At 45.7% G+C, this 139856-nt stretch overlaps 9 protein-coding genes and 3 long non-coding RNA genes across 21 annotated transcripts in view; 6 read left to right on the top strand and 6 right to left on the bottom strand.

The window, feature by feature from the left end:
* Positions 1–517, bottom strand: part of LOC140592474 (uncharacterized) — a 3043-nt gene extending 2526 nt beyond the window's left edge. The window contains exons 1-2 of the mRNA XM_072715881.1: positions 489–517; positions 208–260 (exon numbers count right to left, since the gene is read on the bottom strand). Of these exons, the coding sequence (XP_072571982.1) occupies positions 208–260; positions 489–517 (82 nt within the window). The remainder of the gene's footprint in view (positions 1–207; positions 261–488) is intronic.
* nbn (nibrin) overlaps positions 1–10072 on the bottom strand; it is a 12919-nt gene extending 2847 nt beyond the window's left edge. Inside the window, exons 1-15 of one of the 3 annotated variants that reach the window (XM_023844551.2) lie at positions 9817–10072; positions 9175–9311; positions 8920–9059; positions 8278–8437; positions 7927–8030; positions 7717–7834; positions 6586–6776; positions 5123–5220; positions 4276–4414; positions 3846–4127; positions 3282–3696; positions 2855–2941; positions 2606–2770; positions 2204–2317; positions 2058–2107 (exon numbers count right to left, since the gene is read on the bottom strand). In XM_023844551.2, coding sequence (XP_023700319.2) covers positions 2058–2107; positions 2204–2317; positions 2606–2770; positions 2855–2941; positions 3282–3696; positions 3846–4127; positions 4276–4414; positions 5123–5220; positions 6586–6776; positions 7717–7834; positions 7927–8030; positions 8278–8437; positions 8920–9059; positions 9175–9311; positions 9817–9847 — 2231 coding nt within the window. In that variant the 5' untranslated portion in view covers positions 9848–10072. The remainder of the gene's footprint in view (positions 1–2057; positions 2108–2203; positions 2318–2605; positions 2771–2854; positions 2942–3281; positions 3697–3845; positions 4128–4275; positions 4415–5122; positions 5221–6585; positions 6777–7716; positions 7835–7926; positions 8031–8277; positions 8438–8919; positions 9060–9174; positions 9312–9816) is intronic. The other 2 variants (XM_023844553.2, XM_023844554.2) reach the window with 2 other exon arrangements.
* A 546-nt stretch (positions 10073–10618) lies between these two features.
* Positions 10619–17187, top strand: decr1 (2,4-dienoyl CoA reductase 1, mitochondrial). Its single transcript, XM_023844555.2, has 10 exons — positions 10619–10778; positions 11177–11376; positions 11884–11941; positions 12178–12264; positions 12406–12553; positions 14529–14628; positions 15698–15770; positions 15894–16040; positions 16346–16408; positions 16531–17187. The coding sequence occupies exons 1-10, from the start codon at positions 10704–10706 to the stop codon at positions 16588–16590; spliced, it is 1011 nt and encodes a 336-aa protein (XP_023700323.2). The 5' UTR covers positions 10619–10703; the 3' UTR covers positions 16591–17187.
* A 3426-nt stretch (positions 17188–20613) lies between these two features.
* calb1 (calbindin 1) lies at positions 20614–36037 on the bottom strand. Its single transcript, XM_023844518.2, has 11 exons — positions 35811–36037; positions 35188–35264; positions 27302–27376; positions 25846–25926; positions 25412–25468; positions 24421–24498; positions 23919–23974; positions 23793–23832; positions 23634–23687; positions 22211–22282; positions 20614–21580 (listed from the first exon to the last, which is right to left on the bottom strand). The coding sequence occupies exons 1-11, from the start codon at positions 35887–35889 to the stop codon at positions 21467–21469; spliced, it is 783 nt and encodes a 260-aa protein (XP_023700286.1). The 5' UTR covers positions 35890–36037; the 3' UTR covers positions 20614–21466.
* Positions 36038–36559: 522 nt separating this feature from the next.
* Positions 36560–40908, top strand: LOC140592723 (uncharacterized). Its single transcript, XR_011993171.1, has 3 exons — positions 36560–36753; positions 37814–37869; positions 40339–40908. It is a non-coding gene; the product is annotated as an uncharacterized lncRNA (long non-coding RNA).
* A 22691-nt stretch (positions 40909–63599) lies between these two features.
* LOC111860642 (uncharacterized) lies at positions 63600–65388 on the top strand. The gene is made up of 3 exons (XR_002842068.1): positions 63600–63998; positions 64429–64564; positions 65343–65388. It is a non-coding gene; the product is annotated as an uncharacterized lncRNA (long non-coding RNA).
* A 1514-nt stretch (positions 65389–66902) lies between these two features.
* Positions 66903–75330, top strand: LOC111860641 (uncharacterized). The gene is made up of 3 exons (XR_002842067.2): positions 66903–67151; positions 67492–67796; positions 75211–75330. It is a non-coding gene; the product is annotated as an uncharacterized lncRNA (long non-coding RNA).
* Positions 75331–83859: 8529 nt separating this feature from the next.
* tdp2a (tyrosyl-DNA phosphodiesterase 2a) lies at positions 83860–103471 on the bottom strand. Of its 2 annotated transcripts, none has more exons than XM_072716923.1 (24): positions 103277–103471; positions 101788–102228; positions 101251–101342; positions 100322–100440; positions 99668–99838; positions 98642–98946; positions 96826–96931; positions 96515–96723; positions 96101–96192; positions 95529–95647; positions 94964–95134; positions 94535–94839; positions 94167–94436; positions 93935–94026; positions 93560–93678; positions 93117–93287; positions 91458–91762; positions 89453–89845; positions 89203–89294; positions 88829–88947; positions 88419–88589; positions 85813–87688; positions 85323–85535; positions 83860–84857 (listed from the first exon to the last, which is right to left on the bottom strand). In XM_072716923.1, exons 1-22 carry the CDS (start codon positions 103303–103305, stop codon positions 87416–87418), a joined length of 4164 nt encoding a protein of 1387 aa, XP_072573024.1. In that variant the 5' UTR covers positions 103306–103471; the 3' UTR covers positions 83860–84857; positions 85323–85535; positions 85813–87415. The 2 variants fall into 2 exon arrangements, with proteins under 2 accessions (XP_072573024.1, XP_072573023.1); XM_072716922.1 differs by lacking the exon at positions 103277–103471 and adding an exon at positions 102467–103252.
* Positions 103472–103985: 514 nt separating this feature from the next.
* Positions 103986–118343, top strand: kiaa0319 (KIAA0319 ortholog). Its single transcript, XM_072716924.1, has 21 exons — positions 103986–104193; positions 105534–105661; positions 106413–107116; positions 107843–108011; positions 108092–108190; positions 108271–108368; positions 108459–108546; positions 108622–108714; positions 109168–109300; positions 109583–109811; positions 110475–110598; positions 110917–111049; positions 111819–111967; positions 112179–112330; positions 113475–113613; positions 114169–114328; positions 114434–114567; positions 115188–115310; positions 115711–115801; positions 115877–115968; positions 117547–118343. Exons 1-21 carry the CDS (start codon positions 104177–104179, stop codon positions 117717–117719), a joined length of 3228 nt encoding a protein of 1075 aa, XP_072573025.1. The 5' UTR covers positions 103986–104176; the 3' UTR covers positions 117720–118343.
* Positions 118344–118895: 552 nt separating this feature from the next.
* Positions 118896–126825, bottom strand: aldh5a1 (aldehyde dehydrogenase 5 family, member A1 (succinate-semialdehyde dehydrogenase)). 5 transcript variants are annotated; one of them, XM_023796498.2, is made up of 11 exons: positions 126743–126825; positions 126134–126396; positions 124489–124572; positions 122478–122648; positions 122027–122143; positions 121797–121940; positions 121448–121591; positions 121095–121253; positions 120458–120621; positions 119880–119938; positions 118896–119720 (listed from the first exon to the last, which is right to left on the bottom strand). In XM_023796498.2, the coding sequence occupies exons 2-11, from the start codon at positions 126371–126373 to the stop codon at positions 119509–119511; spliced, it is 1494 nt and encodes a 497-aa protein (XP_023652266.2). In that variant the 5' UTR covers positions 126374–126396; positions 126743–126825; the 3' UTR covers positions 118896–119508. The 5 variants fall into 5 exon arrangements, with proteins under 5 accessions (XP_023652266.2, XP_023652265.2, XP_023652267.2 ...); XM_023796497.2 differs by having other exon boundaries at positions 126686–126806; XM_023796499.2 differs by having other exon boundaries at positions 126134–126373; positions 126686–126780.
* Positions 126826–128096: 1271 nt separating this feature from the next.
* dek (DEK proto-oncogene) lies at positions 128097–134981 on the bottom strand. 2 transcript variants are annotated; one of them, XM_023796507.2, is made up of 12 exons: positions 134905–134981; positions 134040–134162; positions 133818–133916; positions 133296–133405; positions 132867–132961; positions 132470–132590; positions 132067–132297; positions 131242–131487; positions 131059–131173; positions 130688–130839; positions 130512–130580; positions 128097–129351 (listed from the first exon to the last, which is right to left on the bottom strand). In XM_023796507.2, the coding sequence occupies exons 2-12, from the start codon at positions 134146–134148 to the stop codon at positions 129340–129342; spliced, it is 1359 nt and encodes a 452-aa protein (XP_023652275.2). In that variant the 5' UTR covers positions 134149–134162; positions 134905–134981; the 3' UTR covers positions 128097–129339. The 2 variants fall into 2 exon arrangements, with proteins under 2 accessions (XP_023652275.2, XP_023652276.2); XM_023796508.2 differs by lacking the exon at positions 134905–134981 and adding an exon at positions 134578–134871.
* Positions 134982–138707: 3726 nt separating this feature from the next.
* The window catches only part of kcnv1 (potassium voltage-gated channel modifier subfamily V member 1), a 6722-nt gene continuing 5573 nt past the window's right edge, over positions 138708–139856 (top strand). For both annotated transcript variants that reach the window (XR_002836285.2, XM_023796487.2), the window contains exon 1: positions 138708–138887. The gene's annotated coding sequence lies outside the window, so the exon portion shown is untranslated. The remainder of the gene's footprint in view (positions 138888–139856) is intronic.

The raw sequence follows: 139856 nt of genomic DNA, 5'->3' as shown, positions 1-139856 counted from the left end.
TTTTAGGTACTGCATGTTAGAGCACCTTCTCCACTGGATCAGTCAGCAAACATTCAGTTGAAGAACTTCTTTAAGCCAAAACACCACCATCGTTCCTCAAAAAAAAGTAACAATGCTGCATATTGTAAACTGGAGAGAGTGGTTTAACTGGTGTAACACCTGCATACGGATGTTTCTTATATATACTGCTGTCCAAGATGGACATACCTGACTGAAAAGCATACCTGAACAGGTCATCACCCAGCGCCTCGCAGACATACCTGAACAGGTCATCACCCAGCGCCTCGCGCAGACATACCTGAACAGGTCATCACCCAGCGCCTCGCGCAGACATACCTGAACAGGTCATCACCCAGCGCCTCGCGCAGACATACCTGAACAGGTCATCACCCAGCGCCTCGCGCAGACATACCTGAACAGGTCATCACCCAGCGCCTCGCGCAGACATACCTGAACAGGTCATCACCCAGCGCCTCGCGCAGACATACCTGAACAGGTCATCACCCAGCGCAGACATACCTGAACAGGTCATCACCCAGCGCAGACATACCTGAACAGGTCATCACCCAGCGCCTCGCGCAGACATACCTGAACAGGTCATCACCCAGCGCCTCGCGCAGACATACCTGAACAGGTCATCACCCAGCGCCTCGCGCAGACATACCTGAACAGGTCATCACCCAGCGCCTCGCGCAGACATACCTGAACAGGTCATCACCCAGCGCCTCGCGCAGACATACCTGAACAGGTCATCACCCAGCGCCTCGCGCAGACATACCTGAACAGGTCATCACCCAGCGCCTCGCGCAGACATACCTGAACAGGTCATCACCCAGCGCCTCGCAGACATACCTGAACAGGTCATCACCCAGCGCCTCGCGCAGACATACCTGAACAGGTCATCACCCAGCGCCTCGCGCAGACATACCTGAACAGGTCATCACCCAGCGCCTCGCGCAGACATACCTGAACAGGTCATCACCCAGCGCCTCGCGCAGACATACCTGAACAGGTCATCACCCAGCGCCTCGTGCAGACATACCTGAACAGGTCATCACCCAGCGCCTCGCGCAGACATACCTGAACAGGTCATCACCCAGCGCCTCGCGCAGACATACCTGAACAGGTCATCACCCAGCGCCTCGTGCAGACATACCTGAACAGGTCATCACCCAGCGCCTCGCGCAGACATACCTGAACAGGTCATCACCCAGCGCCTCGTGCAGACATACCTGAACAGGTCATCACCCAGCGCCTCGCGCAGACATACCTGAACAGGTCATCACCCAGCGCCTCGCGCAGACATACCTGAACAGGTCATCACCCAGCGCCTCGCGCAGACATACCTGAACAGGTCATCACCCAGCGCCTCGCGCAGACATACCTGAACAGGTCATCACCCAGCGCCTCGCGCAGACATACCTGAACAGGTCATCACCCAGCGCCTCGCGCAGACATACCTGAACAGGTCATCACCCAGCGCAGACATACCTGAACAGGTCATCACCCAGCGCCTCGCGCAGACATACCTGAACAGGTCATCACCCAGCACCTCGCGCAGACATACCTGAACAGGTCATCACCCAGCGCAGACATACCTGAACAGGTCATCACCCAGCGCCTCGCGCAGACATACCTGAACAGGTCATCACCCAGCGCAGACATACCTGAACAGGTCATCACCCAGCGCAGACATACCTGAACAGGTCATCACCCAGCGCCTCGCGCAGACATACCTGAACAGGTCATCACCCAGCGCAGACATACCTGAACAGGTCATCACCCAGCGCCTCGCGCAGACATACCTGAACAGGTCATCACCCAGCACCTCGCGCAGACATACCTGAACAGGTCATCACCCAGCGCAGACATACCTGAACAGGTCATCACCCAGCGCCTCGCGCAGACATACCTGAACAGGTCATCACCCAGCGCAGACATACCTGAACAGGTCATCACCCAGCGCCTCGCGCAGACATACCTGAACAGGTCATCACCCAGCGCCTCGCGCAGACATACCTGAACAGGTCATCACCCAGCGCCTCGCGCAGACATACCTGAACAGGTCATCACCCAGCGCCTCCTCTCTCTCATTCCGACTTTCCTCCTGTAAAGCAGAGGATTCACACCTTAAAAATGCCAATTTCCCTTTTTTCATGTGACATTTCCGCATCATTCGAACATGCTGATGCCTTCACCGCACCTCTGCCGCCGCTCTCAGCCACTCCTCCAGTTCGGAGTTCTTCGCCCGGTTGTGGGCCACCAGGTCAGAGCCCCCGATGATTTTGGGGAGCCCAGAGGACCCCGGCACAGGAACCTGGGAAACAAGCGATTAATCAGGCCCTTACACAGGCAGCACAGTCAGACTCCGCAAACAAGCGATTAATCAGGCACTTACACAGGCAGCACAGTCAGTCAGACTGTATTCCTTAACATTAACTGTAGCGGCTGAACTGAACTGTGGGGGCAGGGTCACATGGAATGTTCAGTCTGCTCCCCAGTCAGTCATGGCCTCTCATGGCCCCAGTAAGTCATGTTTATGCACGTGAACTCGTTGGCAGTACTGTAGCACAGGAAGTTCCAAAGGCGTGTCTGCTGGACAGACCTTCCTGAACTTCTTGAAGTTCTTCCCCTCGATCTGCTGACGCTCCGTCCGCGGCCTGGGCAGCTTGTCCACCAGCAGGGACTTGAACTCGATCACCAGTAGATTTCTGGGGAGATCCTCTCCATTATCGGCCTTAACGCCGGCCTTAATGCCAGCCACCACCTCCTGAAGCGGAGCACGGGACGAGGCGATAAACCCAGAGATAACAGCGGAGCCGGGAGACATGAACGAGGGAGTTTCGGGACTCACTGCAAGTTCTGACTTCACTGGGGCGGCTCTGGGCTGAGCCTCGGCTTCCGGCTTCTCGGGGACGCCTGCGCTGTCCGCTCTGGCGGCCTTAGAGCAGGGGAAGCCAGGCTAAGTCTCATTACACTGTGTCTCAGAAGCATATGAGGCCCACTGAGGCGAAGCACACAAAGGGACTTATTCTGTTGTATTTTATCAACTGACACACACACACAGGAATGCAGCAACAGACCATTCAATGCTTCTGACTTATTTCTAATATTAATATCAAATGAATTATTTAGAAAGCAAGTAGCATGTGAATTAACACAGAGGGAACCATTTTGCACCCAGCTGGGATTCACACCAGTAACCTGCCACTGACCAGTCCGGGTTCCTGAGCACAAGGCTACTCACTCCCCTTAAGAGGCATACTGAACTCCCATCTCACCTCCACGAAGGACTGCTCCTCCTCTTTGATGTGACGCACAGGGTCCAGACGGGCCCTCTTGCTGGGAACATCCTGCAGGTCGTCTTCGTCCATCGGTGTCGACATGATTGATTCCAGCTCCTCTATGTCCAACTCTGAGCTACAGCCTCCCGTCGGGTCGGTCACGGGTATCTCCTTCCTCCTGCCCACTGCTGGCCTGTGGCTGGAGGGCCCAGGCGAATGGTCCAGGTCTGCGTCTGAGTCCTGATCCAGTTTGCCCCCCTCTCCGCGGGATGCAGGTGTGCAGACAGAGGGCTCGGGTGCTGGAGGCTGCCCGGCACTCCTCTCCACCTCCATCACCTCCTCCTGTCCCTCCTGCTCTTGCCTGGACTGCTTAGCTTCGGACTGGTGAGGAGAATCTCCCTCCTCCCGAATTCTAACATGGGGCACAGAGAGGCCAAGCCAGCTTGAGCCACACAAACGTCACTAATCCACTTTAAACGTGACACCGCTTACACTCAGTAGGGAGCAAATCTGAATAGATCAAGGAGACCCAAACGAGTCCAGGGTCATCGTGGTACTTACCTCTTCTTGCTGAGAGGTTTGAAGTAGTCGGTAAGAGAATTGGCCTGTTTCTGGGGGGATTTGTGCTGGATCCCGGAGGGGGGGGGCTTTAGCATCAGACGGCTGTCGGCAGTGGTTCCGAGGACAGGCCTCTCGCTTCTACTTTTGGCCCCTGTGGCATGTGATGACATCGGCACCTCTGTTCCTGTATGCGAGTTGGCTGCCTTGCTCACCACGACGGAGCTCTGCCGTCGATCCTTCTCTGGAGTTTCACGCACTGCACTGGGTCCGCTGGTGTCCATCCTGCAGGGAGGGAGAGCAGACAGTAGAGGACCCTGGTGACAGAAGAGGACCCTGGTGACAGCGGCCCACCTGGCCACACAATGAGCATGAAGGCTTAGGGGGCTCCTCGATAGGGCTCCACGCACCCACAGTGCGGTCGGCAGCGTACCTGCTGAATCCCTGCGTCGTTTCAGTGTCAGGGGCATACGCCGTGATGTTCTGAGAAGCCGCCGGAAGCACGGTTTCATCCACGGCGGCGCTCTGAGTTAGCGACCCACCTGGGATGGGGGGTCTCACTTCAGCCGTTTCTGTGCGACGGGACCAATGCAGCAACAGACATGAGTCACCACAGAACACAGGCTGCTTCCTGTTTCAGCATCACCTGATCTGAACTGCAAAACTGCCTTAGGGCTCCCCCTGTGGCTGGCTTTGGTATTACAAGTCTTAGGAAAACAAACCAGTCTCTTATTGAAGGTGACAGCATTAGGGTGACCAGATAATCCATGTCAGGGTGGACACTTTGAGCTACTTCAAGTTTTACAAACTAGTTTATAACTGAAAGGCTCCTGTGTTTGGCTAAAATAGTTCAGTTCGTGTGCTTTGACTGGCTTGTTTCCTTGACTGAAAGACTCATCCAGCTGTTTCACATTAACATTAGTGACACGTGCATGATTATAGGAGACTGACCAATCAGCACACAGCAAGAGCTCAGCGCTAAAGTGAAATTCGGGTCCTTTTAACTATAATGGTAGCTTACTAACCCTATTCTCCCTGATACAGATTATCAGGTCACCCCAGCCTTGATTACCCAAAGTGGGTGAGATTTCCATGAGCTGTCAATCACTGCCTGCTTCAAAGTCACCAACGAGAACTGGGTCTAAAATGTGTCAGCGACTAGCGGCGTAGGAAACATGCAACAAGTACGATTGTAAAGGTGTAAGGTTACCGCTACCATCCTTCAGCACATACTCCTTAATTTACTGCCCCTAAAACATCTGCGGCAGCCGCACACCCACCTGGTGTCAGGGGGGCCGACGGATTGCAGTACAGTTTGGTGGAGCCGTAGATGGCGGCCAGTCCGATCTCGGACTCCGCGATCAGCCGAAGGCCCTTCCTGGAGAACAGCGGTGCTCAAAATCATCTCTGACACGTCTGCACATGGCTAACTGACGCACCATAATGAATCTCTAATACATGTTTATATTCCTGTAAAAATACTTATCGTCGTGTGTCTGACGAAAATCATCTACTTAACTAGTATTTCTGTTTGTATTAGTTAACATTTATATTCATGACAGTCGTCATACACACACACTCACACACACGTCAGCATGGGCAATTTACAATGGATAACCTTAAGTCTGAGGTACGGCTCGGGTAATTTACAATGGATAACCTTAAGTCCGAGGTACGGCTCGGGTAATTTACAATGGATAACCTTAAGTCCGAGGTACGGCTCGGGTAATTTACAATGGATAACCTTAAGTCCGAGGTACGGCTCGGGTAATTTACAATGGATAACCTTAAGTCCGAGGTACGGCTCGGGTAATTTACAATGGATAACCTTAAGTCCGAGGTACGGCTCGGGTAATTTACAATGGATAACCTTAAGTCCGAGGTACGGCTCGGGTAATTTACAATGGATAACCTTAAGTCCGAGGTACGGCTCGGGTAATTTACAATGGATAACCTTAAGTCCGAGGTACGGCTCAGGTAATTTACAATGGATAACCTTAAGTCTGAGGTACGGCTCGGGTAATTTACAATGGATAACCTTAAGTCTGAGGTACGGCTCGGGTAATTTACAATGGATAACCTTAAGTCTGAGGTACGGCTCGGGTAATTTACAATGGATAACCTTAAGTCCGAGGTACGGCTCGGGTAATTTACAATGGATAACCTTAAGTCCGAGGTACGGCTCGGGTAATTTACAATGGATAACCTTAAGTCTGAGGTACGGCTCGGGTAATTTACAATGGATAACCTTAAGTCTGAGGTACGGCTCGGGTAATTTACAATGGATAACCTTAAGTCTGAGGTACGGCTCGGGTAATTTACAATGGATAACCTTAAGTCTGAGGTACGGCTCGGGTAATTTACAATGGATAACCTTAAGTCCGAGGTACGGCTCGGGTAATTTACAATGGATAACCTTAAGTCTGAGGTACGGCTCGGGTAATTTACAATGGATAACCTTAAGTCCGAGGTACGGCTCGGGTAATTTACAATGGATAACCTTAAGTCTGAGGTACGGCTCGGGTAATTTACAATGGATAACCTTAAGTCTGAGGTACAGCTCGGGTACAGATCAGTTTTTGCTGTTAGTAATTTAACTGATGTAGCCTGGAGCAGATCACAGCACAAGGCCACTGAACAAGAACACTAAGTGAACATTCACTGCGCACCATCGCAAAGTGACGATATCTGTAAGCACGAGAATCATCAGAGGAGCGACCGGAGCCCTGAGCGGCCTGCGTACCTCTGCAGGATGCGAGTCACCGAGTCGCTCCACTGCACCTCGGCCTCTGCCTGCGGGACCTGGGAGCTGCCTGTCGACACGTCGACCACGCAGCTCTGCGCAGACTCCAGCAGGCCGACGGGCAGAGCGCCCCCCTCCAGCAGCTGGGCCCGCCCCCCTCCAAACCCCACCACCGAGCCGAGGCGCTTCAGCTGGGGGAGAAGCATAAGCCATCGTGCGGTCAGGGCAGGGCGCCATCGTGCGGTCAGGGCAGGGCGCCATCGTGCGGTCAGGGCAGGGCGCCATCGTGCGGTCAGGGCAGGGCGCCATCGTGCGGTCAGGGCAGGACGTGGGGGAAGAAACCTACCAAAGGGAGGGTCCTACACCACACTTATAAACAAGTAATCCGTCATTATTAATACTTACAAAAAGAGTTACGGTAACATCAAAACATTTTAAAAATGGAAAACCCAGCCCAAAAGTTTACTTTTAATCTACACGACCAGTCAAAACTGCAATCATAAACTGCAGATTTCTTATTCTTAAGCACTGGAAAATTGAGTGAATATAAGTCAAATAAAACAAGTTTCCTTTATAACATGGAAAGATAATGTAACAGTGCGTGTCTGACATATTAACTGCTTGTGTGGTGATGGCAGAGTCACATTCTAGGCTGTCCTTTAACTTTAAATGCTCTAAACCGTTTCATCCCAGGAAATAGAGCAGTATTTAATGTCTCTTGCAGAAAGAATGCCTCAAATTTTCTCTGCTGTTATAACTGCTAGAGGAGGTGACTTTGATGAAACAAAGGAATGACATTTTCTTGCTAACAAAAGGTACTCAAATGGTTAACATACTGTAAATGTATTCATCAGCAAATGGAGTGTATTTTTAGTAAATGTTAAGTGAGTGACATGCAAATGTAGAACATCTCGGTTTGTGCAAAAACTATTGACTGTTCGTGTAAGTCAAACATCTAACTTGTAAAATAAAGGTACAATTTGAAGGAAGGAGAATGTAACTATGCAAAGTGCCAGACCACAAGTTACATCATGAGAAGGAAAAAATAAATGATGCTGTTAGACTCACGATGAAGGAGCTAAGAGACTCCACCAAGAAATATCAACAAGCAGAACGTGCACTGATTCTTACTTGTTTGGCATTAAGGAAAATAAACCTTTTTCCCTCAAAGAGGCATTTACGCTCTGCCACTGAATGAAGGTCCACATTCTTCTTTTCCAAGGTCGGCTCGTCTATCTCAGGAAGGAAACTGCAGCCACAAAAAGACAAGAAAGTGACCTTCTCCGCCTTTCAGAAATGAGGGAGAACGCTGCCGGCAGATAAGGCCGAGAGCCGGCTCACCTTTCCGCTTTGGGCAGAGCCTGCGTCTGCCGTGCCGCCTTCCTGAGTTCGGAGAAGAAGTCTGGCTTCACTATCGGCCGGCAGCACAGCAGGGCGCAGATTGTCTGCGAAGCACGAACAGAGATGGTCAGCGAACGTTAAGGCAACTCTTGACAGCAGATGGTGGCAAGTGGACATGTGACAATAAGGCAGCAGGTTAAAGTCCCAAGAAGAAATAAGACGCAGGGCCGCGACGCAGGAGTACACAAGTGCACTTTACAGGACAAGACAACACAGTGCAGTTGAGTAGTAACCACGTTGGTTTACATGTGAGTAAACAGCATTACTGCAGATGCCGTATTCGGTGTGTACCTTGACGGTGACTTTGACGGTCGGCATGACCAGGTGACTGCAGTCTTGGCTCCAGCTGCTGACTAGACGGCCGCCGAGCTGCTGGACGTCTGTCGCCAGGGAGGCTTTTCCCACGTTGTCCACGCATGACGAACAGACCACCAAGGCCTCGAAGACCACTCTGCATGTGCGCAACCACTCATGTTACCTCATCATAAAAGTTAGGGGGTCTTCCTGGGTGCCCGTGTTTGTCTGGGTTTCATCCAGATACTCCAGTTTCCTCCCACGAGAAACAGGCAGTCAGGCTACCTTGTGTCGCTAGATTGCCCAGTTTGCGATTGTGTGTCTGCCTCTGCCTGCGCGCGCGTGTCTGCGTCTGCCTGCGCGCGCGTGTCTGCGTCTGCCTGCGCGCGCGTGTCTGCGTCTGTGTGTCCAGCACTGTCCCTTATACTGCTGAGGAAAGGCCCCAGATTCAGGACACGCATTTTCGGAAGATGGAAGGATAAAAAAAGGAATTGGGGTGAAGCACTTCTGCTGATGTGATGGAGGGGATGGGATTGAGGCCACCAGCGTCCTCCTAGCCACCCAGACGTGAGTCCTGCGGCACGCCCATGCACGTGGCATTCAGAGGAGATAGGAATCCCACCACAGCACTGTACACACCTGAACTTATTCTCAAAGACCCCAAAGGTCAGCTGGTCACCATTCTGCAGGACCCTGGCATTGTTTTGGGCCAGCTGGTCACCATTCACAAATGTGCCATATTTGGAGGTGTCGGTCACTGTCAACGTCGTGGACACATTCTGCTGGCAACAACGAAAAACGGTTACAAATAAAAACCTCTTCTAGTTATCCTTCCATGACAGGCTTTAGCTGATATTTAACTAACACAGAAGACAAGTTTATAACTGCACTGACGGGACGGGCGCTCGCGGACAGGCTGACGGCGAGGCGCGCATGCGCGCGGCTGATGGACTGGTCGTTCTGCAGCAGCACTGCGCAGCTCTTCCGGCCCACCGTGTACTCTCCGCCGGCCACCAGGCAGTGCAGCTCCCCTGCAGATCGGCGACAGTAACCGGCCGCACGCTTATACGGCGCAATTGTTCACAGCAGACAGACACTATGGCTGCCAGCGGTAGTCAGCTGACTGGCGTGAGACGTTCAGTTCGAGACAAGTCTGCACACACGAGTGTCACGCCAGATGCGTGACCGCTGAGACACCAGGTTCTATGCTGAGCTGCAAACGTGCGTTGATACAATTATTATTCACCGACTCCCCAGTTTTTCCGAAACAATGGTTGCATGAAAAATATTTTTTTAAATGAACTGTCAATTTATGAAGATACACTTCAGATTGTTTACAATCAGAGATAAGCCACGTATGCAAAGTGGGTTAAGATTCCCGTTAAGCAATGATTATTCCCACTATTTTACGTTTCCTTTACTTGCTACTGAACACGGATAACAGACTGCGAAAAAGGTGCACGACAGCAAGGCATCAACAGGGAAAGCACGAGCAAAGCTGCGCACTCTTTTTCCCTACATGGGACATTAACTTACCTCCATCTCCAAGTGGTTTCAGTTTCCACATTTCGCTTAGTAAAATCTAATATTGCTAACATTGGTTGCTGAGTAATCAGTTTGCTTTGTCAGCTTTGCGGATATGCATGAATATCCTTCACTAAACAATCTCCCACTTCATAACCCTTGGCAATGCATTCCCAGTTTCCCACTGTACATAATCCAGGCGCGTCTCCCCCGACGTTTCCCGCGAAACAGTCGCAAATATCCGACACTTCCGGCTTCCCATGACCCGACCCCCCCCATCGTCGCGCCTGCCGTAAATCAGCGCTGCAAAAATACCCGCGGTTATTGCCATTAAATGTTAATTTCCGTGAGTGACGGAATGCGATATGATATGTCCCCTTATGGTTACCAATTCTCCCAAATGTAATTTCGAGTTTGGCCTTAAATAAACGTTGGCGGTGTAACTGAGAGCTGCAAGTTGTGTATGGCGCAGTTATTAGGAGCAGTTCAGGTTCAGTTTGACAGTCGAAGAGAAAAGTGCATAAAAAATATTTGGCAGTGATTCATGTATCCCATACGTACGTCTGGGAGAATTGAATTCCGCGGTCAGAGCGAAAATGGGGGGTGATTTCGAAGGGACTGTGTATCCCCCATGGGTCCGCCACTGGTTTAATATGTTAAATATTAGTTTTTAAACCTCAGCTGCATTTTTTTTGTGCTTTTGAACCAGATCTCGCCTTCCCTGACGGCGCTCGTGTAGATGAGCGATCAACATTCGCGAGACCTGCAGGGAAAAGTGGGCGGTGCGTAGCATTTTGGCGTGATTAACAGGACGGTCAGCCAATGAAGAGAGACCCCACTTTACACACACACACGCGTCCTCTCCAAAGGCAGTAGGGGAAAAGTCACGTATTGATGACATGGCGTGGACGCTAGTGTGTGGGGCGAGAACACTTAAATTGGCATTCCCATTAACGTCTGCTGTCTCTAGAAGGGTGAGATTAATGTGCAAAAATGTGCTGCATTGAAACTCTGCTTGAATGAAAATTTCAAAAACTTGAAAACTAGTTAGCAGTCACATTGTTGCCGTGTTACCAGGACTTTTTATTTTCGTGTTTGCTCACCTAAATTGGTGGCTCTCATCTGCCATTGTGCATTAAGAACAACATGACTATACTTGAAGTTTTGCCGGTCGGTCATTTTCTAAATGCAGAGCATGTACCGTGATATATTGCACGCTATTTTGGAATGTTGCAGTGCAGAACCAAAAAACAGTCTAGCAAATAAATCAATAATGCTAGTACTAATGATGATGATGATGATGATGACGATAGCTAATGGAATAGAGCACACACACCAGCACGGTGGATTTACCCGGTCCTCCTTAATGCAGCTGCTGCGCGATGGGAGCGGAGCTTTGCGGCAGGTCAGCGCCCCGCAGACTGCCTTCTTCCCCCCGAACGAAGGAGTGATGCTGCGGCCAGACGCCTTCCGAAATAAAGTCGCCTTCATCACGGGAGGCGGCACAGGGCTTGGCAAGGGGATGGCCGGCACGCTGTCTGCTCTCGGCGCCGAATGTGTCATCGCCAGCAGGTTCCGCCTTTGCCCGTTTTTAGATGCCAATAGCGGTAGTTCATCCTAAGCTGGCGCTCTTTAATACCCGCTATATACTCTATATCCCTATTATTCAAATCACGGTCCTCGAGGTCCGAGCACTGCTGGTTTTCCAGCCTTCCTTTACCTGTGAGCCAGGCGTGAAGCCTCTGACCAATCAGAATCAGTAATTATTAAACTAACTACCTGGGAGAACAGAAAACAAGGCCTGGATTTGTAATCGAGGTCCAGATTTGAAGAACCCTGCTCTATATTATCATATTATGCTCCCACTTATGCCAGCGACATTTAGACTCTTCAAATCTGTTGCCGTAGTGGCAAGGAAAGTTCTGAATAGTTGATAAGTCTCTTTAGGTGAATGTTAATTACTAGACATTCACCCTGTACCCGCTGGGTAAATGCGCACCTCCTTTGAAGGAATTTCACGTGATACTCTATTATCTATCTTTGTACTAGTAATTAACTGTTTCTTGTGTTTGTTATTAGAAAACTGGATGTTTTAAAGCAAACTGCAGAGGAAATAACAAAACAGACAGGAAATAAGGTACCAGTTCTGACAATTCACTTACTTGCTGTTTTTGGTCTCACCATTCGTTTGTATATTATTTGCAATATCTCAGAATGCCAAATAATCCATCTTTCATAGCTGTTGTCGGGTATAAGGTCACAGTGATGACCCAGCCCTCACTTACACGATGACAGGCAGCTGTTTGATTTGAAATGAAATTGAGAGAGTTCTGTGAGGTTGAGAGAGAGTTCTGTGATGTTCTGTGTCGGCAGGTTCACGCCGTCCAGTGTGACGTGAGGGACCCGGCGTCTGTGGAGGCCGCCGTCACAGAGTTGGTCGGTGTCGCAGGTTTGCCAGATGTACGTGGGGGTGAAATATTATCACAGACTCTTGATTTTCTGTCAAGCCTTAGTTCTGTTAGTTGTAGAGTTATCTAAAATAGTCCTCTGTACTCTGTTTGTCCTGCTGTTTATTTCGTTGTCTCCCCCCTCCAAAAAAAGGTTGTGATAAACAACGCTGCCGGAAACTTCATCTCCCCCTCGGAGAATCTCTCTCCCAACGCCTGGAGAACAATAACGGACATTGTCCTGAACGGCACTGCATATGTCACCCTGGAGGTTGGAAAGCGGTTGATAAAGGCAGAGAGAGGTAAAGGATGAATGGGAGTTGTTCCTGTCACTGTCTAGTAAACAAATGGCAGCTTAATACATTTTCCTATCTCCGTGGGATCAGTTTGAGGAATGTGCCAAGGAATCTAAAAGACATGCATTTGATTTACCACTAGGGGGAGTAAAGAGCTTGTTTTTGCTAGCATTTTGCAAGTCAAACATGTATGTCTTTTTTTATCAACATAATATATATTAACATGCACACATACATAAACACACATGTATACAATATACACACACATTTACGTACAGATGCTACTCCACTTACGATGGGGTTATGTTCTGATGAACCCATTGTAAGTTGAAAATATTGTAAGCCAAATATGATAAATAAAATAACCCTATGATGCATCGTTAAACACCGTATGAGCGTTTATCGCTACAGGGACTGGAAGCGTGGCTGCATAGACGCTGCCCTCCCCTGCATCAGTAGAAGGAATCGTACGGCACATTGCTAACCAAGGAACAGATGTAAATTCAAAGTCTGGTCTGATGACTCCTTAGTGTGCATCGCTGCCGCACCATCGGAAAGTCAAAATTCTTTTAAGTTGCACCATGGTAAAGCAAAGAGCATCTGTGTTTATATGTAAAATGGTAGCCAGGGGGCAGTAAAGAGCTGTGTCTTCGATGGCTGCATTTTGATGATGTCACGGATTGGGGGTCAATGCAGCCAACTGATGCCACGCTGAAAGCAAGAAAGGTGGCGTGTCATAAGCCGTGTTGATTTTGGCCTCACTCCCCCGCCCTTGTCAAGCTGCCCTGCCTGTGAGAGAATCCGAATGTAAGCGCATTGAGGGGCCGGGTCCGATCGCAGCCCCCCCCCTGGTCACCCGGACGCCAGACTCTGTTGCTTTGGCTGCCGCTGTACTGCGTTATCACTTATCTGTCTCACGGCACGTCTTGGGAAGGCGACGTGTCCACAGGGGGGTGCCGAATCTTTCCGCGTGTCCCCGCTGCGTCACCTTGCATGAATGCCAGCCAGCAGGGGGCGCAGCGACTGGAGGCTTCTTTGCCATCTGTGTGCTCTGTGCCAGTCTGTGTTTTCGTCTCTGTTCGGAACTTGGAAAACGCTGCCAGTGCCCGTAATGTACAGTTATATTCGCCAATCAGCTTCCTTTTCATTCACTTTGTTTTGGCTTCTCGGCAAAATGCAGAAACTTCCAGTGATAATTGTAATTAGCGGTTTGTCTGCGCTGTGTCTGACAAGGCCCCTCGCTTTATCGTGGCCTAGAAGGAGCCTTGATTTGTGGTGCTAAATGACTGTAGAATGTCAGGCGTTTCTGAACCTGGGTGATAGAAAAGCCCCACCTGCACAGCACTGGAAGTTTTAGCCATTTCAACTGGGGGCCAGTTGTTCTGTTAGGGGGGGGGGCAGATGAATTTGGCATTTGTGTCCGCCAAGTATTACTTACAGTAGATTGGCAGCATTAAGAAGCGAAAGACAATTTTGAACACTGATGTTTTTTATGCAATGCTTTGCAGTTACATTTTACAGTTTTTACAAATATGCAACTCAATGTAAATCAATGTAGCTTGATTATTTTTTTCTGTCATTAACTTCACTTTTTGCCAACTGGAGCGACTCGACCCCCGTTAAGAGTCCGCCACGAAAATGTGCTTACGACATATAAATTTCAGGTGGCCGTGGGGGGCATGCATGTTGTCACAGGGGCCCCGCCCCTCCCGGAACAGCCCCCGCTACACGCTGTTATGTGCTTCAGCCTGTAACTAAGACTGTGTTGTTCTATGTCCCGTACAACCGGTGTGTCGCTTCTAAATACCCCAGGACCTGTTGTAATGTACAGTGCGCTGTTTGTTTGGGTTCTGGTCCATCAGATTCCTCCGGTACCTGACTCTTGCTGTTCCCTGGTGTTGAGCATGAATGACGTCCATTAACCCTTAAAGCAGCCGCACGCCTCCCTCCTGCTGCCTGCTGACCTGAGCTTGTGTTCCAGGCGCTGCCTTCTTGGCCATCACCACGATCTATGCCGAGAGCGGCTCCGGATTTGTGGTGCCCAGCGCTGCTGCCAAGTCTGGCGTGGAGACCCTGTGCACGTAAGGCTCTACAGTCTTGGGTTTATGCAGCCTGATGCTCACCCACACGGCTCAGGATTATACACCTGGCTTAAAGTTAGAATCGGGGACATCTTGCAGATTTTCAGCCGTTCCACACAACCTGTCACTAATGCACACTTTGGTTTGTCTTTTTGGATCGCTGGCCAGTCTGTGCCAGGTTCTGCTCGACCGTACACATGCATAAGCTGATTGAGCTGGGTGTGTGTGCTGTGGGTTATCCACCAGCTTATCAGCATCTGGGCGTTTGGTGTGTCTTCTTGAAGATGGGCAGGACTGCCCTCAAGGGCATGATTGAATTAGTTACTAAACTGATGATGGGAAATAAAAAAAGTAAATTTTTAATCTTGCTGAAATTTTCCGAGATCATTTGAGTTAAACGTTAATCAGTTTGGCACAAATTCACATCTACAGTCTATGTTACGTCGAATTCCAGCTTGGCTTTTGTTGGTGTGCAGCTGCCCTTGTGGCGGATGGTGAAGGTCAGGCCAGGTCTCTCCCAGCTCGGGGTCGCTTTCTAATGGCCCCCTTGTCCCTCCCATATCCAGGGCCATTGTCCCGTAATGACGTTACTCTACAGGAGATCACTCGCCTGAGAAGAGAGAATAAATTCGTGGCCCCCTATGACGCTGTGGAAATTGATTGAGATGGTCATACAGTAAAGGCTCCTCATTTTTCTCCCGTCTACGTCGGCCGGTTTGATGATGTGCCGCTGACTACTGAGGTGCAGTAATTGAGCGATTTCACAAATCATAAATGGTTTTATTCCCTTTATTTAAGAATTACTGCCCCGTTAAGGGCTTCAGTGGATTTGTGGAGGGAGGTATTTTCAGCTCAGTGCCTCTAGCTCACCCCTGCCTCTAGCTCACCCCTGCCTCTAGCTCACCCATGCCTCACTGTGCAGGAAGAATGATGAATGTGCATTAAATGGGCCGACTGCTGTTTCTGCGGGATCTTTCAAGGCGTCGGTGCCGTTTAACAGCAAATGGACAAGGCTTTCTTCACTCGTGCCCCGTCGCTCCGACTCCATCCGGTTTTTGTGCCCCCGCAGGTCTCTCGCAGCAGAGTGGGGGAGGTACGGCATGCGGTTCAATGTGATTCAGCCTGGGCCCATAAAGACCAAGGTTGGTTCTGCAGTTTATTTGCGGTTATTGTCCACAGGAGAAATGAATGTGAATATGTCAGCTGTTACGTCTCTGGGAGACGTTGACTGAAGTGATGGTTTTATCGATCGGTTGTCGATGCAGGGAGCTTTCAGCCGACTGGATCCAGCAGGCATGTTTGAGAAGTCCATGATAGACCGGATCCCAGTGGGCAGACTGGGGACCCCTGGGGAGATCGCCAACCTGGCAGCGTACCTGTGTAGCGACTACGCCAACTGGGTGACTGGAGCGGTACGTGCCCCCCTCCCTCGCCACGGCCCCGGCCCTGCACTGTCCGGAACCTTGGCTACAGCAGCGTCCTCTGGCTCTCAGAGGGCCTCTTAAATTTCAGCTGCTGCGGAAAGGTCATGTGGAGTCGTGAACGTGAACATTCAACACGCACGTGGTTTACTGCATGTGTGGTTTATAAAAGACGGTGTGAGAATTATGCCATAAATGCCGGTGTCTGTGATTTCATCAGCTTGATGGTGGTTTATTACTCAGAATTGTGCCCTTTGTTGCAGTAATTTCTACTGAACATTTGTTTCCATGTCCAGATCATTCGAATGGACGGTGGAGAGTTCGTGTCAATGGCTGGCGAGTTCAATGACCTAAAGAAGGTTAGCTTGCTACATTTTTATTTTTTTTTATCTTGATTTTCCTGCACCCTCCCAACACGTACACATGGAGACACTTTGATTCCGCCTTCAGCTCACGTATGAAAGATTTCTCCTCTTCATAGGTCACCAAGGAACAGTGGGCTGTGATGGAAGCCATGATCAGGAAGACCAAGGGGTCTTGATGACTTATGAGGTCACCCCAGATACTCTGATGGGCCGACAGAAGCCTCACAGGACCTGTGAGAGTAGGATCACCAGTCTGAACCCAAGCAGTAATATTCAGTGAGTTTCCTGGGTCACATTTCAGTCCAGCTGTTAACTGCCTCACTTCAGATACTCTCTTAATTAAATTCTCTTTTGTCTGGAAAATCTATAGAAGATTTAATTTCATGCCTAAAGTCTGAAAACAGTGACACCCTCTGATTCTAGCTCACATGCTTTTCTTAGAAATGCATGTATGATACACATGAAAGTATTTGTCCCTTTGTGAGAGAGTGAAATGTACTCAGAGCTAATGGATTGTTCACTTTATTATTCCGGAGGCTCGTTGCTTGAGAGCACTGACTGATGAAATGCTAATTAGTGCTGCTTTGTTTCAAGGTTGAAAACAAATTCCATAAGATGGATTGAAAGATGGTGTTTGCGTCGGAAGCCTTTTAATGTTTCTCTCTGCAGCCTGTAATTAATTAGTACGACTCCCTGGTTAGCAGTGTTTAACGGTTCAATCCGGTCAAATATATTAGATGGTTACTTGCAATAAAAACCAGTACAGCCTGAAATCCAGGACTGGAATCCTTGACTGTACCACTGCAGCCTGCATATGCAGCACTTCCCCTGTGAAAGCCCAGGTGTAGACTGTCCTAAACACTCACATCCCCCCTGAAGAGGTCAGGCAGCCTCGTCTTGATGCATCGGGTGCTTTGAACAGCAGGTGATGATGTTGCTTGGTCACTGTCTTTGGTTCTCTGGTGCTTTACTCATCACCAGAGTGAAGTCACCTCAGAATGCAACACGCACAACCTGAAAAGTTAGTCAAAGACCCAATAAAGCTGAACATTTGTGTGTGTGGTGTTGGGTTGTCATCTTCATATAGACCACCATTTGAAATGAAACACTTGAGTTATAGAGATGTTAGGACTATATCAGCCTGAAGTATGGTCTGCATTTCTGTCACCTCTCCTCTTCAATCAGGACACATTTAGTGTGAATACACAAATCCTAGCCGGGTTTCGCCCAAAGTGGCGACATCCTGTGTTGCTGTGTCGAAAACGTGTAAGGAAAGGCGACTCTTTGCAATGCCTCCCCGACGGTAACCCCACCCCACGGCACCTTGATAAACGAGCGGCGTCCCGGGGCAGCATGTGTCTCAGTGGGCTAAGCCTGTGTGCCTGTAATCAGAAGGTCGCCGGTTCAAACCAGCCTTAGCAAGTCTGCGGGTCCTTGAGTGAGGCCCTCAACCCCCTGCTCCCTGTGCGCCGCTACGGGTGGCCGTCATGGTTATGGCACATGGCATTGCATGTGAACCCGCAATTCACATTAAAGTTCCACAAGTATAAAGTGTGATTGTATAACAAGCTTTTTACTCAGTTACTAATGCTGATGCTGGATGCGTGATGTTGCATTCTTGGTGTTACGCTTTTAGGCTATACAATACGGCCTTGGACTTTGAGATTCCATGACAGAATGCTGCCTTCAGCTTGAGGTGTCGAGGTTTACATTTTATCAAGGACTGTCTGGGCTGGGATGCCAGAACACTGTCCCAGGCTCATTCGTACCTTGCGTCATCAATAACGTCACAAAATTGACAATGAGGTCCATTTATTTCTGATTTTATGATAAATGAAAACTAATTTCCTTCCCATTAAAATTTCACATTTTGCCAGTACATTTCTTGGAAAGCCACGTGACTGCAGTGATCACGCCACGTGACGGCAGTGATCACACACACAGGCTTTCCTTAAACTGATACCAGATACTAGTGTATTTTACTGGACTTCTGAGGTTAATATGGCTGTATTTCTGTACGTAGGAGGAGGATTTGACTGTTGGGAGGCACATTTCAACCCACAACCAGGATGATTGTTAGAAAGTAGTTGAATCATCTTTTACTTTTACTGTGGATTTGCTGACAAACAGAACAGAATCAGATGAGCCCTTGGATGGATTCATTGCACGTCCAGCACAGAGGGAAGTTCTGGAAAGAAGCAGCTGATGAATCTGATGTGAATGGATTTGGTCATTCTGAGGTCCAGTCATATTCTAATGCTGATGCTTTTGGGAAACAGTCCAAGTGAGAGAGGCGCCCTGGGGCCACCGACCCAAACATCATCGTTTTAAAAAGCTATTAAGGCAAAGTTAAGTATATTAATATGATATTTCGCTATTTTGTGTTGCGGCTAAATGGCACTTATTTCTGCGAATGGATGTCCTTCCCTTCAGTTTTCCGCTCTGCACTCTCTCACCCGCGCCTTTCCGTGGCCAGCCTCCTCCTCGGGGCCGTGGCCAGCCTTGCCTCCTCCTCGGGGCCGTGGCCAGCCTTGCGTCCTCCTCGGGGCCGTGGCCAGCCTCCTCCTCGGGGCCGTGGCCAGCCTCCTCCTCGGGGCCGTGGCCAGCCTAGCTTCCTCCTCGGGGCCGTGGCCAGCTTCCTCCTCGGGGCCGTGGCCAGCTTCCTCCTCGGGGCCGTGGCCAGCCTCCTCCTCGGGGCCGTGGCCAGCTTCCTCCTCGGGGCCGTGGCCAGCCTAGCTTCCTCCTCGGGGCCGTGGCCAGCCTCCTCCTCGGGGCCGTGGCCAGCCTTGCCTCCTCCTCGGGGCCGTGGCCAGCCTAGCTTCCTCCTCGGGGCCGTGGCCAGCCTAGCTTCCTCCTCGGGGCCGTGGCCAGCTTCCTCCTCGGGGCCGTGGCCAGCCTAGCTTCCTCCTCGGGGCCGTGGCCAGCCTTGCGTCCTCCTCGGGGCCGTGGCCAGCTTCCTCCTCAGGGCCCTGAACAGCCCTCCTGCATGTGCCTGATAAGTTCCCGCTTAGCGACAGCACCTGAGCCAAAACAAACGGGCTCCGCTTCTCGAATGAATGAATGTGGCTCCGACACGCTGCCCAGTGTTAGCAGCGCTGAAATGGCACAGATAAGCAGTTATATATAACGGCTCAGTGGTCGGGTGTTGGGGGAGGGGGGCAATTATATGATAAGATCTTCCTGTGTTATAGCGTGGCTAGCCTTGGTTACAGCTTCATCATCCCCATAAGGGATCTTTATCATACCCCCCCACCCCCTTCTCAGTATTGCTGGCCCTATATTTACTCTAGATTACCCTGCCCATATCGTGGTAGGACACAGTACGTCTTATGTAGAAAGGTTGTCAAGATTAATTATCATTTACATTGCATCAATAAAATAAGCAAAAGTGTGTACATTTTTTTTTTGGCTGATAAAGCGAAATATTCTTTTAAAGACTTTTATTTTTATCTTGCTGCTGAATAGTAGGATGACAGTGGGAAGATAAATAGAGATCTGCAGTGGTCTTATAATATATAACTTGTCTTATGGTGTTTCACTGTCTGGTTATTAATGACGGCACAGTTTCCATTCCGCACCAGACCATGTGCTCCTCTGATACTCCCACCCCCCCCCCCGGGCTGATGGCTGTCTTTGCTGCATCGCCAGTGATCAGGCACCAACCAAAGGAAGGAGCTTGCGTGTCTGAGTGTGCTAGCATGGGGGGGGGGATACCCCAGGAAATGTTACACCCCCCCCACAGGCACCAAGCTGAAAAGTCCCCCCCCCGCACACATACATATCCCCCCCAGAGAAATAGAGGCACGGTCAGTGAATGAAACGGCACAGAAGCAGACTGCAAGGTCTGTGAACTCTGTGTGAATGAGAAGCACAGCCATCACTCTACTGACCGCTCCCAAAAATAATTACACTTTTACAGTGGTTGGTGTTTAATTATTTTCTGGAGCAGTAAAGCACCGTGCGCATTTTTCAATTCCTAATTCCACTGTTTGTCCTTCAGTCACCCATCACTTTGACGTGTGTGTGTGTGTGTGTGTGTGTGTGTGTGTGTGTGTGTGTATGTGTGTGTGCGCGCCTGCACGTCTGTTCTCACACCCCTCGGAAACGGAGGGGAAAACTTGCCGGGAAAAAAAAAAAAATGGATTGATGGAAATATAGTGTGAAACACCAGATACTAAAAACATCACATGCAAAAGGAGTGGTTTACACGGTACATTTAATCTCAGTCGTTTTCAGGAGAAACATTGCAACAAACGACCATAACTTCAGGTAGTATCTGAAGTGATTAACAGGTTACACAGTGAGTGTGGTGTTCAGCATAGTGAAGCACATCATTCCATACAGTGCAAAAGTCTGATTATGCCAGAAATTACCATAAAGGGGAAGTCATCTACGAGATATGGGGGGGGGGGGGGGGTGCTCATAGCTCAGTATTGTTCCGGAAGGCGAGTCCTCAACACTCGGCATGCATTGCAAACTAGAAGTTCAGCTACCGCAAACAGTTTGGTGTGTGTATCAGTCCCTGCCGCCTCCCCACGCATACGCTCCACTCATTGCCTTTCGCTGACACTTTATTGCTTTGGCTACAACGTCATCGAGTAGAATTATCATTTGGACGATGCTGATGGTCCTTAACAGTAGGATATCTGGTATTCAGGAATACACTTTTGTACTTTGCCGGAGAGATACAAAGTTATGATGCTGTGTCACAGAATATATATCTGTGTGTATGTGTGTGCGTGCGCGTGGGTGTGTGTGTGTGTGTGTGTGTGTGTGTGTATAATGTCAAAGTGCAGGTCCTTTTTATATTGTATCAATCTCTTCATTACAAAAGCTGTACATTACAAACAGTATAGAAACTACAGGTTGAAAGGTACAAGCGGTCAGACTTTGATAGACACCTTTCAAATTTACAGATATCAAAGAAAGAGAAAAGAAACACCCTACATCATTGGAGCTTCTAGCTATCCTTGCACACACCACGAGTTGAGGTGAGGGGGGGTTGGGGTGGGGGGGGCAGTTGGGGCTGGGCACCGGGGTGGTGGGCGGGTCTCAGTTCTCATCGGCGCACAGGACCAGCGCTAAGTCCGTCTCGTACAGCTTGCCCGCGTCAGAGAGTGCCATGATGGCAGTCTTATACGTGGGAATCTTTGCAGTATCCAGGACCTGTTGGGACGGAGAGAAGAGCTGTCAGGGCCAGAGGGCTGTCCCACCTCCCTGTCACTCAGGGCAGAGGGCTGTCCCACCTCCCTGTCACTCAGGGCAGAGGGCTGTCCCACCTCCCTGTCACTCAGGGCAGAGGGCTGTCCCACCTCCCTGTCACTCGGGGCCAGAGGGCTGTCCCACCTCCCTGTCACTCGGGGCCAGAGGGCTGTGACACCTCCCTGTCACTCAGGGCCAGAGGGCTGTCCCACCTCCCTGTCACTCGGGGCCAGAGGGCTGTCCCACCTCCCTGTCACTCGGGGCCAGAGGGCTGTCACTTGGGGCCAAAGGGCTGTCCCACCTCCCTGTCACTCGGGGCCAGAGGGCTGTCCCACCTCCCTGTCACTCGGGGCCAGAGGGCTGTCCCACCTCCTGTCACTCGGGGCCAGAGGGCTGTCACTCGGGGCCAGAGGGCTGTCCCACCTCCCTGTCACTCGGGGCCAGAGGGCTGTCCCACCTCCCTGTGACTCGGGGGTTTATTCAGGTACTGGGACCAGTACAAACTCAAGGGCCACAAGTCATTTAGCTATTACATATTCCTTCATTCATAATCACAAGTCTAACAAAATGATAAATAGACTAAGGAGACGGTACCTTCTTATTTTTCTCACAGAAGTCTCTGAGTAAAGCGTCCAGCTCATTTTCATCCATGTATCCATTTCCGTCCTGAAAACAGAGACACAAATCACTGGTTCAGCCGCAGCACAGACCTGGCTGTGGACAAACGGTCTTATCGGATGGTGCATCAGCGCTACGGACGGCTGTGTCGCCCATAAACTGCCCAGTACGAAGCGCGCGGGAATGATGTTACCTGCAGTCGGGGGTCATTCTCATCCTCTGGCTGCCTGTTTTCCTTGGGGCCTCAGACTCCGCACTAACACACCAACTACTCATCAGATGAGTCACAAATTTTTGCCCTGGCCAGTTTTAGGACTGGCTCCATTTTGCGCGGGGTGGCCTGGCAGTTAAGAGACTCCACAATTGACAAAGCGCTAGTTTGAGGCTCAGAGTGGTTCAAGCTGTTGTACAGCTTGTAGAAATACAACAAAATGACTGGTTTTCTACTTGGGCAATAAGCTGTGATTAAGCAATAAAATAATAAAGTAGAGGAGGTGAATTTAAGATGTCCAGCACAGTACAGCAGCAGCGGCTGCAGTAGCCGTGTATGTGTGTGTGTGTGTGTGTGTGTGTAAGTAACCCAATGGAAGCCGGGACACTGACTTTGCCCTTGAAGCGCTGTGTATCACGTTGCCGTGTGCTCCGAAGGCTGGCGTCTACAACAGACGACAGCCGCCGGTCTCCAGTGGAGCTCGACTGCTGTGTGATGCTTCATAAATTCAGCCAGTAACCTCACCGGGTGTTTGGTTAGCAGTGAGATCCCGAATGTCTAACTGCGAAAGAAACCCAAGCCCTACTGATCCTAACGGTCCCACCACCCCCCACTATTTGTAGCTGTCATCTGGACCCCAGACTGGGGCGATCTGCAGCAGTAGACTAAAGGGGGCATCTTTACTGCTCAAGTTCATCATCTGTGTCTGGGGTGTGAATATCCGCTTCTGGGAATCCTTATTCAAAAATGTTCTGAGGGCAGAAGGAAAAATGACTGAGAGGTAACCAATCAGATTGTACAGCAGGTGAGTCCAAGACATCTGATTGGTTAGTCCCACCTCCTCTACAATCTGATTTGGTTATGTCTCTGAACCAGTCATTTTTCCTTCTACCCTCAGAACATTTTTGCATAAGCTGAAAATCCAGCCCTCAATGTGCCGCATGAATCTCCTGCCTGAACTAAGCTCTTAAGCCTCCCTCTCCATACCTGATGGTTCAAAAAGGCTCAGATACTAAAAACCAAAGAAGTTCTTGCCCAGCAGACTCACCTACTTGAACCACCAAACTGCAATAAACAATCAAGAAAACCTGATATGACATCTACACATCCATGTGTGGAAGACCGTCCATCACAGCTGAGAAGGCAGGGGACACCACAGAGGAGATGCCAGTTGTGGATAAAAGGTACCTTGTCATATAACTCAAAAATCTTGTGGAACTCCTTTCTTGGCATTTTGACCCCCTTAAAAAATGAGAGACATTAACGGTTTGGTCAGTTTTCTAGATGAGAACCATTACATTCTGTTAAATTAAAGAGGATCATGCTTTTAAAACTTTAAATGCCTACCTGGAACTTTAGTATGAAGTTCTCATCATCTGGAAGCAGTCTGTTAAAATTAAGATGTAGATTAATATTCAAGTCAGATCTCTGCAGCAACAATGTAAGCAAGACACGGGGCCGTGGTTCACAAACCTCGCCATTTCCGCCAGGCACAACTTCCCGTCATTGTTGGAGTCAAATATTTTCAGCTGTGGGGGAAATCTTGAGCGATTTATACAAATCAAAACTACACATTCCAGTGTGTATTAAAGTGGTTTAAGGCAGGGGGTGTGGTTTAAAGGAGGGGGTGTGGTTTAAAGGAGGGGGCGTGGTTTAAGGCAGGGGGGCGTGTATGACAGGGTTACCCTATGTGTCGCTACGTACCAATGCTAATCCTTTGAGTTATTTAAATGAATAGGTAATAATATATTTTATGAATCCTCTGTCTGAAAAAAGCTATTTAAACTTTGGCCACTGTCACTTGCCGAGTCACTTTCCTAGTAGTAAACCCATAAAGACACTGACATGCAGATATCTAGCAGCTGACGTAATCCCCCCCCCCCATTGGGCTCTCACTCAGGTGGGCTAGTTTGGATTCCTCACCAAACAAAATGGCCCCTTTGTGACATGTACCCCAACACCAAAAGACCCCTACTGTAGTCTGCGTATATTCCTCCAGCTTCTTATCGTCATAAGGCTTCTTGGCCTTCTTCATTAGGTCCCTCAAGAAGTTCTGAAAAGCAGAAAGCAGAATCGTGGCCAGTTTTACCACTCGCCAATAATAAAAGACAGACACATACAAATTGTACCACCTAACCCATTTTGGAATAAGAGAAATTCCCAATGGGAGACCTTCAAATCATTTTTCTCCTGATGCGGGGGGTATAGTCATCCTAAAGTTAATCGCTTCTGCTGTCCACACTTTATTGGTGCGACGCAGAGCTTCTCAGATTTTGAAGCGTAAAATGAGTAGTTTAGATTAGATTAATAGAGGGAGCCGGTGTTGCGGCTTCATGCTCCACACTCCATAAACCACGCTTGACTGCCTCCTTGACACTGCTAAAAACAAAGCTGTCAAGATTGTCCAGAGGACGATATATACCACCGGCACTGACGGTAAAGGCCTGCCCACACATCCAAAGTCGTTTCAAGTCGCCTGCCCTTTGCAGTGAGTCCGTCTTCTGGGTCCCTGCTGTAAAAAGCTCCTGTGATTGATGGCCTTCGTTACCTGGGAGCCAGCCGAAAATCTGACAGCTGTGCTGTGGAGTGGCTAATAGAAACGGCCTTCGTTCCTCAACCGATTTTCAGACGCCGTTTCAGAACCGTTCAGCTCTGGCCATTCGACGGCACCTTTCAATCTGATTCTTTGCACGGGCTTGTTTTTTACGAAATAAAAGAGTTGTTTCCATTTCTCAGCTTCCATATGATTTATAATTCTGCTGTTTATAACTAACACTCGATTACATATTATGGTTTAAGCGGCAGCAGATGTTTCATGGACAGAGACAGACTCACACAAGTCATTATTTCAGTCACCACCTGGTATTGGAAGGGAATTAACGTCTGATGGGTTCAGCGGTGACAGCCTGACATTAGAGTGCATGGGACACTGCCAGCTCTGTCCTTATTAATTACCCCAGACTCACCTTCAGCTCTTCTGCCTCGATGTAGCCGCTGTGATCCGCGTCATATCGTCTCCAGGCCTGTGAAAACACGGTGCTGTGTGTGAACACGTACTGTCTGAAATTCACTAACAGCAGGGGGCGCTGCAGTTAAGGAACTGAATGTGGTTTGAATCTCACAACGGTTATTGCTGTCCCGCTTTTAAAAACACCATCCCCTCAGCAGTTTCCCACTAAAAATCTCTTATAGCAGTTAATAGCTAAAACATTCAATGCCTAAATACGAAGTTCAAAACTACAATTGTATTGACTGTATAGATAACTGTATAACTATAATAACTGCATAAGTAAAAAGCTAAAAAACGAATTCTCTGTAGGCAGTTCATAGCTCAATCTGTTATAATTACTTAATAACTAAAATATTTATTGGCTATATAAGTAATTTAGTCATGAAATACCTGTACGAACTCCGTACAGGACCTGAGTTGTTGTCGGAAGAATAACAAGAAGTTTTCCTCAAAGGGCAGAATCTGCACCAGCTGTGAGGAAGGAGAGATGACAGGAGACGAGTTTTACTCCATTTGAAGGCTTGTGACCAAGAGAGGATCAGAAGATTGGCGTCCAACCCGCCTGCCCAGCGCCCGACACTGCAAGCTAAACAGCAGTACTTTCAGAATCCTAAATAATTACAGCAACCGCTGACCGTACAGTGAGCTAATCAACCTATCAGAGTGAGATATGGTGTCCAATCACCAGAGAAGGAGTGTCTTCTACATTAATAATTATCATCATTAGGTGCCGTCAAGTCAATGATGATGTTACACCCATGTGGTCCCTCCTTAAGGACTTAATTAAAACCCAAAGTCCCAGATTCCATTTGCACTCATGAGCAAGATTTTCCCCAGGCTCAGACTGGCTGCTCCCACCAGGCCTCTCTGCTGCCGGTCTCTCCAGGTTTGGTTTGGTGATCTGCTTGTCTGGTTTGCATCACTTTGTACCGTGGTTCTTGTCTCCAACCCCCCCGCCCCCCCTCCCCAACACCTTCAGCGATCATCCACACTGGAGTCCTCTTCCTGCACATCTCGACTGCCCCTTCGGCCTTCCTGATAACTTTAATAAGTGCATAACATAAATTAAAAAAATGTAGAAAATATAGATGTGCCACATTAGTGTGTTTGGGAAAACTGAAAGCCGTTTGATCGACATCACTCAGAGCCAATGAAAACTGGCGTGGGCCAGCTGTGGGTCAATCACGCCTCCGAGATTTACAGCCTTTCGCAGATATGACTTAAATTACTTAAAACCCTTGCCAAGTGTAATACTGGTGAGTAACAAGAGCCAAGCTTTGGGGAATTTTCAAAGTCTGCAATGCTGTTCCACTAACATGTATGTTAAGAGGACCAGTGGCTGTAATGGGGACAATGACATTTCATATGTAGATAATCTTGTTGTGATATTTAGTTTCAGGTGTGAAAAGCAAACATCTCTTCCTAAATTATATTGTACTTATTATCCACTAAATGGCCAACTGGGGTATTTCCACAATGAATCCTAAAATTGTCACACAGAATTTCGGCCCCGGAGCTCGAGAGTGGTTGACGGCACTCTGATTACTGAGCCCAGTGAAACGGCACTGGATCAGGAGTCGGGATGCGAACAGTGTCACGCAAACAGCTAAAGGCTAATCGTGCATGTTAATTAAAGGCAGTTAATTAAGGCATTAAAGGCTGGAATTTGGAGGGAAATGTAAACCGCCACATACAGCAGATGTGGTCATTAGATATTTAACAGTCCCCACACACATTTCTGCAAATGAATCAGAAGTTGGAGATTGGATTGGATGTGGGTTTTAAAGGCCGTTTGCAGGGTGTGGATGGTGCTGTGAACAGGTGCCCAGGACCTTCACACTCTTACCTCCACGATGTCTATCTTTCCCTCCGTGTTTTTCTCGTACTCCTCCACAAAGGCCTTCATCTGGTCTGTGAGCTCCTGCAAAGAGAATCAATGAAGCCCTGAGCTGATGCCAGTGGACTGGGACCACAGGCTGTCGTACAAAAACCTTCTGGCACCCAGGTCAGACAGGGAGCTATCGGTAAGCTTGCTGGACCACGAAATCTCTACCTATGGGCCTAATCCAAGGCACAGTCAATCGACTGGCCTCTTTTTCACTTTTCCCCCAGCATCAGTCATACCATCCAGTAGCTGCCTAGGGACACAGCAGCAGGTGCATAAATATGGCCTCCAGGGGGCGCTCTTTCTCAATGAACACTAATAATGCACCACTAACATGTACTGTATGCTAAGAGGACCAGTGGCTGTAATGGGGACTGTGACATTTCATATGTAGATAATCTTGTGATATTTAATTTCAGGTGTGAGAAGCAGACATCTCTTCCTAAACTATATTGGACATCAGGAATGACAAACAAAGAAGTTAGTCTTCTGCAATAAACCGTCTTCCCTCTGCAATTAAAGCTGGAAGTAAGCAAACCAGTATTAAAATCGAAATAGCAGAAGATAAAACTCGGCTGCCAGTAAAATTAGTCTGTGACACGCTGGGTTGTTGCAGCTCTGTTTATGAATATAGATGCACTCGGAATAATGTGCATTGTTCCTATTATTAACTCAGGTATTACTTTCACTTTCACTTTCACTTTACCATTAAGTTCACCTGCTTTTTTAGCACTGATAGGAAATACAAGGAGCTGGTGCTGTTTGAGGGAGCGTCATCCTGCCATCCACCATTCAGCTGTTTGAGGGAGCGTCATCCTGCCATCCACCATTCAGCTGTTTGAGGGAGCGTCATCCTCCCATCCACCATTCAGCTGTTTGAGGGAGCGTCATCCTGCCATCCACCATTCAGCTGTTTGAGGGAGCGTCATCCTCCCATCCACCGTTCAGCTGTTTGAGGGAGCGTCATCCTGCCATCCACCATTCAGCTGTTTGAGGGAGCGTCATCCTGCCATCCACCATTCAGCTGTTTGAGGGAGCGTCATCCTGCCATCCACCATTCAGCTGTTTGAGGGAGCGTCATCCTCCCATCCACCGTTCAGCTGTTTGAGGGAGCGTCATCCTGCCATCCACCGTTCAGCTGTTTGAGGGAGCGTCATCCTCCCATCCACCGTTCAGCTGTTTGAGGGAGCGTCATCCTCCCATCCACCGTTCAGCTGTTTGAGGGAGCGTCATCCTGCCATCCACCGTTCAGCTGTTTGAGGGAGCGTCATCCTGCCATTCACCATTCAGCTGTTTGAGGGAGCGTCATCCTGCCATTCACCATTCAGCTGTTTGAGGGAGCGTCATCCTGCCATCCACCGTTCAGCTGTTTGAGGGAGCGTCATCCTGCCATTCACCGTTCAGCTGTTTGAGGGAGCGTCATCCTGCCATCCACCGTTCAGCTGTTTGAGGGAGCGTCATCCTCCCATCCACCGTTCAGCTGTTTGAGGGAGCGTCATCCTGCCATCCACCATTCAGCTGTTTGAGGGAGCGTCATCCTGCCATCCACCATTCAGCTGTTTGAGGGAGCGTCATCCTGCCATCCACCATTCAGCTGTTTGTGCAGCATAGGGCAGGATGGCAGTGTACTGCACACACACACACACACACACACACACACGCGCATACACACGCACACGCGCATACACACGCACACATATGCACACACACGCATATGCACACATATGGGAGGAAACCCACATGAAGTGGAGATTACAAGACAACCTTTAACACAAACTGGAGCTGGTATTCATGCGCGGACTGGCCACTGGGAAGTTTGGGAATATTTGTGAGGGCCAGTGTTTCTTCCCCAATGCTGCAAAATATATCAAGGGTGACCCCGTAATGCCCCCTCCCCAGGTTGAGACAAAAAATAGCATGCCCCCCCGCAACTGGCAGTTTGCCTTTTGGTGCCAGTCTACCCCTGGTGAGCACTGACTTTGGTGCCAGTCTACCCCTGGTGAGCACTGACTTTGGTGCCAGTCTACCCCTGGTGAGCACTGACACTGACACACCATACAAAACCACATTACTATTGCTGTTGTTGTTGCACATGCAGTCACACTTCAGGACACGGAGGAGATTCTGTTTCCTTGCCACTGGCACAGTGTGTGGTCAGGTGAGGGTCCAGTGAGATTCTCCTCAATCCACAACCACAACCAATATAGAACTTTCTCAAATGTATTGAGTTCTCCCGGACATTTCATTACATGCTATATGCTCTTGCTTAATTGAGTGCCGCACTTAACGCAGTGTTGCTGAATATCTATCTATCCATAAGCCTTGCAATCGTTACCCAGTACAGGATCTTCAGGCAGGGGAACACCCTGAACTGGACCCCAAATTCGGGGAATAACTGGAAAGAAGCCCTGGAATGTGGGGAGATGAGGCTGAGCGCACGGCCAGCACAGCCTCAGAAGAGCCCCCCCCCACCGCACTACTGCGCTCAGTCCTGTCCAAAAGCGAAGTGACCTGAGAAACACTTCCGTATTCACACAGATTCTTATGAGGTCGGTCATGGGATGAGTTTTGTAACAAATAAGCAGGATATTTCTAGGATATCATGGTGACTAATATACAATAAAAATTAAACAGATATTTGAGTTTTCTGGAAAGTCAAGAGTTACTCTTGAGAAACAGTGAATTGTAAGACGCTTCCTACAATCACTTTAGAAAGATAACAGAAGCGTGCAGCAGAGCAGCCATGCAGGAAGTGACACATGACGTTTTTTTTATTTTAATTTTTAAAAAAAAAAAATTTATTTAAATTTTCAGTAGAATAGAGTTAATACTTATTATTGTAATTTTTTTATTCTCAGTGGTATTTTAGAATTGTGCATGGTACTTCAGCATTACTTGAATTACTTGGCTATTACAGCCAGTTACTTGATTGCTGGATGCAAGAGATCTGGCAGTACATTGAGTAAATACTCCATTTCCTAACAGAGATACCAGCACATGTAGTGCACAGCTCTGTCAATGAAATGTAATTAATTCAAATCCAAATTATGCCTAATTGTTTAGACTGACACCCAAATGGCTGCCTCCTGATTGGCTTCTTGCATTTTAGTTACTAATAATATGAACTTGTACTGTTGCCAGTTTTTGCAGCTGAATGTTGTACTGGAGTTACATGTAGGTAAATGACCTGATTGTAGGGTCCAACAGCATGCCTCTCGAGATAAAAACAAGTAATCATCTGGGCACAGAGGACATTTCTGAGCCGTTGCAACTCTAATGAGGTAATACATAGTTAATAGGCAATCTAGAAAATCATCCAAGTCCAAAGCCCCATGAGAGATGCTGCTCTGTAGGAGTATATTATTATGGGATTAATTTAAAGGACAGAATAACTGATTATAGTTTAGTTTAGAAAAGGTGGAGAATGAGAGTAAACCTTGGTGGAGCCATTTGGGAACAGGAGAGATCAGGAGCAGAGCTGTAAATTTCAGATCCAGAAAGTACAAATCCAGACCAAGATTTTGTTTCAACCAACCAGTTGAGTACTCTGTGACTTTGACTCTTTATGCTGAACTGGTTGGTTGAAAGTAAATCATGGTCTGGATTTTTACTTTCTGGACCTGAAATTGCCACCTCTGATCAGGAGTTTCAAATTCCGCTCTGGCTGCCATGTTGAATATATGTAACATCCAGACCTTCCGTGTTTCTTCAGCCTGACGAGGCCCATAACACTGGACTATTATCATTTCTTTGCTGGTGCTTTAACCTCCACTATTCCCCACTTCAAGAGCCCTTGTCTAAAAGGTGCAACAGCAGACCTCTCGAGGGGATCTCCATCTGCAGATCTATATAACCACAGTGGCATCTTCTCTCCTTGAAGTTCCTACTGACAGGCCTGCTTTTATAGAGGGCCATCTCCCAAGCCAGCCACAGTTGACTCACAAATGCTAACTCGAGCGGGCAAAATGTAATCTGACTCGATGTGCAACTTCGGTGAGAATTCACATATTTCATGTCACATTTTGACACATGCGCAGCAGCCGTATGGATATCCATCTGCAAGCAATCAGCAGAGAGACTGACGCTCGCGGCCACAACAGCGCTCAGCGACCCAGCCGTCGTCTGGTTGGCTCACGGTATCATACATAATAACAGACATTCTCCTCAGAACTGCAGCTGCTGGATAACCCTCCATCTTCATTTTAGGCAGAAGAAGGATGGAGAGGAGCAGGTGGTGGGAGATAATGAATGAAAAGCTGGAGACTGTTACTGCAGGAGATGGTGCAGGGAAAGACACAAGACTAACGCAGTGGGTATGAGCTTCGGGTCTGGGGGGTATGTAAGGTTTAGACAAAGGAGAGAAAGGTGACTGGGGTTCATTCATAGCATGATATGCTGCCAATCACACGCTTAAGGCAGCTAGCCTGCCCATGTCATCAGCCATCCCAGATGCAGTCCAGACTAGGTAATCCACGTGAAGTTAAACAGGTTTGGGTCTGGCCAGTACTTGGATGGGAGACCAACTGGGAAAGCCGGGTTGCTGCTGGAAGAGGGTCAGCCCTTCCTGCAGTCTGTGTGGATCCCAATGCCCCAGTGCAGTAGCAGGGTAGCCCTTCCTGCAGTCTGTGTGGATCCCAATGCCCCAGTGCAGTGACGGGGTAGCCCTTCCTGCAGTCTGTGTGGATCCCAATGCCCCAGTGCAGTGACGGGGTAGCCCTTCCTGCAGTCTGTGTGGATCCCAATGCCCCAGTGCAGTGACGGGGTAGCCCTTCCTGCAGTCTGTGTGGATCCCAATGCCCCAGTGCAGTGATGGGGACACTGTGCTGTAAAAATGGTTCCACCCTTTCGATGAGACATAAAACCGAAGGCCTGACTGTCGGAGGTCATAAAAGATCCCTGGGCATCTTTCGAAAGAGTAGGATTCGAACCCCGATGTCCAGGCTAAAATTGCCCACTGTGGCCCTATCAGATCTGCCCTCCTAATCATCCCTTATATGTAACTTCTCTCTCTTGCCCCTTCACCACCTTAGCTACTGTGTGGTGAGCGTACTGGTGCAGAATGGCTGCCATTGCATCACCCAGGTGGGGGCTGCACAGTGGTGGTGAGTGAAGTGGCTCCCTGTTGGTTCTGGAAAGTGCTTTGGGTGTCTTGAAAAAGTGCTATATAAATGCAACTTTCATTCAGGGTGAACAGCACCTATACCTCTAAAATCGCATCCTCTCCCCTTTCAGAGATGATGATTTTGCTCAGGTGCTTAAAACTAGAGCATCAGGCAGAGAACATTAAGCGACGTGCTTGTAAGGCTTGCGCACTGTCACAGGGGTCACTGGCAGCAAGTCGGGACAGGTGATCAAGCAGATCAGACACTTGCCGACTCAAATTACCCCGACCTTGCAGCTTCTGCATTGATCTGAATAAATTTCAAAACCAAAAAAAAAAAACCTAATGGAGAACAGGAAGGTTTCCAAAAGATGGACGTTTGATTTTCCATGGCTCTCTTTTCTGAAGATGAAGGTCTGCATTGCGAAACACTTTTATCTTTTGCATGCATCAACCCTGCGCAGACATCTTCAGGCTTGAAAAGAAAGTTCTGCAGATAGTACATGCTATAGCCAAACAAATGTCACTATTTTTGAAGGCCCACTTACATGCAAGGTATTGGGGTAGAGCTGAACACCTCAATGGCAGACTGACAGCAGAGGTACCCTGCCGAAGGGACACTGGTAACGTCAATGCACACCATCCCCCAGGACACAGATGGGCACCAGGTGCAGATATCATTACAGGTTGAAGAACAGAAGAACAACTATTCTGGAGACATATTGGCTGACTTCTTGTCAAGGTGCATCACTTTCAAAAGGGAAAATCTGAAGGCTTAGATACAATAATATTGTCCATATTGAACTTCTTGACCTAGGGACATGGTCCATTCACACCTTCTCCCTTATCTAGATGCAAATTGTGCCTCAGCAGCCAAATGTGGAGACTCTCCAAGTGATTTAGAAATTCCGACTTAAAAGAGATTTTCTGTGACAGCGCTTCCATCACAAGGATGGCCTGTGGCCCGGGCCGCAGCCCTTGGTCAGCGACGGCCTGTCGCCCAGCAGCTGTGCTGCTCTGTTGATGTATTTCAGCCCCAAGTTTGAGGAACTTCCTCTGTCTCTTTGCATTTCCATTAATCTGAGCCTCAGTGGCGCTTTCTTGCGGTGAAAAATTGCATCGTCACTGCTATACAGGGCTTGCAGAGACTCATTAGGAAAGAAAAATCAGATCTTCGCTCGGCTAAGATGCTGAGGCTAAAACTAAATGCAGCTGAAGGACAGATGGCTGAATGTGTACTTACATCTCTAATGGAAGACCCCTGGACCACACTAAAATATGAAATGACTATTGTGCCATCATATGTCATGCTGCCCCAGCGTATCTCTTTAGATACCCAACATACTGAGCAATAATGTCCCAAATCTGTAAGAAGCTGTACATTGTTAATGTGAAAGACTTCTCATTTTCATCTTATGGTTAAACCATAACTGTTTTTTTTTATTGCATCAAAACCAAGACAACCTTGGGTTGAGCATTACTGGTGGGGGGGGGGTTGGGGTTGGGGATTGAGATCTCCACCCATTTACGGGAGTTCCAGGGTATTGTATCCCCCACCCCAATAATTTACGCCCATGATCAAACCTAATCTCTGGAAACCACAATGTCACTGAGTGCCGGAGTTCATCCACACTGATGATTAGCAGCCAACCTAAAGCAGTGTGTACGCCTGACAGTGACCGAGGACTGTCACCAGGGAACAGACTGCAAACCATACAAGCTAGTGACCATTTAATTCACTTTCAGTCGACAGCTATACTAAATACCAGTTAATTGTCCTTTTGAGTTCATTCAGACATGCCCGTGAACCTGTGAACAGCACCTCCGCAATGCAAGCCACTTTTCAAAAGGCTAAGTGACGACAAGACCGCCTCATTTAAGACGAGATGTATGTTCTTGCTGGAATCAACAGCTGAGCACACTACAAAAGCACATTAAAAATGATAAAGCAAATGGTACCAAACAAGCGAAACTGAATTACGCCTCACTGGTAATACTCACTAGTAATACTCACTGGTAATTAGTATTCTTTACGTTTCAACATGTTTTTAAAATAATGGGCCAGTTTCCTGCGACACGCTGGTTTGTTATTAATGTGACCTTCAAGAGCTTACATGTGGATGCGACAAGAGATATCTTCATGCAAATTTAGAAAATGAAACAAAACACCAGGTTCATAATTAATTGATTAGTGTTCACACATCAATACAAGCGATACTTTTAAAAAATAATAATATAAAAGCACCGTAATTGCATTAAATATATATTTTGACAAGTATACTTACATAAAGTATAATAACGCAAAGCACAACTTCTAAATCTATGAATACACATGCGCCCATATTCACGATGCATTCCTACAGCGTTTAAACTGTAATGTGCGTTTTGTTAAACAGTAGCTCTGATACGTGTGTTGAACACTATGCAGCAGACCCCGAAACGCCGTCCTTTTTCAGACCCTTTTTGCTCAAAGATTTCAGCCACTTTGTGTTTACCGCGACCGCACCGTCACTCAGAGCGTCTTTATTGCAATTTCCTTATTGCACATCCATGTTAACGGGCACCAATTAAATCTGTGCAATTCAGATTTGTCACTGTCGAGGGAAACAGGTCCAGGCGGATTTTAAAAAGCAAAAGACGAAATCCTGGCTTCAGCATATTTTGGCAATCCATTATTTTCTATGCAAAGTCTGAGTACATGACAATAATCAGACACCGAAATCAGAGGGACAGTGCAGCTACTCACCAGTCCCGCCTGTTTCCGAGCCTGCTGAAGTTCTTTTATGAAGTTCTGCAGTTCTTTTCCTTCGATATATCCATTACCTGCAAGAATTCATATAAGATCTAAAATCAAAGCACAAACTAAAGTCAAGTTAACATCACGTAACATTTACAGACAACATCTGTCTTACGAGGGTGGGTCGTCTGCAAGAATCTATTTATAGCGTGATATATTCAGGGGGGAAGAAGAAATTAATTCTTTATTAATCATTTCATCAATCTTCAATAACCAGACTTGAATTTCTTGCATTGTATCATAATCTTTCTTTCATTTTTCGAAATATATGTAAATAATTGTATTTTTTTTCATTGTACTTGTGTCCGCCACACTGCTGTCACAAATAAATTGATTTATGAATTTATAAACGAATAAGACAAAACCGATATCTTAAACACCACAGCCCCAGAACAAACAACTTTTTCTCTTCCAAGAAAAAACAAATCAATTAATTATTTAACTTTTGTAACGCCCCACAAGAAACAGTAATATGAAGAAAATGTATTCCAATACTGAGTAATTAGCCCATTATTTTTATGACCTTATAAGTCAATATTTCCGCAGTTCAACAAAATGTTGAGTGTAGTTACCGTCATTGTCGTAATGGTGAAAGATATCCAGAAACTGAGAGGCTGAGATTTCGACTCCCTGCAGGTAAGCTTTTGCCATCTTGTCGGCTTGTGGAGCACGTCGCCCTATGCCGCACTGCCCAGTACTGCGCTCCGATCGGCGACTCCCGGTATTTAAGGATCGCCCTTCACGGAGTCCCGCCTCTTGTGCCCGAGCCAAAAGCGCAGCTCACCACGGTAGGCGAACCGCTGCAGGTAGCACACCCGCGTAAAAGCGCGTCGGAGCTCTGAGGAGGTACGTGGAAGCGCATGCAAATGAACATCGCGGCTCCTCGGGTATGTTTGACTGCAGGGGACTCAATCATCGAAATGCGGTACTTACAGGGACAGTATGAATATAATACAGGTCATATTAAACTCTCATCCCGACTAAACCAATATTTCCTAGTTAATCTCTAATTACTTTCTTTCGCTTCCATATAATGGTGAAAGTGTCTAAACTAAATCTGATGGACCTCCAATTTTTGTTCCACGTCTCCAAACGTGAGGTCCGAGGGTTATGCCTCGCACATATGCCTGACAGCATCTATAATATTAATAATTACTGTAATGCAATTATACAGGTATCTTGGTATACTTTCTACAATTCTTTCACTCAGCGTAATACAAATGGATTGCAGAACATCTTTAAAGTTTTCCTTCTGTAGTTAAGGTAATTGCTTCTCTAGTCAGTCATATTCAAAATCATATTCTGATCTACAACCCGCAAGCAAAGAGACAAGAAAAGCAGTCTTCTGAAGCACCTTGAAAAGAATGATAAGCTTTCACTTATGAAAGATAATATTTGTAATTATGGAACCGTACAGTGTCCAGCAAACTGCATCAAGGCTATGGAGGACATGCTGGGATCTGCACCACCTGGACTGCAGGCATGGTACTACAGTCTACATCATTTAATGCTTAGGTGAGTACTAGTTTATCATCAGACGTCTTTCTAAGACCCTGTGGCCCGCTGGGTGTGCGCTCAACAGTAATAATTAGAATAAAAAACTGTCTGAAGATTATGTAAAAGCAAAGTCGGCAAAACAGAGGGAAAGAGGAGGTGAAACTTTAATTGCTGGGGTCCCCTCTGGCTGGTTTGATGACCTTGAGTGGTTCGGGTACTTTGGGTTCCCATTCCTAACAGACTCAAAACGTTCACACTCATTCCGAATGCCATCTTCACCTCTCCTTTTATACGGTAAAGCACATGAGGCAGGTTAGGACACTGAGGCAACGCAGGTGAGGCAGGTTAGGGCACTGAGGCAAAGCATATGAGGCAGGTTAGGGCACTGAGGCAAAGCACGTGAGGCAGGTTAGGGCACTGAGGCAAAGCACGTGAGGCAGGTTAGGGCACTGAGGCAAAGCACGTGAGCTGGGTTAGGGCACTGAGGCAAAGCACGTGAGGCAGGTTAGGGCACTGAGGCAAAGCACGTGAGGCAGGTTAGGGCACTGAGGCAAAGCACGTGAGCTGGGTTAGGGCACTGAGGCAAAGCACGTGAGCTGGGTTAGGGCACTGAGGCAAAGCATGTGAGGCGGGTTAGGGCATTTGAGGCAAAGCATGTGAGGCGGGTTAGGGCATTTGAGGCAAAGCCTGCATGTTTTCTAGTCACCACTGCAAAGACACAAATGAAATGCCCAGCAACCAATAAGAAACGTGTAGTGGCTTAGGGAAATGCTGTGCTCAAGGGGAACCCAGCACAGACAAGCCATTAAATTATGGTGATGTTTATGATAACTGTACTGCAGCATTTTACCTTGCTGTCATTGCTAATCCCCTAGCATCTGAAAAACGAGTATTTACACACCATTACTTCTGGCAAAACAGTGTCACATTATGTATGCTGGTGAGACAGAGAGAAAACAAAGATAATAAATTATGGACAATTAATTAGTAATAATTGGTGTTGCTTCACATCACCCCACAATGCATTACTCGGTCTTCCCTTCTTACACAGCATTTTTGTGGTGGTTCTTTTTTGCAGGTTCATGATGAGCTGTGGAGTCTTCACTGTTTCCCACACAGGCTGAGTGGACCAGGGTGTGTATCTCAAGTAACTGACAAGGTTAAAAAATTGCATCCTTTTCATTTTTAATTCTCCCTTTTAACTCATGGGTCATTATGTGCACTAAAATTATGAATTATGTGCACTAAAATAACCACAGAATATTTTTACAACCCTCGGTGTTCTCAGTTGCTGGTCCTGTGCCAATGCTTATTTTCAATTCCTGTCACTCTTAAGAAATTATACATATTGTGAAGGAAATGGCACAGCGTAGACTTGGAGAGCTTAGGTTAAACATGTTTATTGCCTTTCACAACCGGAGTCGGAAATAGAGTGCTATGTACTCGGCTGCCCACTCACAATGCCAGGTCTAAGAGCTTTGGTTAGTACTCCACAGGAAACAGGTAAACAATGGGATTTGGGGCTGCTGATTGGATGAGCAGCTCCAGGAATATATGCACAAACAGCAGACTGAAGTGCAGAAGAAAACCAGGAACAGGAACCAGGAACAGGAGCTTGGAAGCGCAGCTGAAATACAACAACAAAATAACCACAACAAAGCTAACAGCAAAATACCAGCTGCCCAGTACAAGTGTCTGTGGAACTCTGGGAAATCAAGACCAAGAATGCGATAGAAAACGGCGGTTCCAAAGGACTATGATACTCGAGACAAGACATCAGCCGACCCGTAGCCAGGGAGACTGCCAGCAGCCCTGCCTGCAATCCTAAAATAAAACACAAACAGAACAAGCCCAGCCCCACAAATGCAGAAACCGGACTCCAAACCAAACCGAGCTCTGAGCCGTACGCTTGCAGAACATCGATGACAGTTGAGCAGCCATTAAGGCCCAGAGCTCAGTCTAACCCGGATTCCAAGCCAGCTACCTCTGGCTCAGAGGTTCACAATGAAGCTTCACAATGAAAGTGTATTCGATAAAATTCAGAATATGTTGAAAAACGGGGCTCATTGCTAAGGTAACTTCATAAAGACTAATTTTATGGGTTTTAGAAATCTGGCCACAATGTCTTTCATTCTCTTTCCAGTCTTTTCCTTAATTGTACTAAAGTTCAAGCGACATGGAGACTCACAGCACCAAGCTTATAAGTTTGAAACCCACCTTCAGTCTATGCTTGTGAAGTTCAGACGTTCTTTCTGATCAGTGTCTGAAGATTGACCTCTGTTGGACTGGCATCATGTCCATGATGCACCTCAGTCTCATGCCCTTTGCCTGGGATGGGCTCCAGGCTGCCCGTGAACCGGACTTGGATAAGCTGTTGGAAGATAGATGCAAGTAGCACTGTTGTCTCACACTGCTGTTCAGGGTGTAAATCATGCCACTGCAGGTGTATTTGATTTGCATGTTCTCTCCTTGTGCAGTTTTCCTCCTGTATGTCAAAAGTAATGTACTTGGACAAATTGGAACAGGTACACTTGGTTTAGACAATCTGGGTGGGAGGTCAGCTAGGATTCCATTGCAGAAAATACCTGCTATCTACTCTGTTTCTAATCCTCAATGTTTCATCTGTCCGCAGATGATAATAAACACGGCACCCTCGCGGCTAATGACTGCTGGTTTTATTGGTCACGGAAGACTGGAGAACTGAGACAGACCAGCATGTAAAGTGGGTGGTCCCTGAGAAAGGCAGTCAGGTCCAGACAAACTCAATGCTAAGAGCAATAAGCTTAAATTAAAGCCACAATCATCACAGGCTTAGTTGGACCTCCAGCACGGTCCCACTGGGACTGTCACTGGCATTCACAAGATTCCTTCTGCGCTTCATAACTGCCAAGCGGGTTGTGTGATCAGAAGATTTCCACATTGCCACCCTGCATGGAGCTCTGCTGTTGTACCCTAAAACAGGGTGTTTAGCAAGAGGTTCGATTGTAAAATATACAGCCGATAAAATGGGGATTAAGGAATCAGTGAAGCGAAGAAAGAGTGCAGAGAGAAAATAATACATTAATGAAGGCTGGGTTACACAGCAGTGCAATGTCACTGGATTAATCGGGAATGAAGTCAAATGGCCAAACAGCGTAAAAGCAAGTCTACCTGCTAGCTGGAATGAAGTCATTATTTCAGATCAATCCCCCCTAAACGTCCCTTGTTTCACCGTTCACTGTAGCGATAGCGCTCTGGCTAACAAACTGCTACCAAACGATGAAGCTTTTCTACACCGGACGGAGTGGCACAGAGCCATCGTCTTTCTCCTTTTCGTCACCCCATTTCTCAGGTTTGCCCACTTTTCTTTGTCAGTTCAGAATAAGGGGGCCTGCGGCTGGAACATGTCTAGCATCGCACTCGGTGACTCCTGTTCTCCCCCCTTCTGCTTTTGTTCTGAAGTATGAGTCTGCGAGGCCACAGGTTCAGGACAGCAGCAGACTCTCATTATATCAATGCTTTGCCAAATGGGGCTTAAAATGGACCCTCTCGGACAGGACATTATTCCTGAACCTTGTGTGCAATAATGTGAAAAATCTCTTTCCTCTTGTTCTGTTTTCACAGAGAAGCGCGGGAGGCATTGCGATGAAATATGTCTGCAGCCTGTGGTCCCGCAGAGGACTCCAGAAACAACAAAGCGAGCGGCGGCCGAGGCTCGGAAGTATCGCTCACTTTTCAGAAGCCCCTCGGATTTCGTTTTCTTTTTATTCTCTGTGGAAAATGTCTTCCGCAGACAGATATCTTCAGCCAAGCATTTAGTGAACGGCTTGTTAGAATGATCTATATCAGAAAATTTTAGAGATGCGATTCATAACAAAACAAGACAGTAGAGGAATGCTTAACCGCTTGGAAACACAGGTCGTGTTTATTATGGTATGTATGTTACTATGTCTGTCGCATCCTGTTGTGTCTGAGGCAGGTTGGGCTTTGACAGACAGCCACAGGAAACCTACGGCATTCTCATCTGTTGATATTATTTTTTTTTTTACAGCACATTAGTTTACACAAATGTGCAGCCACTCAGGTGGTAATTGCAGTCCATCTGTTTTTAATGACGATCCCTGCCGGAGCGTAGAGGCCCTGGCTGGAGGCCCACCTCTCACCCCTCGGGCGGCCCGCCGACGGCTGGCGCTTCGCGTGGCGGCCGTGATGTCAGCGCCTGGCCGGGGGCGGCGCCTTCGCCGGACCCCAGCTGGCAGCCCAGAGCCCAACCTGCTTCCCGGTGGCTGCACGTCCCTGTTTGCTAAATTGGGACTTTTACACACACACACACACACACACACACACACACACATACACACACACACACACAGGCTGACGAAACGAATGCAAAACAATATTCTAAATGTGGAAAAGCACAGGCTGTTAGTGAGGCGTAAAATGAGCCTCTTCAGCACCATGGACAGATATCAGCGGCAGCTTCATCCTACAGCCCAGTGAACGACGTTACAGGAGTGAGGATGTGACACGGCTCACAGCGGCCAGCTGTATTCACCTGTATGTGTGTGTTGGCACGCATGAATGCAGTTGCTTGTTAGCATGTGTTTGTGTGCAGTTATGCTGTTTGTGCTGCCCATTAAACAGACAGACGTTCTGAGAAACAAGGGAAAAGAATGGAGTGGTACAATACACACACACACACACACGCACACACACACACACACATACAAGGATGTGTTTAATAGCCAGCTGGTGGTCATGGCATTAACCCCTAGTATTAATACCAGTAACTCAGCCGTGATCTCCTTTTTTGAAATCTTAAATTTACGTCCTTAGCTAATATTTTCATGCAAAGCAGACAACTGTTTTTACACACCCATTCCCCTAACCTGCTGTCCTATGGACCAGATGTCATCTTTGTCCTTTGGTCTGCGTCATGAAGCAGGATAACTTTGAGACTAAGCAGAGGTAAGTCAGGCTTTTGAAATCACGATGTTAGTTTACTTCTCAGCAGGGTACATCGCCACATTTACTCAAACATTCAAAAGGCAAGCCAGACAGCTTATTTTTGCATTTCAGGCCCTTTCCTTATGCGTGCTTAATCTTGCTAATATCTATAAAAAGGTGTGATCTCTGCCTTAATGAGATATTGGTTCAGCATTTTGAGCTGATAGCAAGTCTTGCATACTACTCGGTTTTCCAGATTACTTTACAGATAAATTTTAATTAATATTTTAATGTTCACTTGTGCACTTCATGTTCCATAGCTGTTGGTTACTTTCAGTTGCTGCTGGTGAATGGATATAGTATATAATTGCAATAGTGCAATCATTAATAAAGATGTATCAGAAATACATAATCTGAAAATCAAGTGGTGTGCTTTGTGCTCCATAGTCCATTGCTTATAGTTATTAATCAATTTTACTTTGAATGGTGTGATTTTACATGAACATGTATGTTGCTCTCCAAAATTAAATCAAGACCTTCATCTATCCCAGCCACATCTATACATGTTTGTATGATGGATAAATAAATATTGAATGGGTTTTGAAGGGTGAAAAGATCATTTCATACTGAACCGTAAAAAAGGGAATGAGTATTAATCAAATAACTAAGAACAATTCTGAAAATCTCCAAGCACATGTTTGGAAATTAAGACAATTATTATTTAACACTGTAGTAAGATTTCTAGCTTTGGCTGCAGGCATTGTTTGCTTTTTGCTGCTATTGTACTTTGTAATTCACATTTTACAATCATTTTCGGTTCTGCTGCATTAAAATGCATAACCCTGTTGTGATCCATACTTATGTGACTGACTTATCATTGCACTGAACACACTTTTATAGACACACACTCAGGAAATAATCTTGGTTTCCATAAGAAAACCTGGCTCGACATAGGTTGCTGATAATTAGGATATCATTTACCTTGAATTTAATTTGTTTGGTTTTGTTAAGATGAAACTTATGTTATAACCCTGACTTTGCTAAACCAGTTTCATGATGCAGGCTCTAGCTCAACTTTGTTGCACATTAACCGTGTAAACAAACGGCACCTTTTTCTGCCATCAGACATGGTAATTTATCTATTATCTGAGTCCTTAATAGTATCCTTACTTCCACAATGAACTATGCCCTCATCAATGAACCTGAAGAACCCAGAAAACTCTGACGGTAAATCACAGAAGAGTAACCCCTGATCTCCCAGTCACCTGACTGGCAAAGCCGACTTTAGTTTAGATTAGATTAGATAATCCTTTATTAGTCCCACAAGTGGGAAATTTGCATTGTCACGGCAGAAAGTGGACAGTACAAGATAAGACGAGCAAAATTAAAAAACAATAGAATAAAAACTGTACCAACAGTACAGTATAAAAAGTACCCTAAACAAACAACACAATACAGACACAACACAAACTATTAGGTCATGCACTCAGATGGTGATTGCTGTTGAACCCCTGAGCAAGATCCACAGGCAAACACTGGTGAGATTTGTGCATATAAGGAGCAAACAGTGGGTTTCGAGGCAGATGCGTGCTTGGCGTACACTTTCAGAAAAAGTAGCAATTTGTACCTTTGCTTGTCACTGGAGCTGTACCCTCACAGGTTTGCTAATTGTACCCTAGCTGTAGTTAAATGTATCTTTTAGTCTAATATAAGGGACAGAAATGGACTCTGAGGAACCTCTCAAAGGTACCAACCACATCACTGTACACCCAATGGTACAAAAATGTTCCTCTGAGTCCATGTCTTAAACGGTGCAGTTACCTAAAGCTAAGGGTACAATTGCTAGACCCTTGATGGTACACCCCAGTGAGAAGCAAAGGTAGAAATCGGAGCTCTTTTTTCTGACAGAGAATGTAAGTCGCCAGGAACGGCCAGGGGACATGTAAACGAAGCGTTGCATGCTGGGAGGGAAGCAGATGAACATGCTGTGCAGTTGGAGGAGTGCTGGGCCACCCGCGCAGCGCCCGCATGGGGTGCCGTGTTGCCACAATTATGAAACACCCTCGCTGAGGTCGGTCGAGAGCAGCGCCGGCATGGTGATGGGCTTTCATAATAAAAAATAATTAACTGAAACATGTCAAACTGAGGCGCGGTGAAAACAAACCATGTTGCATTTTTTTTTTTTTCTGAACACTACATGAAAATATTTTTATTGCAGTTTTAATATCAATCGATCGATCAAGAATCGCTCAAAAAACCTGGAGAGTAACCCACACTCTCAGAAAAAAAAGAGTTTAAATTTGCTTGTCACTGGGGTTGTGCATTTACACAGCATTCAGGCCTAAAAGCACAATGTATAGGAGGGAATATTTAAAAAGCTCTTAATCATGCATAACCCAGGTCCCGGCATGGAAGCGCTGATTTCTGTGTTGTTTAGATCGGCTACATAGCTTGAAATCCCAGTGCACCCAATGGTTAGGTGCCCACTGGGTTTTAAGGACACCCCTGTCACCTGCTGTCACCTCCTAACCGCCAGCTAGTGTGAGGGATGATTATTGCAGCCGCAAAACAGCATCCCGCTGGCAGAGAGGGCACCGCCAAGTCAGTTGGCAGGTGGTGAAGGAGGGGGTCGGGCAGCAGGCCTGCTGTGACCCAAAGTGTGGAGCAACAGCCCAGAGCTGCACGTTCAAAATCCTTGGGGGGAGTGGCTGTTGGACCATTGAGCGATGGCTCTGATGCCAGCCCCCTGCCACCCAGACCAGGATAAGCGGGTAGAACATGGATGGATGGATTTAGCGTCAAGCTGTTTTGTTTTTTATTCCAAACGAGGCTGTCTAACATTAATGGGCTTTTAGCGAATGTCCAGCAGGGCAAGTGACGCGAGATACTGAAAAGCCTCAGCGGCTCCTGCAAACGCAACGTTACTCTCATAATTTCTATTGGTGCAGCAGTGACTCTGCTGACATGACCTGCATATAAATGCAAAACATTCAATATACATTATCCTGGAAACGGGATTGCATAATGAAGCATACAGATCTCGCGTGATGTAACCATGTTTCTTAACTCAGAGAACTGATTAGTTTTTAAATACGTGTAAATATTACTTCATTGTAATTATGATTCATTTCCAAATGTGTTACAAGGGTAGGTCTATAGGTAATTAACAGTGCATAGTCGTCACCTTAAGCAACACACATTGTTTTGCAAAATAATCAGTAAATCAGTATTTTCCCTAATAGTGACTCGATCTAAAGACACTTCCCAGTTCCTGCGTGATATATGTCTCACGAATTATAAACAATAATAATAATAATACATCAAATCTTTCTCGTCAACTATCACAAACCACCACAAATTTCGTATGTCACACATACCCTTCATTCCCCCTTTTCTTTTCCGCCATTCGGAAAGTGCCCTGAGCAGAACATTGAATTTTTCTATCAAGTTATAAAAAAGAAATTCTCCGTCATCTCCGGCAGCCATCTCTTTCTCATTATTTCTGTCCCGGGCTTTATTCTGTCATGGTAAGAGGTTTCCGCTGTCTCAGAGGCTTTGTTTCTGTGCTGGTGGGGGGGGGGGGGGCAGGGGTCAACGAGATGCTCAGCAGAGATTTTAAACCTGCCCAGTCTTGTGCTGACGCCGTTGTATGACACATTTATGCAGGACGCTCATTTTCTCATCTTCTGTCTGTTGCTGTTACAATTTTTGGCAATTACATCTAAAAACAATTTTTTCCCTCTCAGAACAAACAAACAAACAAGCATGCAAGATGTTATTTAAAAACTCAAACAGGTGGAGAGTTGTATTTTAATTTTGAAATTGTAGGAAGCGAGCTCTGGGACATCAGTTTTCAAATAACCTCTTCACCCATAAAAGACACTTTTAAAATTGTCCTCGTTCACGGTTTATGTATTCTGTAATGGGGGTGGATTCTTTTCAGCTCTGACACAGAGGGTGTCCTGCTTGTACCACGGAGTCTGTTACTCTGTATTGCTTTGGTACCAATTTAATCACATCAAATTTTTGAGGATGATCGAAAATAAAGTGTTCTACAGCAAAAAGCATTAACTCACAAGATGAAACGTCAACATCCTGTAAACATGAAATGCAAAGTGACCCTGTGACCCTAAGCTCATATTGTGCCAATACATTTTTGGCTGTTTTTCAATTGTCATATACAATCAATCCATCCATTAGCCTAATATGTACAGATTCAGGTTGTGCGTTCCTGCCATGTACATATAATTATACCTAAGAGTGACCCAGTTGCATTAGTGACTCATATAGGCTACACAGTATCCCCCCCAAACACATACAGCTGGGTTTCCTAATTCCAGTCTTGAGGGGCAGAAATCAAGACAGCTTGCAGATCTCCCTGCCCAAACACACCTTAACCAGCTAATAACCAGGTTTAAATAGGACTGTTTGAGCAGGGAAATCTGCAGACTGTGCTGCAAATTTCCAGGACCGGAACCAGAAGACTCTAGCTTACAGGTTCCAGAGCCTCAATGAGTTTGGAGAAAGTAGCCTATTGACCAGGAATAGCTTCAGTATTAGCGGACAAAACTTAAATCTGAAAAAGATTCTGTATATTTAAAATCGGTCTGCCAATGAAACAAGACATTGCTTCCTGATTTGGGGAAAAGCTGCAATTTCATATTTCCATCAGAGGTTTCTACCTCGTGATCGGCAGAATGATAGCAAGTGTGATGACGACCATTTAAGCACTTTAAAATCTCTCACTGGAGATCTTTCAGGAGGTGACTGCAGCAGATCCAAATGCAGACACACCTCACACACACCTCGTTTCACTTCCCAATATTTTTGCTGCCAAAAATCCCAAGCGTGTGGATCATCTCAGATTTACTCAAGGCGGGTTCTGGGACAGACTGCTGTGGCAATGATGGTGTCATCATAGCTAATGTTTTTCCCTTTAAGAGGCGGACAGAAACATTTCAATACTTAATTTACCATATTCTCAGAGCGGGTTTATTCAGCACGCATCGTAATGAAATTGAAGCTGAGTTAAAAGTTATTTAATGATTGCATGTGAGTTCTTAGGGTGTGGTAGTTAGCATGATTGCCTCACACCTCCAGAATTGGGTTTGTGTTTACTTACATTTTTATGTAAGTAAAATTTCAATGAGTCAGAATTGGGGGTTTAAAGCCTGTTTCTCCATATTCCTGGCGTCTCCCTCCCGCAATCCAAAGGCAAGTCGTTAGCCTAATCGCATGTCGTTAGCCTAATCGGCTGCTCTGAATTGCCTGTTTCACGTGCCCTACGATGGACTGGCATTCTGTCGGAGGTGGACCCCTGCCCTGTGCCCTGTGCTGCTGCCGTCCGCCCCCCCCCAACTACCCTGACCAGGATAAGCGCTTAGAAGACGGATGGATGGATGTCAGTAATTGTGTTTTTGTTTGCCTGTTGATAAACCAGCATTGTTTGAATTAGAAAACAAAAAGAATCCCAGCTTATTAATTTGCACAAATCAGACAAAAAAATAATTATATTGCATAATGCATATTTATTAGAGAGTTTTAAAGATGTAGATAAACAAAGCAGTAAACAATCATGGCTGAATAGGCCGGTTAATTAAAAAACCCGGTGAGGAGAAAGCACGCCGTCAAGAACCAGGAAAAATCAACGAACGAAAGCACCTGTATTTTTAATGTAATGTGTCTAACATTAAATGGATGGGTTGGCTGCATGGAATTAGGCAGGTTTCTACAAATCTGTCTTACAAGACAACATAAGATTTTAACTATGGTAGATAAACATATATCAGCAAATATCATAATAACTGTTAATTTTCTCTGCACTCCCTGGAGCTCTCAGCTGCATTCGGCCTACTCATGTACACCCATGAAATCTAATCTTGTTTTCATTATAAAGGCAACAATTACCATTCAGCACCATGAAAAATACAAGGATGTCAGAGGACCTTGACAAATTAATCTGTAATATGCAGCCCATGTCATTGTCATCCTATTAAAATAAACCCTACTGCAACAGAGTATAAAATATAATGTTATAATAACATAAAATAACAAAAAAATTCTAGAACACTCCTTTAACCTTTACTTACATACAGTACAGTTCCATCCATCCACAAACCAGGATTTTTTTTTTTACCAGATTAAATATAGTTGCACCAAAGTGAGTCAGGTGTCTTTTAGGACAAGAGACATTTAAATGCAAGTCATGGCCTGTAATGAAAATAACCAAAAGCTGTATGTCTGTGTATGCAGGGGGGGGGGTCAGTCTCCATAGGCAGCGTCGAGTGACTCTAATCGATCTGTTCCACATCCCTCCGTATGGCTGCCACTCGCAATCAGCGTACTGTGTTTCTGTTTTGACGGGAATCCCGATCAGAGTCTTTGCGTTTCTGTGTTTTCCCGTCTCTCTGTTTGCCCCCAGCAATGAATCAGTGAAGCATCCATTGTTTTTCCATTTGCCCCCCCCCCCATTCCCCAAAAACGGGAAACGAAAATACAGCAACGATGTACATGCAACGACGGCTGAGTAGAACAGAACGAGACGTTGATGCTCGATCCAGTATTCTGTAAGCTTCCTAAGGAAGTAAATTTGCTGTTGAGCTTTTGCTATGATGCGCTCAATATCTGTCTTCCATTTCAGGGTATTGCCAATGCAAGTTCCGAGGAATTTAAAGGAGTCAGTGATGGTGATGTGGTCTCCATTTATTTGTCTGGGTGTTTTGGGGTTCGGCTCACGTCGGAGATCAATAATGAGTTCCGGGGTTTTAGCTGCATTCAGTAAGAGGTCGTCGTGTCACCTGCATATTTTACTGTTTTAACAGGAGTGACCCAGGGTGGCAATGGCATGAAAGGGGTGACCACAGCGTGTTGCTAATGTACGCAAAGCACAGTGCAAATTTTTATATGTATTAATATTCTGTAGTGGTGGGCAGCGTTCTGCTAATCCACTAACCGCTAATTGGCAAAGCTAACTTTTTGGTTAGTGGATTAGCATTCCTGCTAACTGTTAGGGGACCAATTAGCTTCCGCTAAATTTCAGTCTGCTAATTTTAACAGTCAAAAATGTTTGTAAACCCTAAAATGATATGTATGTGTTCCTTTCTGCTGTTAGCGCGTTTGCAACAGTCGGTCTGGCATGCAGTTGGCTGACTACATGTAAACACAAGACGTGATTGGTCGATAACTTGATAACTTATCTTCATTGACGCAGGAGCAGGTTAGCCCTGTAGCATGAGTTACCGTGGTGACGTGTCGCACTGAAAGAGAACCAGCGTCATTATATCGAAAAGCCAGAGTTACCACTACTTATCCACAAGTTATCTGGCTAAGCAAGGAATCTGGCTGTGTGATACAGGTAGAAAGAAAAAGTTGGCCAAGCACCTACTGCTTCCAAGGTGGAAGCCAAGGACGTGGCAGAAATGTTGGGGTGGTATCTGGGGTGGCACTCTGACTGTAGGGGTGGCATTGGCCAACCAGGCCGCATCTTTAAAACTGGAGACGGAGACGGGGGGAAGAACACAGCTCTCAGGGGCTCCTGTGCTGAGGGTTCGAGGGTGTCAGGGTAGGTTCATGACCCCAGTCTAACTGTCATAATGACTGGGATTTGTGGAAGAAACCAGGGTTCGAGTGACTACCCCCCAAAGATCAGCTATTTTACAGTCCCTCATGAAGAAGTTTGTCCGTGAACTTTGGGAACCAGGATTACAGTTCCAGAACCCAGGCTGTAAGGAAATAACACAAGAAATGTGAGTGATTAAGTCGGGCTTATCTCCGTACCATAATGGGTCTGAGGAGCTGGTCGGGATGCGGCCAGAGGATGGTGTCGCCCATTACTGGTGCATCACTGGATTTGTTATCTGCTCAGAGCTGCCAGAGTCAGTATTTGCTGACTATTGTGCGGACAGGAGGCTGGATTTATTTTTCTGCATCTTAGAGGGGAAAGAAGCTACCTAACAATTCTATCGCCCTCACACAAGCTGCCCTCTTCCAGAAGTTTCCAGATCCACACAGGCAACTGAGAAACCATTTGTAATACTGAGCCGGCGAGGTGCTTCTTGGCCGTCGACTACCCCCCCCACCCCCCAATCCTCCGCCGTGCAGGTTTATAAAGCTATTTTGTCGCAGGTGTGATTGCAAGGCTGAAGCTCATCCTTTACACAGAGTGAGTGTGATTCTGCTGCATTTGCCGTATGTGCCGCCCAACAGCCAGACTGATACTCTTTACAATCTCATTGTCTTAATGATACTCAGTGAGATAAACGGGCTCACAGAGGGAGGCAGGATAGGTGATCCAGTGTAGTGGACCTATCAGCAAACACTGTCTCTAGGATCTTCCACAGATTGGTTGGTAACGGTGTTGATATCGGCCAGTCACGATGCTCCACTCTCTTTGGCCCACAGCCAAACTGATTGTACCTATTGGGTCGTGGTTCTGTTTGACACCAGCCCAGCACGGGGTTATTAAACCCTGAAGGACTTTAGCACCTTTGTTACCACATTCACTGATATTGGGACGAACCACACAATGAAATATCTGGAGAAATTTGCAGAAAAATAGCAACCTCTGAGTCATGTACAAAGAGCTAATACACTTTGGATGTTTGTCCAGGGGTACGCCAAGTCGACATGTAGGCACTAAAAAGGGAAATTTATTTCATTAAATAATATAAAGCGGCAAGAACTGAATTAGCTGCCATTTATAAAATACCCTTAAGCCGAATCTCAGCTGAGCAAATAAATTACATTAGTATCAGGCTAGAATGTGTAAATAAAAATGTCACTGATCAGGGGTGCTTGGCGTTCTCAGTATGCCTGCGATCCTGTGTCTGTAATTTACTGTGGGTTATGGTTGGGTCACGTTGTTCTGCAGCTTGCTGTCGATCTTGTGTTAGTGATTTGGGGGGGGAGCCTGCAGCGTGTGTGCGGCTTTGCATTACTGATTCAGAGAGAGGTCAGCACGGTCCCAGAAGCTGCTGTGCTGGGCTGGACCACGCTGAGGTGTGATTGCTGCATATTTAAAGAAACTAATATACTGATCAGCTGTGTCAAACGCGCATTCCCAATGTAGGCTAATAGTTTCAGTGGGTTTGGAAATGCTTTTGTAAACTATGTGAAAACAGTGGATCACTGCTTCACTACATCAGATCTTTGGGTCCCTTTTTGTTCAAAGACCCACGAACATGTAGCCGCCCTGCCTAGGCCGGGGGTTAAAGGCCTTGTTCAAAGACCCACGCACACGTAGCCGTCCTGCCGAGGCCGGGGGTTAAAGGCCTTGTTCAAAGACCCACGCACACGTAGCCGTCCTGCCGAGGCCGGGGGTTAAAGGCCTTGTTCAAAGACCCACGCACACGTAGCCGTCCTGCCGAGGCCGGGGGTTAAAGGCCTTGTTCAAAGACCCACGCACACGTAGCCGTCCTGCCGAGGCCGGGGGTTAAAGGCCTTGTTCAAAGACCCACGCACACGTAGCCGTCCTGCCGAGGCCGGGGGTTAAAGGCTTTGTTCAAAGACCCACGCACACGTAGCCGTCCTGCCGAGGCCGGGGGTTAAAGGCCTTGTTCAAAGACCCACGTACACGTAGCCGCCCTGCCGAGGCCGGGGGTTAAAGGCCTTGTTCAAAGACCCACGCACACGTAGCCGTCCTGCCTAGGCCGGGGGTTAAAGGCTTTGTTCAAAGACGCACGCACACGTAGCCGTCCTGCCTAGGCCGGGGGTTAAAGGCTTTGTTCAAAGACCCACGCACACGTAGCCGTCCTGCCGAGGCCGGGGGTTAAAGGCTTTGTTCAAAGACCCACGTACACGTAGCCGCCCTGCCGAGGCCGGGGGTTAAAGGCTTTGTTCAAAGACCCACGTACACGTAGCCGTTCTGCCGAGGCCGGGGGTTAAAGGCTTTGTTCAAAGACCCACGTACACGTAGCCGTTCTGCCGAGGCCGGGGGTTAAAGGCCTTGTTCAAAGACCCACGCACACGTAGCCGTCCTGCCGAGGCCGGGGGTTAAAGGCCTTGTTCAAAGACCCACGTACACGTAGCCGTCCTGCCGAGGCCGGGCTCAAACCCGGCAAACTTCTTATCAGACACTTAGCCTGCTGAGCCACATGCTGCCCTCTAGCTGAGTGCTGCCCCCCCACCCCACACACACAGACACACACACTGTTTGGTCCCACAGTCAGGTTTTTCTTGTGAAGAGATTGCTAATCTGTGTTACAAGGTTCCCATAATTCGCAACATGACTAACACTGTGGTGTCAACTACAGACACTCTGCCAACTCTGGTAGCGATTAAGTCAATTATTTTAAGAGTAATTGTCCAAATACCTGTCAGGTTCATGTCCGGCACCATGCAGGTTCTCTGGGTTTTGTGTCCATGCCTCATCTTCTGCTCCTACTCTGCTCCTGGCTCTTTGTAATATTTCTGTTAGATTTGATTCAGCATGTTAATAAATATTGTATGAAGAAGTATTATATTACAGGAAGCATCCATCCCCATTTGCTATCCAATCAGGACTCCACAACGAGGGAACCTCCACACCAGTTTCCTGTAAAATTCATTTGCCTTTATGTAGTTTTTTGTTGAATTTGATAGCCCTTGACTCAGCTCTCTTTTCTTGAAATGACTTTTCTTTGTATCAGAGATCAGGGAAGTCCTCTTCATATCTAAATTTGCCTCCTGTTGCTCTGTATCTGGCTTCATGGGAATCTGTGGACAGCAGCGATGTGCCCATTCCCCTGCTCCAGTGATTAAAACACATTTAAGCCCAGAAAGCAGACAGGATTAATTACTAATGCAAGAACCTTCCAGAAGCCTGAGAGACAGAAGAAGGTGATGATTGTAATACAGCATAGAGATAGACTCACGCTGGTAGGATGCAGTTAAACTCCACTCTGCAGCTCACTGTGGATTGATTGCAAAGCACTGGTTTAGCTAGAACTTCTGCCGTTATTTCTTTCAAACTTGCAGTGTGGTCTAACAGCAAGGCCTTCGTAAAAGTGCAGTGTATGCTGTGTCAAAAGCACTGCAGGAGTTCAACACCAAAGCCGTTCCTTATCATCCTCAATGCAATTAAACCACACTGTTTTATTACATAGCCAGTGTCTGACATTCGCACCTTGTAGACCAACACAGCAAGTGTCACTTTCCTAAATGACACTGGACCGTTAAGTGTGGCGAGGTGATGTTTGTAGCTGCAGAAACATGCCCGAGACATCTTTCTCAGTAATGCTTAGAAGGGGCAAACTCATTAAAAACACATCATCCCTCCCACCCTTATCAAAAAAGATAAAACAGTGACCCATAGTGTGCGAGACAGAGTGAACGGTGAGATCACATGTTTGAAGAGCTGACGTTCAAATTTGAATTAAGAAACCATTTTGTCTGGTAATGAATATTTTTAAGTAAATATTACTATTGACAATACCAATAATTTGGGGTTATAAAATGCATCTGTTTTAATTAATGTGTACACAAAGAACAGCTTTGTATGTAAGCATGATAAGGATTTCTCAGCAGGACAGTGAAATTGCTTTAGTAAGCTTCCCTAAAATCTTAAGTCCAAAGGGTAGTTAGAACTCTACTGTTCATAAAAACCTGCGATTTTTAAGTGCAGGAAGCTGGAAAATTAAGTGAAGCTTGTGTGAAACTCCTGTGAAATAGTCCAAAAGAGAATGAATTATTGGAAATTGCAGGAAGGTGAAGATAGGCACTTGTGTGAAGGAGGGGTGGTTAGGGTTAGGTTTTAGGGTTAGGTTTAGGGTTAGGTTTAGGGTTAGCTGCCAGTCAGTCCTCACTGAGGGAGCCACACCTCTACTTGTGCCGGCTTCCCACATGAACTACTGGTGATTCTGTCGATGATGCTGGAGACGTCCATCCTGCTGCTGATGTCCAGGCTCCCACCTGTAGATTGGAAGCCATCGTTGGCCAAAAGTGCCCAGGGAACCTTCGCCTCTGTATTGTAAACCATTTGGCACCTTTTCGCTACAAAACACTTCTACCTGCTGTGTCAAATGGAAGTTTCCTTCCATTTTTCAATTTTTGAGGCAAAGGAGTCTGCACTTTAAGCCTGATTGTAAATTTAATGAGTTTGCCAAAGTAACAAATGGAACATAATCTTAGCTAAAGCCTGAATATGAGGTATGATACAAATTTAATGACAGAGATCATAAAAGCAGCAGTTACTGCCAGTGTTTGTGTAATCTGCATTTCCGTAATGTCGGTGGTATGGGGTGTTTGGGGTGGATGCCTGCTCTCACTGACACCCCCCCCCCCGCCCCACCCATGCCATGTTACCCCCGCCCCACCCATGCCATGTCCCCCCCTTGTCATTAGGTCAGGGCAGCAGGAGCTGCTCAGCGAGTTAATGTGGGCTTTGATGGTCATGATAGTCACTTGGAAGTTCATCCATCAGTCATGTGCTGGCCGGCACATCCCTGCTAGGAGCGAGGGGGCATCAAAGGGGCAGGGGGCTATTGGAGTGAGCATGCGCATGGTTTACATTGCTTACTGGGGCAGTTCAGCCCACGCAGCTTCCACAAAGTGTCAGGCGAATTTCAGCCATGCAGTCAGCATCCATCGCCATACATCAGAGAATGACACGTTTTGTTTTGCTTTCAAACACTTGCTCGGTGTGAGAAAAACAGCCAATATTTATTTCCTGCATGGCCGGGAGCAGTTTGATAAATCGATTGTTTCATGGAGCCCCAACAACTCGGCACTTTTCAGCTCCCAGACAGCATCAGCCCGTGAGGCGAGTGTCCTGAATGCTCTGCGCTCAAACGTGTCCTACAAGCAAATGTTTGGGGCAGGGACCAGGCGGTCGAACATGGGGTTTGGTGGGAGCCCTGTGCACAACCTGTTATAGGAAGGCTGAAGAATTATCACTCTTCAGTGCTCTCCGCTAATGAACTGAGCCAAACATTAGGTATCCCTGGAAACCAAGGAAAGCTGTATCAACCAATAGGAGTTGAGCCAGCTGTGGTAGTGGCACACCAATGTTGGAACAGCATAAAAATGTTAGTACTAGGATTTGTGAGGCATCTAAAGATAGAAAGAGTCAAGAAGAGGTGGCATCATTTGAAAGCCAAACTGAGGGTCAAACATGACAATACTGTTTGTCATTTATCCAAAGGGAAAGACTTTGGGTTTGGCCAACCGATGACATGAGATAATACAGGTCTCTCCAGCCTTAACTTACCCAGAATTCCCCTGCTGTCTGCCAGTCTCCACCATGGCCATATCTACCAGAGAGAAAAAGCCATATCATCAACCAGCAGGTTGCTTGGATGTCCCCACCCTCTGGTTTTGTGGAGCGTCCCACCCACACAGAAGCATGTAGGAAATGCTCTCACAGTTTAAGACACAAAACGACTCCATTTGAGGTGTCACTGCTGCTTAGAATGAGTCCATGTGACAGGGAGCAGACATTTCCTATTTTTCAAGGCGCAACAATTCCGGAGATCCTGCCAAACAACCGAGCAAGATTCAGGTTTGGATGGATGCCGGTACCCCGTGGTGTAATAATTACTGAATAGGTCTGGGTGTCCGGCTCACATTTCCAGCTGCTCCACCCTTCGCCCTGGGCCTCCCACTAAAGACAAAAATGCTGCCTAATTAATGTTTCCTCCTCAAAGGCATGGCTGAGCTATCCTTAAAAGCCCCTCTTTTCAGATGGTGAAGCTTGTCAAGGCTACAAGTCCAGCGTCCAGACGGGTGGGAGAAGACATGGGACCAGATGATGTATAACCATTTTGAAGAACTAAACTTGATAAATCCAACATATAGATATTTCACGTGTACCGACTGATTGTCTTTTTAAATTTAGATTGAATAAGCATCGTTCAGCCAGTGAGGAGCTCTTGGGTCTCATGGACCGGTTGTATGACCAGGCGATCTGTGGGCCACAGCAGGCGTGACAACCAGGCGGGATTGGCGTGCCAGCGCCTCGGATAAATTTAGCTGAGATCGATTCTTTTTGCCTTTGCCTGACAGACGAAAGGGCAGGGAGCTCGGTCTAGTCGCCGTGGTGACAGAGTGGGGCATCTCTGAGGGGTCTCCTGCCTCTGCCCCCACGGGCCCTCAAGTCACTGAACCAAACCGTTTCCCGGACATAAACGAATGAATACTGAAGTTTCATAGATTATTTGTGTTGTCATACATTTGACTTTTTTTCTGTCATTTGTATTGTAGCAAAGAGTTCTTTCATGGGGAGAAAGCACTTCTTTACACAGCGTGTAGTTATAGTATGGAATAGTCTTCCTGCTAGTGTAGCGGAAGCTAAAACCCCGGGTTCCTTTAAATCAGAGCTAGATAAGATTTTAACAACTCTGAGCTATGATGTTGAGTTCTTGACGGGCCCCCTCTCATTTGTAAATGTCTTATGTTCTTATGAACTGCTGTAAACTGTTCCTGTATGAGGTAGTGGGTAGGAGATATTTGAATGAGAAGGGGGTGGGTGCTGGGTTTGTGTTTGTATGTGGTATTCAGGGATGGGATGGTTTTGCTGTGTGGGGACCCCCCCAGTGATAGGAGTCACAGAGGGTGGCCTGCAGCCGGGACCCCCCTAGCAGCAGGAGTCACGGAGGTCCCCCAGCGGAGAGAATGTCTGAGGGCAGGAGTGCATGTTCATTCAGCTACACCCACCCCATGCTACAGTGTAAACATTCTAATATCAGACATCCCTCACCCTGTGCTACAGTGTAAACATTCTAATATCAGACATCCCTCACCCTGTGCTACAGCGTAAACATTCTAATATCAGACATCCCTCACCCCATGCTACAGTGTAAACATTCTAATATCAGACATCCCTCACCCTGTGCTACAGCGTAAACATTCTAATATCAGACATCCCTCACCCTGTGCTACAGTGTAAACATTCTAATATCAGACATCCCTCACCCTGTGCTACAGCGTAAACATTCTAATATCAGACATCCCTCACCCTGTGCTACAGCGTAAACATTCTAATATCAGACATCCCTCACCCTGTGCTACAGCGTAAACATTCTAATATCAGACATCCCTCACCCTGTGCTACAGCGTAAACATTCTAATATCAGACATCCCTCACCCTGTGCTACAGCGTAAACATTCTAATATCAGACATCCCTCACCCTGTGCTACAGCGTAAACATTCTAATATCAGACATCCCTCACCCTGTGCTACAGTGTAAACATTCTAATATCAGACATCCCTCACCCTGTGCTACAGCGTAAACATTCTAATATCAGACATCCCTCACCCTGTGCTACAGTGTAAACATTCTAATATCAGACATCCCTCACCCTGTGCTACAGCGTAAACATTCTAATATCAGACATCCCTCACCCTGTGCTACAGCGTAAACATTCTAGTATCAGACATCCCTCACCCTGTGCTACAGCGTAAACATTCTAGTATCAGACATCCCTCACCCTGTGCTACAGCGTAAACATTCTAATATCAGACATCCCTCACCCTGTGCTACAGCGTAAACATTCTAATATCAGACATCCCTCACCCTGTGCTACAGCGTAAACATTCTAATATCAGACATCCCTCACCCTGTGCTACAGCGTAAACATTCTAATATCAGACATCCCCCCTCTACCTGGAGTTCCAGAAGTCTCCAGGAGTCCTCGACACCAATGAAAGATGCACAATGTCCTGGAAATCTGTCTTTCCGCCATTCAGCAATGGTAAAATTAGCCAGTAGGAAGTATTTCCGCCGCAATCCTGACCCACCTGGTCAGCAAATTTCACCGTCACCCTCTAGCTCCACTCTGCAGTCAACAAATCTATGGTATTACCATAATCCCAAGCCTAGCCAGCCCCCCCACCTCAGTGTCCTCCTCCCTGAAATTGATACACTCAAGGTGGAGTGTCTGTAATAAGCATGAATGTGTATTCATGTCTAATTTTGCTGTTGCGTTCATATGTCATCAAAAATCTCATGTAGTTGCCCATTTTCGCTCATTCCAGTCAGGTCTTCCCTCAGTGGGCTTGTATTGCCAGGAGTTTCTGTTCACCGTGGTTTTGCCGTGTAAAGACGTCCCTGATCCACCGTTAATTAACCTCACATGTTTTCTTTCTTGTGTCTCGAGGATGCTTTGCTCTGGATGATTAACCCACCCGGTCATATCAAACGTCATGTTTGCATTCCGCAAACGGATTCGTAACGCACACATGCATACAGGTGGGTGTGTCCAGGCAATGTACAGCTGTACACATCGGATAAAGATCAGGAAGACCGACCAGGACAATGGTGAGCTAATTCACACTTTCATATAGTTTAAACAGTAAATGAGCGAATGGGATTGATTTCCCCAAGCAGTGAATTAACGAAACAAGCGAATGATGTTGCCAGCAGGTCCACACCCAGCATGTACGCTAATTAAAATGCACAGTTGCTTAATTCATTACTTAATAGCCCAGCAGACAGTCCAAAGAACATCTGTAGCTCATCGTTTTCACAAATCCCTATCTAAAGGGCTGGCGAATTCACCTGAGAGAGCAGTTAGCGGATAGCGGTTGCCACAAATAGATCATGATGGGACTTGAACTCATATTTCAGGTATTAAGTTCAAGCTCACATGCTTAAATTTTACGCAGAACCTTAAACACTCATGCAGACTTAGGTCCTGCTGCAGTCGCATGTTTTTGGATTTGGCACCTCTGTCCTCAGTTGTCACCTTCATGCACTGCGGTTCCCGACCTTGGCTGCGCAAATTAATAGGCCATGCAGGAATGTCAAGTCTTCTCTGTTTTACAAATCCAATATATATTTTTTTTTTCCCCATGAATTCGCTCGTCCTTGTGGGGGCGCAGGAACGGGCTGCCGGAAGCGGTGCTGCAGTCTGTGGGGGGGGGGGTGCCCATCGACAGCTGATGTACTCGTAGATACACAGCCAGCTTCTTTGTACTTAACGGTTACAAATGAGAGCAACACGAAAAGCAATCTGCCCGTGCTGACAGCGCCGATATCAGGCAGCTCCGTAGCTGGCGGCGAATTGTGTAAAATAAGAAATAAACGGAGTGCATCTCTCGCTGGCACCAGAGGCTGTAGCTGCCGGTTATGTATTCTGGAGTGCTTAGACGCTTCCAGAAGAGGATTAGCATCATCACGAGTAGCACGGGAGGGAGACGAATGTCTCAGGCGATGTCCCGCAAGCTCACGTTACACAACCAGCGGCTTTCCGGAAGGTAACCCCCCCCAGCTCAGGGATTCCTGAAAGCCGGCCGCCGCTCCGCGGCCCAGACACAGAAGGAGATCCGGAAACGCAGACAGCTCGCAGGCGTTTGGGTTCTTCTCTGACGCTGCGGTAGGACAGCCTCCCTGTTGTGTGTGCTATTATTTGTCCACTAATGTCAGTTCTGTTAATTTTATTCAGCTCGTAGGAGAACCTGCTCCTGACACCTTCTTAATCATGGCTGACTTTGGAAACAAAGATGGAAGATTCTTCTCTGTCCGTATTCCTTTATGTCTGTGTACATTTTTGCATTTCCTAACAGGCCAATTTCCTAGACACATCCCTTGTATGATCGCCATGGAATCAGGACCCCATTGTATTCTGTGAGCAGGAGTGTCGGCCTTTATTATGGAGCCCTAAGCAAACCTCACCGATATTTCGGGGGGGTCTGAGAAGTCATTTGGAGTGTGGACTTCACTTCTAACCAGAAAAATTACCCCCAATAATATCCAAATAATCCAAAAGCAGACAAAAAAACTGATTACCCTCAGTGTGTGTGTGTGCAGTCTTGTCGGGGGCGATCCTGCCTTCGGATCCAGTGAAGGCCACGGAATCGCCTTGACCCTGGATAAGCAGTTAATGAAAACGAATGGATTAATCAGGGGAGCTTTAATGAAGGCCGTTTCTCAGGAATCAGCAATGAGGCCCAGGAAAGGCAGCACACAGAAGAGCACGAGCTGGGATCTAAAGCGCCACTGCAACACTGCACCCATCCAGTGCCAAGACGGCATACGGCTCCGGGCACGAGCCAGGTTCTAAAGCGCCACTGCAACACTGCACCCATCCAGTGCCGAGACGGCATGCTGCTCCGGACACGAGCCGGCTTCTAAAGTGCCACTGCAACACTGCACCCATCCAGTGCAGCTTCGAGCGTTTGACATTAGGGACGTGAATACATTCTGTGAAACAGCTCAGCTGAAAGAAGGAGCAGGAGGGAAGGCTTGTGAGGAGCATAAGAACGCTGGTGAGGAGGTCCAACAACCTGCCCCTCCCCAAGCCCCCCCCAAGCCCCCCTCTGACTGTCTGCAATCTGGGTGAACTGAGAAGGCAGCACTAGGCCCAGTGGTTAAAAATCATGCAAATTTAATGCCAACTGCCGTCTGCTGAGGTTTGTTTGTCGTGTGAGGAGGCTGGATAATCACTGGTGTCCAGCGTCTCACTGCAGCCGGCACTGAAGGACGGGACCCCAGCTGGGGGACCCTCCAGAATTATTTACTTCATAAAACACGCAGGAAGAAGGGGAACATTAACATTTTAATGATGGCAGCTCCGTTTGCTTGTATGCACATGATTTTGTACAACTGGAAAACAAAAGAGACATTAATTAAAAACTTAGATAGGCGAGTAGAAATGTGGCAATAAAATCCCCCGTGAGCTTAGCAGTGCATCAGCCCTCTGCTGGGTTTGGTTTCATTTCGATTGTAGACGGGACCCATAAAGGTCCATTATATTTCAGTAAGAGTAACATGATAATAATACTGTATGAAAGGAAACTGCATGTGAAAGCAGTAGCTGTAAGGAAACATATATTAGGCAGATTTCAGTTTTAAGAAGCTTTAAATGAGATTTTTAAAAAGCGTGTAGAAATATGTTGCTGTTAACTTGTTCAGAATTCTGCTGTTTTGATTATTACTAAGAAATATCATCAGTCAGAACTGACATCGATTTTGTTTAGTTAAGTGTGATAATAGCTTGGATTTATTATGGTTTTGGTGCATCTTCTGCTTCTATACTGCAATGCCTGCGGACAAATCGGTGATAAGTCGTGGTGATTAAGAGGCCCTGACACAGTATTATTGACCTCGCCTCCTACGCGGCAGTGACAGGGTTAAGAGCAGCTAAGGGTCAGACTGTCGATTGCAGTTCAGCCCTGAACCGTTGTGATTGTCCTCCAGCCCATGTAGTCCGACATTGCGGAAGGCAGTTATTGAAACCATGAACTCTCCTTCACATTGGAAGCTAATTTCATGAATTCTATTTTTTCCCCACAGAGGACATGGAAAAACGTGTAAACATGCAAAGTCCAGCTATTTTTCTCTTTTGTTTAGCATGTCAATTGGCCTGTAAATCCCGAGTAAAGAGAAAAACCCGTTACCAGGGTAAGCTGTGCTGTAGGCTATTCCCAAGCACAGTACTTTAATGATTAAGTGCAAAGCTAGGTACTGTGGCACAGGCCTACCATAAATACACCAAGCCTCCATGTCACCTGGTGCCCTGCCCTTGGTCGTCTTGTCTTGGGCAGGTAAGCCCTTGCACACTCAGCCGCTGACTGCGAGGTACCCAGATGAAGTGACTGAGAGGGACTCAAGTGTCAAGCTGAAATGGGTAAAGTCAAAGACGAGGTCAGGGAGCGAAACTGGACCACTCAAGTGGCAACTGAGAACCAAGATGCTCAGCAAAACCTAAGAAGGAACCAATGAAATAGAGCCAGAGGACCAAAAGATAATCAACATATTCAAATCCTGAAAGCCAGACCAGCATGACTGAGCAGGTATGACGAAACCACACAAGTGTGTGATGACAGGCTGGAGCCATGGCTGTGGAGGATGACCACGTCTGCATGGAACCACAGCTGTGCAGGTCAATCACATCTGCATGGAATCACGGCTGTGCAGGATGACCACGTCTGCATGGAATCACGGCTGTGGAGGATGACCACGTCTGCATGGAACCACAGCTGTGCAGGACAATCACATCTGCATGGAATCACGGCTGTGCAGGATGACCACGTCTGCATGGAACCACAGCTGTGCAGGTCAATCACATCTGCATGGAATCACGGCTGTGCAGGATGACCAGGTCTGCATGGAACCACGGTTGTACAGGATTACCACGCCTGCATGGAACCACAGCTGTGCATGACAATCACATCTGTATGGAACCACAGCTGTGCAGGATGACCACGTCTGCATGGAACCACAGCTGTGAAGGACAATCACATCTGCATGGAACCACGGCTGTGCAGGATGACCACATCTGCATGGAACCACAGCTGTGCAGGACAATCACATCTGCATGGAACCACGGCTGTGCAGGATGACCACGCCTGCATGGAACCACGGCTGTGCAGGATGACCACGCCTGCATAGAACCACGGCTGTGCAAGACGACCAGCACCCCAGCAGGTACCTTGTAGATTTTGGATTGTTGATTTTTAGGGCTTGGATACGTTGCTGCAGGATTTATGGAATAGATGTAGGTGGTCAGTCCAGCAGTTCAGCTATTCCTTGGGAAGGCGGTCTAGTCAGATAGGCTTAGCTGTCAGTTTTGTATATATATTGATACATTTTTTGATCCCCATGGGAAATTCTCCAGACCCCCCCCTGCTTGCTCTCTTTAGGCACAAATCCCTTGATGTCTGTTGACATTCACAGTCCTGTAGGCTGGACTTACCAGGCAACATGTTGTTGCTGTTCTAATTGGAAAAATACTCTACATATCATTAATACAGCAAATGATAAATGATACAGCGATTTTAAAAATATCCTGTACGTCAGCTATTAACCACTCAGCGTTAGACACTGTGATGCTGTCATGCTCGAGAGGGACAGCGAGCATCATCGGAGTGCAGCATGAGGTGTCACGCATGCCTTCATTAACCCCGCAAACCATGAGGTTAGCGTCTCACAGGAATTCTGGCAGTGACTCGGTTCGTGACACAGACGTGAGGATGAGGCATCAGCATGAATGCGACACGGGCTTCCAGCACGGCTTCAGCTGTGATGCGTAAATGGGGCGTACACCAGTGGCCAAAATTGTGGAAACACCATAGCATTTTTTTGCACTTTAAAAATACGGATATTGGTGGAATTGTTTATAAGCAATCAAAGAATGTTACAAATATCATGTATTGGATGATTAAATAAGTAACTGGAGCAACGGTCCCATAAAATTCTACAAGCTACATTGGAAATGTTTCTGCAATTTTGGCCACTTGTGCATTTCCTGTCTGCTTGGTGTATCTGGGCTATTTATGGTTGGCCAGTGGGTTGTGAGACCCTCACATCTCCAAGGTTCTGGGTTTGAGTCCCACCTCTAGTCCTGCCGGGGTGGAGTCTGCATGGTCTTCCCGGGGTTCCTGCCACCAAATAGGTGAATGTGGACAAAAAATAGATGGAAGAGCAAGAAAATGCATAAAGGAAGCGATTCAGGCTTCCAGCTGTATGTAAAAACATGCTGAGATTGCACACCCCAGTGAGGTGGGTGGGGGGGGGACGCCATCTTGAAGTCCATTGTGTAGCTAACCCTCCCGTTCATCAGCCTCCTCGACTCAGCCGCCTGATGCTGGAGGAATGTTTGTGTTTCTTCGTGCTCTGCTTGTACGCCATTAAAACAGCCCCCAGGAGGGATGTGGATGTCCACCAGTGAGGCAGTGCAATACGCATCTCACTGCATTGCTGACGATCCAGTGCTTTAAAGGTACATATGAAGCAACTACTAATGTGATTCATTTCAAGCCTATTGTGATGCAGTGCGATTTGTCAGAATTTGTTTCAACACAATGCAGTTTGATACGATATGATGCCATGCAAGTCGGTGAGGTACAGATAGACAGAAGGTTAGAAAATAACAAATACTAAATACTGCCCTGGGACTATATACACTCAGCAAGGCTGAGCTCCATGTTCCTGGGCCAGTTTGTACATAATTTTGTGTCAGACCCAGTGTGCTGTGGGCTGGGGCAGCTGGGGGGGGCAGAGAGCGCTGGGAGAGGGAGGGGGTTTATCCACCCATAATGTTTGAAGCAGCATCTGCTCCCACCTGATTTAATTAATAAGCCATGCAATATGGCCTGATCTCCAGAGCAGTGTGAAAGCTGTGTGGTTTCTTCAGAAAGTAATACCTCTTACACAAACATTCACGCCAGCGTGTCAGAGCAGACGTGTGGTGCTTGCTGAGCAGTGATCACATGAGGAAGAAGGCCGGTCCTGTAAGTGATGTACTTTATAGGGAAGATTGACTCGGCATTCTACATCCTGAAGAGGGATGCAGACGGTGTCACTTTGTCGCGCTAGAGATGTGCCTAGAATGTGACTGTATGAGCAGCGACCGAAGCAGCGACATCATTCTTCTGAGAAGACCCTGCAGAAGGTTAAACTTCACCAGCTTCTAAAGGGATAGTAAGTATGTTGGTGCCCAGAGGTGCTTTGTACACATCCGGAGAGCCAGTATACACCCACTAATAATTAATGTTTGCATAATTACTCATTAATATTATCTAATACATATATATTATGAAATACATATAGCTGTTCGTTCTTCAATGACAAATTTAAATTGGGTGTATTAATTTAATCATCATGATCCTGATAAGCTGTATAGAGCAGGAACAGTTAAATGGAGGCTTTTATTCAACTAACTTCCAGGAAACGATTATTTTCCCCATTTTATCATCATGTGTGTTTTTCTTTAAATACTTAAAAATGAAATGTAACACATCATAATATATGAAAGAAACTATAAGGAGTCTTCAACAAGAGTCTTTGAATATTCACAAAAGCAATTCTTTCCCTTAATAACAGCTTCACAAAAAACATGTTTGGTCAACAGATTCCAGCAAATCCTGGTCTTTCCAGCAGGAATTCGCAGAGATGCAGAGGAGCGAAGCACAAACAGGTTCCAGGTCCTGCTCTTTGGCTGGACCACAAGGAAAGCAGGAAAAAAGTTTTAAACACTCATACTTAAGGTACAAACATCCACCAATTCATTCTCTTCCAACCTATTTTTCTGGACAGATTTGCAAGATGATGCAAAGTTAATATTCTAAAATGAATCTAAAAAGAAATCACTGTAATCATACTTACTACATCCACATTACTCTTTGAAAGCTGCAGTAATCTGTATCACTGTAATCACACTTACTACATCCACATTACTCTTTGAAAGCTGCAGTAATCTGTATCACTGTAATTACTCTTACTACATCGACATTACTCTCTGAAAACTGCAGTAATCTGTATCACTGTAATCACACTTACTACATCCACATTACTCTTTGAAAACTGCAGTAATCTGTATCACTGTAATGACTCTTACTACATCCACATTACTCTTTGAAAGCTGCAGTAATCTGTATCACTGTAATGACTCTTACTACATCCACATTACTCTTTGAAAGCTGCAGTAATCTGTATCACTGTAATGACTCTTACTACATCCACATTACTCTTTGAAAGCTGCAGTAATCTGTATCACTGTAATGACTCTTACTACATCCACATTACTCTTTGAAAGCTGCAGTAATCTGTATCACTGTAATGACTCTTACTACATCCACATTACTCTTTGAAAGCCGCAGTAATCTGTATCACTGTAATGACTCTTACTACATCCACATTACTCTTTGAAAGCTGCAGTAATCTGTATCACTGTAATGACTCTTACTACATCCACATTACTCTTTGAAAGCCGCAGTAATCATCTGTATCACTGCATGCTTTTTCTTTGGGATTTTAATTTGGAAGGTTGCTGAACTTGGGAACAGACACCTGAAGAATGAGGTCACACCCCAGCCACCTGCTGCCACCGAAATGGGCCGGTCCACCTGTCACTTAATTATGGGCAAACCGTCCTCTCTGATACACAGGGGGGGTCTAAGGTGGCAGGGCAGAGTGAGTCACAAGAAACTGAACAGGTTTATGCTGCTAACTTAGTACTGATGTCAGAATCTGTATGGCAAATACGGGGTTTTCATTGAGTTTATAAAAAGATTAATTACTATTCAATATTATTTAAATGCATTTCTTCATAATGTCTTTTGGACTAGGGTCCTATAATTAATTTATAAACTGGACAGAGTTAGATATTCCTGAATACGATGAGTCTAAGGTGAGTTGGATTTACGCATAATGTAAGAATTTTCTTAATTGCTGTTTAATGTGGTATCAGACCGATAGGGTGAAAACGATAATGAGAGGAGTTTAATTAGCAGATCGAACAGGATCCTTTAAGAACTTCTTCATTTGCACATATGAAGAACGCTGACACTTATATCTGAGCACAGAATGGGCAGGATAAAACCATAAAATGAGCCTTTCAGTTAAGTACGTCCATCCATCCATCCATCCATCCATCCATCCATATACACTTATCTAGTTCAGGGTTGTGGGAACCTGGGGGAGGCCTATCCCAGAAGGCAAAGGGGAGGGGGCACCCTGGAGGGGGGGCAGTCCATTGCAGGACCTCGAACCTTAGTCTCCAGTGGCATAAGCCCCAGTGCAGGATCTTTTTGGGGGACCCCCCCGTCGTTTGTTCTTTAACTCATAAAATTGTGATATTTGTTATTTTAATAGTACATGGTGAGCTAGAAATGGGATATACCTGTTATTATCTCAAAGGATGGCTGACGGAGATTCCTGTATATCAAACTGAGGTCTATCAAGCTGAGTTACCAGTTATTGTTAAAATCCATCTTTAGGACACACAATGAGAGAAAAAAAGTTTGTCCCAGTAACTTGTGTGAAACTTCTGAGGACGTGGATTTTTCGGGGAGGGGAGGGGTGGGGGGGGGGTCAAGCAGGGGTTGGATGTAAAGTGGGGAGCAATGAACTGGCTCTCTGGGTCTTGCTTGTTTAATTTACGCTGCAAATTGACAATTTGTATGTTGTATGGTTCAGCATCATTCCCCCACTCCATCTCTCCTGTGGATCTGTTCACACTTTCGCACATAATCACTCAAACTCTCACCGGGCATCACCCTGCAAAGTGATCGGTTATCGTGCGACTATGCAATAGTAAAGCAATTATACATCTGAACGCTGATACTTTATCGCGGTTATTGTATTAGCTGTACTGTAATTGAATGACAGGGCCCATTACACAAACAAACAGGCACATAATTCAATTAAAACCATTGATAACAGTCGTGCTTTTAACAAAAAAGAAAAGTGATTTCTCAAAAGAAGAGAAAAAAAAACAGAAGTGCCCCCAAGAGAAGGTGAAAGTTGGAGATCAGAGGGTCAGAAGGCCACCTGACTTTGTTACGCTCTTAATAAATACATTTCATTTGTCCAGTTCTACTTCAGGTCAAAGGTCAAGAGTGAAAACCTAGGGAGAGACATGGCTGCAGTAACAGCTCCATGAATCATCTGCTATAGACACCACCTGCCAAAGGCATGTACAGGCTTCGGTGAAACTGCACAAATGTTCCCGCCTCAACTTCAATGGCAGCTCTACAGCAGTTAAGGTCACAGCCTGGGAACATGCGGGGACCACAAGGTTAAAGTCTGGGAGCACACTGACGGCGGTGGTGATCAAGCGATGAAGATTACGGGGTGAGGATCTCAAACTCCAAGTGGTCAGAAATGAGAATGGACGAATCCCTAGTCTGCATACTTGTAATTCAGCTGGGGAAAAAATACACTTCACTGTAATGTCAGTGTGGTTGTGAAAAGTTGCCCATCTGGAACCTGCACGCAGAGCTGGGTCATCGTCTGATCTGAGGTTTAGAACCGGCAATCGGACGTTTAAAATGTCATGGTGCGTGTGATTTGTAAAAGAGAACATTTGCAGAGCAGTAACATGTCAGACTTGACATTTTATCTCCGCATAGCATTAATTTGCAAAATGAACCTTTGTGAATTAGGCTCATTTGTGGATTTTTTTTTTTGCCAGAGATTAAATTAGTAGAAAAACCACTCAGCACTGGTCAACCAATAAGGCAAAACAGGCAGCCACTTAGGACGCCATCTTCTGAGGGGTCGCTGGGATGCCATCTTCTGAGGGGGCGCTGGGACGCCATCTTCTGAGGGTGCGCTGACTTAGCACACAGTTAAACAATATTGCATATACAATGAAGATTGTTATGTTGAAAGTAGTGCCATGTTTCCCATATGAATATTTCCTGGGGGAAATGCAACCTTTGTCAAACACCCTGTGGAAGTTCCATGGAAACAGAAGTTTTACTGGAGTAGATCGGAGTAAGTACCCTCTTCAAGCCCACAACGGTAAAACCCTTCAAAAGCTTAACGCAGGTATGAGCTCAGATCTCTAACCACAAGTTGAGATGCTGCATTTTCCCCTGTATGTCACTGTTAAGTTTTGCTCAGTTAGTTGGACGACCCTGCTGTGCTGCTCAGGTGACACCCTAGACTCCATTGAAGGCTCACGTATCACTAATTAGGCTGACTAGACTGATTTGTATCAGAACCATGAGCTTGAAAAAATGTAATTACAGTTTTGGCCTGTGCCGTATCCAGGCGGCTAAACAACAACAACAACAAATTTATTTTTGTATAGCGCATTATCACAACATTACATTGTCCCAAAGCGCTTTACAGCATCCCCACCCAAAGCCCCCAGTGAGTAAGCCATAGGCGACAGTGGCAAGGAAAAACTCCCTAGAAGGAAGAAACCTTGGGAGGGACCAGACTCAAAGGGGGAGCCCATCCTCCAGGGGCCGGCAGGGAGAGTCAAATACAGTGTAGTCTGAAACACAAACGCAGAGTAGGGGGGAGATGACAAGCCGGTGCCAACACTTCCTCCAATCGCCAGGCAGCCAGAAGGCAGGGAGCGGGTCGTACAAGGAAGATGACACTGGCAGAACGGCGAGCTGGATGCACGGTCGTCATTGGCAGTGGCGACGTCACATGTTGCAGGGTGTGCTGGACATCTTGATAGATTGAAGGCTCCAGGTAGCACCACCCAGGAGAAGGTGGTGGAAATAAATGCAATTAGTCAAAGTAAGGGAGACTATAGGCAGTGCTAAAAGTTAGATGAGTGCAATATGAAGTGCAATGCTCCGGCAGATATGGCTATGGCAGCATAAGTAGGAGGGAGAGGCAGGTGGGAATGCAGGCATGGGGAGTCCCTGAAATGTCAGCACTCCAATCCCACAAGCAATTGTGAAGCTAGAGTGACAGCACTGTCAATTCAGTTTATCCAAAGCCAATGGCACCGATCCCCACCCAGCTCTACACCTCACACTATAGGTTTAACTGGGAGTGAGAAGCTAGCTAGAACTAGTGTCCCTATAAGCTAAACTAAAAAGGTGTGTTTTTAGTCTAGACTTGAACATTGAAAGTGAGCCTGAAACCCGCACATCCGGTGGAAGACCGTTCCACAGCTGAGGAGCTCTATAGGAGAAAGCTCTGCAGCCTGCCGTAGATCTTTCTACCCTAGGTACTAACAGATATCCCGCACCTTGAGATCGAAGCAAGCGTGGGGGATTGTATGTGGTCAGCAGATTATTAAGGTAGTCTGGTGCAAGGCCATTCAGTGCTTTATAGGTTAACAGCAGTATTTTATAGTCAATCCGAGACTTAACTGGTAACCAATGAAGGGAGGATAAGACTGGTGTGATGTGATCAAATTTTTTAGTGTTTGTGAGAACCCTGGCTGCTGCATTTTGTACCAGCTGAAGTTTATTTAAGGAACCAGACGGGCAACCAGAAAAAAGGTTAATGATCTATAATTAGGCTGCAACACGGATGTGTATGCTTCAATGACGTTGACGCGTGTGTTTATCCCTGCTCATTTGTTCAGTGTTGATGCTCTTTCTTGTAATCGCAACCATCGTCTCTTATTGGTTATGATATTCTGTCAAGTTTCCAGCGGTGTGAATCGAAAGAGGTGGGAATACAGTGGATTTTAATACATTTCCTTTTGCTTATCCACCAAAAGAATTCAGCTTCAGCAGCATGACTAATACTCTCTCCTCTCCAATGCCCCTTCAACCCAACCAAGGTTTCATAAGGAAACCCACACATACGAACAGTGACAGGGATGAGCACAGAAGTACACAAGTCTTGGGTCAGCGCCCCCTAGAGGTGAGATTTATTAGGAACGAGCCTCAGAATCCAATAAGAGGGGGGCTAAGGAAGTGGATTCAGGCAGCCCTAGGCTGGCACAGGGTGTTTCCCAATATGCCTACTTGACTGTACTCGTGTTCTCGCGTACCCGTTTTATGTCATCTTCCATTGCCAAAGACCAGTTCCAATACTAAGGACAGAAGTACAGGGGACGGTAAAAATCCCTGGATGTCGTTTCTGCTCCGCCTCAAATATCAAGGATACATCGGTTGCATCCTTGCTAAACAAGAGCAATCCCCTGATTCATTGCGCCCGAAATTCCTTCTTTGGAAGCAAGTAAGCAAGATTGCTCTTGCCAAGACCACAAGTGCGATCTTTGTGTTCTTGGTATTGAGAAACACCCATTGTTTTCTGGAAGGGTTCCCCTAGAAAGGAGGGGACCACACCCACAGAGCCGGGCACCTTTATTCCTTCTCAGTTTCATCTAGGAGAGCGAGAGACAACAGGAAGTGCTGTAGAGAGACAGCGAGCAGATTTTTGGAAACGTTCAACAGTCAGGTTGCCCCAGCCAGGGTTTAAGCAGCAGTCCTGCACTTTTCTCCATCATAGTGCCAGAGCTGCTTGCTTCTTCTCCCTGAAGCCACGGAGAAAGTGAAGCCAGCTGGGGTGATTACTGCTGTCCAGGCGGGTGGAATTACCGCTGCCACTCCTTCTGGGTGCTTCATTGTCGGTGCACAACATGGGTGCTGAAGTTTTGACAGGTGGTTACTATCCAGGGTGCTGAAGGAAGAGAGCGGGCAGCTGTCGAGCGGGCAGAGCGGGCAGAGCGGTGGACCATGGCCCCCAGAAATGGCGACACACCTAAACCACATTGCTGGATGTATAAAATCCACATACACTGCAAAACACAGTAAATCATTAGCCCTGTAACTGTAGGGTGACTGTCTAACTGCCTTATCTTCTGCCCATCGTCTTCGCTCATAGCACTCCCCGCAGTTTCATTGTTCTGGGTTGGGATTCTGTCCGGGCTCCATGTACCCAGAATTCTGTCTTTTTGGGGGCTTCCTCGCTCAGAGATAAGCTCATGTGACCTACGATTCATTCTGTGACATTCGGTGACTTTTCACTGAGTGAGGATGCAGGAGGCTACAATATCCGTGCCACACGTGCCTTTCATACTTTATATTTTGAATTTCATGCAATAAATCACATTCAGATAGATGCAGTTTAACACAGCAAAAACCGTATCTTCCTTATTTTGATTTTACAGGTTTAGTTTGTTGTTTGTATTCAAGCCCATTTTCATTTGATCTCCCAAAGTGACACAAACACCAACTTCAGAGGGCTGAACCCAGAGAAGTGCTCACTCACCCCATTGTTTTATGATGGCCAGCGTTTCTCGATCACAATGGCCACTTTGATCTATTCAACGTGACTATATGGCAGGATCAAGGTTATGGTGATTGAGCTGCTATCCACAAGCCTCCGTGAATTTAAAAATCCACTCTTGCTTTGTGATCAGTGTCAATTCAGCAATAAGGCTCTAATGATTAAGGGCACTCCAAGGAGCCACACTGAAAACAAGGAAGTTTCCTTTTTGTCACCACTGCATTTATTGCTGAGCAGCCATGAGCACAGAGCTAATGTTGTGGCACATGGCTATAAAAGCCCAGCTGAACTAACCTTTCACATCTCATCCGTCAATGGCCTTTGAAGAGGTGCCTTATTCTTTCAGTTACTGGAAGAGAATTGGCTACTTCTACAAATAAAAGCCCAGAGAATCAGAGGGCTTTTGGTGATTAGGGTGTGGTGAATGACTTTTATCTTGGCATATATTTTGGCTTTACAGTGATCCCCCGCTATATCGTGGTTCAGCTGTCGCGCCCCCGGTATATCGCGGTTCAGCTATCGCGCCGCCGCTATATCGTGGATTTTTCCCCAATGCATCACAGTTCTCTGCGTATCACATACCATGCTTGTGGTCCGATGTTGTGAGCAAACTTTTTGTCAATTATGTTACTCATATCCTTAGCCCGGCATCCACATATCATATGTGTTTACAAAATGTGTTTTAATAAGTTTGCATGTGTTTAAAGCGTGTGGGAGGGGTAATTTAAAGCTTAAACTATATAAACAAAAAATGTTTATTTATATGGTCTTTCTAAATCGTGGATTTTCACCTATCGCTGATGGGTCTGGGACGTAACTTCCACGATAGGGGGGTGATCGTCGTATTGATTTATGGATTTTGGTTTCAGTTGGTGTTTTATACAAACATGATGTCTTAGGACTTTATGTATTTTGAGTCACTTTTTGTTTACATTTAAAATTTCTGTTTTCACCTTTATAGGAGTAAATGCCACTTTTCGTTGTGTGTTTTCCTCCTGTGTTTGGTTAGATGGGGACTTAGGGAGTGAATTATACCCTTCATTCCATTTATTTTATGTTGGTTCGTTAGCTCACTTATCTTGTTAGTGAACAGTGTTTTGTTTGTAGCTTTGTTCATACATAAGGTCATGTGACCAGAGCAAATACAGCCAATAGCCATTTAGGCAGCAGTTTCATAAAATCATTGCATGAAATCACTGAAGTGCTTTATGTGGAGGGGAGGAGTACCAGGGTTTCTGATGCCTGGACTCACTGCAGGGAAGGTACTCTGTCATGCCTCTCGTTCTGTACATCCTCTTCATCCTCCTCTTCCTCCCTGCCATCATCTGTGGTTTCTGTGCGCGTCACAGAGCTTCATTTCACTGTTAGGCATTTTGACTTAAAGACTTACTATTTATTTAGGCACTTTAGCTTAATGTCTTATCTATTTGGTTCCACTCCTGGTATCTGTTCCAGCAACTCAAGGAATCTAGGTTTGTGAGAACCTGGGAGATGTCCAGATCTTTAACCATTTTTCCAGCAGAAGCAAACACTGCCACCATTGACCTGGGACAATGCAATCGATTATGCTGCTGGCTCCAAATCCCGTCAGGCCTCAGAAAAGTGACTGAAGCTTCCGAGTGTTCCAATACTGGCCGGAGGTTGTATTGAGGCCTTGTGCCTTTTCTTTGTGCAAGTAATCCTTCCATCTCAAACTATAGCATTACTCAAGGTGCACAATAGCATCTGATTGGATCCACAGCACTTAATCTCCCAGATGATTTCCGTGTAATACAGCTGACTCATTCTCAGCTGAATCTGTTCGGCGTAAGGAGAGAACTCATTGCTCAGCTTACAACAAAGAAAAGTGGGATGAGAAAATGGAAGCAGGCCAAACAGAAGTGTGAAGAAGGAAAGGTGTTTTTTTTTTTTTAAAGTAATGCCATGCCCACGTTCTCTAAAAAATGAGCTTGATTGTGTTTCAGGGAAACAATCCTCTTCAATCAGGGGCACTTGATCAAAGAAGGCATTCTGTAGACAGTGATTATTTCTGAAATAGGTTTGTTTAATGTCACAGAACGAATGAAATGTTTTTTGTGGAAATACTTTATTACATCAGAGCTGAATTCACGAATGCTAGGTCCCTATTTTGAATGCCTACTCAAATGACAGTGATAGTGATAGTGCTTTGTAAAAATGAATCGGCAAAATAGTTTTTTAAAATAATTATTTTATGTGACATTTTTATATTATAAATTTCCTTGCAGGAATACATTCCATACATTGTCTCTTCATCACAGCATGATGGAGATCAGATCATCACTTTCAAAACAGTCTATATTATATACTATACTACAGTAAATAGTATACTATATACTATACTACAGTAAATAGTATACTAAATACTATACTACAGTAAATAGTATACTATATACTATACTACAGTAAATAGTATACTATATACTATATACTACTGTGCAGAATATAGAGTGGAAATTTTTTAAATACGAATGAATGGCTTAAATAAGTATTTCAGAACCAGGGTGAGCCCACGTGGGGTAGAACAGGAAGTAAAGCAACGTGGTCTTTGCAAAAAGCATTTTTCTACTAATGGGCTCCGCCCCTTGTTAGGATTGTTAGGCCAATCAAATATGGCACCGCCTCCTAAGTTCATGTGGACTATGACTTATTTAACAACCTGTGCTCTGACTTGTCTCACAGTCCCAAACATCTGGTGATTTATGTCTTACCCTTAAATCAACCAGTCTCAGTGCTTGCATAGTCAATATCAATTTAACAGGCCGGGAAGCAGTAATATTCCTTTTGAGAAGGTGCAGGAATCTGGGTGCTTTATGAAAAACAGCAAATACTGGCCTCCGTTACATTTTCTACGCCAGAAAGATTCTTGATCTCTGCTGACTTGCCTGATACTCTTTTTCTTTCCATTTGTTTCCTCCTTAAATGCTTGTGCAGGTTCGCTATTTCAAACTCAACCCAACTCAGATTTTGGACACAAATCAGGTCTTTTCAATGTGGCCACAGCAGAGGTTCCTTTTGGAAACTGAGGTCCTGGATCTCATGATACTTCTGTGCTTGGAAGGTCTTGAATGCCATACAATCTCAAAATGCATTCTGGGAAATTCTGAAGATGAAGTCAGTGTCAGACGTCACCTGGTTCGATACAGAAACTCTGTTCGTTGCATGAGGGAATTAAAAGTCCTCAGACTGCAACAATACAGCAGTACTGAGTGGGTAGGACTTGCCGTCATATATAGAGGCACAAGGGACATTCGTCTTTAAATGCTTAGAGCTGGGACTGAAGGCGGGCCAAAGTTGAGCCAGTTGTATCCCCTCAAAAAGTCACATGACACGTTGATGTTACATATATCCAAGAAACGACATCATACAGTTGGCAGTAGTTGTCACCCTGCATCACTTAACATATAGATTTAAAGGCCTCAAGGTTAAAACTAGTGACATTAACATACTTTATAAAATGGCTGTTTTTAAATGGACTCTTCTGTCAGTTATAGTTAATGGCATTAATTTATAGCATCAGGTTTTTTTACCCTCTGCAGTGATTGTTCCAGATTTGACTCTTTAACAAAGGAAATGCCAGGTGTTGACACCAAACGGCAGGATGGGTATGGACGACACAGATGAGGAGCAGGCGGTTTCCTGATGCGTCGGAGTGTCCCCTCGCAGTTCCTGTCATCTCCACGTCTGTCGTAGGGAGTGTCACGTTGGACAGTGATGTGATCTAAGTCTGTCGCGGCGGCAGTCAGGGGTCCGGAAGCCGAGAACTATTATCAGGGACTTAAAACAACCTCCTCAAAATATTAGCTTTTTTTTTTTTTGTTTAATAACATAAAGACACTCGGTGCTTTTTTTTTTGCACGGTGTGCAGAACCAGTCAAGCGGACTACACTTAATTTATGAAATTGCCACATTTGTAAGAGAAAATGAAATGAAGAAACTGGATGAGAAAAACACTAAATGTAGCAAAAGGCTAAGGACGAGACTCGGTTGGTGGTGTGGTCGACACCCACGGGCCGTGACAAGCTTCCTGGAGAGACCCATCTGTCTTCTGGCCCCCTTTAGTGAACCATCAAACATTCTCACCTCTAACGAGGCTGGATCATAAATGACATAAACATTCATCTCACGGATGTTGTTGAACGCCATCAATAATGATGCTTAATTTCTGTGTTTATAGGACAGAGAGAGACATCAGGCTCCACCCTGGAGGTAACACTTATCTGGCTATTTTTAGCCCAAACTGGTGGCGTACTTAGAAAATCAGTGGTTTTCATGTGTTCCACTTGGCAAACATTCGCCTCACATTCCATTCCTGTTTTTTCATAAAGGGGGGGGGGGATAAGTGGGGGTGGTGGGGGTCATTCATATGTTTTTCCTGGAGAAAATCTTGCCACATTACTGAAACAGATACTTATCAATTTATGTCTTCCATTGATGTTTGTTTACCTCTCCTGACAGGCAGAAGCATAACGTAAGTAAACATAAAGCGCTTGGACCTGCCTTGTGTCTCACGAGTGGAGAGAGGTTAATGGTTGTGTATTTCCAAACTTTGATCAATTCTGGTTCACCTTATCTGGTACCAGACTAGACTTTGCATATCTTTGAATTAATTAAAGCTCCATTAATACATGCTTCGTTAAGAGCTGTCCCATTGTTCCGTTTGAAATCCCAAAGCCCTTTTGTTCTTTAAATGCCAAACACTTAAACAGTTGCTGTCATGGTTGTTGTTTTTTTTTTTGTTTGACTGGCCTTTTTTGCAGCAGGTCAGACAGTAAATTAAGAGGAAGCGAGACAGATGCCAGACAAGATCATGGAAGGTGACAGTGCCTCAGCTTGTGGAGGATATTCTAAGATCATCGTCAGAGGGAGATGGTCATCTGGCCGTAAGATCTCTGGACTTATCTCACGGACACACGCTGGGCTGCGCTCACATCGGTTCTGCGCACTTATGACATGATACAAGGGACGTCAATTGCCAGCCTGAGAACAAATCTTAATCTTTGTTTGGACAGAAATGTATTTTTCACAGATATTGCATCCAAAGGTTATGTCACGGTACAGCATGTAGTTCAATGTTTATTTCACCTAAGGCCATGTTTTTAGGAATCAAATATAGATATCCACTATAGATACCTTTATAATGCATTATAATGGTCGATATAAAAATTAATATGAATATTTATAGCCAGGTATATAATGCCTTATGAATGCATTATAATGCATTACGGATGTATTTATAAATTACTAAAAACATGGCCTTAAGTAAAGTGTTACCATTATTTTTTATTTTAAAAGGCTTATGACAAGATATGACAGGAACTCAGAGAATGTAAATCATTGTGAAAGCAGGCTGAGTCACTATTCAGAGGCAGCGTACTTCTAGTAGATTGAGGATAGTGGGACATGTGGATCATGGCAGCCTTTAACTTGATCCTCATGTCCATCCTGTGACCTTTGCGTGAGCCTCAAACCTGCGGTCGCCTCCCGGGGCGCTCATGGCCCTGGCATTTCCACGTTGATGGCTGGCAGGCCGTCCACATGCTCCCCTGCAAGGAGCCAGGCTCTGGAGAGCAGTGATGCGGCCTCTTAACTAAAACGCTTCTCTCACAATCATTGCCGAGCGGAACACGCTGGCCGCCGCCACGACACCCTGAGCCCGGGCTAACTTTACAACACCATAAGCCCGTTTGTAAACTGTGAGCCAGCCAGTCATGCAGAGAGAGGCAGTGCGATGGAATCGAAAAGTACAAATGCAAAACTTTCGCTTGTTTTGCATAGAGAGCATCAAGGTCTGGAGGTGTCTGAGCTCTCAGGTGAAGGTGTTTGATACATGTCAGGAATGCAGGAGAACCTAAGCATTATCTAGAACCTGACCTCTCCCATGTTACTTCTAGCTATCCCCAGGTGTCTCCTCTACAGACACAGTCAGGTGTCTCTGCTCTGTCTGTGGGAAGTGTGCAAAGTTGACTTCTTATAAATTACGTCGCAATATTACAGCCAAAACCGACCAAAAATGCTCTGCTCTCCTCTTCAACTTCCATGCTCTCCTCAAAGCAATACACCAAGCCACCGGGAAGAAGGATCTGCAGAGGAGAAGTTCATTTCAGAATATCGCACACCAGCGAGATGCAGCTTCTTGGTGTGTATTATGCTTTGTGGGGCCTGAGGAATATCAGCATCAGAATCGAATGAGACTTTCCATTGACCAGAAAGAACAGAGTTTTTCCAAGAGCCACCTGCTTCACTTTTGTTTTTTTTCAGTGACACATTAAATTGCTGAAAAAAGCTTCGTGGAGTAATATAACTGTACTCAACAGATCAGACTGAGCCGCTTGCAAAGCTGTCTATGTTAAGGTTCCTGGTGTATCAAGCATGGTTGTTTTGACAACAGATTTCAGGAATGTAAACCACAGAACATTTCACAGCACCATACCTTTAACCCTTGATTTTGGCTCCTGTCATTAAATTGAGAATTTTTGACAGTTTTAGAATTAATTTTCTGAACTGATGCCTTCATATGGGACAATCTATGTTGCCAGAAGTTTATTGGGGTAATTCAGAATACAGAACCTCCCTCAAATTTGAGTCCTTCAACTTTCCGGTCTCAAATCCGACACTGCTGCCCACAAAATTCACAAATTTAAGGATGTATTTAGTTAGAATTCAAAATGACCACAGAGTGGATGTCTCAGTATGTCCTAGACTTTCAGGTTTTCAAAAAACATTTTAATTTTGATGGTCACATGCAATAATTGCGTTCCACACGGCATTAAAGTATTTGCTTCCTGAATTTCACGCTGAGCTGATTATGTGTCCGGTATGATGCTTTAGCTTCTTCACCTCCTCCGTAACTAGCAAAGGTTGTCATGGTAATAGTTCCGGAAGGTTCTTTTCAATGTTTATACTAGATGCAGAGTTTATCTTCACAGCAATCAAATGTTTTAACTTTCTCTGTTTGTAATCTTGGTTAAAGGTGAAACTGGGAAGGTAGGGAACCATTTCCATTCACTGCTGTTTTGCACTAAAATTTGTGAATGTTATCAGGTTGTATTTATATTAGTGTGTCTATAACATCTGACTGCTGTGCTCCACATTAAACCCAGAACCTGGGAGCGATTACATGCCCACCTGTCCTATTATCTGTGGAAGCCTGTGTGGACAGAACCTCATGCTTGATCTCACAGCATCTTCAAAGGTGATTTGCTGGGACCTCCAGAGTCAAAAGAGGTCGACTGCACTGTCTCGGTCTGTGGCATGAATCTGTCCTTCACTGACTGGGCAGTCTGACAGATATCATTCCCCATGGCAGAGGTAACCTGTCAGAGTATCAAAATGACACACTGTGCTACAATGTTATGTCACTTATGTCCATTTTCCACTGCTATACATTATGATTGACTGCGTGGAAACAAAGGGCAGCGACTTTGATGGGGGGGAGCAGCCAGGGAGAAATTGTTTCTGAACTTTTTTCTGAACAACTGATACTGCAAAGGACAATTAAAAATAATATGTTTTTTATTTTTTTTTAATTAAGGAGCAGACATGTGTTCTTCTTTGACAATCAGGAAGTTTTAGTACGCAGAGGACAATTCAGGCTTTCAGTCGGCTTAGCAATAACAACGTTTCATGTGAATTAAGCCTTAAGGGGGTCAAAGACACAACCAGCGTAATAGTAATTATCCACTCTGACGAACGGCAAATATTGATTACTAAGCCCAGTCATTACTGTGTAATGCACAGGTTTTGTTTTGTAGATGAAAAACTCATTTAAAACATAATGTGAAAGAGCAGCCATCTGGCATGATTTTTCAGCAAAATAAAAGGAAAATTGATTATTTTTTTTTTTAGCCCCTGAAAAGTGAGGAATTTATTCCCTTGCTCGGTGGGCCCTCACCCAGCACATCTCTGTAAAGCCTTTACACGATGCATCGTCTTTTCACACATTTCATTACGCTTGTCTGTGCTGGTAATGTTTAGTCAAAGAAATGACAACAAGGCTAACTGAGAGGTGCGTGTCCCACAGGATCACCAAGGGAGAGATAAGACGACACCTCAGATGTTTCTTAGCATCAGCTTGACCGTAAATCACCTGATAATCAGGCTATTTCACTTTGCTCTGGACATGGCTTCCTTGCTCTGTTGTGATCTTGGTCATGTTTACCTGCACAGTCTTGCCTGTTCGGTCATTCGGGCTGTTTTTGACCTGTTTCCTAGTTTTTTTGGATCTGTTCTAGTCTTGGCTTGTAGGTTGCTCTATGTTTTTAGTCAGCTTAGGGTCCTGCATCCTATCTGATGCTCGCCTTGTCGTTCTGGTGGCCGTGACACAGGGCAGTGGCTGATTTTTGGAGATTTGGAAAATGTCTCATTACTGGTAGATGTTTGTGTTTCTAAAACGAGAAATTATAAGGCTGGGGGTAAAAATGTTGACAATGCACACACTGAAGTTAACAATAAAGTTAATAAGAGTCTGATGCGTGTTATTAAAATCTGGGCTGTGTGGAGGTCTTCACTGATGGCTGAGGAGATAAACAGATTGGTATTATCAGCCTAATGCTCCCTGGCCCATCTCTAAACATTCATCATTATTTACTGCTGTCTGTGTAACCTTTTGTCATAATTCCTTCAAAATTAGAGTAGGGGGAAATAAGCTTTGCTTCTTACCAGCTGAAATTTACCAGCATTGAGATGTAAATGGAAACTGCAAAGACAAAGCGGACTGTAAAGGAGTCTGTAATTACCTTCCTGTGTGCCTCTAGACTGCCTCCTGAGAAACACAGATTGCTCTAACCAGTCTGTTAGAGCTGAGAGCTGCCAGACTGCGTAGACTCCAGTGCCTACCTGACATGGCGCCTGAGATCCTATTAGGGGGCTGTACTTCATTTGGCAGAAGTTACTTCTGGACCCTCCAACCTGCAGACACCGTGCAGTCAGGGATCTAGTATATAAAGCATTCTAGAAATGTATCGCTATTGAATTGTTGGATAATTTCTGAAAGTGGATAACAGCAGACAGCATGAATTGGAGAGTCCGGGAAATACCATGAATAAAATTTCACATCTCCAAAATTTGAATTACAGCTAATTCCCTCCAGGATTATTTGCTACCCCAAAAACTGCTATTTGTTATGAATTATCGATTTTTTTCAGTAATTTGGTTGTTAAAAAATGGTTTTGGGATGATGTCATCATGGAAGGCCCATCTGGGATGATGTCATCATCCAAGGCCCATTTCGACTGGAGGCTGGATCATACCACTTAAAGAGCCCTGGGGTTTTTAGGTTTGTTGGCATTTTGCACAATGAAATGGCATCGCTCTTCCTGGGCACAGCCGAAAGGGATCTGATGTTTGGCTCCATTTGATGGTCATTGGGGTTTGAGAGATTTATCCACAGAGCATTCCCTCATCAATGCACCCTACAGGAATTTACAGGAAAATTGTAGGATGTTGTCTGTGACTTTTAAAGGTTGCATCTATTTACACCATTCAGATCATTAAAAAAATTACTTTGATGTCAGTATGTGATGGAAGGACTTCGACAATGTAAAAGAAACTACCTTAATTTCACACTGTATTACTTTCAACAGCAAAATCACAAAATAAAAGGGTTACTAAATCAAATCACCTATTTCAGAACAACCCCTCAAACCAAACATTAGCACACAGTCTTTCTGCCAGCACAGTTAAATTGTTGTTCAGTGATGCCAGTAGCACATGTTCAGCAGAGATGTTCAGTGATGCCAGTAGCACATGTTCAGCAGAGATGTTCAGAGATGCCAGTAGCACATGTACAGATGTGTGGCTGCATTTGTGTGGATCTGAACAGCCATTGTGGAAAAAGATTTTACTTCACTATTCTAATACGGAGCCGTCACCTTGAGGCCCTACATATGGTGACATGATGCTCTCCAAAATGACACCACAGCTGTCTTTCGATGGCACATTTAAGTAAATATCCAAGTACTTCAGCAGCCCTGATGGTCTGCAGCTGCCGCTCTGACATCATACAATATAAATTAAGCTGCAAGGCTTAAAATCACCTAGATATCAGATAAGATTTTGAGGTTGTGATAATGTGGTGACTGTTGAACACTGTAGGACAAAAGACAATGAAAGACACCTGAAGACCTTGAAAACCTGGCAGACAGTGAGAGTCGCCCCTAACTGCAGTAGTATCTCACCTTGAAGCCCAGGATCTGCAGCTCCCAATACAGCTCATGTTCTCGGGAACGGAACAGAAACCTTTCGGGATGTCGTCCCTCCGCACGGCATCCTGCTGCGCAGGCGAGGCGTTAAAATCCGAAACCCAGTGATTCCAGTTGCATCGGCTGATTGGGTGTGTTGGGTGTTTGTGGGGCCGCCCTGCTGTGGTGTTAAAGCTATGGCAGATTAAAGTGTCTGCTGGAGAAGGTTTGCACTTCGATAGAACATGGGATGTGTTGAAAGCAAAAACAAATGCACTCTAATGGCCCCCACAAGGAGGCGTTCGAAAGGACTCAGCTCCCAAAGCACCTCAAAGCTATTTCAGATGCTTCACATTATTGCTCATTTTATTCGAGTTTTCTTCGGGGTCCCACACCTCCCAATTGCCATAATAAAATGTCACTGGGATCAGTCCTGAGGAAATATTCAATAATCTTGGATTTTATTTTGCATCTGGGGCCAAAAGGAGCGTGGGATTTCTGCAGTGTTTAGTCATTAGTGCGACAACATAGAGTCAACCCAGAGGGTGAGAGAGCCGGGAAGGTGAAGGAAGAAACAGACCCCAAGGATGGAGATTTTGAAAAAGAAAGGAAGAGAATCAGAGTGAGTTGGAGATCACAGTCCTGGGGCGGCAGACGCGCAAGAAGGCTTGAAGATGTGGTCTCTACTGCCTCAGAAAGCGACGTAAAGTTACAAAGTAACTTTGGGTACATGCTGCAGTTGACCATAACTAGCCCAAGTGTAGCTAGCTAAATATCATTTAGCTAATAATTCAATAAGTCAATCACTTCAGTATCACTTCAGTGCATATTTAATTAGCACTGAGGCTTTGTAACTCTGTGGCTGTAACCCTTTATGTTGATGCTTGGGCCCGTTTGCCGGTGTGTTGTCACATAAATTCAAGTTGATGCCAGAACACTTTCGCAATGGAAGTATTCCAGAATGCATTGACCTTGCATTTCATTAGCATATTTGCCAACGACCATTGTCATCCAGCCATTAGGAGAGATGGAGACCCAGGGCTGTGGGAAATGCTTGTTCAGCATCTGTTCCAGGGTCAGTGATGTGCTGAGCGAGAAACTTGACCTTCTTGCTATTTTCTTACTTAGAAATAAATATGAGGCAGGACTCATTCAGTCCATATCAATTTGCTTGAATTGTTAACAGGCCACCACAGACCCATAATGTTGTGATTCATGTGATGGACTCTTCCTGTGTTTGCATGTGCTTTTCTGCTACATAAAGGATTTCCTTTATATTTAGGGAAATGATAGTGATTTGTAAAACGATAGTTTGTAAGGAGGTACGATGGATTTGCTGCTGTCCAACCATTACTGGAAGTACTGGGAGAAGCAATACCAGTGGGAGCAGCAGTGGGAACAGCAGAGACCAAAGGTTGTATTTATAGTACAGGAGGATGATTTATCTTCCGGGAAATAGTAAACAATGGGAGGCCAAATGAAATGGCAGATGATAGTATCAATTTAACCTCTCACTGGGAAGGTAAATGCAGCCTCCAATCATGTAGCCGTCATTAACTGCAGATCTGAGGGTGGAACAGATTGCAGTGATGATGATAATAATTACAGCTGCAGAAACAGCTTCTGTGGCTCTCAGTGCAGTCTCCTTCACACTGGTAGGTAAATTAAACCACAGCTTATGCAGGTGATGATGCATTTTGGTTTTTCTCCCAAATCCATAGTTCAGTGGTAGGACGTGAGAATCTTTTAGACTGGATTAGAAGACTCCGTAAATATTCATCTGACATGGTAAAAGGGCTTAAATAGGCATGTGAAGCCTCTTCCCTGCGATGGAGTTTTAATATTTTATCTCCTATATTTATGTAAATGACCTACTATGCTTAAAATAAAAATGTAATAATCTAGTTTTCACTGTTCCCCCTTTAGATGACCCTGTATAATACATGTTTAAATCACAATTCTTCAGCGACAGCAAGAAGAAATAATTAAATAATGTCTGAGTGAATGGTAGGTCCTTTGTCCATTTTACAAAGGAATCTACTCTTTAGGTTTTACACTGGAGCTACTGGTGAAAGACAAGGTCAATATCATGTATGAGGGAGGGGGGGACTTGCATTCAATGACTGGATAATTACAAACTGACCGGGAATGTCTGCGGAGTATCTCAGGCAAGAATCTCAACACGTCATCATGACCTCTGAATGAGGCAAAATTCAGTTAAAAACACACATTTCTAAGAGCCCCCACTGAGGTCCAGGGTGGCAGTTGGTTGAGGCTGCAGATTAAATCACCCCCTCCTCGGGTTTTTGCTGTCCATGGTGCTGAAATCATCCCTCCCCATGCGCAGCACCAGCGAAGCTCTAATATTCATAACAAGTCAACATTTTCGGCCTCTGGAGTCACTCTATGCTACCATGGGCCAGTGGTTCTCTTTTCCATATAGATTTTCTCAGGGCAGGGTGAGGCTTACTGGCCTTTGGCTTGAGTACCCATCGCCCTCAGTAGGACACACACAGCCCAAAGCTGTTTGAATCACAGGCTACTTGCTCGAGCACCACAATGACTGTCAAGGACCCGGGCGGGTTTGGCACAAGAGCGTGGCATCATGCAGGTGGGGAGCAGAAAGTGGACGACCCACTGGCGGCTCAGAGGACAAGCGGGGATTTATTAACAAAGAGAAACAACAGAGGGGGCGGGATTCAAACACACAACTAAGAGATTTACAGGTAGACAGGGAGCAGGGTAACACACAAAGACTGACAGGAGGGACAGGATGGCCAGCGCCCCCTGCTGGCGAAACGGGGAAGGGACATGAAAGACTGGGAACAGCAGGTGCTGATCCTGACAATATCAGCAAAGGATGATTTTAAAAGCAGCTCGTTTACATTGTGGTAACAGGAATCATAGCCGATTTTTTTGTGTAGTGCATGCTATTTGTTTTGTAAAACACCAAAACCAAATAAGGTATTAATTTATTAATTTATTTTTTTCGTTTCTATAGCCAAATATTTTATTGGAGCAATTGGAATAAAATATTCTCTTCACATGTGCTAGAACTGGAAGAAGATGCATGGTGCCCTACAAGTTGTGGTTCTGTGTTCTGAAAAACAGTGCTATCTTCTGCTTTATATTTTATTGTTTATTGTCCTATATTTAAGGACAAATGCAGGTCAGACGTAGTATTGCCAGGTGTGCTAAGGTACCCGTGTGCATAATGATGATATAAAACAGGCAACTTCCAGCCCCTCTGAAAGCACCTTTTTACTTTTGCTACAAGCTATTTTGACTCCAGTTTACTGACAGATTTCATCCTGGTCCCTAATGGGGAATGTGGGGTTCTGCATTATACATACTGGTGCTCACCCAGAACCCAAACCTTGCCAATAACAAATAATTATTCTTGTTGACAGCGGCCATTTCCCCTAATTTCCAGCAGACTGCGTAGGCATATTTCCATTTTGCTTGTATTAAACAGCTGAGAAAATAGCCCCTAAATCAGTTTTCTAAATGAAAACACAGGACTCTGCTCACAATGTGTTTTTTTTTTCCGGAGAAGCGCGGTTTCCTATCAGACTGATGAGACAAGCGAACACTGCCCTTTGCATAGGAACTAAACAGTCACTAGCATAGAAATCAGCAAAGCCTGAAAAGAAAGAGAAAACAAGCATAAATGATCAAAAATATGGAGTAACAGACATAATTCTTGTACTCAGTTGCTTGATCGTTACCTTGTACAAGCAGAAGAAAAACACAAGTAACTGCCCCCCCCCCCACCCCACTCCCTGCGGATGGGCAGTGTGACAAAAATGAGGATTAAGTTACATGCTTATTTTCTACCAGCACTGAGCTGTGATTCACACACTGGATTACAAAACACTATTTGTGTATTGTATGTCCATTTACCAACACATTAATAAAATTAAATTAACTGTATTTATTTAACTTATCGCTGGCAAGGAAGGCCATAAGGACCGAGGCTTCCTTTCTAAGCTACGTCTAGCTTAAGTGAGGCAATTAAAAACAAATTGATTGTACATTTAGAAATAGTTTAGCGGTAAGGTATGCAGATGTAGACATGGGTCACATTAACACATGCATCTCAGCTCACCGGGTTCTACCCGAAAACACCTGTCTTGTCGGTTCCTGGCACTGACAGGCTGAGAGCCGTAAAGTACCCGCAACGGAGTACCGCACAGCGCGTGGGGTCCGTGCCGTGTGGGGACCGCCAGAGCGCTGCATGCGTTTGCCCATGGACACCACTGGTGTGTAGAGGTCATCGCTAACTGCTTCCAGTGGCGCTACACTGTGTTCAGAGCACCCTCTAGTGGACAAAAAAAGAAGTAGAACCAATTGTGACAGATGTTCCTGTTGTAGTGGAACAAGATGGGGGTATTTCTTGCCTTGGGGTAACACTAGACCCCGATTATTTTAGCTGTAGTTCATAAAGCATATCTAACTCAACCACAGTGGATGCTTTATTCTAATACTGCGATTAATTCATAGCTGGTGCATTGTTGTGAAAATAATGAAAAGGGGGCTCTAACCTTACACCACCCAGACCAGTATTTGTGTTCTACTGGTATCTCAGCTCAACTCACCTTTGGATGAAGGTGTGGGGCGAAATGCACGGCTGCCCGGCCCCGGACTGACACTCGATACAGTGTGCGGAGAAATGCACGGCCGCCCGGCCCCGGACTGACACTCCGTACAGTGTGGGGCGAAATGCACGGCCGCCTGGCCCCGGACTGACACTCCGTACAGTGTGCGGAGAAATGCACGGCTGCCCAGCCCCAGACTGTGAAAAACGGGCATAAATTTAAGAGACATGACAGAGACAAGACATGTCGTATTACAAACATTAGACATTAAATAATAATCATCAATATTCAATAAGGCAATAAATGGAGAGTCCAGGAATAAGCATGTATATCTATGTGTGGCCATACTTACACTGTTTGGGATGTGCTTCAAATCACCAAGCCTGATCTGTACATGCTTACAACAGGAAATCATACCCCCCCCCCCATGAGCCGCTCGTGTCAATGTGTAACATCAGGCATATCTAATTGGGGGGGGGGGGTGCACCTCAGTGTTAAGCTCTCAGCTTAGGTGTTACTTTCCCGAGATGATTAGGTCCACGAGTGCATTCTCATGATCAGCTGCAAAGGACGTCACTTGTTTCCTATGTGACACTTAGACCACAGTAACTAAACCCAAGGCCCCAATTGTGTACATGAAGCATATATTTATTTTTTGGAGAAATATATATTTCAAACAGGGGAAACCGTATAGTATTGGTAAGACGCTAAAACATGACAGAGTCATTAAAGGCCATTAAACTGGGAGATGATATCACTGGAAAAACAGACAGTCTACCAACAGCTGTTACAAACTGGGAATGAACTATTCAAGTAAATCCAGCAGATGGAAAAAAGATAGAATCTAAAGTCCTGGAGGAAAATTCTGTATGGTATGAATTTTTACAGAGCACCAAATTAACTACTGACCTCCAATTTTCTACAGGCAAAGTACTCAAACATCAGCTCATCATTTAAACTTCAGCAATAATTTAATCTTCATTCCGTCTTGAAGTTTAAACTTTAATGTGGGTTTGCATTAGGGCTCAACCAATATGAAAAATTTGTCTGCAATATAACAGATTTTAAGGAGGAAAATAGAACTTGCTGATATAATATATTGTCAAAAATTAGAGTTTTAAATATGCTTTACTGACTGATCTGATTATGTCAGTTTCTCAAATTCAAATAAACAGCAGAAACCCAGTCCTAATATAAGTATAGGGTTCCTAATATGTGGCCTGTACCGTAATGTCAAAACAAATAAATAACATGAACCAATAACATGGACTCTTACTATGTTAAAATCTCAGAACTCTCAGATATAACGTTCTTCTTCCTAATCAAGTTACAGAAAGTACAAAGGAAATGTCTTACGAATTTATCCGAAGAGCGTAACCGAATACCTTATACAGTAATGAGTAGTATTACGACCGTTAACAGACTAATCAAGCTAGGTAAGGTCGTTAATAAACTGGAGTCTGTGAGTTCAGAGGAAGCTAAGACATCTAAATTTGCTCTGCTTAATTAGTTCCAGTTATTTTACAGGGCAGAATATGTTAATGGTTTGATCATTACAGTGTTTATAATGTAGCTGTAGGGAGTCATCCTCCGACTGGCTTTGCTACGGACTGACAGCAAAGTCACACAGGACTCCCCAGTGCGTGCTGCCAAACGCACGACACTGCGGCCTCCCCAAGACCGCCAGTGACATCTTCTCAGGCACCAGTGCAGCTCCATCTCCGGGTGGCCGCAGGAAAATGCGATCAAAGCGTATCCTCACGGGGTTCCTGTCGTCCCTGCCAGTGGAAATCCACGTGTAGCTGCAGTCTTCCGGTTTTCCCAGTGTCTCCCAAACATCCAGGATTCCTACCGGCGCCCCCCCCAGCTTGATCACCTGTCCATACACACACAGACACATTTGATGAAAATCTATGATGATCAGCGTGCTCAGGTTAAACACAACATTTACAAAAATGTAACAATATCCATCTTCCAACTGCATAGACTGGACAGGGTGACATGGCTCTACCCTGAGCAGGATTTCAGTCCATCTCAGGACACACACACACTGCAGGGAATTCAGAGATACCCACGAGCCTCTGCTTTTGGGCTGCAGAAGGAAAGCGGCATGAAATGGGGAGAACATGCGACCTCCACACGCCCAGAGCAGAGGTGGGCTTCAAAGGGTGAGGGCCGTTATGTCACCTAACTGTACTTCTGGAGGAGACAAATATATCTGCATCTTTGTCAAGGAAGCAGGTCCCTCAACCGCCAAATGTGCGAGGGCATAACCCACAAAATCATGATACGATTGCGGCGTGTTCTGCTGCTGGGGAGGGGGGTTGAATCCTGCCCCCCCTCTGTGTGTGTTTGCACATTCTCCCAGTGTTGAGCAGGATTCCTACTGTAGCCCAAAGAGTTGCCCATGTGACGGACTGGTATCCAATCACGCTCCCTGGTGCCTGGAATAGTCTAACGCAGTTCAGAATAAGTGATTTCAATGTAGATATTATAAAATATATTGGGAATAATATTTTTCACTAAAATTTATTTCTGCAGCCTTAAAAATGAATTTCATCCGAAATAGTGAACTGCACAGGAAGAGGGATCTTCTGAGTCTTGACCTCCCAGTCTCTCAAGTTGGTGTCCCCTCCGAATATGACGGTGACATCGTCCGGTGCCTCCCGCATCCTCTTCCAGACCCTCCTGAGCTGGTTCATTCGCTCCTGGGAGTTCTCCTTACCACTCTCTAAGTGAGAGGTCATCACACACAGCTCACGGCCATAGAAGTTCACCTTCAAGAAGGGCAAACAATAAAAGAGATGATTATTCACCATCTTCAGCTTCCTGAATGTGTCATGTTAATGACTGACCTCCTGTCAGTGATTTAAACTTTTCCAGTTATTCAAATCTATGACAAGTCGTAAAAAAATAAATACACCCAGGCTGGACATGTGGGTGGAATGACACCTAAATCGAGGGCATTAAGTCATATGCAGTCACACCGGGGGCCTTAAGAGCAGAGAAAGCTTACGTAAGCCATGAGTAGGTTCCTCCTCATCTCCGTTGTGGGGTAATTAACGACCTCGCTGCGTAGAAGTTCTACTCGATTTTTTCTCAACATGATGCAAGTGAAGGAAAAACGATCACTTCCTGAATTTGACAAATATGAATTAATTAACCTGCTAAATTAATCAACCACATAATCATGCCACATTTGACTGATTTTTAGGGACACTGTAGTTTAAAGTTTTTTTTTTTTTTATATCCATCCATTTTTTGTCTTCATAATTAAATCCAAACCTGTAAAATGTGGACATTTTAACCAAATATACTGATTGGATTTTAAATTACATTACAAACACTCCATTTTAAATAATGTCTCCGTTTCAGCATTGATTTGCATACCTTGCAGAAACTCGTAATTCCCAAAATGTTGCTTTAAGACTGTCAGGTATGGTGGAGTTAATTCTTGCAGCAGCACAACATCTGGGTCGTATCTGTTGAATGAAACGAAAAATCATGCCTATTTTCTACTAATCATGAGGGTGACTTGTGTTGTGAATTTCATCTCTGTCACAGGGAATTTAACAGCTCCCTACCAGAAACACTCTGCTAGATGATTTTTATGCACATATACGCAAGACTTCTCTCTTACTTTTGAATGTTGGAGGACAGCCCCTGGGAGCTCTGTCTGATGTCTTTATCTTGCCCCTGGAGGTTCCAGGTGAGCACAGTCAGCCTCTTCTTATTCTCCACCTCTTCCTGGAAACTCTGAACTGGCAAAGCTTTGCGGTGTTGGGTTGGATCCTGGGGAGATTCCCCAAGTGGGGCCTCATACTGGGTAAGTTTGCAGCTCTTCTGCTTATGGCTGGACTTGATCTCCAGCGTTTGATTCTCCTCCATCTTCATTTCTTCCCCAACCTTCTTCTTTTCTACTTTTACTCTGTCCGTCTGTTGGCCCTGGGGGGGTCTGTTTACTTCCACTCCCGGCATTTCAGTAGTCAAGCCTCCTTCTGCTCCTGCTGGTCCTCCAAAGCTACTCTGGTCCCTTTAGGAATATCAGAAGAATCATTGTTCAACCACTACATCCTCTACTACTCTACTAACAAGGTTTAGTATCCTTAGTAGACACTTTACCTAAAGCAATATGCAGTTGAGAAAGGAAAATCAATCAAGGTCTAAGGGCTTTACTCCAGAACCCAACGGTGAAATCACCTAGCCTACACAGCAAGACTTACAATGAAGATGAGATTGTAAGTTTCATCCCCAGTGACTACTGACTGGAAATTGGTATCCAGTAGCTCATGCATCTAAATGTCTCACTACACCACCCTTCACAGTGTAGAACAAAACTTACAGCTGTGAGAAAATTCTTAGGAACCATCTAGATTGCTGTGTGAATGACTGATCTGACCTTAATCTAAATCATAATAATATAGCTAAAGACTTATTTATCCAATCATTTGTTTTGTTTTGTATAGGAGGAAACGGCCAAAATACCTTCTGACTGCTGAAACAGTATTGGTCTGCAGCTATAGAAAGCATTTGGTTGAGGTTACAGGCAACAAGGTTTCATTAGTTAGTAAATACGTTTACATACTTTTTCCATCAATGACCTTGAATGTTTAAAGGATTTGTTCAATAAAGATATGGCAATGTAAAAAGTACATGTTAAATATGGCTATACAGTCATGCGTCTCGTAATGACGGGGCTACCTTCTGAGGAAAAAGTTGTTCGGCAATTTTGTTACTTACACAAACGCAGATGGTACAGCCCACTACTCACCTAGGCGACATGGTACAACCTAAATAACGATTAAAACTAAACGCAGATGGTACAGCCCACTACTCCCCTAGGCGACATGGTACAACCTAAATAACGATTAAAACTAAACGCAGATGGTACAGCCCACTACTCACCTAGGTGACATGGTACAACCTAAATAACGATTAAAACTAAACGCAGATGGTACAGCCCACTACTCCCCTAGGCGACATGGTACAACCTAAATAACGATTAAAACTAAACGCAGATGGTACAGCCCACTACTCCCCTAGGCGACATGGTACAACCTAAATAACGATTAAAACTAAACGCAGATGGTACAGCCCACTACTCACCTAGGTGACATGGTACAACCTAAATAATGATTAAAACTAAACACAGATGGTACAGTCCACTACTCACCTAGGCGACATGGTACAACCTAAATAACGATTAAAACTACAGAAAATACATAAACCAGTAACACAGTTGATTATTATCATTATCAAGCATTGTGTACTTTGCATGGCACAGTAAGGTTGTTTACACCAGGATCACCACAAATGCGTGAATAATGTTGCGCTATAACGTTACGGCGTTACAGCAACACTAGGCTATAGCAATTTTTCAGCTCCATTATAATCTTATGGGACTATTGCTGTAAATGTGGTCTGTCGTTGACCAAAACCTCGTCATGTGGCGCGTGACTGTATTTATTATATAAATCAATAAGTCATAAATCAATCCGGACAATCTAGTCGAAAGAGTCCACAAATATATCACAGCTGCACTTAGTGATAAACTTACATATGTAGTAATAAATTTATGATAATGTAAAGAGGAGTCTCAGTTCTTAATGAAGGCTCTGTGGAATGAAATGACACGGCTCACTTACCCATCACTTTGATCTGCGATGCCCCGTGACCCGACGCTGAAGCCACACAGGACGCCCCAATGGCTGCTTGTGAATGATCCACAGCGAAGCCTATCCAGCCCGGCCAGCGCTACGCTCTCGGGCGCCAGCGGTGCCCCGTCTCCGGCCGGTCGCAGGAAAATGCGATCGAAGCGCAGCCTCGCGGGCTCGGCTGTGCGCTTGCTGTCGTTGGTTGTGGTGTCCCATGTGTACCTGCAGTCCTCGGGTTTCCCAAGAATTTCCCAAACGTCAGAAATACTTCTGGGGAGACCCCCCAGCTCGCTCACCTGTCAATGAACAATCACAGACATACAAAGGAACAGTCAGAAAGCGCAAGATAATGTTGCTGCATGCAGGATATCACAGGGAAGCTGCATCATTTACACAGTAGGTTATCCAGTGCGTATTCTCATTCTGGAAGGTAATTCCTATCAGATTTCTACCTAAATAATATGTTTAAGTAACAATATAGCAGCAGTCAGCAATGTCTATCCAATCACACACTGCTGCCAGCAGGGTTTGGGTCGTTCCAGAATGGCCCCAACCCTGGCTGCCAGTAAAAGACACGACAATACCACAGATTTCAGCATCCATAAAAAGGTCTGGCTTTAGCACCTAATCTGAATGACTCCAATTGCAATTTAAAAATAAAAAGTAGACAGCCAATGTACTGAGAGTCATAAGGCCCCCTTCAGTCATGCACTGACAGCCTCGGAGGGGCTTTATGTGTGAACGCAAGTGTCTGGTAGTTTCCTAGTACAAAGTCTGGGCAAATGGCGCAGGAAATTTTTCCAGAGAATTCACTGTGAAAGAGTGGGCATGTTGAAGACGCTTCTGTCATGTGACTGGCATGAAGACAAAAGGAAACAAACAGCCAGAAAAGTCTGTCAGTAAAGGCCGACGCCGAAATCATCCAACAGTCTAAGGAACAGCAAGAGACTCAGTTGTGTATCATCAGATTACAAACCGCTTGTCGTATCACAAAATCAAAGGATCTGAGGGCAGCTGTCAAGAGAACAGAAAGGGCCATATTTAACCAAAACGTGAGCAGGAAAACAAACAAGACCCAGAGGGGTGAAAATGAAAAGGTTAGTGCAGGGAAGGACGCAGGCTGACAAGAGGAGTGACATCAATGACCGGACTTGGACTGACAACACAAACAGGTACTTAAAAGCGAAGATTAACGAGGGGCAACAAGCAACAGGCGTGGCTCATCAGGCCACGTTAAGGAGGAGACAGGAAGGTGAGGTGTGCAGGACGTGACCCCGCCTACACCATCGTGGTGTAATCGTGGTGTAATCGTGGTGTAATTCGAACTGAGGCACAACTGAGCAGCATAGTGTTCTAAACAAAACACCTAGCTTTCTGCAGCATACTTTTAGCATCATGCCCTACCTCCTGCATACTCTACACAAGCGCTACCCCTTGTATATTTGTAGTCGGTGTGAACACACCTGGCATGAAAAATCTCCAGTTGTGTGCCACATGTGTGAAAGGGCAACTCCAGAAAATGTTCAGACCTGATTCTCTGCACAATGTCCTGAGATCATGTACGAACACGGCAATATTTTTTGCTGGTGCTGCTGGATAATAGTGAGGAAGCCATGACCCCAGGAAGAAGAAAAATGCAGAAATCCCGACCTCCTCATCTGTAAGGTTGGTGTCCCCTCCGAATATGACGGTGACATCGTCCGGTGCCTCCCTCATCCTCTTCCAGACCCTCCTGAGCTGGTTCATTCGCTCCTGGGAGTTCTCCTTACCACTCTCTAAGTGAGAGGTCATCACACACAGCTCACGGCCATAGAAGTTCACCTTCAAGTAGGGGAAACAATAAAGGCGATGATTATAGTTAATTTAGGCAGCTCAGAACCGAGATTATCACGGCCTTTAAGTTGCATGAGCAGTTTCCTTCACCTTCCTTATTATGTTTAACATTTTAAACTGACCACTGACTGTACTTTAATATTATTAGCTGAGTTTACAGGACAGAATACAATGAGAACCAGTTGCCAACTATACTGTATGCATTACTGAGCTGTATCCAGTCACACCAGGAGCCTTAAGTAAGAGCGGAGAAAGCTTACGTAAGCCATGAGTAGGTTCCTGTTCATCTCCGTTGTGGGGTAATTAACGACGTCGCTGCGTAGAAGTCGTACTCGATACTTTTTCAACATGATGCAAGTGGAGGAAGCATCATCACTTCCTGAATTTGACAAATACTCATTATTAATCAAGCATGTAACTGAGCCTCATATGATTGATCTTCAGGGTTAGAATAGCTTTTTTTTAGTATACCTTATTCTTTAATACCCTACATTTATTTTAAAAATTGGGAACAAAATTAAATCTAATAATGTTAGTCACGCATATTTTCTAAATGCATTGCTTTCCAAAGTGTCTCGATGATATGTTTATATTAGCAGCTAAAAGAAACAATTCTTCATCAGTTCTCCCCATACCTGGAAGTATCTCATAATTCCAAAAATATGTGCCCAGCACTGCCAGATATAGTGGAATTACTTCTTGCAATAGTATAATATCTGGCTGGTATCTGTTGAAGGAAAAAAAAAAAAAAACTAGAAATGACACCACAATGTCCATTAACTATGAGGAGAGATACTTGTGCATCAAGCTTCTCCCATTTCTTTCATTCCATACTTTACATGACCACAGATTTGATGCATCTCTTACTTGTTAATGCTGCGGAGCAGCCCACCACAACGCCTTTCTGCACCTTCACCAAGCCCATCAAGGCTCCAGGAAAGAACAGTCAGCTTGTCTTTGTCCTCCACATGTTCCTTGAAAAGATTACCTATGGAAATTGCCATTCTGGCTGCTTTACTGGGTTGCTTGCTTGGCTTGTCATGGTTGGACATGCTGCGAGGTTCCTCTTCATTTTTCTTCATCTCATCGCCTTCCTTCTTTTCCTCCTCTTTTACATTGGCCTCTGGTGGTCTTTTGCTAAATAAATAGTATTTGTAAATTAGTACATAAAACTGTCCTTTGCCAATCTACTTCCATCATTTAATATAATCAGCATTACATATGTCGCCGCCTACCAGGTACTCTCATGCGGCGTGTCTTGCGGCTTAACAGTGAAGTCACACAGGACTCCCCAGTGGTCACTGGCGAATAACCCACAATTAAGTCTCTCCTGCCCAATCAGTGCCATGTTCTTGGGGACTACTGCAGCGCCATCTGTGGATGCTCGCGTGAAAATGCGGTCCAAGCGCATGCGTATTGTTTTAGGAATGTCCTTGTTGTCATTGGTTTCCATATCCCACGTATACCTGCAGTCTTCCGGCTTGCCCAGTGCCTCCCAAACGTCGGAAATGCCCTCAGGCGGCCCCCCCAGCTTGTTCACCTGGGTGGAGACACCACTGATTACTAAGGTATTCATGGAAAAAACAATTCCTTCTGCTGATGTAGCAGTAAGGATTCCTTCACACCATGCACACAATCACTGTGATCCAGATAAAAGGTCTGACCTCCCAGTCTCTCAAGTTGGTGTCCCCTCCAAAAATAACTGCGACGTTGTCCGGTGCTTCTCTGATTTGTGTCCACACCTTTCCGATCTGGTCTAGCCGCTCCTGAGAGTTCTCCTTGCCGTATATTAGGTGGGAGGTCATCACATACAACTCACGCCCACAGAACTTCACCTTTGAGAACACAGACATCCATGCATTCAAATAAAATATAAATATGGAAGATTCAAGGTTTTGTGAAGTTTCCAGTAGCTACAGCCTGCATTTTTAAGTACTTTGATATCTTCTGGATCTTTCATTATTTCTTGAGTCTCATGAAATCTTTACTCTTCCAGCTTAAACATTAAAATTTGAAGTATAGCATCAGCAAAACAAAGTAAAAGCTAAATACAGACTAATATAATTGACAGCCAATTAACACTGATTGATTGACTGATTGATTGACTTGTATCCAAAGAGGTGAGCCCTTAGGACTTGGCATGGGCTAGTATTAGTTAGTATTAGTTAGTATTAGCCAGAAAACACTAACTCAAAATCCAGTATCTCTATTACAGGTAACAAAACTTACATGAGCCATAAGTAGGTCCCGTTGCATCGTTTTGGAAGGAAGCTTAACTGTCTTATAACTTAATAACTGAACTCGAGACTTTCTTAGCATGATGCATGTGAAGTAACTGGAAAAATGTCCTGGAAAACAATAAACTGATCAACAAGCAAATTTCTGATTCAACGTCAACTGAAATTTGCTTAGAAACCTTCAGAAGAATACACTTTTCATATAATCATACAGAATTATAAATGCAATACACAATGGTCAGTTGTGATTTACATCAACAGAGTTGGGGCAGCGTGTGGCTCAGTGGGCTAAGCCGTGTGACTGTAATCACAAGGTCACCGGTTCAAACCCAGCCTCAGCACATCTGCAGGTCCTTAAGCAAGACCCTCAATCATAAAACATAAAAACAATTTCCCCACAGGGATTAATTATTATTATTATTATTATTAGGGGAGGTGGGGCAAAAATACTAATAACCTCTCAATTATAAAGTGTTTGTTATTCCATTGCACCGACTTCTACAATGACTACAATGTCATTCATTTTCATTTATAATTATTAAAGTAATTGATTGTTTTGCGTACTTGTAAGAATATGATAATTCTTAAAATGTATCATTAAGAATCTCAGATATGGTGTTTTGAATTCTTGCAGCAGTATGATCTCAGGGCGATATCTGTAGAAAGAAAAAGAGACATGCTGCAATCATTCTGTTTAGGTGACTTAAGACACATTGAAAAAAATAGATACGGATGAAGACTATGAATAAGGTCATGACAGCTGCAGAGACGGAGCACAGCTGGAGAGACGGCAAACAGGATGGGAAGGATTGGCAGCCCAAACCACATCTTCTGAAAGGAAGAACATGGGACACCAGAGTGGCCAGTGAAGGGAATGTAGTGAAGACTGTAAGAAAGTGGATGGAGCGGCCCAGCAGAAAGAGGGTGGGCCAGATTACCAGGGCACCAGGCGTATGTTGCAAACATTGTAGATCTTACTTTTTAATGTTGGAGAACAGCCCACCAAGACGCTTCAGCTCTTGGTCATGTCCATCAAGGTTCCACGTGAGCACAGTTAGCTTGTCCTTCTCCTCCAGCTCACATTGGACAGGGTGTCCTAGGAAGCATTCAGTCTGTTGTCCTGGGTCCTGGGGAGTTTCTGCCCCTGAATCCAGGCTCTGGGATGATTCCCCTTGCAGGGACAGACCCTGGGGATATCAGAGAGTTTTTTGTTGTGTTTCACCTTAGGCCGGCATGGCCTCTCGCCCTGGATGTCCATCTTTCTCTACCATATTCCTCGTTTCACTCACCTTCTTTACGTTGTCTCCGTCGAGGACCTGACCGCTCATGGTCTCTGAATGACTTTCACCTCCATTGATCCCCATTTGTTCCCTTCTTTTATTCCTTCTTCTTTTACTGAAATAATAACCAGGTCGACTAATATATAATACAAACCAATCTCCCTGACTGAACAAGTACACAGAACAGGGAAAGTAACTCCAGTTCCCAGGCTTAGCACTAATATGATCTAAATACAACTCCAGTGAACTCATAACGGGCCAGTTCAGCACAAAACCGAAAAAGATATCTTTTAGAGGGACTATCTGTCCATCTAATTTGATCTGCTGGAAGTTGCCTTGTTTTGGAGATATCGACCATAGAAATGTCAGGCTTCTCTTGAATATAATGGGAGTGAATGGCATTCTTTCTGTGGTGTTTAAAATGGCAAAAACATATATTTAAAAAATTCAACAGCAGTGTCTCTTACCAGAAATCACGACATGGTTATTTAAGATGATCCACAGACTTTGTAGTGAGCAGTTTCATGTAGAAACTATTTTCTTCTACCAAACTACACACATCAATCGTAACACTGTGCAGAAGATATCGCCGGGGTCCTCGTTTATCCTGCACCGTGACACAATTGGTGTGCGGAGTTTGAACACTGACGTTTCTATGGCCGAAATCTCCAAAACTAGGCAACTTCCAGCAGATCAAATTAGATGGACAGATAGCACTAAAGCCCCTCTAAAATATTCCGTTTTTCAGTTTTGGGGTGAACTGCCCCTTTAAGAATGAGTAGGAGTTGAAGGCCTTGTCCATAGGAGCGGCTTCCCCCAATAATACATCTGTAATATCATGGTGACATAACTTCCTAACAAGGCATTTAATAACAGTGTTAATGTAAGTAAAATTCAGCCCTTCAAGCACCTCCTAATCATACAGGATTTATTAAGGTATTAATAACGTTCTAATTTTCCATATTTCCATAGGCTTGGATTATTAAACAGTCCATTCAATGCTCTTCAGTCCACTTACAGAGCTGAACATGCCAAGTAAATGTCAGAGAAGGTGCCACAGATCTCCCTTGGGAATCCATCCCAGGGCATGGAAACCCTGCCAGACCAGCTCATACTGGACACCTACTGGGGACCTCTGGCTGGAATGTGAAGGGCCCATGAGGAAACAACTGGCTCATATTTTGATGCACCTGATGTCACAAATGGCTCTAAAATGTCTCAGTGTACCAAGCAAGAAATACAACTCGGTGTATGAGGAGCAGGAAAGAATGCTACCAAGCTTACAAACCTCTTATTCTCAGCATTTTTTGTATTCTCAAAGCAATCCAGCTACAGAAACTCAACAAAATCTATGCCAATCCCCAAACTCACTATAGCATCCACTAAAGTAGTGCATCACCCAAGGTGATCTGGTATCCTAAGTACAACCCATCTCCATAATCCCACGTGTGAGTACCACTCAGTCGCACCCCCAGGGTCGTGACAAAAGGGTATTGTCTACGCTTCTGTTTAGTGTACAAAGCCGTCAATTTCCTTCATTCAAATTTTCCTTGAGGAAAACCTATTTATCACAAGTAAAAACTCCAGTATTCCAACATATAGGTCCTAATCCATCATCTTTTGTAAGGAAATCCTGTTTTAAGCAGATTAACTTTAATATATGAAATAGATACAGTTTTATAATATCTTTAATGAAATATACAGCTGGTTGAAGGTTCAGGTTATCAGTTTTGACCGAATATCTTACATATGTATTGCTGTAAGCCACAAGTTAGTGTTGTATTACTTGCTCAGTATTTGCTTATTGTATTACTTATTTGCTTACCAGGAACTCTTATTTGTAGGTACTTCTGGTCCGACGGTGAAGGCACACAGGATTCCCCAGTGGTCACTGGTGAAGTACCCACAGCTGAGCCTCTCCTGGCCGATCAGCTCCATGCTCTCAGGGGTTACTGCTGGCCCATCTCTGGCCGCCTGCAGGAAAACGCGGTCGAAGCGTAGCCGTACCGAATGGGGAATGTCCTTGTTGTCGTTGGTTTCCGTATCCCACGTATACCTGCAGTCCTTCGGCTCGCCCAGTGCCTCCCAAACGTCGCAAATGCCCTCAGGCAGCCCCCCCAGCCTGCTCACCTTTCCACGAGATGCACAAAGAAAAACAAACAAGGTTCATTAAATAAGCATGAGACTATTCAGGAAACAAAATGCTTAGCCGGAGATTCATTATAATCAGTTATGCCCTAAGCCGATATCAAAGATCGGAATCAGGGCCAGTCTAGGCATTTTTAACCGATAAGTTTTGGTTACCAAAGCCAGATACAAAGCCAAATCTATTTAAATTCACGCAGCCGCTGAATTTATGTTGGTTGTGCAGACTATGGGGCTCCATCACACGCTGCAGTGGGCCTGAGGCTCATGGCCTGAAACTACAGACTATCAAGAAGTCAGCTGTGCGGAAATGAGTTAAATCTGAAACTCAGAATAGCCCGCTAGCTACCTGCAATGATTGGGATGCCATCCTTTGGAGAGGAGGCAGCAACAGAGCATCGTTTAGTGCAACGAATGCAATTAGGCACTTCAAGAAAACTGCGAAATCGCAAGGTTCACTCAGACAAGGAATGTGTCGACGTCTACTGCATGTGTATGTATATTTAAACATTTATGAAAAGATTAGATCAGTACTCAGAATTGGCAGATAAAAATATTAAATGAATCGGACTGCATCAGGGTATCAAAAAAGTGGATCGGGCCATCCCTAATTAGGGCTACAGTGGATCTTTAACCTAGCAACATGAAGAAAAATAAAGTTGTCTGGGTGCACAAGTATTCCAGAGTAACAGGGAGAAGGTCAGACCTCCTTGTCTCTCAGGTTGGTGTCCCCTCCGAATATGACGGAGACGTTCTTCGGTACCTCCCTCATCCGCGTCCACACCTTCTTCAGCTGGACCTGCCGCTCCTGGTAGCTCATTTTGCAGCTCTCCAGGTGGGAGGTCATCACACACAGCTCGCGGCCAAAGAAGCTCACCTTGCCGACAGGGAGACGGCGATGTCACTGCTCTTATAATGTTATTGTAATAATATCAAAATTTTGAGGATTTGTTTTACAAATATCAGATATTATTTTAGCAGACTTGAGTACCAAACAAGGGTACTCCTTTAGTGTGGGGTCTACCAGTTATCGCACTGCACCACTGGGTGGCGCTTAAGTAAATATGCTCCAGTGATGCAGGCATTTTATTGTTACATTTAAAATTGCTTTACTCTTTAGCTTTCAAACAAACAAGGCAGACACTGAGAATAAAGCCAAAGGAGACTGAAGTTTCATGGTTACTATGCGGGCTGAGCTGCTAGGGCACACGGTGAAGTTACACCGAAAAAAGCTACGCGGCTTACAACTGTAACTTCAGCATTTTTCCCTTGAGGTGAATATTGAAAGATGGCCACTCAGAAAATGGATGTCGGCCACAGATCTTTACAGGTTCCCTAGTAAAGTTGTCAGGATACATACATAAGCCAGAAGTAGGTTTCTGCCCATCGATGTTGTGCGGAACTTAACAATGTTGCTGTGGAGCAGCTGTACTCTGGACTTTCTCAGCATGATCCCACTGAAGTAACCTTCATCACTTCCTGAAAACAATGGACAGTATTCAACTGACAGATCCATCCAGTTTATCCTAGTCAGGGCTGCAGGGGGGGCTGAAGCCTGTTCCAGGCAGTGCAGGTACCACGGGTGGTGCATCCTCTGGGTGGGGCTGCAGTCCCTCATATTCTCCTGAGCCCCCACCCATTCATTTATGTCCATTGTAGTGAACATTTTGTTTTTGCATCTATCTTTTCACTGATGTAAGGAAACGTATTTATTCCTGTTGTACACTAAAGAGGACATGCTGTCAAATTAAAAATAAAAATAAATTAGAAAAAATCTAAATTGTAAGATGTCATTTCCTCCAAAGACAAATATCCTAAAATTGAAGGACACTTTTTTCCTTGGGTCTCAGGAGGATATACATACAGACCGTCATACACTATGAGGGATTCAGAGACATCAGCTACCTTAACTGCATGACTTTGGGCTGCACAAGGACACTGGAGTACCACTGGAGTACCACTGGAGTACCCAAAACAAACTCATACAACACTTGGAAAATGTGCAAACCAGGATTTCAGTCCCCACCCCTGGAGGTGAGAGGAAATTGGGCTGATTTTGAGTCACGATCCCACCCTATAATTAACAAGTCAAGTAGGTCAAACACATAATACTGATGAAAAGTTTCAAAAATTGATCAATACTAAAGTTATGAACAGGAATAGATTAGAATTGTCCTTATTAATCTTGCATGTCAAATAATTAAACTTTAAAACAACCAACTGTCCAACAAACAAATGGCTCACAAATATTAGTGTACCAATAGATTATACTAATGAAAATTCCCATACCTTGAAGAAAGGTGTAATTTACAAAATGCTTCTTCAAGCAGTGCAAATATTCTGGTACAAGTTCCTGCAACAGTAAGACATCTGGCCGATATCTGTTAATGGAAAAAAAAACCTTGAAGATTTTTTATGCTAATTTTTCAGATAGCCTGCTCTGCATTACACATTACAGAAATATATTAGAAGTTAAAAGGCCGCATTTCAGCTGCATATCTGTAAGTTTATGATAATGGGGAATCACTGACCATATTTCGAAACCGTAATATAGCTATAAAAAGTATTAAGAGGTGTTCGATGTCACATGCAAAAGGTCTTTAGCTACTAGCCTACTAGGAAACATTACTGCAGTTAAAAGTGGAACAGCCCCACAAACGTTATTGTTGTCAAAACTTATCTTAAATGATTGATTGTTCTAGATGTCAGCGTTTCTTTAAACTATATTATCCTCCTCCCATATTTTTATAACATTTCTCTGCCTTGTCTTGCACCATTACGTAAGTCACACGTATGGTATGTGTTGCATATATTTGTACTTTTTACTTTTTAATATTGGAGAACAGCCCCCCGGCACGCCTCAGGAGGTCTTCGCTGTCCAGCCCGTCGAGGTTCCAGGTGAGTACACTTAGTCTGTCCCTGTCCTCCAGCTCACACTGGACAGGCTGACCTAGGAAATACTCCACCTTTGGGTGCTGGTCATGGGGACCGTCACCTTCTGGATCTTGGCACTTCAGAGACACTCCCTGTGAGGTCAAACTTTGGAAATACTGATGTTGGACAGATTTATTTATGCTTGCACTTTCTTGCTCTGAATGCTCATCTTTCTCTCTCATCTTCATCACCTCCCCTGCACTCTTCTCTTCCTTCGTTGTCATGTCCGTACAGAGACCCTTGGACTGGGTCTCCACCACCTGCATTTCTGTAGTCAAGCCTTCATCTCTGTCACCTCCCGTCGGCGTCCTGCTGCTTAAGTGACTCCGGCCCCTTAAAAAGAAAAAATCAAGGCCTCCAGCAATAAAAGACACAGAACATATTCTGGAGGCAGGTCCACAGATAGGAACGCTATATCTTATTTTACTTGAAGACATTTTATCTCTGACATTTACTTCTTAAACCTGAACTCTGGAAAACAACTGACATATTGTATTGTTTATCTAATTAATTAACAACCAGGCTTATGTACATCCATACAACTGTGTAATGTCTTACAGGTTACACATACCTGTACTCACACGTCTGAAAATCGATGAGCACAACATCACAGTCATGGGATGTAACCCTACAAAGGTCCAGCTGTCTGACTGCCACTGATGTGCTCATTAAAATATCTGAGACATACAAGGGGGCAGGCAGCTGGATGCCTGTATGCACTGTGTACCTTTGGTGTTTAGACTTGGATAATTGACTAGATTTCTGAAGGGGGCGGGAGTGGTCAGTGAGCTGACCTAATTGGTTGGTTGATATATTTCTGGAATCATGCAGTTGTTGAACTGCATTTTTCAGCGTATGCAGAGTAGAGTGTCAAACATAAAATTACTTATGTGGCTAGTTCTTTTACCTCCAAGAGATTAAAATAAGTAAATGCTCTCACAAACAATTAAAGTCATTAGAAACGTTTGCAAAAAAAAACACACAAGTAGTGTGACGGAAAATATGGACAGCAACTCTAATCACGGCAAGTCCCACTAATGTCAACATATTCCGTTTACCAGAATACAGGAGTAGTGAGATTTCTCAAGCATTATTTAGCACAAAAGACACTTTACACTGTGTATCGAAAAAAAGCATAAAAGCATATTTACGAACAGGATCACAACCAGCCTACTCACTGTGCTTGTTCTGGTGAATACCCGATCACCACGACTTCGAAACTGACAGCGAGAGTCTCATGAGAATTTGATGCGACCCGGAGTTTGAAATTCAACTTCAGATAGGTAGACAAGACCGTAATATGTTACTAGGTGGGTGGGTGTGTGTTTGGGTGCGATCCCTGAGAATAAATCCTGCAGCCGCCCCCGAATACATAACATACCTTTTTCCTGAGGCCGGGCTAATCTCCATTTCAACAATCTAGTGCAGCAGAAAACAAATAAAGCCAGGCTGTAAAACCGGATTTCAATATAGACGAGACACGCACGAAAGAATTCCTGGTAACTCCTTCCTTCCTACACTCCTACGTGTGGAAATTGTCAGATGATCATGTGGTCACATCAGACATTTCACAAGGTTTATAAACCGGCTTTGACGTCATGAATTCACCAAACTTTGTTCCATAGAGAGGTTAAATTTAACATCCACGCTGATATGACAGCAAGTTAATCGCTGGACTTTGAACCTCTGTGTACTTAAATTAATAGACTGGTCCTGCATGTATTAGTTGACTCTGCTCGAATAGAGCTTTCAGTTTCGTTTATGCTCGCTAATGCCAAGATCGGGGAAAATCTGCAGCGTCATTAAGGATGTGCTTTGCTGTCCTTGCTACACAAAAACTGAAAAAAAAACCTTTCAGCATATATATGCATATATAAAAGCTGAAATGTTTTTTTCCCTTATGCAGTGCCTGTCCTACGCAGCAGTCTTGTATTATGAGTATAAAAATGGGTAGGAGACAATCACATTTTAGTACGACACTCGGTTTATATGAAGGTCGGTAATAAAAGGCTGGGGACCCGTTTTCCGACACCGATCGCTGTTTTCCTTCGGACTTGGCAGCAGCGCAAAGAGCGCAGCTACGCGGCAGACGGATCCCCTTCCGGAGCGGCGCTGAGCGCATCCCGCTGCTCTGCCCGCAGATGCAGCGACGCCTGCGCCTGTCATCCGCGCCGGACCCAGGACGATGTCCCTGCGCGGAATCGTGCACAAAATACGGCTTACCCTGAGTATTAATGAAGGGAGTATCTGAGACAAAGAATGTCTTAAACCCTGACGGGAAATGCTGTCTCGGCTAAGGTAGGTATAGTACGTTACATTTATTCGCTTTCTGTAAGCAATTTGTCAGTACGCCTTAAAAAGTCATTTTTAGTTGTTTCGATAAATATATAGAAAAATACAGTTAAATCAAATCTCCCCGCCGAACAGTATATTGATGTTTTTCTGAAGGTAGTATGTAAAGGTGTTATTATTGTCGCCGTTCGAGGATGCAGTGCTGAAGAGCTGCATAGTCCCTGGACATAATCTGCACACTATTGTATAATACAGTTTCTGTTCAGATTGAATGTTAACTCAAATGTATATTTGCAGCACACACATCTGTTAAGAATTCTTATGAAGAAGGACAGAAAGATGAAATGACCAAAAAGCCCGGTTCAAACAAATTTGATGTTTCCTGCGAGTACCGTTGTTTGTTTTTCCTTTGCATATTTTATTACAACCCCACTGACTAACCGGTATATTTGATTTTCATAAGCGCATGTGACTCTGATAATTTTCTTGTAATCGCCTTTAACGAAATACGTGGTTGCCTAGAAATAACCGTGTTCGCTTATCGACGGACAGGCACCATATGGTATTAAATTAACCAGTGACACTGAATTATTTCAGGATGTTAAACAGGCCGAAAGCTCTGAAATTCGTAATCCTCACTGGATTATGTAGAAACACTAGCCCAGTAAGTTATAGTGCTGGAGTGTTTTGAGCCTGTAGGCTTCGCCCAGCTTAGGGCTGTTCCTTCGCTTACGCCTGATGTTTTAACCCCCTGGTTACCGGCATTTACGCGGCGGCTTCTGGCTGCAGGTTTAGCTTCTGGTGGATCTTTGAATCTAGCGGACTCACAGAATTACTGCCCGGCTGTTCTTTAATTTTCGCCACGCCCCCTCAGGTGACTCCACACCAAGACCTTTCTCAGGAGCCTTGAAATGTTCATACTGTCTTGACAGTAAGTCTCTGTCAGTAAGTTCATACTGTCTCTGACAGTAAGTGTGCCGTGCTCCTTTTGCTCTTAGACGTTTAAATGCCTGCCACATTGGTCAGCCTGTGATGACAACCAACCTCTTAGGGAGTTTCCAGCTAGGCTCAGCATAATCGATCATTTTCTGATTGTTTCCTTGCCTAGGGTGGATTTCCAACTGTTCTGTGTGCATCTTACTGATTGGCTTTGTAGATTTTTTTTCCCCAGGCCCAGGGGTAACTGTACCTGTAAATGACATTAATATCCGCACAGCCACCCCTTTCCAGCAGGGGGCAAACATAAAATCCAGACTTGATTCACTTTTAAAACATCCAAGTGACTCAACTCTCCTTGCTCGCAGTCAGGAGTGTGGCTACAGTCTTACTCACTTCTCTGTTTCAAGCTCAAGGACTTTGGAGGAGTGCTCTAGCGTGTCCTACCGCGGACGCCCACGCCCGTCCCGCAAGCATCGCCCCGTCGTCATGAGGGTGGTCGTCCTGCTTCTCTGCCTGGCTCTGCAGTGTACAGAGGGTGGGTCTGCGACCTGGCGTTTTCTTTGGGGGGTGATAACACCCAGGGGGGTCGAATGCTTCCATGCTCTGCATTCCTAAATGCCAGTGCTGGGGTTTGTGAAGATGACAGATTGGACGAACGTAGTGCTTTATTGATGTTATTAATTACCCGATTAATTAGAATGAATGCAGTTACCACTCTGCTCAGCCAAACACAGCTAATGAAGCATTTGACAGTCTCTAGAAGATAATGTGGTAAATTAAGAAACATGGCAGGTTATTACATAATTAATGTTTTGGATTTGCTTTGAACTTCACTTAAATGACGACATAGGATCACATTCGATTTGTACAGCTGACAGAGATGCCTGTGGTTGTTTCCAGTACAGCTGTGAGCACCAAGCTTGTAAAAAAAGCATCTTCCTTGTTGTATATTGAGTCAGATGGCTAGAGTCACGTGACATGCTGCGGATTTTGGAATAATACTTTAATTTTGTATTTTATTTTGACAAGAAATACTAGTGAGGTCACTTAGGTCGGGTAATGGTCTAAAAGGGAAATACTTTTTGTCGATTACCAGGGTGGAAGATATATTTAGCATGTAGTTACTTACTCAGGTACTTACCCTGTTTACATGAGTAAAAACTATTACTACAGCATCTAAAGGCCACAATAACAGGACCTACCTGGAGCATGAACAAGCAGTCGGGTGTAAGCGAGTTTGTGGGATTTCCTTACTGCACCGTATCACGGTCACCTGCTGTTTGTAGGTGCAGTAGCAGAGCAGTGCTGGCAGGGGGCGACGTACTCGGAAAGCATCGTCTCGCCCAACCTGAAGAGCGGCAACATCCTGCGGGTGCCAGAGGCGCCGTCGGTAGGCCAGTGCGCCAAGGCCTGCTGTGAACTGCCAGGCTGCGACCTGGCGTGGCTCTTCGAGCGCCACTGCTACGTGCTGAGCTGCCAGCGGCAAGAGGGCTGCCAGCCTCGTCCGAGACCCGGCTCCGACTCCTACATCACCTTCGTGCGTCGAGGCCCTGCATCGCCACTTGTGCTGCAGTCCCTCGTCCGTGGGCAGCCTTACCCGGGTCGCTGGAGACCCCTGTCACGACCCAAAGGGCCCGCTGCCGTCCTCAGGGACCTGGCCCTCTTCGATGGGACGCGAGACTTGAGTGACCTCGATCCCACGTGGACGGACGTGGAGTACTCTGACAGGAGTTTGGAAGATGGCGGCCGATTCGGCATCGCGGTGAAGAGCGGACCTGAGGCAGCACGGACGGAACAGAAGGAGAGCTCTGGCTACCTGGACTGGCTGCCTCTTCTAAACATGACGGATATGGGGGGCGGCTCGGTGGAGAGGGAATCTGTGCAGGACGCTGCCCAGGACGGCCCATCCCCCCCTACAAACGGGATACCCGCCACTGAACCAGCCCCTACCTCTGACCCTGCAGTGTCCCCAGCCACACAGAACCTCACTGTAAGTATCCCCTCTTCAAAGAACAGAAAACGGTGAATCAGCACTTCCGGAGGGGCGGGGGGGGGGGGGGTGATATCTTTGATGACCACACTTCCAAAACGCCTTCTTTTGACTGGACCCTTAGCCTTATGTACCCTGAAGCCACACAGTCAATTTTTAAGCCGGCCGCTTATTCACCGTTTACTGTTGTCTTGTGTCCGTGCGACACAGTAGGTTGCGTGACACGGTTTTACTCCTCCTTTCCTCGGAGGACAGAAGCTTCCCTCTGCTCAGGGATCACGAAGCATCACGATCCCTGTGGACGGTGTCGCTCCGCCGGGCCATATGGCAGCATGCTGACTCAGCATTCCACAGAAACACCCCCCTCCACACTCCCCCCTCCCCCCTCCCCTGCACTGTTGCCTTTGAGGAAATGAAATGATCAGCGTGTCCAGTCTCCTACTGCAGCGGGACGTCGTGATGCATTTGGGGAATTGGCATTGACATGTTGTGAAATGAGTGCCCTGCCTTGTGCCCCCGTACGGCCCTGCGCAGGATAAGCGCTTAGAAGATGGGTCGATGAAATTCATCTGCGGCTTTAGGTGACAGGATTTTAGAGTGATGACCTGATCGGTGACACACAGGGAGGACACTGATGACTCTGCGTTTGTCACCCAATCAGAGCGAGGAGCTGATCGGTGTCACACAGGGAGGACACTGATGACTCTGCGTTTGTCACCCAATCAGAGCGAGGAGCTGCCTGCCAACGCCTCGTCCGTGCAGATGCAGCCCACGATGTTTCCCCAAGATGGTCCCACTGACCCTCCCCCTCAGCGCCAAATTACCACTTGCCTTCCCACTGGGAGTTTGCCCCCTGTCCTGAATCGGACCATTCCCACCGGCGCCCCACAGAAAGGTACGGTGAACAGCAAAAAGGGGGGAAGCAGTGTTCTGGGTGCCACATGGCGTGACGTTTTAATGTCTGCCTCCGAACAGTGGGAACCCTGCTGGTTTCGGCAGGAGACCCTGTGGAGGTGACGCTACCCATGAGCACTGTGGAACTGGGAGCCATTGTGGTTCCTGAGCCCCAGACAGGTAAGTAGGGAAGAGATTATGCTGATTAATACACGTCTCTTGCATTAGTTAATTGTGATTTTTTTTTTCTTTGTCATCAGAAAGCACATACTCTTATGACTGGAGTTTACGCAGTTATCCTAATGGCCACCAGGGGGAGATGGAGGGCATGCACAGCAAGACAGTGAAGCTCTCAGGGGTAAAATGCGTTTCGATTTATAGTCTATCTCTGCTGGCACAATAATGTGCGTTTTGCTCACTGCAGACACGCCCGTTTTGTTTGTGTCAGCTTTCCGAAGGTGTGTACGTCGTCAGAGTGGCCGTCACGGGGGACCACGGGGCCGGAGACGCCCTCGTGAATGTCACCGTGAAAGCTGGTGGGTGCCACCTGTCGGGGCTGCATATTCACACTAAGATCCACACAAGCTGAAACGTCTCTGTCGCTCCATCAGCTGCCCGTGTGAACCAGCCCCCGAGAGCCGTGGTCATCCCCCCCGCCCAGGACGTCCTGCTCCCTGCCCCCTTGGTCTCCATCGATGGCAGACGTAAGCTCCCCCCCCCCAGTCGTCTTCCCCCAGGCTTATAAACATCAAGGACATTGTCTGCCTCTGCTTTTTTGGCACAAGCAGTGGGGGGGGGGGGGGGGGGTCCAGGAGAGTCATACAGTCAGGAGACACTTAAGAGAACTTATGCACAAATATTCTGAGGGCAGAATTAAAAATGATTGGTTCAGAGAGGACCAATCAGATTATAGAGGAGGCTAGTCCAAGCAATTAAAGGAGGCAGGGTCAACCAATCAGATGTCTCGGTCCCACCTCCTCTACTGGCTTGGACCCACAGTCTGATTGGTTATCTCTCTGACTCAGTCATTTTTCATCCTGCCCTCAGAGCAGAAGCAACATTTTCCTGTAAGAATACTTCCCTTATAAATCTGAGATGAATCTCCCGCTAATGAGAGAGGGTGATATTTCTGAGCACGTCTCTCTCCTTGGCTCCAGGGAGCACAGACGATGTTGGCGTGGTGACCTACCGCTGGGAGGAGGTGAAAGGGCCACCACGCAGAAGCAAGGCCTTCGCTGACACCCCCCTGCTCCACCTCTCGGACCTGGAGCCTGGAGACTACACCTTCAGGTGCCATGGCTTAGACCTTAATTATCCCCATTACTGGGTCTCTGCGTCAAACAGCTGCTTAATGTCCCCGTTTCCCCGGTAACCCTGAGCACAGGCTGCTTACAGCTGCTGCAGTTAATGTTTATCATGTACTAATGGTGCCGCTGCCCATATCCCTTAAACTGTGTAAATCGATAAGCCAAGTTACTGTGTTAGTTGCATAACAGAGAACATTATTACTCATCATTTCTGACGCTGTATGAAGGGCAATGGAGGCGACCCTAAAGGCAGCCTTTCTCTCAGCTTGACAGTGACGGACTCTGATGGGCTGAGTGACTCCACCATAGCCACCGTCAGAGTCACCACGGCCCCCGATCTGCCCCCGGCGGCCGACGCGGGCCCCAATGTGACGGTCACGCTCCCGCTGGACCGTGTCACCCTGTGTGGGAACCGGAGCAGCGACGACCACGAGATCGTCGGCTACCTGTGGAGCCTGAGCCCGGGGAGCTGGGCCGAGAGGCCGACCATGCGGGTGGGTGGGCTGTGAAGGCAGTCCCGAGGGCTTCGCTGTCGTACCTTTGAAGGCCGTCCCGGGGGCTTCGCTGTCGTACCTTTGAAGGCCGTCCCGGGGGCTTCGCTGTCGTACCTTTGAAGGCCGTCCCGAGGGCTGCGCTGTCGTACCTTTGAAGGCTGTCCCGAGGGCTTCGCTGTCGTACCTTTGAAGGCCGTCCCGGGGGCTTCGCTGTCGTACCTTTGAAGGCCGTCCCGAGGGCTTCGCTGTCGTACCATTGAGTAGAGGCTTCCTGTTTCGGTCCCTTTGGATGGACGCATCATGCGGGTCCACGATGCTGTGGGTTTGAGTTGTGTGAGCAGAAGAGCGGCTTGACGTTCACTAGCCACGTCTTACAGCTGCGTGGGGCCCGGAGCCTTAAACCTTATATCTCGGCGGTAAAACCTGCATATCATGTTTGGGTATATATGACTCTGCAGAGCTGCTCCCCTTAAGGTTCAGTTCTTTCTATACATCTTGGGGAGGCAGCAATTTCTGAAGCAGCTCTGCAGCCCGTTACGGAGACGGGAGGTGGGATATTCCTGTGCCACAACAGCTTCACCCCAGGAGGTGAGGTCAGGAAGCTAGACCAGTGCCCTCCCGCCCGATGTCGCCGTGCCCTGACGGCCCCCTGCTCTGTGCCAGGGTGCCCGGACAGCCCTGCTCCAGCTCTCGGACCTGCGCCAGGGACAGTACCCCTTCCTGCTCACTGTCACTGACTCGGCCGGCCAGCAGGCCTCAGACGGGGTGACGCTCAGCGTACAGGCAGGTGGGCACCGGCACACCAGCATTCGCATTGCATATTATGGGATGTTGGGCACGCTCTGGCTGCCCGCCTGCTTGGCCAGGCTTAGAAGAGTATCCACTCTAACCAGTGTCCTGTTTACTAGCACAGGATATTAAAAAGGAAGGTGAATAATTAGACATTTTCTCCACGAACACGTTTCATAGAGGAGAAAATCAAGCTAATCCTGGTATTTTAAATACTATGGGACCATAACAGGATGAGCTTTGTGTGTGGGGGGGGCGGTAAGGGAAAAGACACTGTGGCCTCATTCTGAGCCATGTGGGGGTGTTTGTGTCCTAGAGAGGAACGCCCCCCCCGTGGCAGTGGTTAGCCCCCACCAGCTGCTGACCCTCCCCATAAGCAGCACCAGGCTGGACGGCAGCAGGAGCACGGATGACCGCGGGATCACGGCCTTCCACTGGGGGGCGCTGAGGTACTCCCGCCTGCTCAGCCAGATACTAACCCAGAGTGACCCAGGACTCACACTGCAGTGAAACCAGAAGGTGCATCTTCAGATAGTCACAGACACAGTGTATTACTCTCCCTCAGAATTAAGAGTCAGTTTATGTAAAGGTGTGGGGCGAAGTGGGGGCTCTGAGGCTAGGGATCTGTGTCTGTAACCGGAAGGTTGTTGGTTCAAATCCCACAAGTGCCCAGAGTCATTCTACTCCATTGGGCCCTTGAGTATGGTGCTGAGGTATCACCTTCCCCATGGCTGCACTCAGGTTCTCATCCCTGAGGTGGTTTGTCATGTGGTGGCTGCAGCCACACGCTGTACTCAGCTATAATATTATTGACATTTCACATCCCATACAGATGAGTAATTTAATGTAAACCATGCCTCTAGAGCCATTCGTATGCTGTTTTTGTGAAGCCAGTGTGGTCTGACTCTTTTTTGCCTGAATACTCTTCCTTTCTGACCACACCCTTGTCCTCCAGACTCTACGCTCCGACCCCCACAGCGCTGTTTTACTTTTTACTGGTTTTTATGACTTACTGTCAAAGTCACTAAGCCTGAGTCTGGAATTTTTCTTATTGATGGAGCTCAAGGCAAAAAAAAAAACAACATTTCAGATTTGTCATCAGTGCCTGGCCCTTCAGTGGGTGTGACTTGTGTTACTCATGGAGCCCTCTAGGGGGTGCTGCATTTTAAGCGTCTCATTCTGTCATACTACCACTCGTCCTTTGCTCTTGCTTTGAAGTGGTCCCTCCGGGCTGACAATGGAGGACTCTGACAAGGCTGTAGCCCTGGTATCAGGCTTCCAGGCTGGTCACTACACCTTCAGGCTGACAGTGGAGGACCAGCAGGGGGCGATAGACAGCGCCTACCTTAACGTCACTGTATGTGAAGGTGGGTCTGCTTTCATCCAGTCATCCCAGTCGCAGTTTTCCAGGCGGACCTTGCATAGGTTTCCTTACTGCTCTGGATTTGCTAGTCAAAGTTTATACCAAAGCTGTCATGTCCAGTTTAACTCTTTATGCATCTGGTTGAGTGACTATGAGTGACTATGAAAAATGAGAGTCTGTGTTTGCCACTTGAGTCAGTGTTAACCCCCCCACAGGTGTAAAGCAGCCCCTCTCAGTCCACACCAGTGGGGGCCACACCTTGGTTCTGCCCAACAACTCTGTAGTGCTGCAGGGAAATGTCTCTGGTGCTGAGCCGGACTCGGTGTCCTACCTGTGGGTCCGGGATGGGCAGAGCCCAGCAGCAGGGGTGAGTCGGCAGGCACCGTCTGTAGGGCTCCTGTAGTTTGTTGGTTTATTTTTAATCTAAATATTGAAATGTCTGGAGATTCGTTATTGCATCTCTAATTCAGCGATTCTCAATCCATGGGGAAGTTCTGAAAGGGGCGCGAGGCAGAGTTGGAAATGTAAGCATTTTAAAACCGGTAAGCTCCTATGCTGATCCAGGATCAGATTTACCAGCCCCAGTCCTACAATTAACCTATATGAACGGGTCTTGGGTCTGCAAATGCAAAACTAGTGAACACTCAACCAGTCCAAGAAGTCAAACCACAGATGCTGAATGTAAAATTCACTGGCACTGTGTGCTTGATCATTGCATTAATTTAAACCTATACGTGATATAGGGTCGCGACTGAGCTGACATGACAAAGGTTAGGTCGCAGTGCAAAAAAGGTTAGAACCACAACTCTAAGTGATTCTAACTCCCCCTAGTGGTCATGAATGGTGTTTCTCTGATAGGACAGCACTATTTTTTGCTGTAGTGTATTGCTGCATGACAAAATTTAATTGGCCCAGATTCTCATTATAAAAATGTTATGCAACTTTGTTTGGCTACATATCAAATATAGATGAACATTCTCAAGTTGGAATGGGGAACATATTATGCCTTATTTCAGTGAAAAAATGTACTACCATAAAACAGTATTTGCACACTTGCAAACGGTATGCAGTGGCTTGACCACATGAAGTAAAACTTGATCAAGTCATTATCAGCTTGGTTCTCCTGTTTTACATTCACTTTGTTCTCTGTACCCCAACATAACATACCCGTTACTTGCTGCCGAAATGTTCGAGACTGAGAGCGCTGGCACCCCCTGCACACACTGGTAACACACTGTGGCCCCCAGGACGTCCTGTACGGCTCGGAGCGCTGGCACTCCCTGCACACACTGGTAACACACTATGGCAAACAGGACGTCCTGTACGGCTCGGAGCGCTGGCACCCCCTGCACACACTGTTAACACACTGTGGCCCCCAGGACGTCCTGTACGGCTCGGAGCGCTGGCACCCCCTGCACACACTGGTAACACACTGTGGCCCCCAGGACGTCCTGTACGGCTCGGAGCGCTGGCACCCCCTGCACACACTGTTAACACACTGTGGCCCCCAGGACGTCCTGTACGGCTCGGAGCGCTGGCACTCCTTGCACCTGGCTAACCTGGTGGAGGGAACCTACCTCTTCCAGCTACGTGTCAGCGACCCTCAGGGACGATTTAGCGCAGCCACCGCTACCGTGGAGGTGCTCCCTGGTAGGAGCCCCCGGCTACACGGCTCCCATGTCTGTGTGTCTGTGTGTGTGATCCACGTATTTCTGATTTGGCATGAGATGTATGTATGGTGCATTGTAATCTGATGTAAACTTGATGTGACGTGATGTCTGATGATGTAATACTGGGTGGTGTGATGTCATGGGAAACTATGTCTAATGTGTGTGTGGGGAGGATATGTGTATATATTACATTTTGGGGACCAGATGTCCCCACAACATGATAAAACGGGGACTACCTTTTTGGTCCCCACAAGGGGAAACTCAGTTTTATAAAAATCTGTGACAGCAATCAGAAAAATGCCAAAAGTCTTGCATTTTGTTTGGTTACTAAGGGTTAAGGTTGTCATTGTTGGGACTAGGTTTTTTCCCATACAAATGAATGGAAGGTCCCCACTAAGATGTAAATACAAGTGTGTGTGTGGTATGTGATGTGTTTGGTGCATTGTAGTCTGATGATGTAGTCTGGTGTGACACGGTGTGTCATGATGTAATACTGGGCGATGTGACGTCATGGGATGTGGGCCCTCGTGCGCAGACCCCCTCCGGCAGGCCGAGGTGGAGCTGGAGCTGCAGGCGACTGTGTCCCAGGTGAGCCAACAACAGATGGACACACTGGTGGGGCAGCTGGCGGAGCTGCTGCACATGCCGGACGCCAACGTGACAGTGCGCAGTCTGTCTGCGGGGTCAGAGGTCAGGTACGCAGCCACCTTCCAGTGTCAGTGCGCATGAGGATCTCCTACCATGCAGCTCGACATCCCTCCCCTCCCCTCCCCTCTCCTCACCTCCCCTCCCCTCCGCAGCACCGTGCTCCGGATCTCGGCGCAGGGCCAAGGCGAGCCCCTCCCCGGCCCCCTGCTGGCCCGGCGCCTGTGTGTGCTGCTGCTTGGGGACACACAGCTGCTGCCATTCAGGGTGCTGCGCGTGGACACCCGCAGTGAGTGACACCCGTCACACGCCGAGCCTCGCCCCCACTAACTCCTCATTTGATACCTGTTAGTCAGCAATGGACATTAATGGAACGTCAGTCCTTGTGTAAGGAAGTTCAGATGAACTTCAGAAATGCTGACTGTGGGAATTACAGTCATGTGGCACATAATGATGTTCAGACGACGATGGAACGTGTATACGACGGTGGGCCCAGAATATTACAATTGAGCTGAAAAATTGTGTAGCCATCATAACGTCGTAGCACAATGCCTTACTCACGTGTCTGTGGTAATGCTGGTGAAAACATCTGCTAGTCATATAAACGAATAGCACATAGAATTATGTACAGTACATAATACTTGATAATGATAATACATTAACCAGTAACATAATAATAATAATTTTTGTTTAATGTACTGTACTTTTTTATCGTTACTTACTAGTGTGTAGTAAGCCATGTTTGTGCAGGTACATTCTGTGATGTTCGCACAGTGATGAAATTGCCAAATGGTGCATTTCACAGAGCGTATCCTCGTCATTAAGCGGCGCATGGCGCATGGCGCATGGCTACGCGTGGTGTACACTTCTGTGCTAACGTGAGCGTTGTCCGGCTTTCCCATGGTGCAGTGTGTTTGCTACGGTGTTCAGACCACGGCCGCTGTGACCCCATCACCAAGCGCTGTGTCTGTGAGCCATTCTGGATGGAGAATCCCATCCGTCGCCTCCTACAGGACAGGGAAAACAATTGCGGTGAGCGCTGTAATTATTTTTTGAGAGCCTGGCAGTGAGCAGATATGAGCCAGTCTCCTGTAATCCCCCTTGCCTCTTGCAGTGAGCAGATATGAGCCAGTCTCCTGTAATCCCCCTTGCCTCTTGCAGTGAGCAGATATGAGCCAGTCTCCTGTAATCCCCCTTGCCTCTTGCAGTGAGCAGATATGAGCCAGTCTCCTGTAATCCCCCTTGCCTCTTGCAGTGAGCAGATATGAGCCAGTCTCCTGTAATCCCCCTTGCCTCTTGCAGTGAGCAGATATGAGCCAGTCTCCTGTAATCCCCCTTGCCTCTTCATCCGTATCTTCATTTAGCCGTAGAGGTCTTCTTTCGCTCGTCAAACCGAGTGACTTCCGGGATAATCTTGCTCTCTCTGCCGTAGACTGGAGTGTGCTGTATGTGGTTGGGAGCTCCTTCGTGGCCTTCGTCTGCATCCTGTCAGCCAGCTGGGCCTGTATCTGCTGCTGCAAAAGGTACCTTCCCTTCCCGTTTCCCCTTGGGCTCTGCTTCATGCAGGAATGGGGCTGTCCTGAATGTTAAACTTACAGGAGGAAGCGGACGAAAGTGAGGAAGAAAACCAAATACACGATTCTGGACAACATGGATGAGCAGGAGCGTATGGAACTGCGGCCAAAATACAGTGAGTCGTTTCAGAGTTTGTTGTGGTGCAGAGGGGGCAAAAGGCTGCTTTAATCTGTCAGGGCTCCTGTTGTCTGTAAAACAGTGGATCACTGAATTTAAAACATGTAAAAGGCCTTATGGTTTATTGTAAAACAGCAGTACTGGTGGGTGTAGCATGAAGGTCACTAAACAAAAAGCCTGAAAAGATTTTAAAAAACCAAATTGTGTCTTGCCAGCAAAATGTTACTTAGTAGGCAGTTGAACTGAAATAGATAATTTAACTGATATATCAATGAGGAGGGGCCTTCTTCCAGCAGAAACGGCAGGCCCAGATTAACAAAGCGGGCATTCAGGCGTGTGCCCTGGACGCCACATCCTGGGGGGGGCAACCCCTCACAAGCCACCGCCTCCCCCCGGAACAATCACAAATGTCTTTTAACAAGTTAATGAGAGTTAGTATCTATTTAATATGACTGAATACTGTTCTCTAATACAGCCCTCGCTGAAAAGCCTGTGTTATGGTTTCCCTGTGTTACATACAGGACTGAGGGGGGCTGAGTTCAGACCAGCAGCTCTGGTTACCAGTCAAACGCTGTAGCAGTTGGGCCACAGAAACATTATTAGCCTCATTATTAGCCTCATTAATAGCGGTGATGTTTCCTTTTTCGTGATGACATTCCTGTAATCCTTATTTCACACAGCCCCCCTCTCCCGGAAGGTCCCGGAAATCTGTCGTTCCGCTACTCAACGGCGGTGAAATTAACCGGCAAAAAGTTTTAGTGCTGCAGCCCCACCCCAAATTTTAGCGGCACTCAATTTTATTACCGTAATACCAGCCAACCATCGGCCAGCAAATTTTATTACCGTAATACCAGCCAACCATCGGCCGGCGCCCCCTCATCTGTGGGATATCTGCTGTCTAGCTGCCTGAGCAGCGTCTGCCTGAGCAGCGTCGGCCTGAGCAGCGTCGGCCTGAGCAGCGTCGGCCTGAGCAGCGTCTGCCTGAGCAGCGTCTGCCTGAGCAGCGTCTGCCTGAGCAGCGTCGGCCTGAGCAGCGTCGGCCTGAGCAGCGTCGGCCTGAGCAGCGTCGGCCTGAGCAGCGTCTGCCTGAGCAGCGTCTGCCTGAGCAGCGTCGGCCTGAGAAGCGTCTGCCTGGCTGCACGACAGAGCACTCCCCTTGCTGCTTCTCCTTTTTGTGATGTCAGCGATGACCATTTGCTCAGGGCTGCTTAGGTGGCCAGTGGTCGTACCCAACGGCGGCTTTAACAAGCTTGGCTTGAGTTAACGTCAACAAGGTGCGGCTGATTCATCTTCACGTTACGGCTTGAGCTTTAAATGGGAACGAACGCTAATTCCGGCAGGTTAATTGACTGAAGTGCAGGTTTGTTGAGCGACCTTAATGGAACAGCCCCTGAATGCACCATGAGCACAACGGGCTGTTTTCATATCGCTGCTGCTTCATCATCAATTCATGTTTTTTTTTTATTTTATAAAAATGGATGATAAATTTCTCCTAGCTGTATGCCAAAGGCCTGACATTCTCATATGTATTAATACTCACAGTGCGACTTGTATCCATCATGTTTCCCGGTAACAGACATCAAACACAGGAGCACGGAGCACAATTCCAGCCTGATGATGTCCGAGTCAGAGTTTGACAGCGATCAGGACACCATCTTCTCCCGAGAGAGGCAGGACAGGAGTAAGAACCAGCATAACGGTGCCCCCAGGAACGGGGGGGCCTTCAACGCACGGACCGTGGACAGCTGAGGGTCGGCAGGCTTCCACTCCTCAGCACTGGGGGGGGGGGGTAATCGGCAGGGAGGCCTGCACTAACACTGCTGGATAATGATGGACACAAGCCCAGGAAACAGGAAGTGTCCCATAATGCCCTGGGAACGGTGACCGGTGAATGTAGGTGTAATTATGGTCGGTCCTTAACATTTTTATGCTTTTAATGATGATGATTGCTAATCATTTATTTATTTTGTGATTTTAATGTGTGTGGTTCCTTCCAGTCACTCTGTACAATCCTTTCATTTGCGGTTTGTGTTTACAGACTGTGCAGAAGCCAACAAATCCTTGATTTTTAATATGCTGTGTTCAGGGCCTGTACTGATGTTTGCAGACGTGAATGATTCAGACTTACATTATCGTAGGGCTATTTTTTTGCACTTCTAATACTGTTATAACCGTCTCTTTGATATGGTTGTATGCAGACCTCCCACCCTGAGGGTTCTACACACCTTCCAGGACATTGTACATACAGCCATGGTTGTTCTGTGAATTGCACAGCAGAACCACAAGGGGGCAGCCTTAATGCTGAGAGTGGGGCACAGCCACAAGTCGTGGGTCTCATGCACGACAACAGCCAAGGACCTAAACCCACACAGCAACACTTAGGCTACGGAGAAAGTGGGGTGGGGTGGGGTGGGGTGGGGGGTGGGGGGTGGGGGCATGTCAAGATACGGAATGTTTGCATGTGTGGAACTTAGGAATTACTGTAACCAAATGAGCACTAGAATGTTTACCACCAAAAGGGTAATACACAGTGAAATAGGTACATTTCAAGGAGAAAACCCACATTAACTGGCAAGGCTTTGCAAGGCTGGATGGCAGTAGATGGGAGTTTCACTTCAACACTAGTCTAGACTGTGGTGTGTCATGTTTGTCGTTTGTTTGATTGGAGGTGAAAACCTGTAAACCTGCCCCCAGATATTTTGTTTTTCCTCAAATTAAAGCCTACTGATGTTTAATTTGTGTAATTAAAGCATATCTGCCACCTGTCAGCAAAAAGGCTAAACCGGTGTTGTTCACATTCATTTGGAAATAGACGTCTTCATGCAGACACAACCAACCGATCAGCACCAAAATCAAAGTCACCATTTAGTGACACATCACAGTATTTGGCAAGACATTTGTGTGCTTACAGAGAACAAGACAGGGTTCAGGTCAAGGTCGCAATGGACGGATTTCATTTCGGCTAAATGAATCAGGTCAGCTGCATTGAAAATGTCACAGTCACACTCTTGTTAGGACTTTTAAAAAGACACCGAACTGACAAGAAAAAGACATCACCACATATCTAATAACATTTATGAAAATATAATCTAATCTCTATGTACCAGTTATCAATAATAATCTGACCCTAAAGGAGACAATTAATAAAGGAGCCATAATTCAGTGGCATTCACCATGTGAATATCCATGGCTGGTCAATAACATCCAGTTAATTAAACTGAAATGGCCAAAAAAAATTAAAAACTAAGTGCAATCAGTTTCAGCTTCGAATGGATGTCTGAGTCTAATCTCTACTATTAAGAGCAGTGATTACTTAGAAATGACTTTACTACATGGGATGCCCTTAATTTTTCTGTTGAAATTCTGCACCAACCGGTTGTAAGATTAAGATCTATAAATATTTACAAGATTCCTTTCACATTCAGTTCATCTGCACATCAAACAAGCCGCTTCAACACTGAAACTCCAGTATAGCTACATCACCAGTTAAACCTGCACGCCGACCTCCACCCCCAGTGTCCCATCTTCACACAGCTGTTCACGGAGTCAGGCCTCCGAAGCACATGTACTTCACATCCAGGTAGTCCTCCATGCCATACTTGGAGCCCTCCCGGCCCAGACCAGACTGCTTGACCCCCCCGAAGGCGGCCTCGGGCGTGGAGAGCAGGCCCTCGTTCACCCCCACCATGCCGACCTCCAGCTGCTCGGCCACGCGCCAGATCTGATCGATGTCCCTGGAGAAGAAGTACCCTGTCGGGGAGGTGTGGCAGGGGTGGAGGAAAGATCTGAGTTACCTAATTGGTGGAGCTGACAAAAAAAAAAAAAGCCTCAAACAGACTTCTGTTGATTTGCTCACTAACTTCAGACGAGTCACGGCAGGTGTGACCTGAGACAAAGTCGTCGGCTCACCTGCCAAACCCACTTGGGAGGCGTTTGCGATGGCCAGAGCTTCCTCCTCTTTGTCAAACCTGGAGACCAGAAATAAAGTTCATGAAGCAGCGCGGCCATTTTGTTTCCACTACCTGATGCATGTCTGCAGCGCCCTGTGGCACGCGTCCATCCAAGCACAGTGCGTCCATCCAAGCACAGTGCGTCCATCCAAGCACAGTGCGTCCATCCAAGCACAGTGCGTCCATCCAAGCACAGTGCGTCCATCCAAGCACAGTGCGTCCATCCAAGCACAGTGCGTCCATCCAAGCACAGTGCGTCATAAGCCTGCAGCGCACCAAGCCGATTTCCGTCTATCAGAAAGTGTCTGAGTCAGTAGCTGCCTGTCGAGGCAGAGTTCACGGTGCGTTCTGACATCGCTGGTTCGTCAGCAAGGTTTTGCCCGATAGTTAATATCGATATCAAAGCTAGATGGTGAAATTGAGCTCTAAGATTGGGCTGCATGTCACCCATCACCTAGTTGTGCTAGTGTGTTCCGGGGGGGGGGGTGGTTTACTTCCCCCCAGTCACCCCCCACACAATGTTTTCTTAGGACTCACTTGAGGACAGGAACCAGGGGCCCAAAGGTCTCCTCCCGGGTGCAGAGCATGTCAGTGGTGACGTTGGCGAGGAGCGTGGGCTGCATGAAGGAGCCCTCAAGCCTCTGACCCCCCCGGAGAACAGTCGCACCTTGAGCCACTGCATCAGCGATCTGGTGCTCCACCTGGGACATGCAAAGCTCAGACACAAAGTACAGCTCTGGAAAAAATTAAGAGACTTCTCCATATTTAAAAAAAATCTGCATTCTTAAATCCTGGTTTAATCCTGGTTTAATCCTGGTTTAATCCTGGTTTAATCCTGGTTCTGCTGGCAGAGGCCACACTGAGCAGCAGGCTGCTTCCAGGCTCAAAGCTTCTAAGACAGCAGTGCACAAGAACAAGGGGAAGAAGGAGAAACTGGGAACAACAGTCAGGTGGAGGCCAGAAGCAACTTTCTAAAGCCAGAGATGACCGTCAGCTTATCCGACAGTTTCTCATAAATTGTAGGATGACATCAAGTGACCTTCAAAAGGAATGGGAAACTTGCTAGGACAAGTTTGTATGAAGTGAAGTTCTCTCCTGACTGACCGTAACCTACTAAACCATGACGGCCTGGACACCTGAAGCAGATTAAGCAGAAACAGAGGGGACAGCGTACCTTCTCCACGGCGCGGACGTTGATGAGGGGCCCCTGCGTGGTGCTGGGCTCAGATCCATGACCCACCCGCAGCTCCGAGTCCATGGCCTTGCCCAGCCGCTCCAGGAAGCGGTCGTGGATCCCGCTCTGCACTAGGAAGCGGTTTGAGCAGACGCACGTCTTGGAGGAGAGAAGATCGGTTTTTAGGGCAAATCACCACCTTTCAACCAAGGAAGAATTTCAAAAATGGATATAGAACCTTGCATGGGACTCGACCCAGAAAGAAACAGGCTACAAGTCCAGATCCTTAAACACAATGCTACCTGTTGCCATGGTGGGGCCTCTCCTCACCCCCCCACCCAGGATGTTCGTACCTGGCCAGAGTTCCTGAACTTGGAGGCCATTGCACCAGCCACAGCCTTGTCCAAGTCAGCGCTGTCAAAGACAATGAAAGGGGCGTGGCCACCCAGCTCCATGGAGACCTTCTTTATGGTGTCAGCAGCGTGCTTCAGAAGGATCTACAGGGTGGAGGACCACGAGCAGTCAAACACAGCCGTGAAGTTTGCTACCTCCTAACAGTGCAGGATTAATGAATAAAAAGACCATGCAAATGGTTATTATTTTGACTGAAAGTTGGATTTCTTGTAGATATTTCAATTGTGAACCCATCGCCTAATGGAGCACCTGGTCCTTGAATCTGAGCCTGCAGGTTTTAGTCTGTACCTTTCCAGTGGCAGTGGAGCCAGTGAAGGAGACTTTGGCCACCAAGGGGTCTGTACAGAGGATCTCTCCAACAGCTGGGGTTCGGTCCCTAGAACAGGGCACCACGTTGAACACTCCGGCCGGGACCCCAGCCTGTGCAGCCAGCTATTAAAGACAGGAGGTGTCAACCCAAACCCTCCACTGCACCCAGTGAATGTCACACCATGCAGCATGGAAGAGGAGAGCCAGACCTCAGCGAGAGCGAGAGCAGAGAGGGGCGTGTCCTCGGCCGGCTTCACCACGACGGTGCAGCCGGCAGCCAGAGCCGCGCCCACTTTCCTGGTGATCATGGCGCTGGGGAAGTTCCACTGCAGGGAGAGTTAAGGGAGAAACGTCACACGTTTTGGGAGACGAGGCTGCAGCAGGTTCTGCAGCGTCACCTAAACAGGAGACAAATCCGCAGCAGGGAAGGTACAGCAGTTAAACCGCACTGCACACTGCAAACTACACAGATCTGGCACTGAATGGTTTTTTCCCTGAATGCATTGCCCATGTGGTTTGGGGGTTGGGCTAACACATGCTTCTCAGAATCATGACCCCACCAATCAGCACTCTTATCCTCAATGAGCATCATGAATGATGACATCACAAGGCTGCTTCATTCAAGGCCTCCTTCGCCCAGTGGCTGACGGCCACACACACCGGGGTGATGATGGAGGCCACGCCCACTGGCTGCTTCAGCAACAGTATCTTCCGGTCCTTGGCAGGCGAAGGGACGATGTCTCCGTATACACGACGGGCCTCCTCCGAGAACCACTCCAGGAAGGAGGCCGAGTAGGCGACCTCTCCCAGGGACTCCTTCATGGGTTTACCCTGGAACAGACCAAGTTCTCCAGTCTGACTTTCATATTGCTGATGGGCGACATTATTACCTTCCATACTATTAAACAGGGCTTTACCTTTCACTGTGTCTGTGTGTGAGCTCTGTTAGACTTTATATTGCTTAGATGCAGACTTGATGTCCATATTACTTCACCGTTGGAGCAGGGGTGGGTGATATGATCATATTTTATAGTGAACAGGTATAATTACCCACGAGCTTCAGAGTTAATCACAAGAATCGTAGTACAGCGCGACTTAACTGTGCTGGCAGAGAATGATTGTCGCCAGCAGGGGGTGCTGTTATTTTTTGTATATTCAGTTTTGTGCGTAATAGTTAGACAGGAAATATTCCACGTTTAGCTTTAGCCATCAGAGATAGAAGGCAGATCTCTCTAGACTTAATTTACATCTATCCTTCTTTGTTCTTCCTCGGAAAGCATTTCCTGCGAGTACTTTGATTATTAATATGTTCTTAAAAGTATCATGGATGACAATTTGTGCAAAGTAAGTGTTTTAGTGAATTGTATTTAACAGTGCTTTGTGTTGGCGATATTTCTGTATGGTGGCTATATTATACACATATACATATATATACATATATATATATATATATATATATACACATATATATATATATATATATATATATATATATATATATATATATATATATATATATTTTATTTCGGATGTATGTTCTATAGTCTATACTATTCCTGTTACTTATATGTGAAATATCATTTCAGTGTTTATTATCCTGTAATATTATGTTTGTATTAGCTTTTGCGTGCTTTGTTTAGTAACGTTTACATACAAACGTAATGTTTCTCTTCTGTTAGAGAAAGTACGTTTTTCCTCTTTGCTTTTCTTTAGTTTCACTCTGTAGATATTTGAAGGGAACGTCACAATAAAAAAGGACACTACGCCTGTCACTTATCTACGAGTCTCTGTTTGCTTAACTGTGGTCAGTTCGAGCAGTGAGAGCAGAACATTAACACTATTAAGGACAGAACAAGCATCAAGCGCCTATCACACAATGCCTGCAGGTTCAAAGGCCGCAACAGTACTAAAAAAACAGAATGTCATTGAATGTTTGATCAAATTGCTTGTGTTAAGTGGCTTGCTGTCCCTTCCCCTGCTTGACACTTTAGCAGAACAGACCTTACAGCCTGAAAACGCCGTGGCCTTCAGTTTTAACATAATATTGCAATTAATGGGTATCGGTTCTTGGCATTGGACAATTTTTACAAGTGGTATACCAGTGCAGTATCAGGCCGATTCCCGATGCTGGTATCGGTGAAATACTGCCCTCATGCCAAGCAGTGAACACGATCCACAGATGATCGGCAGTAATACTGAATAATCAGCATGGCTGATGAAGAACTGGTTCTATAAAAGAGTTTCCAAATCAATTGTGTGAAAATGGGTTGTATTTACAAAGTCTGATACGGAGCAATATATTTTAATTTGCAAATATCATGTGTACAAATAGTTTAAAAATAAAATAAAATTGTGATCTATAATGTGGATTCTAACAAATAATATTGTAGTTTCGACAACCCCTACACTGGTGTCAGCGTTTGTGTGCCGACTGTGGATGAGACTGGTTTAGTCTGGTTAGTGTTATCGGGGCACTAAAGTGACCCCAAATATTCTTGAAGGCTGAGTGTGATTAGTGTTTATGCTTCGTGTATAACTGGTCTCACACCCAGGATGTAATCTATGCTTCCTGGTTTGGAGTCTGGACCACCACACTCTGCTGAGGACGTTCATCTTGGCCCTCAACATCAAAACACTACACATTTTGAGACTTAAGAAAACACTAACTTACACATTCAGCAGTGATCAGTTTAGCAAGGTCCTCCTTGTGCTGTGTCAGCAGTTCGTACCACTTCCTCAGGAGAAGGCTTCGCTCCTGTAGACTCAGAGCAGGCAAAGGTTTAGATATCGATCATCTTAACCAACCAACAGGAAGAAATTCCCAGCAGTTCAATCCTGCATGGAATCAATGGGACTTCAGGAGTTTGCGTGCGAGAGCCGGACGGCCGTTGCCACGGCCACCCACAGTAATGGGTCCCCACAGTGTCCCTGGAGATGCCTTGTACAAGTTAATTTATGTAAGCTATGTAATGTAATTTAGCTCAATATCAATCTAAGTACAGTACATAGCATTACAAATACAGACGCTTTAAAAGTTTTGTCCATTCAGGCCAATATAATTACAAGAAATTAGTTAATTCACCTGCACAAAAACATGTGACTCCAGAGTACTGAGACATTACCCCTGTGCAGCAGGTACCCCTGTAGTATGTGGTCCTCCCATGTATGGTGACTGACTGCCCAATATTATGGACGAATAGTTAATAGAAATGACAAAAACAAAAACAATCAAATATACAAAAACACAGCTGAACATATCACCTGCTGTCATTTACGCAACAAAAAAAAAACAGGTCAGGTTAAATTATTACACTATGATGTAGACATAGCATCTACCAACTAAGCAAATTAATTTGATATCCTTCAACATTTATAAGTCTTATTTCCAGGAAGATAGCCTAAAGTGAACGCTATTAATTACTATTAATTACTGTGTTCCGGTCCTACGGACTGCTGACTGTGAACCAGACTCTGCGAATTATTTGTTTGCGAAGAACATCATTCATTAGGGTGACCAGATAATCCATGTCATCCCGGACACCTTGAGCTACTTCAGGTTTTACAAACTACCTTAAAACCGAAAGGCTCCTGTGCTTGGTTAAATAGTTCAGTTCTTCTCGTGCTTTGACAGGTTTGTTTCTTTGACTGAAAGACTCATCCAGCTGTTCACATTAACATTAGTGACACGTGCATGATTATAGGAGACTGACCAATCAGCACACAGCAAGAACTCGGTACTTAAGTGAAATCCAGGTCCTTTTAATTGAAATGGTAGGTTGCAAATCCTGTCCTAGCTCAAAGTGTCCGGGATGACATGGATTATGTGGTCACCCTACATTCATACATCTAAACCTCTTCGCTGGACGTAAATATTTAGCCACCTAAAAAAAACCCTATCCCTGAGCGACTGAGCAGCTTGTCAAACAGCATACTAGTCGTTAAAAACACGATTGTGGGAGCGATCAGCTTAACGTGTCAAACAGACGCACACGCACGGTGTTTGTTACTAATCGGAATAGTATTAATATTGTTATACAAAGGTATTTTAGCGTTTTTAATTATAATAGAAACTGTAGCTGATACATTGTACGATGTATAATAGCTGACAAATCGATCGCATGCCGAGACGAGTATGCTTTCGCTTTACCCTCGGCGCGGGTCCCTTCTTCGGCAGACTCGAAGCTCACCAGAGAGCTAAAATCAAACATTATAACATTTGTGCAGCGTATTTTTGCAACATTTTGCAATGTGCAAACTAAAAATAAAATCGCATAAAGCATTTTGCAGATATCCACACATCCCCATGGGGAAATCACCTTCGCTGAGCGCCGCTTCCACTCCTGGAAAGCCGCGTATGCTGCACGGACAGCGGCTTCGGCCTCCCGGGGTCCGCAGTTGGACACGCTGGCGATCTCCCTGCCCGTCGCCGGGTCCACAACTGGGAAGGAGGAAGCGGCGGACACCCAGCGGCCATCGATAAACGCCCGCGTCCGCAGCAAATCCGCGGAAATGCTAAGGGAGTAATCCCGACTAAGCATCGGCAGGCCTGGCAGCATCTGGCGGAGAAAAGATCGACCCCCTATGAGAGAGAGAGGACCCATGACAAGCTGAATACCGCGCTAATGCTGATAAAATAAACGGGATGACAAATTAACGCCGAAGGCCGCTATAAAGCGCACTTTCAAAGGCGGGCGTTTCTGACACACGTGATGCTTTGCTGGTGTTACAAGCATCGGCGCGACTGCAGCGTTACGGTAACAAAGCAATAACTTAGGTCACTTTATTAATTCAGAAGCTACACATAAGGCAGACGAATGAACAAACGACAGCAAAGGAAATAACATGTCAATAGACGGGTAATATTTTACTTTTATATAGGTAATTTCTTCTCTTTCAGAAAGTGTGATTCGGTAAAGTTACGTAACTAGAAGTTTGTCTTGCCTGCGTCCGAAGGTCCTAAAAACGAGACCATACGTGCTTATTGCAATGACTACTTTAAGATGCTGACTTGGGACCTGTTCGATCGTTCAGTTCATAATGGTCCAGGTTTTGACTGGAAGGGAGACGCTGATCCCAGGCCAGCTAAAGGGACTGTAAACAGCTTGTAACCACGCCTCCGACCATTACCGTGCGCACGAACGAACAGGCTTTTAGCCAAATCTGTCCTTGTGTCCATCCATCTTTCGTTTAAGATGGCCATGACATCGGGGGCCTGAACGCTATTCAAAGCTATCATAATTACATATAGTAATACAATTAGATTTAAAATTTGCAGTATTATTGTATTGTGTTTTAGTAGTGTGTACATGAGCCACTATCCAGACTACCAACAATAAAAACACAGTGACAAAAAAAAGTTAAGCACCCAGACGGAGTGGTGGAAATGAAATGAATCTGCACGTGGTGAAAGGTCATGTGACTGTATCGCAATGATTATAATATCAGATCAAATGGACAACAGAGTTGTAGTATGGACACACTGCTGGTCCCATGTCAGCAGGGTATGCCCCCCCCGGGCCTGGATACATGCGTCGATACGGTGCAGAAGGGAGTCGTATGGCTGTTGAATCCTCTCCTGCGGCAAGTCGGCCCACAGCTGTCACTGGCCTTTGAGATCCTGCATTTCGGCACTGGGTCTGAGTTGGCGTCTCAGCTGATCCCTGATCATGTTTGATTGGGGAAAGATGGGGAGACCTGGCTGGCCACAGGAGGACCTCAACAAGACGCAGGAAGTCCATAGACAGACGTGCCATATGTGGATGGGCGTTGTCTTGTTGAAAGACACCAGGGTGTCGTCTCAGGAGGGGAAAGACACGCTGACACAGGATGTCACTGACGTAGCACTGTGCCGTCAGGGTCCCCCGAATCACTACCAGAGATGACCTGAAGTCACACCCTATGGCTCCCCACACTATGATGTCATACCCTATGGCTCCCCACATTATGATGTCATACCCTATGGCTTCCACAATCATGATGTCATACCCTATGGCTTCCCATATCATGATGTCATACCCTATGGCTTCCCACATCATGATGTCATACCCTGTATGTATCTCATACAGCTGTATCTCACCACACCTGACAATCCATTCTGCACCGTTAGTGGCAGCCTTGCAGAACCAATGGGACCTCACCAAGTAATGCACAGTCTATGGTCTTCCCCTATGGAGACCACATCCCACACCATAACTGTAAAATGTGCATCAGTATCTGAAGTGAACAAAGCATGTTCATATGTTACACACTTCGACACTTAATAATTGAAAAAAAAAAGACTCAATAAAAAAGGGTTTAATTAAAAGCAAGTTTCACAACAGAAGATGAATTAAAATATCAAAAACATAAGTCAAACTAAAGATTAGCTTTAGGGCATTAAATATTTAGGTATGTATCAGAGCCAGAAAAACCACGGACAGACTGACTGACAGCAAGGCGAGGTAAACCTCACCTTAAAGGCTTTACAATTTGACTAGACTATACAAATCGCAACAAATATTGCAACCAAGATAATGAAAAATCCAAATTTTATGCATAAAGTACAGATGGATTTTTAAATTTTGTGGGAAGTGGGAAGACAAGAGAGGCCACAAAGACCAAATTATTCTTTAGCTAAATGCTTCTGGGTGAAATGATGCATCAAAACCCGTAGTGGGCGGAGTTATTCAGCTGCCAATCACTGCCCGGCAAAACATCATAAGACAAGTTAAACTACTCAGACACTAGCAATTCATCTTCATTCGACATCCTCTGTCCAGGCCCTCGAGGATGCCCCCCCCTTTTGAGTCCGGTTCCTCCCAAGGTTTCTTCCCTCTAGGGAGTTTTTCCCTTGCCACCGTTGTCTCTGGACAGGGATAATGTGAAGTGCTTTGAGAGAATGTAATGATGTGAGAATGTGCTATACAGATAAAACTGAACTGAACTCATGAAGACCAACCTCACTGTGGGTTTCAAAGCATAATTCTGTCTGTCAATAAAATGTTCTTATACAGCAGACAAATGCCTAGGTACATTTAAACAAATACAAGAAGTTAAAAAATAAAAACATCATAAATACAAAATGAGCTCTTTGATAGAGAAATGAACAAGGTACTTGTTTAAGAATTTACACAGGCAAAGCAATATTTGATGGGATATCACAGAAGGAAAAGCCATAATTACAACATCACCATAGTAAAGAATTTACAGGTAAAATAAAATAAAATGCAAAACAAAAACAACTCAAAAGTGGAGTTTAACCTTAGGAAGCCACCAATCTATTCACAGCTAAACTGACTTCATTGTACAATTCTTTTAAGCAAAGAATAAAATGCGTAAAAGGCCTTTCTGAATTATAATACACAAAGAAATATTTTTTTAAAAAGTTTGTATTCATGAAGAAAAAAAAAAATATACAAGCACTTAAGACGAGAAGAAAACTTTAAAATCTCAAGTAACAAAGTATACCGTCTTTCACTCCTAATATGCAAATAAGAAAATGTGCTGTAACCACTCCCAGTGTGTAGATGGGTATCAGGCTTCTTCAGGAGATAAACTGTAAAACAAAATGCATCAGTTAACTACTGCTCTACACAGAAAGCCAGTAAACATCTGCACAACTGAAGCCCCTCTCAGACATGCACTGCCACCCTGAGTCTTTCTAGACATTTCCGGGAAAGGCTGTATGTGTCAATGCAAATATCTCAATCAGTCATACCGGAGACATCAGTCCCTACTACAAAGTCCAAGCAATTTGCGACCGATCCACATGTATGAATGAAGCAGGAAGAATTCCATATCATTCACTGCCAACATGTAGGCATGTTGATGAAGGAAGAATACAAACATCCGAGAGCACAGGAGAAGCGTCACGTGCAGGCAGAAGACCCTAACATGGCTAACTGGAGAGATGATGAGATTTGGGAACTACTGTCAGTAGTGAGGTAAACAAACTGCGATTCCAGCAGCATACTTCATGCGTCATGTTCTGCACGCACAACCCAAGTGTTCGTCTAAAGCAACACAGGCAATGAGAGTCACTGATGCTGTCTGAACAGTGACCCTTCAGCAACCCCCCCTCAAACTTACAATCTGTCCCATTATGAAAACACTGTCGGCTCAGAGACAGGGGAACACAATTGTATAAAAACTGAAAACAAATAAATCCACCTGTCCACCCACTTATCTAGGAAGTACAATTCAGGGACACTCCCTGCACAGAATATCAGCAGTGCTGTTATTCCAAGTGTCTATATATAAAGTTGTATTTCATCATATTAATCTCCTTCTATTGACTTTCCAGGGTCAGTCTTAATAAAGACACACAAAGCCCCGTTGTGACTTATAAAACAAACCAGCACATAGTTTTCCCAAATTATCACTATTTAAGGAAATTAAAATATCACATTATTTACATTTACTATGCAATGACACCGACTCATTCCTCCACATTCCGGTGAAGATGACTTCATCCTTCTGGCCTCCTTGTGCTCGTCACGTTGATTTAAAGCCATAGGTCTGCAATGAGCACCACAGGTCTACTGGAGAGGAAGACGCCGATTTATCCAGCCCAGGACGCCATGAAGGCACCAGCACACTGACACCCTGTGCGACTGCCATTCACTGCACACTCAGCCACTCTGCCATTTCACTCAGTGTTCCATTACTAAGAGACAAAAGCAGCTCCACATTCACAAAGGTCTGGTGTGATCTCACCTTTTTCACAGTCTGCTTGATGAAAGCCTTTCTGCCAGTCAGGTCAGACTCGGGGTAGGATTCAAACACCTGAAAACAACTTGCAATACATCATCCCAGAAGAGCCAATGGCAGAGAGTAGGGTCTGATTGTGCCTATTGAGAGGGGGCTGTGGGTGGGGGGGGGGGGACACGCACCTTCTTGTACATGTGCTTCATGGTGACCTCCTCCAGGTTGGCGTCCTTCAGCAGCCTGCTGATGGTCTCCCTCAGCTGCTCGTCTGTCGGCGGCTTCTTCAGCAGCTTGATGAGAGGCTCGTTATCTGAGCTGTCCTCCTCCATGTCCGACCCTGCAGAGGAGCCACGCGGCGTGCAGGAGGAGGAGGAGGAGGTCACAGCACGACACGGCAATGCCTGCTCCTCAGTTACCAGCACTAATATGTCATTAATTAGACTTAACAGTGCATTTTATTGTGATTCACTCTCCCAGAACGGTTGTACCAAATGATGCACCAAGAGTGTTACCAGACCATGGCAGGTAAGCAGACTAGTGAATAATGTGGCTGCACCTTTGCTTTTGCTGCCGGTCATCTTGCTGCTGCTGCTGCTGCTGTCCGCCTTCTTCGTCTTGGCTGCCGGCTTCGCCGTGGTGGGGGCCGGCCTCTTCTTGGCGCTTTTCGGTGTCTGAAAATGCAGCACAATTAATGTCGTCTCGGATCGTAGCCAGACCCGCACGGACCACAGAAACGCACCTCGTCCTGCTCGCTGTCGTTGTCAGACAGGTCCGACGTGGCCGATTTCTCCTCCTCGGCCGCCTTTGTGATCTTGGCCTTTGACTTTTGCTTTAGGGTCACGGCTTTGATGCTCTCCATCTTCTTCTTCGCCCCGGGGGTCTTGCGGCCCCCAGGCCTTTTCTTCACGGCAGACAGCTTTTTCCCCAAGGTCTTCTTAGTTCCTGACGCTTTCTGTTTAGTGGATGCCTTGCGTGTGGGATCCATCTTGGGCGGCAATGTCAGAGTCACCAGGGGAGGAAGAACGATAGGCTTGAACTTTAACAGGGAGCCTTCCATTTCTAACTTATGTATGACAGTTTGCTCTTATCTAACGGCATAGCGGTATACAGGCACACAGATATTTCATTGATCTAGTTATTAAAAAAAGGGCCTGAAATCGCCATTATCATTTGGCACATGAACACAGACACCCCTGAACCTCAAGTGTTGTACAGCTTTACCAGCTAATGAGTTTGCTCAGACAGAATAAGGCAGCCAGACACAATCATCCTCCAGAATCAGGAACAAAGACCCAGCCAAAGATGTAAACAATGGCAACAGACACCACCCAGACTCTGTGCCATAGATGAGGCTCTTCGTTTACATTTTCCAATTTTCATTCATCGCTTTTAAATAATTTTTTACCAGTGCTCCTCGGGAACTCAGAGCAGATACTGCCATTTGCAGATAGAGCAGGACATGTTCCAAAATGCATCGAGCGCATTTACCCTGTGCACTTGTCACAGCTGCTGCACGGCACATGTACGAGAAAACATTTACCAGGGTCAAGATGACCTGACTGACCTTTTCTGTTGCATTATCTTCACCCCCCTTTTGGTCACTATCGACAAGGGCCTTGACTTCATCATTTTCATTGGAAGAACTGTCGTCATCATCATCATCTATCATCTCCCGACTCTTGGGTGCCGAAGCCCAGCCTTTGTCACCGTGGCCGACGTCATCATCACTGCTGGAATCGATAATGATGGCCTTGGACTTGCTACTGCTGCCTCTCTTCCTCTTCTTTGGTAAGGGCTGTCCATAGCAAGCGGCACAAGCGGCAGCTATAATTCTCCACAAAACTTAAACTTCGCCCACTTTTTTTCTTTAACGACAACGTGAATAATGATCATTCTGAGAATCATTTAAACACACAGATTTCCCCAAAAGCACTGGCAAGCCCCGTACTAGTGGCTTGTTGGCTTACCCGCTCCCTCGTCTTTGGGTTTAGGAGAAATGTCAAAATTCTGTCAACTACAACATCATGAGTGCCACTGGTCTCCAGGTCTAGAATGGTACAGATGTTCTTCAGGCCGGCCAGCGTAAGCCTGAATGCGGGGCAGAGGGAGACGGTCAGCTGCGCCACGCTGAAGTCAGTGTGTATTAGCTTAACAGAAGAGAAATCACTTCAGAACACCGGCTGTGTTTCAGTTTGATTGCCTAAAAACACTTATTACTCAATTATGCCATGAGTATCAGGTTCAGATTGTTTTGGTCTGTCGTGTAATAATGAGGAGGAGGAGGAGCCCAGTCCACTTAGAGCAGTAATATTTGCCCACACAGGTTCAATTTGCATGATGCCAGGTGTGATTCGGAAACAATACCTCTTTATTACATCTCGCTTTTTGTTATAAGGGTCACTGGACGCTTCAAATGAAAAGCCACTGAACTGTCGGATGTTTTTCTTCAGGGAGGCCACCTGTGCAGTGGAGACCATGAGCATGACAGTGTTAAAGTACCAAGTACCTGAAGATAAGATAAGATAAGATAAGCCAAACCTTTATTAGTGCCACAGGTGGGAAATTTAGTAGATGCCAACTTTACTCTCTAACATTACATATTTATAGTAATTAAATAGCTCTCCTGCTGAAAACCCACACTGTCTAACCCACATTTGTCAGGCACAATCCCACCCACTGCCCCAAAGGTTACCTTGGTAAGGACTAGTTTAAGCCTAACTTATTGAATCTTTAACTACTGCATTTCACAAAAAAAAAATCACACACACAAATAAACAAACAGAGCTTACTTACAGCTCCTGGTCGATTAAATAAAATCTTGTGAAGAGGTTTCAGTTCGTCGGCCTTTGTCCTTCCGATATAGTAAGCCACGTGTTCAATGTATCCCAGCTTCATGCCTCTTCCTACAGGAATTACATTTATGTTTTTAGTGGGTGTGTTTGCCCAACGCAACGGAGAAAGAGGAAAGCCTGGGATCAGAGAGCAAGTCAGCCAGTACTCAGTATTAGGGAATTTAGGGTGGGGGCTTTACTCAAGGGCACAGTGCTGACAGGGCTACTCTACTGACCACAGTATTTAAATAGGGCTGAGAAATATCACACTGCGTTATAATCACGATATGTACACATGCGCAATAATCATCAGGGGTTTAGATATTGGGCGTAAACATTAGTCCGGACACCAGCTTTTCAGAACTATACGGACGTTTACTTATGCCCACAATTTGGTAAGCAGATTAGTAGTAAACCTAAAATATTAATTATAGGTGTATTGTGACACCAAAAAGTTTCTTGGGACATCACAAAGACTCCTTACCTTCCTCTATCTTCAGTGGTTCTGCTGGCTTGCCAATCTGCAGATCCAGTCTTTGGACTGACTTTTTCTCCCTTTTCCTTTCAATTATTTCGGCCATTTCTGTTAAAACAAGAGAGTCAAAACTGTGGCTTACCTGAAATGTAAAAGGAAACTAATTTGTGACACTTGGCCAGAAAGGCTGGATGAGATAAAATGAGAAGCTGATAAGGAGATCAGATTTACGCTGCAGCTCCTGGCCCCCAGGGCTCTGCTCCTTTCCACCACTGTCTTCTTCCAAGTTGTCAGCTGCCCCCTGCAGCACCCCTGCTTCCTCAGCGAGTTCCCCCGACATGACTGCTAGCCGGTCTGTGGGCAGAGGAGTGGGATGTGGAGGGAGTGGCTTGGGGTCAGCGGGGTGGCCGCTCCAGGTTACGGCTCATTACCGGACGTTTAAACCGATCACGGAACATTCCCGTCATCTTTCACTTAATGAGTTTTCACGCTTCAATTTCAAAACGCACTATAGTAATGAAAACCGTACTGAGAGTAACTAAATGAAACGTCAAACGCACACAATTGTGCGACGGCAATCAAAACATAAATGCTCACACTCGTAGATATGCAAGGAGTGAGAATGACAAACTCCTTTTTTTAAAAAAAAAATCATCAGAATATTCCTGTTACGCGCGCGGTTTTTGCCCCGCGTCACATGCTAACACTATTACGGTGGGTATTTCATTTACTCCTATTTGCAAACTAAATTAAGCATAAAACAACCTACCGAAAGATGTCCGTGGAAATGTAAGCACGGGGCTTGACTTTCTAAAAGTTAAGCGTGCAGAGCTGCCTCGCACGAAGCTCGTTATCTTATTTTCAAACTGCACTCAAAAGGGCTAGCCGTCATGCTACAACGTCCCGCCCACAAACAGTGTTTACAAAGCATTAAGTCATCCCGCTCGGGCTTGCCTGGTAGCTGCCCTGGGCTATAAATGACTGTTTCAATAACCACCGGAAAGTGGATTAGATATCTCTAATGGGTAATCTGTTCGTTTCGTGTGAACATCAGAGAAATGCTGAAAAGAGCGGAAAAAAACAACGCGCGTCTTACCATCCACGCAGACAGCAGCCCGCTGAACTCAGACAGTTTCAAAATGGCGGTTCGGAAAATGGGCGGTGAGTCGTCGCCCCATTCGTGAGGGGTGACGAGCAGCGCCGCGAGAAGGCGGAGAGGTGACCAATCGCATCCACGGAACCTCTGCCAAGGGGGCGTGTGCCGCGATTTTATTGGTCGACCGCTTTCCGAAAGCACATTGGCAGGTGGTTTTGTTACGATCATGGTCTGTTATGTTCTGTTATGTACGTTAAGTATGTATTAGTATGTATTTTCCTACGTGTATAAGTATTTTTTCTGCTGCTATTTTTTAACAGACAACTGAAGACTTTGACTCTCCCTGCCGGCCCCTGGAGGATGGGCTCCCCCTTTGAGTCTGGTCCCTCCCAAGGTTTCTTCCTTCTAGGGAGTTTTTCCTTGCCACTGTCGCCTATGGCTTACTCACTGGGGGCTTTGGGTGGGGATGCTGTAAAGCGCTTTGGGACAATGTAATGTTGTGATAATGCGCTATACAAAAATAAATTTGTTGTTGTTGTTATTTTTTAACAGACAACTGAAGACGCGTTTATAAGGTTAAGCGTAGGTGTCGATATGCTTTTCGAAGATGCAAACAATCTGGTAGCAGGACCTGTAGGACTAGGAGGAGGATAGGCTAGCTTTATCCAGATGTGTTTGTTCTGAGGTGCGCTCATAACAGGGATACCAGTACTTTTATCATTCACGCGCAAAGTCACATCTTCAATTTTGTAGCATACCCTTGCAGGCAGAGGTGCTATGCCTTCCAAATCTCATCTTAGCCCTACGGGAGAGGTGAATACGCGTTCAGTTTACACTATGAATCTTCACACGAGCATTAATCAATTCAGCATTTCTCTCTGTAATTAAAAACAATTTGAGGATTGAGCCTCCCCCAAGGGAACACGGGACAAGCATAGTCAGCACAATGAACTTGCAGAGTATCAGTCGGGAGGAACTGAAGTGTCACTGTAGAAACAGTTCCGAGTAATAACGTTGCTTTATTAATTATATTAAATATTCGGAAACCACATTCCATAAAACCACCGAAGCCTTATGACCGCATTTCTGACTGGCTATAACTAGCGATCGAACCTATAAACGTATCATTTTGTTATAGGGCATCAGGGTCTGTGGAAAACAATGCATTATTTTAATCTTATGAATTCTAAGCAGCAGGTGGCGCTATGCGGCTTTCAATTGAACACGATGTTCGTTTGAGCTTAAAGTTGACAAACGCGCCAGATGGACAGAAACTTCATTTAATCAGTAAAAAGCCAACGCCGCACAATACAGAGACATGAGAAAAGATATAAATAAAACAGATAAGAATGTGCATATGGATAGTTATTCACAGTTTGCTCCAGATACGGCAGTAAGAGGTCTAGAGAAAAACTCATTGTAAAATGTTATGGCCATGACAGAAAAGGATTCAGGTGACAGTTTTGGGGGCAGTGCTTTTGAAAGAGTATTATTAAAGGCACATCTTAGCTTGGCATGGGTTCAAACACATTATCCAAAATGCTAAGTGCTCTGTTTGGTGTCCTTTCCTGTACAACAGCTTCCAAAAAAGACCAAATTGACTCCCACAATAGAAGCAACCTTCCAGATGACTTTAAGTCTGTTGACCTCATCTCTAGTGATCGTATTGGCCCAGCATACTACAGCAAAGAGTTTGCACAACTCAACAAAGTCCTTCCCCACACTTCTGCTGGGCATTGTACCGAAATTCAGAGGTTTACAGGGTAAACAGGTGATTTGAGGGGCCTCTGTGCTGCTCATGGTGACAAGCATGACTGAGCCCTGGAGCCACAACACTGTGGTCTGCCAGTCAGGAAGTCTGATCAGGACAGAGTGGGTATGTCCACCTGCATAGAACAAGGTTTCTCTGTCAGAAACTCAGATTCTATGGCATTAAATGTATTACAAATATCAAGAAACATGAATCATAAGAAGAAACAATAGCAATTCGAACTTTGCAGTGCTTAAAACTGCAGTGCACCCCACGAAATGCATTTTAAACTTTGTGTTTTAGTTAAGTGGATAGATTGAGTTTAAACAGAGAGGAATAAAGTAGCCTGTGTGTCTCAAAATGTCGGGAAATTTAAAACAGAAAAAAATGTATACTTGTAGGTGTTTTTTTTTTTCATTTCATGTAATAGTGAAAACGAGACAGTAGTGTTTCCTTATCTGTGAGGTCACTGCCATCTGTGAGGTCACTCAGGTCCATGCCATCATTCTCCATAATAAGTGAACACTTATCTGTCACAAGTCAACTGGCTAGTGAACTGAACTGGAGAGTGAAGGGCTATAAAGAATTGGCATGGTGAGCTAGACCAAGATAAATTAAATCCCTGCTGTCACAAGGAACTACTATCCAGAATTTTCCTCCTCCTATGACTGACCTGAATTCACATGAATACTGAGAGCTATTTTTAGTGTCTTGTATCTCTAATTTATTCCCATTTATGCATTTCCCAGATCTACAGAATAGCAAGTTTTAGAAATGTTTTGTAAAACATGAAACTACTGTTCACTAGCTATGAGGTACATATACACACTCAGTGGTCCCTTTCCTGCCTACATCAGTCTAGTATCTGAAAAGATCCTCTTTGCCCACAGACCGGCCTGGATTTTTTAAGGTACAGAATGAACTAGGTGCTGGAAATCTTTTGCAAGTTTTCAGTAATCTGGCCATTCCCCTCCGACCATTTACATATATAAGGTGTTTTCACCATTAGACTGTACATCTCAGCTGGACTGGATCTTCTTTGTTTATCACACCATCTGCTGCTCTTGGCACTGTGTTGTGTGAAAATCCCTCACGGGTGGCTGTTTCTGAGACTCTGGAACAGCCACGTCTGGCACCAATAATCATAAGATGTTCAGAATCACGTAATTCACACATATTGCCCACATATTGTCAAACAGTGACTGAACCCTTCACTCTGTCCGCGTCTGGCTGTATTTCTTGAGTCAAAGTCACACGATTCTCTCCGTAGAATCAGCCTGTTTAAGCTCATAAGCAGGGATACTTGATAAAGTGATGGCTGAGTGTCTGTCACTCCACATTTCAGGGATGCTGTGTAGCTTTTTCTTCAGTGCTGCTTACACCTGTAACAGAGGCATTCATCAGAAGATGGTCATCAGAAGATGGTCATCAGAAGATGGTCATCAGAAGATGGTCATCAGAAGATGAGACTAGCTGCACGTATGCCTATTTGGCAATCAAGAAAGGTCCACATGGGTAGACTGGGACATTTGAAGTTGCCCCAGTAGCCTACAGCTTCGACTATCATTTGGAAAATGATCGCCTGGAAAAGCCTTCTCTTAATGAAACCCATTGGACATTAGTTTTCTAGCTAAGATCACGCTTTACTGACATTGCCTTAGTACTCGTCAGCAATTATTCAATGCTATGTAGCTGCATTGGCTATATTTCATATCTGAATTAAATTTCAGTAGTTTCCATCCAACTTGTACCCTGGTAAGCGTCTCCTTGCTCTTATATAGTTATTGGAAGACTGGGCTCGTCTTTGTTCAATAAGTTTAATCTGGGGCATCTGCCGAAAAATACGTGATATAGTTAAGCATGACAAAGTACAATATGTATAATTAATCTAATTGGAAAGTAACAGAAAACAAGCAAGGTGCCCTCATCCAATTCGGAGAAACCGGACCGGCGGCGGAGCTCGTTGCCTAGCAGCGGGAGCTTTTCTCTGATTGGCTTAAACATTTTTTAAAACACCAGTGCAAGCACCTGAGCGAGCAGCAGTGAGCGGAAGTGCGCGCGACAGTGGGGAGTCTCCTTTATACTAACCTACTTGGGGAGTCGGATTCTGCAGCTGCATGTTATTATAATCCAGCCTAAATGTTTGCTTCTGACTATCGGACGGCATCCGATTGAGCCAGAAGATGGACATTCCCGAATCCTGGTTTAAATCTCAACGAAATAAAAGTTAAAGGTAACTTTTCTTTGTAAATTGGTGTATTCTAGACACACTTCTTATTTGGCAGCTTAGACATTAGGTTGCCCAAAAACTTTAATTTTATAGATCTACCTTTTTGTAATTAAGGAAATTAATGCTATTTATATATAAATTTAGAGATAGAGGTACGGATGTATTTGACTGCTAGTGGTTATAGGTGGGTATAGGAAATGGATGGAAGATTTATATAATGACTCAAAAACGGTTTCACTATAAATAAAGAATCCTTGTCTAAATATTTTTAATATATTGTAGTATATTTTAATGTGTTATGTTGGTAAAATAACCAAAGATTTAAGATTAGCAACCAGGACATTATCAGGGATATTACAGTTTAAAGACAAATTATTATTATTATTCCAGGATTATTTATTGTGTGCGTGTGTGTGAATTATGTTTATATTAATTGCGAGGAGCAAACGTCCCCCACAATGTAATAGAAACCTTATTTTTATGTTTTTATGTTTATGTCATTTTTCAGGTGTCACAATGTATGAATGCAATCAAAAAAGTAAAAAATAGCAATAGTCTCATATTTTGTTTGGTTAATAATCATTAAAGTCGTCATGTTAGGATTAGAGTTTTCCTCCTATAGTAATGAATGGAGAGTCCCCACAAAGATATAATTACAACCCTGTTTGTGAGAGTATGTTTGTGGATTAGGTTTATATTACATTGTACCTCACAATGTGATAAAAACCCGTTATGTGAACCTGAAAAATGGTCCCCACAAAGATCTATGAATGCAAGCAAAAAACTAAAATTGCCAGAAGTCTTGTATTTTGTTTGGTTACTCATGGTTAAGGTTAGGGCTGGGTAGGGGTTAAGGTCGTCATGTTGGGATTAGAATTTTCCTCATAGAAATGAATGGAGAGTCCCCACAAAGATAATTACAGACCTGGGTGTCTGTGTGTGTGTATGTGTCTGTGTGTGTGTGTGTGTGTC

Source organism: Paramormyrops kingsleyae, chromosome 9, assembly GCF_048594095.1.
Source record: "Paramormyrops kingsleyae isolate MSU_618 chromosome 9, PKINGS_0.4, whole genome shotgun sequence".
NCBI classification, from domain to species: Eukaryota; Metazoa; Chordata; class Actinopteri; order Osteoglossiformes; family Mormyridae; genus Paramormyrops; species Paramormyrops kingsleyae.
This window is presented reverse-complemented; position numbering and strand designations above follow the sequence as displayed.

What these genes read in the sequence shown, in the direction of transcription:
- tdp2a (XM_072716922.1), bottom strand. Translation starts at nt 102,564, where the DNA reads ATGAGCACATCAGTGGCAGTCAGACAGCTGGACCTTTGTAGGGTTACA. An exon ending in ACGGAGACAACGTAAAGAAG is followed by an intron (nt 96,724 to 96,825) that starts GTGAGTGAAACG and finishes TGATATCCCCAG; the next exon opens with GGTCTGTCCCTGCAAGGGGA. An exon ending in GAATTACGAGTTTCTGCAAG is followed by an intron (nt 88,948 to 89,202) that starts GTATGCAAATCA and finishes TGTCAAATTCAG; the next exon opens with GAAGTGATCGTTTTTCCTTC.
- decr1 (XM_023844555.2), top strand. Translation starts at nt 10,704, where the DNA reads ATGGCGTGGACGCTAGTGTGTGGGGCGAGAACACTTAAATTGGCATTC. An exon ending in CCAACTGGGTGACTGGAGCG is followed by an intron (nt 16,041 to 16,345) that starts GTACGTGCCCCC and finishes TTCCATGTCCAG; the next exon opens with ATCATTCGAATGGACGGTGG. An exon ending in AGTTCAATGACCTAAAGAAG is followed by an intron (nt 16,409 to 16,530) that starts GTTAGCTTGCTA and finishes TCCTCTTCATAG; the next exon opens with GTCACCAAGGAACAGTGGGC.
- aldh5a1 (XM_023796495.2), bottom strand. Translation starts at nt 126,418, where the DNA reads ATGGGTCCTCTCTCTCTCATAGGGGGTCGATCTTTTCTCCGCCAGATG. An exon ending in AGTTCAGGAACTCTGGCCAG is followed by an intron (nt 121,254 to 121,447) that starts GTACGAACATCC and finishes CTCTCCTCCAAG; the next exon opens with ACGTGCGTCTGCTCAAACCG. An exon ending in CCCCTGGTTCCTGTCCTCAA is followed by an intron (nt 119,939 to 120,457) that starts GTGAGTCCTAAG and finishes TCTGGTCTCCAG; the next exon opens with GTTTGACAAAGAGGAGGAAG.
- dek (XM_023796507.2), bottom strand. Translation starts at nt 134,148, where the DNA reads ATGTCGGGGGAACTCGCTGAGGAAGCAGGGGTGCTGCAGGGGGCAGCT. An exon ending in ACCCAAAGACGAGGGAGCGG is followed by an intron (nt 132,298 to 132,469) that starts GTAAGCCAACAA and finishes TGCTATGGACAG; the next exon opens with CCCTTACCAAAGAAGAGGAA. An exon ending in ACGACAGCGAGCAGGACGAG is followed by an intron (nt 131,174 to 131,241) that starts GTGCGTTTCTGT and finishes CTGCATTTTCAG; the next exon opens with ACACCGAAAAGCGCCAAGAA.
- calb1 (XM_023844518.2), bottom strand. Translation starts at nt 35,889, where the DNA reads ATGGCAAAAGCTTACCTGCAGGGAGTCGAAATCTCAGCCTCTCAGTTT. An exon ending in GAAAGATAGACATCGTGGAG is followed by an intron (nt 25,927 to 27,301) that starts GTAAGAGTGTGA and finishes CCTTCCTCACAG; the next exon opens with CTGGTGCAGATTCTGCCCTT. An exon ending in TGCCTGGCGGAAATGGCGAG is followed by an intron (nt 23,833 to 23,918) that starts GTTTGTGAACCA and finishes TAATTTTAACAG; the next exon opens with ACTGCTTCCAGATGATGAGA.
- kiaa0319 (XM_072716924.1), top strand. An exon ending in CAGCCACACAGAACCTCACT is followed by an intron (nt 107,117 to 107,842) that starts GTAAGTATCCCC and finishes TCACCCAATCAG; the next exon opens with AGCGAGGAGCTGCCTGCCAA. An exon ending in CCGAGAGGCCGACCATGCGG is followed by an intron (nt 109,812 to 110,474) that starts GTGGGTGGGCTG and finishes GCTCTGTGCCAG; the next exon opens with GGTGCCCGGACAGCCCTGCT.